Raw genomic sequence first — 120271 nt, forward strand, 5'->3', positions numbered from 1 at the left:
TAAGCAGGCTGGATCAGCCTGCTTATGGGATCGCGGGGGTATGTGTGTCGGCTTCTCCTCGCTCAGAGGAGGAGGAGACACGCGCTGCAGCCGGGAGGACAGCGAGGAGAAGAAGCACGCAGCATCGCGGGATCGCGGTATCGGATGAGTATGATTTTTTTAAATTATATTTAACATGTATTCGGTGTATAAGACGCACCCACTTTCCCCCCCCAGTTTTGGGGAAGAAAAAGTGCGTCTTATAGTCCGAAAAATACGGTATATATATATATATATATATATAACTTTTTAAACTAGTTTTTAAAATTCAAGTTATGAAACTAGTAATAAAACAGATATTACGGCATGTCAGCATTATCTGTTTTAGATTTTTTATATGGAAATTGTTACTTTTACATCTTTGACTCTTAAAAAAATACTATTTTCCCTTTATGGTAGAACATGTAGAGAAAGGCACTATAGCATATAGTGTATAGCAGTAAATCACCGGCCCATGCTACTCACAACTGCATCCTGTTGTGTTGGTGTTGCTAGGCAACATACATATAATCACACAATAAACTTTGTTTCACAATTGCAGTGCAGGATATGAAAAAAAATGTTCATATAAATTAACCTGAGATCTACATATAGATGAAAAATCTGCCACATGAGATCCTTTCATGAAGGCACTAGAAACCACTAGCACATCTGAAATATCCTACACAACCATTCTGTGCAAAACAATATAAAATAGAAGATTAATTTTAGTTTCACACTTCCGTTTGCTTTGCAAATTTCAAACAAGCAGCTATGTATACAAATAAATACATATATACTATATGTATATACTATATGGGATTTTAGGTTTGAAAGAATAGGCCTAATTTACACTGATAACACACTAAGATAAGTATAGGGTCACCCCTCCCATTGGGCCTGATTTCTTAAAGTTCTCTAAGGCTGGAGAGGATACACTTTTATCAGTGAAGCTGGGTGATCCAGCAAACCTGGGATGGATTTTTTCAAAGTCATTTGCTATTTCCTAGCAAATGTTTTGAAACCATGAACCAGATGCATTCCAGGTTTGCTTACTTACCCAGCCTCACTGACGAAAGTGTATCTTCTCCAGCCTAGGAGAGCTTTAATAAATCAGGTCCATTGAGTGCTACTTCCCCCATCTCCTAGATTGTATGGACTTGGGGCAGGGCCTATCCTCCTCCTGTGTCACTGTCTGTATCTGTCACTTAATGTACAGCGATTCATTATTTGTTGGTTCTATATAAATCCTGTTTAATATTAATAAGGTATTTGCAGCTGAATACAATCAGATTTGTAAATTATAACACATGGCTAAATTAGAACCATATTAGCTTGGTAGAGCTAGTGAATCAAACCTATTGTGTATTTCTGTTCAGTATAAGTGACATACAAGTTCACTAAAATGTTTTCTGTAATGTGCCGCAGAAATGAAGCTTGGTACTATGGAGGTAGAATAATCAGGGACATTGATTGCTGTGTCACCTCCTAAATGGAAAAGAATGACACATTTTAGTACAAGGTGGAGGTTAGTGGAGGTAAAAGAAACATCCCTCCTGCAACCCCAGGTCTACTAACCCCAAATAATTGAAAGGCAAAAAAATAATTGGATATACTGTACCAGAAATACGTTTTTACTATTATTTATAATTATATTTGCTCTGCGGAAAAAAAAAAAAAGGATTTTTTCTCCAAAAAGAGACCCCTACATGGGGCAAAGGGAGCAATGCTTACAAATAAGTCCTTTTTTAGATTAGACCTGTTTATAAATGTGTAATATCCATTGAACAATAGAAGGGATAAATCATTACATTATTGATGTATTGTAGACTCACATTCCCACAGATAGGTGTATGACATTTTGTATGGCAGCTAGTGCTCTGAGATACACAGTACAGTCTTCTCCAGTAATATCTTGTTTTGTATTTGTACATACTATTTCTATATGGTATGTGACACATTCTAATAGCAGTTAGATGGCATATGCTGGCATATGTTCTGATGCTTGGAACTAAATTCTTTAACATATCGTACTTTTTGGCAATATTTACATATAAATACAGGTAGACCCCCGGTTAAGGACATCCGACATACAGACGATTCCTAGACACGAAGGCGGCTTCCCTGCTCGCTCGTGTGCAGAATGGAGGCTTGGAGGGGGGAGGGGAGCGGTTTGCATGACTTGCAGAAGAAATCTTTTGCTAAACACAGCTGAGGTTGTGGGTGATCCTAAGGACTGAGCTCGCTTTCTGCAGCCTCTTGTAACTCTTGTAATGATAAAGACAAACTCTGCAGTTGTTTCGTTTTGCATATCAAAGCACAGCTTGCTCCAGAAGTTAATGAAGGTATAGGCTCCATAAAGTTTGTTTTTTTTTTTTTTTTGCTTTGTTTGTGATTAACTCACAGTGAGGATTTTATACAGTAATTATTACCATGCTGCTTAATAATATGTTGAGACAAACATCTGTCCTAATTGCATTTTTAAAAATATTGTACATGTTCCGACTTACATACAAAATCAATTTAAGAACAAACCTACAGTCCCTATCTCATATGTAACCCGGGGACTACCCATATTGCAGGCTTTACTCCTGCTTCTGTGGGCACATACTAATATTCAAGAACATGCAAATTTCTTGTTCATGTACTTTGGATCCAGCAACATAAAGAATTTGTTTTAGCTGATCATAATAGATGATATCATAAAAGAGTGCAGCAACATGGAAAAGATTTTGCATTTCACCATTTTGTCAGAGAGCATCCCCATGCATGGTAATGAGCTGGTTATCAGCGTAGTAAAGATAATCTAGGATTGACACTGTAACACCAGGCTCATAAGTGGTAGAGTTACGGGAAAAAGTAATCGGATACTGCATACATGCCAGTAAACCTGAGGGCATTTCCAGGTACTTGAAAAGCCATGGCTGGGTCACAGGAACCAGAAATCTAAAGACAGGTCATCATGATATTCAGTGCAACCAATTTCTTTAAATAGCTTCATTTATAAATACATGTCTGTCTTCTATAAGGCTTTTGTAACACTTTAGAGCATATGGTGGCTATATGTTATACGACGACCCATCGCTACCTGCTCTGCTGTCCATTGTGACTGACTCCATTTAATAAATTGAATGGTGCAAAGTACAGAATTGGACAGAAATGTTTGCAGAAGTACCAAAGAAATGATCCTCACAAAACTGCAAATAGTGGGAACACCAGACATTGCTTTCTATATTGGCCTAATGTTCTAGAACATTATACAGTTTGCACAGTGTACCACACATAATATGAACAAACCCTAAATGAGGCTCCCTATTTTTTCCATTTTCTACGAAAAATATCTGGCACACCATTGCACATATTGTTTTAAGTATGAAGGATTGGAAAATGTGCTAACACGTGGCATATGGACACAGGCACCTATTTAACTGTCATGTGATTTAATAGAGTTTTCTCATAAGCAGGTAGTGCCCTCTGCTGGATATATAAATAGTTACAGCAGCTGGGAAATAAATGTGTCTCACAAAATATGTTAGTCACTGTTAAAATATCTGTATACTGTATATTATTTCTATATTAATACTATATATATAATACAAATTAAAGTAGTTAATTGTTGTATATTGAGTGCAGCACACCTTCCATTCAGGGGACTTTACCTAGGCTGTGATGATGTAATCAGCGTGCTGCAGGCAGGTAGAAGCAGTTCATTGGTCAGCCTAAAGGTTGAATTTGAGTGCGGATCTGTTCCAGACATTAGTAAAGGCAACGGCACCATGATTTACAGGTGTCATCTTAGTCCTTTTCAGCTCTCAATGTAGATTCTGACTTTGAATATTGCTGGAATAAATATAAGTTTGTGATTTGTGAAAAAAGTAAATAAAGGCATTGACAAGAACAGTACTGTGTACACTGGTAAAAGTAATACATCCCGCTTATTATATTTACACATTATTATACAATATTACATTGTAATAATATTCTGTATGGGGGTGCTGGTAGAGATATAAATACATAGGGTCTTATCTTTACAATGTTCTCTTAGTAAGGTGCAATGTTTAAAATGAACATACAATGAAATGATATAGCTTTATCTTTAGTTTGTTCATTCCTCTTGTACTTCTTTTGTTTGCAGTTTGGCCGTTATAGAGGATCTGTGAAGGATTATCCTGACTTTGATGCTAGCCAAGATGCGGAAACCCTTTATAAAGCCATGAAGGGCTTTGGTAGGTGGCAAATAATATTCTAATAATAAGAATAATATTATCTGAAAATAATAGTACTAAAGTGAGAGTTATGTTCACAGTTGTGATCACATTTTCCATATCCATAAGTGGCTATTCATGAATCATGAATATCTATCCCTAAGTATGTATGGGAAGGACCATTAGAAGGTTTCTGGTACCACCAATACAAATGTAAGACTATAATATAGATCAGAATATACTTTTCCATAGGATCCGTGTGGCTTTTCCCATGCTAATACCATCTATGGTGCTAAATTTGAGGGAAGTAGAATCCAAACTTGTCATGGCCTTAAAAAACAGATTTTCTATGCATGAAGAATGGACTTCTGTTGTAGGACATTTTATCTTTATCACAGCTCCATATCCCAATTCCATTTATATTATTATTCATATAAGCAGCAGACTTCTTAAGCTCCAAACAAATTCCTGAATACACACATTAGCCCTGATTTAATAAAGCTCTCCAAGGCTGGAGAGAATACACTTTCTTCAGTGAAGCTGGGTGATCCAGAAAACCTGGAATGGATTTCTTAACATAATTTGCTATTTGCTAGCAAATGTTTTGAATCCTGGACCAGATCCATTCCAGGTTTGCTGGATCACCCAGCTTCACTGAACAAAGTGTATTCTCTCCAGCCTTGGAGAGCCTTAATAAATCAGGGCCATTAAATGTTTATCCAGTTCTCTGATTTATATCAGATTTACCACCACACCAGAAAGTCCTGCCAGGCAGTGAAGAATGCCTGATTTCTGATGCAGTAACAGGTTTTAAACCATTCATCTGCCTGTAACTGGACAGTGAAAACTAAAGCAGTAGACTGTTTAGCATATGTCCCTATTACTCTGCTCTCTATCAATATGGTCACTGAAATGTAGAAGAACTAGTTGGCTCCCTGTGCTGCTTTTTCATGTCCTCCCTGTGCTGTACAGAGACTGAAAGATACTTGGGTGCTTCCACTGCTTGAATTAAAAATCAGTGAATGATAAATTAGCAAATACAAAGATGTATGATGTATATATTATATATCTAAATGAAGTTCAGCTTTGGGAAGCAAAGGAAATCATTTGGCTGATACATTTTCACACAAATATTCTACTTTTAACTAATATATATATATATTCTTATTGTTTTATGTGGATAATCTGTTTGTATTATTAATACATAAACTTACAACACAGTAGGTGATTATTGATTTTAGGAGCAGAATTTGCAATGGTTGGAACAATAAACAGTTAAAGTCATATTTTTTTTCCTTCTAGGTCAGTGTAAAAGGCAGCTTTGTGTGCTGCGTCTCTAAGCAGACCCCCTAAATACATTTTAGAGGTAGATTAGGTCTGTGGAAGAAAATTAATCTGTTTCCTGTTATGCTAAATTCCAGGACACCATGGAAACTCTGTATAACAGCCTGTAAAACGTAGCAGGACATTTTAAGTCATAAAAGCTCGGGTTTATATTTGTAGTCATCCTGAACAGAAAACAAAATCAATATACTGTGTCTTGTCAACCGGGAGGGAAGGAAAACATTGTAAAAAACATTCTTGTCATGCCAGAAAATAATGTAATTCTTTTTAGCAAGTTTCTAAATCAATAAATCATTGTTAGACAGAACATAACGTAACCTCACCTTTCTTTAATATATTGAAAACTATATACTCACCTCCCTTTAGTGGGTCTCTTGTTCTATAAACTCTTGTGTGCAATTTTTTTTGTATCATTTTTAAGTTTATCTTTAAAATAACACAACTTGACCAAAAACATTCTAAGCTTATGATTAGATAGTAAAGGCATTAGGAGATCCCAATTGTCTTACTTCTAACCCACTTGCTCCTAAATGGCGGTAAATATAGTAAAATATAGTATTATAAATAGAGGCTATATCTACTGGGGGCTAAAGCTGTTATATGGTGGCATATTCCTATGTCTTGGTTTCTCTTCTTGCAGGCAGTGATAAACAAGCCATCTTGGATCTTATAACCACTAGGAGTAACCAGCAGCGTATTCAGATCATTCAAGCCTACAAATCTCTCTATGGAAAGGTAACTGTGGATAAAAAGTTCAATTGTCAAAACTCATCCCATGCCCTGCTGATAATGTGTTTACCGCAAATAATGGTAATTTGCATGAAATCAGAGTTAATAGGGAAAGGGAAAGAACCAGAAAATACCTGTACTCGTATCAAAGATAAGTAACACTAAGCATGACTCCAGGAGAGACTCACAAGGATACCAACCAAATATTGTTAATATTGCACAGTATATATATAGCGCTGACATATCACACAGCACTTTACAAAGTCTATAATCATGTCACTAGCTGTCCCTCAATGGAGCTCACAATCCAATGTTCCTACCATAATCATATGTGTTTAAACAGTCAATTTTAGGGGGAAGGCAATTAAACCTAACTCTATTTTTTTGGAAAGTGGGAGGAAACTAGAGTGCCTTAGGGAAACCCCCACAAAGAGGACCTGAACACTCCATGCAGTGTCCTGGCCGAGATTCAAACCTGGTAACCTCCGTGCTGCCTATCACTATCACTTCAATTCCAGAATTTAAGTTTCCAGATTAAGTTTCTACATTGTAAATAATCTGTTGGAGTTCGTACATTCCTCCAAAGTTTGTTCAGATTTTCTGTGCATGATACAGGTTGTAGGGTATTAGATTTTGCCTATGTTACCCTTTCATACTTTTTATACTTGTGAATTTTGTAGGGACATTATAATACAGAGCTGTTTGGGACAGTAACCTAAAAAAATTATCAAAATGTAACTCCTGCCACATATAACTGACGTGTGTTTTTGTCAATAGGACCTCATTGATGACTTGAAATATGAACTCACTGGTAAATTTGAGAGGCTCATTGTAGGGCTGATGAGGCCTGCAGCTTATTTTGATGCCAAGGAAATTAAAGATGCCATTGATGTAAGTAGTTTAATATTTTATTTCCATTGTTACACAGTTATATTGTCATTTAGGTTAAAACAGACAGGTCACATGTTCAAAAAGCTCAACTTACCAAAGGCAGACAAGAAGGCAGAAAGACACATATTATGTTTTGAGTCACATAAAGTTAACATTTTTCACTATGATTTATTGATGAGCAGAAAATAAAAAGAGTATTTTAAGACAGATATGTCAAACCATATGCATCTCTGTCAGGCATTCCCTATATGAATCCATGAGCCAATTTTAGAAGGTTTTGCTTTTAACTACTACTCATGCACTTATTCATTCTTTTATTTTTGTAAACTTTTTATTACACTTTGCATTTGTTTTCCCCATAATAAAAATCCAGCATAGAGAATGAGACCACTTATAATGGCCACAATGGCCACCCCAGGAACACAACACAGATAACTCACCAAAAAACTGCTAGCTGGTTTAGTTCTTCAGCATCTACCAAAGATGATCCAACCTTTAAAGCAGAGCTTATTTACTTTGTGTTCTGTAATAATTAAACAGATATCTGTCCTTATTATTGAACTCTATATATACTACAGTTATAACTGTCTAATATTTGCCTTTCTGTAACAATTTATTTCAGGGCATTGGAACTGATGAGAAATGTCTCATTGAAATCCTGGCTTCTCGGACTAACCAGGAGATTCATGCACTGGTAGAGGCTTACAAAGATGGTGAGAGAACAGTGGAGTTTAATATAATAATTACAAAAGTCTTAACTTTGCCTACCATTCAACTGTTCACTGAGCAACATTTTCTGAATTCCTACAGCTTATGGCAGAGACCTGGAGACAGATGTCATCAAAGATACCAGCGGACACTTTAAGAAGATGTTAGTTGTCCTGCTGCAGGTAACAAATAACATTTTCTAGTGCCGTTAATTGATTGTCAAAGCCACAGTTAGTGCTCATTCACTTTTTGTACATTTTATCGCAGTGCACAGTAATGTGCAAGCCATGCTGTTGTGTATCTTTGTGTTCAGGGACAGACAGAGAGGTGCAAAGTGCTGCACAAGGGCCCAGGACCCTCCTAAGACAACAGGGGCCCCAAGTCAGGAAGCCACAGATGGCTAAGTCCACCAATGTTTGTGTCATTCATGTTGACTACAGCAATGGCAATCCAACCACATTGAAGTGCATCACAACGCACAGGCCATGTAATGCCCTGTGCTACATTAAAAAGGGATCATGTCTGGAGTTTATGTTTTCCTACAGATACCCTCAGGCTGTTGCCTTATATAGTTCTCTGATTTCCTTAGTTATGCATGCTTATTACATCAGTAAGCTATTCTAAGAATGCACATTTTCATTGGGTATCACAATTATTTTTGTATTGTATGGATCCCTTTTCCTTTACAGCTATGGGTGTTTCCGGGTTTTGTGTGGCATGTTTATATTTCTATTGACTATGTAAACTTCAATAAACTATTTGTGTTTTCCTGTGTGTTATGGTACACTGGTAGCCCATTCAGTATGAGTGGGCTGCCATAACAGAGCAGATTCTAAAATATGAGATGAACTAAATATGTGTCTTTGTTTTAGCACAAGTAAGGGGATCAGTGCCAATGTGGAGATAAACATTTTTAAGTTTATTTTTCTGTTTCCTGTGCCCTTTTGTTTACAGCTCCTATCTGCAGTAACAGATGATAACTGTTTTTATTTGAATGCAGGGTACACGGGAAGAGGATGATATTGTCAGTGACGAATTGGTGGAACAAGATGCCAGGGTAATCTTTAAAACTGATGATAAAAGCTTTATTAATGCCTTTAAAGCAACTATATAAACTTTTCAATTATTTTTTAAAAATAGTGTCTATCATATTTGCTTATTACATAAGCAGGCACCGACTCCTACTGCATAATGCTGTTGTGCTTTACTGTTCTCTAAATCCTTCCTCTAATCTGTAAATAAGCACAATGTCCAATGCATAGAGAATGTTATTTTAAACTCTCTTTTGAGAGCTAGTAGCTAACTAACACTGGGCTAGTTGTCACATGCAGCCTAGTGGTAATTTCATAAACTTAATAAAAAATAAATTTTACAGTTGGCTGTAGATGACAGCATGGTTTTATTTAATACTGTAATGGCAAGATATTTTAGCAAGACGGAAGATGTTCAGGTTAATCAACCACCTGGGCGTTACACTGAGGTCTAGATTTCTGTACCAAAAGTGTTACAGGTTTTCATGAATTTTTTTTTTTTAAATTGTAGACTTGTAACTTACAGAAATATGTCCGAATAGGGGTCTAGTAGATATAATGAATATAAAAAATGTTTGAAACACACAATCATGTAAAAAAAAAAATTACTTTTAATAAAATTAAAGGAAAAACACAAAATTCAGCTTAAACAAGAATACATAAATAAATGAAAAATACTGAAAATGCGATAATTCGGTATAATGTATAGTAATATATTTTTCTAAAACACCTCCCTAGTGTCCAACCGTCCGACGTCACATACCTATAGACAAAACCACATAAATATATTTTCTATTATTTTGTATTGGATTGGATACAGGACTTTGTATTCAATCCAATACAAAATGAGAACAAAATTCAAACTCTCATTATGTATTGGATTGAATACAAATTCCTGTATCCAATCCAATACAAAATACATACTTTGTATTTATTTTTAATTGAAACTCATGCATTCATTTTGTATTGGATTGAATACAAACTCCTGTATTCAATCCAATACAAAATGATGAATGAGTTTCAATTTGAATTTCCCGCACACGCGCCGACGTCATCGCGCACGCACGCACAAGAAGCCGGCCGGCTGTTTTTTTCCTCCGCCGGCCGGCTTCTTGTTTCAGAGATCACCCGGCGCTGGAACGAGAACGACGCTGGATGATCAGCGGGACCAGGTAAGAAGCCGGCCGGCATCTTGTGTTCCGCCGGCCGGCCAGCGGAACACAAGATGCTGGCCGGCTTCTTACCTGGTCCCGCTGGTATACGAGAAGGCACCGGACGCTGGAGAGGGAGACCGACGGACGACGATCGACGGAGGACGACGCTGGAACACGAACCCGACGCTGGATGAGCACAGGGGGACCGAGATTTTCCCTACATTAAAATCCCCACTTACCTGGATAAGTGGGGATTTTAATGTACGGAAAATCTCGGGCTTAACGAAAAGAGCAACTTTTTTTAGCCCGTACGAAGGTCGGGCTTAACGGTCGGGAGGTTAAGTAAGGCAAATAATGTGAATATAGCAGTAAACCACAGCAACAAATCACCATTCTTGGTTCAGCCAAAAGCTATTAAAGTGACTACCAAATGGTTGTTTTGGACTATATAACTGTGCACCTCAGATTTGTAATTTACACCACCTTTCTGAATGGTATATTTGTGTCTTCCACGTTTATTGTGGTTTTCTTTTCTTTGCATTCAGGAGTTATTTGAAGCTGGAGAACAAAAATGGGGCACAGATGAGGCTCAGTTTATCTATATTTTGGGAAGCCGAAGCAAGTCACATCTCCAACTTGGTGAGTGCCAGTTTCCATACACAACTACATTCTTTCTTGTGCTGTACTGACGAAGGTCAAAACTAAGACTGTTCTACCAAAACTAGGATTACAGGGAGGGTGTCCAGCCTCCTTCTACTCAATGGTGGATGTAGCCAACAGTGGGCTCCTGTGTAGAACTGACTTTTGGCTCTCCCTCCTGTTAACCCCCGTGGCGTTCTTTCTGTCCGTTTTTTTACGCAAAAGCGGTACATTGTTTTGCATAGAAATTTATTTTACATTGTAGGCTTATAATTCTTAGGCATAACTCACCGAAATATGTCTAATATTTAAGAAATGTGTTAATAAACTTAAAAAATCACAAAAATCTGGTAAAAAAGGGTGCATAAATCTCAGAAACCTGTTATAAAAAATGTACAGTACAATATTTTATATATATATATATATATATATATATATATATATATATATAATTATATATATATAATATAAGGATTTCTTTGTATTGGATTCAATACAGTTATTTCCTATTGAAACCAATACAAAATTGCATGCAGGGATGTCACCGGGGAAACCCCGGGAACATCACTGCATTAGCCGCCTGAAGATCAGAGGAGGAGGACGTGGCCTGAGGACCTGCACGAATGGGGGACGCCGATGGGACAAGGTAAGTGGGTTTATTTTCAATGCTTTTAGCTACCCCGAGTATGGCTTGGGGCTACTGCTTTTTGCTTGTATTTTTTACCCCAAGCCACACTCGGGAATACTGCTAGGGGGGGATAAACTGACTGGGGCCCCTCTGTTGGCTGAGAATGGTCTTGGGCCCTTTTGCAGCAGCACACTTTTTACCACCCTGTTTGTGCAGCGTGGTAGCTGCATTTACAACACAAGACGGGCTTCACAGAATTATATATCCTTTGGCATGAAAATAAATTTTTACAAATATTGCTCTGAAGCAAAGCAGGTACTCTAAAAGTAAAATATTGAACATTGTCAGTGGGAAACTAATACTAGCTGTTTTGCAGAAATGGAATTACTTATACCGATTTAAAAATGGTAAGGTAGTTGTAAAGAGGAATCTAAAAACTGTTAAACCCAGCCACACCACCCCCCTCTCCTGCTCGGGTATTAGAACTCCACCAGTTAGCAGTTTTAGCGGTGGGACTGACCAGCTCCGTTGCTACCACTTCAGAGAGAATTTCTTGGCTTTGTTTGAAGTAATATCCTTTTGGGTTTCTTAGCAAGAAGCTAAAAAGCTCCTCCTCTCAGAACTCCAAGGCAAAAAGCAGTAGTTGGAAATGGAGGTAGATTTGTATACAATCAACATGTAAACATAGAATGTCCTAATAAAAGTAGCAGCATTTAGTATGACTATTTAGAAAATAGCTTTTTATATACAGTACTCTATGTTTTAGGTTTATTAGTTCATATTGGAATGTCTTCTATTGCAGTGTTTGATGAATACGAGAAAATTGCTGGGAAGAGCATTGAGGAAAGTATCAAGGGGGAGCTATCTGGAGATTTTGAGAAGCTGATGCTGGCCGTAGGTAAGTCCTTTGTTAAGCTGCTAACCATTGATTTACAGGGTTTCAAAGTGATAGAAGCTACTCTTTGAACTCTTAAAGAGATGGTGTACTTAAGAGGTATCTACAACTAGATCAGCGGTCGCCAACCAGTGGTCTGCAAGAAAATTTTGGTGGTCCACAAAAAAATGTTTTGAAATTTTTATGTTTTATTAATAATAAAACAAAAATAATATTCTAATAATTTTTTTATTCTGAATGACAATTTTCGCCTTTTTATTGCACTAAATTTACGAACTGTACTAGAGATGGAAAAACAAGTTATGTTAGGCATCCATTGCCAAGCCGTATGCTTCAGTATTGTTTCCACCATTACAACAGCAAATATCGATTTCGATTGTTTTATTTTATCTGTTTATTTCTCAGATGCTCTTTTAGGTAAGTGTGCCCTAACTCATTTCTTGTTTGGTCTTAGGTTCGAAATAAATAAACCCATAATGAGTGAGAAAAAGCAAACAAAAATTTTGCATTTCCTAAGTAATACCAAAGATAATGCAACAAATGAAATTAGTTACAATAGTAATACTTCACTTCGTGAGCTGATCAATGAATCAGAGCATCCACAGTCCTTGTCAGGCACCATTAGGAAGATCATTATTTTAGAAATGTATTTATGTTTTTAAAAAATTCATATTATTGGTCTGCGGCATTTAAAATGATGAATTTAGTGGTCCGGGAGGTCCGAAAGGTTGACCGCTGAACTAGATGATGTTCTTGCTACACGGTTTACTGAAACATTTATTTTTAGTGTTGAGACAACATAGTTAGTTGTGAAAATTATATTAAATATTTAGGCACCAAAACTGAGATCTATATATTTACTTACCCAAATTATGTTTTCTTTTTCAGTAAAATGTATTCGTAGCACCAAGGACTACTTAGCTACCAGGCTGTACAAATCAATGAAAGTAAGTGAAATGATGTAATCAAGTACACAACTGTTGTCAGCTGTGCCATATGTGGCATTATATGTGGCAATATCGGGGGTTGGAAATAATTAAATAATTGGGCATGGCTGTTAAGTTTTTCATAAAATGTTTATTTTACTTTACTTAGGGTATGTTAGTGTTTTAGTTCATCTTAAACTGTTACATACCAGAAAGTTTGTGTTCGCTGTTTGGCTGTTAATAAGAAGAAAGCAATGTCCTGCTGCTCAATATAAATAATGACCATTGATTGAAAATCAAGTGAACCTATACTAAGGGATTTAGCAGCCATTGTTTAATGCTAATTGCTTGGATATAAATCTGATCTTTTGGTGTCAGCAGTTTCAGTCACACACCAGAAAGAAGCATCAGGCATCAGGCATCCAATATTTAGAACCAGGCCTGAAATGGTATTTACTGTATAATCTTTCAGTGTAGATACTCTTTTAACTATGGGTTTTGTGTTATCAGAGGAAATGCAAAAGATCACTAATTCTATTATTAATTGATCAATACCTTTTTAATGAAGATCAGCATATGTGCGAATGTCCCAAAACTTAATCAAACAGAAGTTGATTAGGAGATTTTAAAAACTTGTCATACATTTTGACTTGGCCATTTGAGATTCTTAATGTACTACACTGGATATTGATCAGTTTTGGTTGTTCAATTCAAAAATGTACAATTAATTTATAATTGATATGTTACAACAATCAAATGGACTTCTCAATGAAACTGAAAAATTCACACATGTATGGCCAAGTTTGTTTGTATATTATTATCTTTTAAGAACTGTAGCAGTGTTTAATTTGATTTTTTTTTCATTTGCAGGGTCTAGGCACATCAGACAACACCCTGGTCCGGATTATGGTGTCACGTAGCGAGATTGATATGATGGACATTAGGGAATCATTCCGGACCCAATATGAAAAGTCTTTGTACTCTATGATCAAGGTGATCTAATTACTATTGCACAAAGTACCTGCTTAGTAATATGTCAAAAAAGTATTTCCACTTCTACTGAGGACTCACCATACCCTATGATTATCAGAGCTTCTTTGTCCCAAGCCCTACTCTATAGAAACTACAGTTTCCAATCTGTACTATACCCCAAAGCCCTACACTAAAGAAAACTACAGTTGCATAGAAACTACGGTTGCATCTGTACAGTACACCAAAAGTTCTGAGCGTGCATTTGGTAATTGGGTGTGCAGTAATAGTAATTCTAAATGGAGGAATAGTTATTCTACTTTTGGGTGATAGAACGAGGCTTGTGAATACTTTCTGTTCTTAAAAGCCCATGCTGTGTGACATAGTAATGGCATAGAATAGATTATATTAAAATGTATGTATAGCCATAACTCAAGGCCACATACAGGCCACAAATCATTTTCTAACTCTGTAAACCATATCTTAGTAAATAAATTTACTTTTGTCTGGTTTGGTTTGGAAATACTTAAAATATGTGTTGTTTTAGTCTCTTGAGGACTGCAGTTTGACATCTCTGCTCTAAAAGCAATTTTGAATGGGTCTTTTGTAAGTTTACTTTGCTGTAATTGTTTCAGAATGACACATCTGGAGAGTACAAGAAGGCTCTGCTCAACCTGTGTGGAGGCGATGATGAGTATGTATCAGCAGCTTCTATTCTATTTTATTGCAGAACACAGCTTAACGTTTTTTTCCTAGATTATTTGCATCTCTTTATATATATGGGTACCTTTTTAAATGAGTTGTTACTGTTTTTTGATTTTCCAGAACTTTTTTTGATATTCTTAAATCTTCAATATCATAGTACAAAGAGTAGTATATACGGATTGTGAACTCCCAAGCAACAATGGGAATTCTGATGGACTTTTGTACAGGTTCCTCTCCCCTATATCACATCTAGTTTAATATTTTACATTTTTAAACACTGAATATTCTGTTGCTGGGACTGATTTATATAAACCGCTGTTGGACTGCATCATTCACCAGTCAAGACTGGTATAAAAATGGTAGCTTTCCTAATAATCTTCATCGATCCTATGATTCATTGTTACAATATCTTCAGCAGCTCCTTAACCTGCTGTGTTGCTGGAATTAGGGCCCACCTACTTTTTGTGCGCAAACAATTGCGCACATAATTATTATTTTTTTAATAATTTGTTTTTACTACATGCTTTTTAGTGTGCTGAAGGTGTCTGTTCACACATAGAAGTGGCATTAAACATGAATGACAACTCACCCCATTGCATATACACTGCATAGTATTTTAACCACTTTAAACATATAAAATGTGTGAACACTATCACACACAAACAAGTAAACTCCAGCCTAATCTCCAGTCTTACACATTACTAAAGGCAGTTGTATTGAATTTTCTTACTCTAAATTGCATTAGAAACCTTATTTCCTGACTGATGGACATCCAGCATCCTACAGCTCTTTCCTTTCCAGCCTTCCTATCCCTAGCTTGCCTATTTTTAATTAATGGGTTTTAGTTCTTTCAATTATAGAGGCTTAGCATCATATACAGGTGTTACCTGTGGTGGTCTGCATTCAAATGAGGTTTATTTAAAAAAGTCCACTCCTCCAGGCTGACACTTGCCAAGGAAGGAATTTTAATATTTGCATTATTATTCCCAAAAGCCAGCCCACTGCTTGCATCCATTTTTGTTAGTACAGCATAAAAGCGTAATTTTTTTTAAAGCACAATTGTGTTTTTTTAAAGATCTAGCAATAATGTTACTGGACCTAAATTACAATGTTTTTATTTATTAGCCTGTTGATGTGGGGAACAGGAGGAACCAGGGAAGGAATAATATAGAAAGGTTATACTTTAAGATTAAATGAATCTATTAATTTCAGGCTTATCTTACCATGTGAGTTCTTCCTCTTCATCTTTTTAGTGCCGCTGGGGAGTTTTTCCCAGAAGCCGCCCAAGCAGCCTATCAGAAATGGGAGCTTAGTGCGACACTTGCTTCACGTATCGAGGTTGGAACACAGAATGATATTGCTCTTCTATCTTAATACACCTACCGCTTAGAGGCCAACATAACCCAGCTAGTAGCCTCACAGCCTCCCTTTCTGCTGCTTGCTTGCTTCAGACCTGTAGTAAAGGAAATACGTGAGTTGCAATCGCTCATCCCCTGTCATGTTTGTCCTTTGATTTCAATACTTTCTAAATACAAGGATGCTGCTAACAAAGTCAGATTGATGTCTGAACTCCCAATCAGCATATTGTTTTGGCTCGGTTACTCAGATAGTAATGAAGTCAAGGGATCAGCAAGATAACTTTGTAACTATAATTTTTAAAAGGAGATCAGCACTAGCAGCCTACGTTGTTCTCCTACTACATGTTTCTTTAATCATAGCTAACATGCGTGCTTTCACTAACCATCTAATTTTGTTTCCTAAATTGTACTAGATATCCTGCTAACACTTTGCTTCTTCATAAAACAGCACTGGTAAATTGAAATTGTTTTATTTTTTGTTGCCTTTTGATTCTTCCAATGCATTCTGGCTCAGGCAAGAGAGCAATGCATTGTGCTTGTTTCCTGTTTCTACCTGCTTACTCTGAATCTATAAAATTGTCACTTATCTTTGTCATTTCTGTTGTGCCCCAGAACAATGGGACTTGCCAGATGGACTTTCTAGTACACTGAATATGTAAGACCTAAGATGGGAAATGCAGCTACTTACTATAAAGTTAATTAGCACAACCCTTATAAACGTAAACAGTCATATACAAAAGTCTGTGAGTGTTCACTTTGTTCTACTGTCCAGTTGTGTGACCTTCTTGCAGCATTGGTCACGTGGCCTGTAAATTGGCTTTGCTTCAACTTTAATCCTACTCATCCTTAGCAGGCGCCAAATATTTTTAGTCACATGACTGGGTGTAACAAGAGGGGTGGTAGGCCTTAAAAAGACGTGTACTGTAATTCTGTTAAAGTACAGTTTGGATGTAGCAATAGGGTGTCCTTGGAAGACACTTATTCATAGAATTTTGGGACTGAACTACTAAACACACTTCAGAACCCTCTGTATTGTAATGTATTGCAGATAAAAGTTTAACAGAACTGAATCAGCTAATTATTTCAGGTGAATCACAACAAAATGTGATCACTATACTGTAAAGACCCTAATCTTTGTGTGGAAGCACAGATCTTAGAATATATCATACTTCCCATTGATTGCAGAATGTTTTCGATGATTTTGAAATGAGTATGTAAGACCTTTGGGGGCGGATTACTGTCCTTACAATGGACCTGATTTAATAAAACTCTCCAAGGCTGGAGAGAATACACTTTCAACAGTGAAGCCTGGTGATCCAGCAAATCTGGAACTGTTTTCTTCAAAGTAATGTGCTATTTGTTAACAAATGTTTTCAGTCTTGGACCAGATCCATTCCAAGTTTGCTGGATCACCCAGTTTCACTGATGAAAGTGTATCTTCTCTAGCCTTGGAGAGCTTTAAAAAATCACTCCCAATGAGCGCAAGAATCCTTCTCTACAGGAGGCCCCACCCCCAAGATTTGTTTCCTGTTGGGGAGAATTCCCTCTCAATCCTTCCCCGGAGACACATGGGAAAAACAGGAAGAAAATGGAAATCATCATTGATGGAAGTCCGCATGTTAGACGGCTGTCACCAGAACTGACATTCTTATTGGAAGACATTCTGTCTATTCCTGTTCTGGATTGGATTCCCCAAAAATTGCAATTTTAGTATCAGGATCCTCAGGACAGATGAGGCAAACTTCCACAACCATAGCATTCATGATGACCTGATAAAAACATCAGTGAGAATAGTTCACCCCAAAAATGCAATGATTTAAGATTTACATTTTCCTGTAGAACCCCAGTCCAAGCTGCTGTACTTGGCTGATAAAACAAAATAAAAATGAACGTTTGCAGACTTTTATGACTACTTTAATGTTTCCTGTAATATCAGGAAATTATTTTTTTTTCCAGATCTATTTACTATAAATATCTACAATGCCAAATTGTGGACATCAATCAAGTCTTTCCAATACTTAGCCTTTATTCACACCCATGCATTTTGGTGTGCTACAGGTGTGTTGTAGGTACTTTGTGCCTCTTAGGTGTGTTTTACATGTGTGATTTTCAGTGGCGTGATAAGGTTAAGTCAAGATGTGACGCAGAAGAGGCTTTTCAGCCTAGCTGCACCCGTCCCCCCAGCAAACGAGGAGGGGTCCTAACCTTCGACCAAGCCATGGGTATCAATCATCCTGATTTTTATATCATTTTGCAGGAAACCACCAAAGATACATTAAAAAGGACTTGTTCAAACACACCCAAAATGCACAGGCTTTGATACATAATTGGTAATATCAGATTTCATAAATACATGGCTGCAATGTAATATTACAAAACTTAGGGCACAGTAACAAAATAGGTATTAAAAGTCTTTGTTATTGGCAGGGTTACATATTTATGTTTCTAATTTCTCTTTTAGTTGAAAGGCACGGTATTTCCTGCTGCTGACTTTAATGCAGACAGTGATGGGAAGGCTTTGAGGAAAGCAATGAAAGGCTTTGGTAAGATTTTCTATTAGCTTTTGCATTCAGTGTAACAAAGACCCAATGTAACAATTTAGTACTGAACATGGTGAATAGAAGAAGAACATGATGATGGAAGAAGAAAACAGGCTGTGCTTTTTGAATTATGTAATTTTTTCTTAGTTAATTGTTAGACAGAAATGCAAATCCTTTGACACATAAAGCAGCTCTCACATATGTATTTTGTCTATCTATTTCGCTGTTTGCCTAGAATTCTGCTGTGATACGACATGACAGAATACATATAATCACAGTTTAATTCCCCTCACAATGCTTGTCATATTTATAGGTAGAAGAATGTTTCGTGTTTTCTGTGAGAATGTACATTTAAGAAAAGGGGGGCAGACAAGATGGGGCCACATCCTATAATCAAAAGTGCACCAAAACCAAAAGAGCATAGAATAATATAGATTCAGCAGGTTTATTAGATAGCATGTTATCTGTTTCAATTTCCTACTTATGATACTACTGGGTCCAATAAAGCCTTTAATGTATCACTTTACAGATTTTGCCTTGTGATTGTATTGTAGAAATAATATGATAATTGTTTACTTTTCTACTCAAGTATTTAGTTTGCTATTTAAGACACAGCTAAAACATTGAGCCCGATTTATTAAGGCGCTCCAGGGCTGGAGAGGATACACTTTCATCAGTGAAGCTGGGTGATCCAGCAAATCTAGAATCGATCTGGTCCAGGATTGAAAACATTTGCTAACAAATAGCAAATGACTTTGAGGGAAACCAATTCCAGGTTTGCTGGATTACCCAGCTTCACTGATGAAAGTGTATCCTCTCCAGCCTTGGAGAGCTTTAATTAGTCTGCCCTATTGTGTCAGTACATGGTCTTTCATGTTTCTAAACTCCCCTTGTAGAAAAAAGGAGAATGTTATTAGCTGAATGATGCAGGCTAATCTTGCCCTTGTTATTCTCTGAAGCCTGCTGTAGAGCCTGACATACAAAAAGCTCTAGAGTGAGTGCATGTTGAGATTCACATTATTGATAAGGTTTTTTGGAAGAGGACTTAAATGAGTAAATGGATACATGTTAATTTTATGTTTCCATGATGTACTAACCATTAAAAACCGGGATATAATGAGCCCTCCAAGGCTGAAGGAGATACACTATCATCAGTGAACCTGGGGCAAACCTGGAATGGATTTCCTAAAATCATTTGGCATTTGTCAGAAAATGTTTGTTAACCTGGACGAGATCCATTTCAGGTTTGCTGGATAACCCAGGATCACTGATGAAAGCATTGGAGACCTTTAATAAATCAGGCCCAGTGTGCTAAGTTAGTTGTGTTTATATTGCAGGTACTGATGAGGATACCATTATCGACATACTTACCAAGCGCTCCAATTCCCAGAGGCAAGAGATCAAAAAAGCTTTCAAGTCACACTTTGGACGCGTAAGTATAGACTTTGGATATGTCTGAATTTCCTTTTTTCTGTCTGTGTTTTCATGCTGCATTCATCAAAAACTGTGTGTTTTTCTGCAATTCCATTATCTACAAAGGGACCTTTAAAGGACTTTGTTGCATTATGGGCAACATGCGTGAAGGCATTCTGTATACATGTGTGGTAAAATGTGCTCAGTAAACACATTGGAGTAAGTGGGTCCTAAAACTATATTCAGTTTAAATCAACTCACAGTAACATGCAAAGCTGAGTGTGGAGCCATTCACTGGCATTGCAGCAGATTACAGTAAATAGATATGCATTGCAGTCTCTTGGTAGCCCAATCAATCTACAGAGCTGTGTTGCATGCAAGCTCAAAGTACTGCAGATTGATGTGTTCAGATCAGTGTGAATGAGCACTTTTAGTAAAGAGATATGTGGGAGATGCCAGGAGCACAAAGTATTAAAACAAAAATATGAGCCTGACAACCAGCCAATTGGCATTTACAAAATAAGAAGTCAGTAATGGCAGCTTTCATGTCTATCTTAGGAAAGTTTTTCTTTATTATTACATATTAAATAAGTGCCACCTTACCTATTCCACATGGATACACCTGTAAATTACTTCACTAACATGGCAATATGTTTGTCTTTTCTGTAGGACCTGATGGCTGATTTGAAGTCAGAGCTCTCTGGAACCTTGGCCAAAGTGATCCTGGGACTCATGATGACACCAGCTGAGTTTGACGCTAAGCAAATAAACAAAGCCATAGCGGTAAATTTTTTGGTGTTATTGACTTATGTTGTCTCATTTTTTTAACACTGCTTTAAAATATAGAAAGAAAACATTTATTGATGGTACAAAGATCAGAAAGTATTTGTGCATCTAAATATATCAGTCGATGTATTAGTACTTGAAAAAGACAGATTTTCATACTTTGTAGAAAATTTGAACATGGCAAGATGTACCAGACTCTGCAAACTCATTACTTCTCACCAGAATGATGGCCTTTTAATATTAAGCAGTCTTTATAGGGAAGCTCTGTATGCCGGATGGATGATTTAATTTTCCTGTTTTGTTGAATTTTATAGTTGTGATATCAATAAATTAAACCATAGCTATAAATTACAAAAACTGTTATATACCAGTAATATTAGAATATAAGATGTTCTCTTTATCTGCAGGGTGCTGGCACAGATGAGAAAGTCTTAATTGAAATTCTAGCCACAAGAAACAACCAGGAGATCAAAGCTATCAGTCAAGCTTATCTAGAAGGTAAGCCGAGAAAATTGACAATAGTTTACTTCTTTCATGAGATAAGTTGAAAGATGAGTGACACTACAAACACTGATTAGTATTTTAATTAATATATAACTATCATTTTGGCAATATGTAAAAATCATCTTATACTGATAGAGAAGATAGATAGATAGATAGATAGATAGATAGAGATAGATAGATGTGTATTTATCTGTTTTGTATATAGTTTATCCTAATGAGTTACACAGATTTGTGACTTTTAAACTCTCAAGTAATAGAAAAATAAACAAAATCCAATTAGGAGTTCACCGGCTAATCCCAAAAAGGAACCATCATAATGAAATTCAAAGTGTATCAACAAAGCACAAAGTGGAGCGTGTTGTAATAGAAGTCCCTTCTTCCCCACAGAACACCTTAATTATAAAAATCATACTTACAATTTTAAATGCATTATTTTAAAATATACCCAAACCGTTTTCCTGGGGTACTCAAGGCTAGAGAGTCATAGTTAATACATTAAAAAAAAATTACATGTGCACATGATAGATCTTCTAAAAAAAATCCTCCATTGTATATCTGTTAGTAGTTATCCCATGACCTGATGGAGTAACAACCTTTGCAGACACCAATTGTTCTATTTGTTTGTTCAACCAGTTAAATATACAAGCTTATCAATAATAATAATATAAAAATAAAAATGTTGTGCATAAACTTTGTAGCTGAATGCTTTACAAGTGGTAAAAGAGTTTTTAACAAATGTAATATATTCATGTTCTATCCTAACTCAGCTTACCACAAGTCACTGGAAGATGCTATAAGCTCAGACACATCCGGCCACTTTAAGAGGATCCTTGTTTCATTGGCATCGGTTGGTAACCTTTTTTTTTTTACGTAAATTTTAAGTAAATGCTAACTATATTTATGGAGATCTTCCATATTTTACAAGTGGCATGCATTGTATGAAGTAGGTTTGTGGATAGGTATACCATATATAGAGAGACAGACTCTTAATCCTACTGCGTACAAACAGATAAACTATATATAAATCCTTTGATCAAAAAGCTTGTAATTGAATGTAGACAGGCATAGGTCAGCATAATTCAGCCACCATTGAGGATGATAATAATACATGTATTAATTACATTACATTCTAAACAGACAATGGATCTTTTATCTAACAACATGGAGAACATCTAATTGATTGTTTACTATATTTGGGCCTTATGAGTCATATTGTTAAACCCTAGTAAGTATTTATGGCTGTCATTTAGTTTCTGTATTTCTGTTTTTTGTTAGGCTAACCGTGACGAGGGCGGTGAAGACCTTGACAAAGCCATAGAAGATGCTAAGGTAAGTTATAAAGTTTTCAAAGTTTATTTCGTATTTTTCTCAACTGGACATTAGTATTGCACTTTTCTTCTTTTTTTTTCTCCAAATCATTAAATCTCTAAGGCTTACGCTAAACTCCCATACCACTTTTAAATAAGTTTATGTGACAGGTATGCAATGTTAAGATGGCTGTGATGGAATGTGTCCTAACCACTAGGTGGTGATGTATGCTAGAATAAAACAAAACTAGTATACAAAATACACTGCTACTTACCTTGCAGGAGACTTAAGATGCAGTTAGTCTATTCTCACCACCTGCAATGCAATGCTGTGAAAAAGTGCAGGTAGCTTATATTTTATGTTGGAGTTCGTTGCATGGGCTGCTAAATGCATCAAATAACACTCATTAATGCACAATAATGCATGCACTACAACTCAGTTGTATTGCATTGTGATGTGAATCTGTTATTCTCCCAAGTATTGATTATAGAGGAAGAAACAGATCGATAAATTTAGCTTAGTAATTTGTGATCCCCAAATGCAGTAACTGATAGCAAACAATCAGTGTGTTGTTGTCCGTACAGGATAACTGCTGTTTTGTTGCTATATGTCACTGCACTTTATAATTAGCACATACAGATAAAAACTCAACAGAACCAACAACAGATTTTCCTCCTTATAGCCAAGATTACCAATGTAGTATTAGTACAGCTGTCCCCTAGCATTGATCACCTAACTTACAGGAACAATAGCTTGTTTCTAATGTGTGGGGATGTAGCCGGGCCATCTCCCTCATTCGCCTCTATAGACTAAGGAACCCCCAAAAGATAATTGTTGATCATTTTGGGTAACAAGAATTGGTTATCTGTAGGTACCCACATTTATGTTCTCTCTAAGGAACATTCTTCTACTTGAGTTATTTTATGTCCTCTTTATTTTCAACACATGCCAATTTGTTATCTTGTGTGGTAGAATTTCCTTTCTGATTTTAAGCATTCTTTAATTTTGATTATTTCTTCTCTTGTTCATAGATTATTGCTTCAGTCCTGGTGAGTAATAATCCTATATCTTCCATTCTTTCTCCTGTATAGCAATTTATTACATTTATGTTTATGAAAAAAATATTATAAATATAAAAGATGTGCATTTCTACCTGTTGATCTATTAAGTGGAAAAAGTAAAAAAATTGGGGGTTGAGTTAAGTAAAGGTGAAATAGAAAATGATACCCGTCATACAAATAAACAATAGATAACGGTATGGCACATGATAGGTTTTAATGAGCAAATGAGTTAGGGTTTATTAGGGTTTTGGAGGCTTACCACAACACAAATACCAGTGGCCTACAGCCTTTAACCCACTTTTTCTGCAATCCAACCCAAAGGAATATTTTAACACAATTATCACTGCGATTTGCACTAATGATCAGGACAAAGTGATTGGCCCTGAATTATTAAAGCTCTCCAAGGCTGTAGAGGATACACTTTCATCTGTGAAGCTGGGTGATACAGCAAACCTGGAATGTATTTCTTCAAAGTCCTGGACCAGATCCATTCCGGGTTTGCTGGATCACCCAGCTTCACTGATAAAAGTGTATCCTCCCCAGCCTTGGAGAGGTTTAATAAATCAGGCCGATAGTGTCACCCTTGGTTCCCATTATACTTGTCTTTCCAGTGATCCCCCACCGCTTCTTTCTCTATCAGCACCAATATAATTAGTTTCTGCTGGTGTAAGAGTCTTGAGGGATGCTAACATCACCTGCTCTGTTATGTGTCAGCACTCTAGGCTAGGGATTTGCAGCTAGGCCAGAACACTAAACACATAAGAGTTTATGTTCCTCTCCATATCTGGAAAAACAGAGTATTTTTACTGGCTCCATGAAGGAATGGTCATCAGATGATTTATATAATATCCTTAATGACCAAAGTGCCCTTGGTGACCCCTCTCTGAAAATGATAGTGTTGTCATGCTTGACCTAAAAACTTCTAAAATACAGATTCAGAACAAACATGCAGCAAAGGAAATTGAATAAAAATGAATGTCCATAAAACCCAAACCATCAATATGACACCCAGGCAGGAAAAACAGACACAAAAAAAAAAAGGTACAGCTCTAGACGATCCCAGCTCAGCAGAGTTATGCATAGCAGATGCATGGCTGTATTGGGATCCATTCCATTTCCAATGCAAAACAGAAAAAGCTTTGTTTGGATGACAGCTAAACAATTAGGAACTGTAGGAGAGATGATTTTCTTTTGTAAAAGGTTGACCTTAAGTCAACCCTATGCTTTGCTTGATGCAGAAGTATAAGAAAATGGTTTGCTTAAGAGAATAACTTTTGTATAGATTAACTTTATCTAACTCCCAGCAACCCCCCTACCCAACTCTTTTTGTTTTTTACTCATCTCTTAGAGACCTCTAAAGGGTATATGTTTTATTTAACCATATCTATGTCATTGTTTGTTCCCTATTAAACTGAAATGTTTACAATATAACTGCTAACATCAAATATTTTACTGACCTTCCTATTTGTGTCTCCCCCTATTCCTTGTGGATTGTTGCTTGGCCTTGCAGGAAGTGGCAGATTCAGGATCCGGTGACTCTTCCTCCTTAGAAACCCGTTTTATGACCATCCTTTGTACTCGCAGCTACCCACATCTCAGAAGAGGTGAATATTGTTCCAGCTTTTGTCTGATGCATGCAAGCAGTCTACAGTTTTGTTTATTGAGTTTGCACATTAATCATAATGCTGAACAGGGGAATGTAAAATTTTTATTACACATATAAGGGTCTATTTACAAAGTTGTGAACCTGACATTCACCAAAACATTTCCTGGTGGAGAAACTTTTTAGGTATGTGTGGTTCAGTGGCAGTTTTTGATTCTCCACCAGGGAATATTTCACTGTTCTTTTACTTTTGCATTTTTAAATGTGGATATAGTATTTTTAACGGCTTCTGTTGTTACGCTCTGCTGATAGGTTTTTTTTAGAATTGTAATTTCTAGTAAGCCTCTGTCTGTCTTATAGTCTTCCAGGAGTTTATTAAGCAGACCAACCATGATGTTGAGCAAACTATTAAGAAAGAAATGTCAGGTGACGTCAAAGATGCCTTTGTAGCTATTGGTGAGTATTGGTTTGCGGAAATATTTCTACACTTGGTAAAGTCTATTGAATCCTTTTTTTATGCCACCTTCATCTTTTCTCATATTGTATGTGTAATAAATATGAAAAAACATTTTTAAATTTTCTCTTATAGTTGTACATTGTTGACTAGTTAGGGAGACCAACTACCCCTGTATCCCCCCGATGGCCATAGACAAAAAGATGATGATTTGTAAGCATAGTAGAGCATGTGTTTCACCTTTCATCCCTTTTTCCATACAAAAAACAGCCCAAAAAGTTAGGAGCTTTTTCAAGAAACGTGACCAAAAACCAAATTCAGTAGATATAATAGTTTCATTTGGTCCTTTTGAAGCATCACATCACATCCACAGAAATATTTACAAGATGTAAGTTGCTTATTTTCCAGTGTTGTTTCAGCTTTATCCTACTAGTGCACATTGCCTCAGAATGATCAATAAAATCAGTGTTAGAACCTCCTAAAAAGTGTGTTCATTTATTTTTGTTCTTTCTTTTTACTAGTACGGAGTGTGAAGAATAAACCAGGCTTCTTTGCTGAGCGCCTCTATAAAGCAATGAAGGTAAGAATTATAATGGTGTACCTCATTCCTCTATGAAAACCACATCCTAAAAACCATACTAACAGAGTAACTGTCAATGCCCCTTGAATGTATAATTCTTAACACAAACCCTGTTGTTTAACCTTCCACCCTTCCATTCTGCCATGTTTTCACCTAAATTATGGATACTTTGTTTTATTCTCACCTGTATCTTTAAGGGGTTAGTCAGTCTAAAGGAGAACATTGGTGAAGCCCAGTGGTCTGAGTCAGCCCAATTCATCTATTTCTTGGATACCCCAGGAGCTTTCTGCTCACCTGTTCTGAACTGTACCTGTCTGTTGTATTTGACTGCATTCTCCAAAATATAAAAAATGACAAAATCCAACAAGTAGTTTGAGAACTCATCATAACTGACTAGGCAGCAATGCAGACCCAGAAACCACAAATAGATTTTAAAAAAAGTATCAGGTGTTTTCTATTTTTTGGCATCTACTGAAATCCTCCATGGGTATGAAGAACATAAATGTGTTTATAACAGTTGGGACTTGTGATTCGTTCCCCCTTATAAACATTGATTGTGTACTCATGTTTTGTCCACAGGGGGCTGGAACAGAGGAGCGAACGCTGACCAGAATCCTTATCTCCAGAAGTGAAATTGACCTGTTTAACATTCGGAAAGAGTTTAAGGATGCTTATGAAAAGTCCCTGCATCACTGCATTGAGGTAATTAGCCAACAAGGAAACACTAATATCTATGTTTGTTACATTATCCTAACTGACTAATTGGTAACTGTGTCATCGCAGTGTGGAAGTTAAAATGAAATGCTCTGATCCTGTCACAGTAGATTATCCAGATTTTAAATCCAGCAAGTAATTATGTGACCAAGACCGATTTGTCTTGGTGGCCAAGCCTACCGCTACTGAGCTTTTCTCCCAGAAGGCTTGGTTGTTGTCTTCTTCTTCAAACTTTTTGTGCTTCGAGCCACTCATCAATATTAGCGATGAACAAACCTGGAAGTTTTCATTCCTCTAGGGCAGGCATGTCCAAAGTCAGGCCCGGGCGCCAATTGCGGCATATGTTTAGATTTTCACCGGCCCACAGCCTCTGTCATAAAATCAATATTATGCAGCCCGCCAGCACTCTTGACCACAGTATAAAATACACACGTACAAAAAAGCTATTTTATATTTCATTAGAGTTGATCAACCACCTTGCAATTATCGGCCCGCTACTCGGTGGGCATAATCGGCAGAATGGGAGTCCCCATGTGTGCGTCATTATATGTGGACGTATGCTGTGCGGGACCCACACAGACCATGCCCACTCTGATTCCAAGTGCAGAGTCCACACTGACACCGAACTCCGTGCACAGGGAATCCCTCACATCACCCTGGTGGGCATGTGCTGTGTGGGACCCGTGCAAACCACGCCCACACAAATCCTTAATACGTGCTGAATGGTCGCCCCCCCCACACATTTTCACCTCACCAAATCTGGCCCTCTTTGCAAAAAGTTTGGACACCCCTGCTCTAAAGTTGGGGGGGAAATTGTTAGATTGGTTTAATAGGGAAGCCGACATCAAAGTGATTTTTTAAGGGTGCAGTAGGTTTAGATGATTGCAGTAAAAGTTGTAGATCAGCTACAACAAAATTACTTCTAATCAGGAACATATAAACAGATCAGGAATTCCCTCTGACTTTTGCTATTGTAAATCTGTCATAGTAAAGGGAAATTTTATTAATAGATGATATGATATAATAAGCACACCTTCAATAGATGATATGACCTAATAAGCACACCTTCCTCTTATGAAATGAACTAGGTAGATCCATGTCACATCCATGCAGACAAATTGACATTGCTGTTATAAAGGTGTCCTTCGGACTGCTCCAATCAATATGCAGCGTTGGTTATTGGAGCATTGTGCCAGGACATGTTGCACTGCATATTGAGTTGAGGTCTAGATCTCCAGAACTCTTTCTGCATAAGTATTTTTAATAAATTCTTCTGTGCACTAATAAATTAAAAAGAAAATTGCAACCCTGATTGCATTATAATGAATAAAAAATGTTCATTTGGGTTTTAAGTCTGCACTAACATCATTTCAATTAAAATAACTGCAGAACCGACTCGATCATATCTCTGTATAAAAATATATTTGGTTTGTACAAGCCGTGCTGCAATATGAGACATGTCTTCCGCTGTTATTGCAATGTTATCACATTATTCTGGAATTCCCCACTGTCTTGCAAAAATCCTTTATTGGCCTTACCATTCAATGATCACTATGGTCAAATATAGCATCTTAAACTTGAACTGCAGATTTATTGTTTAATGGAAAACCCCATTCAGGAAAGACCCCAAATTCCTGATAGTTTTCTGAGCTAAGAGGACTATTTTATGTTGTCCAGATTTATTCTGTCACATTTGTGTTTCTGGAAAACCTTTACTGGAAACAGTTTATATTGATAAACGATCGTTTAAAAATGAACAACTACTTTTCCTGAGTGTTCTCTGAAAATTTTCTCTAAGAATATTTTTCTAAATGACAGCTAACTTTTCCTGTATCCATATTAGTTTGTGGAGTAGACATCACTTGTATTATTACCATAATTTAGCAGTAGTTTTCAAGTGTGCAGGGCAAAGTTTTCCATTCAGGGTAAAGCAACACATTCATTCTAAAAAGACCTTCCTAAATAAGTCTAAATGGCCCTTTAAGAGCAATATAATTTTATTTGCCTTTCCAGTTGCCTGTGTATCCTATCTTCCCAAGTTTCAGCACTGCAGCCTTCGCCATTTTTAGATTCCTTGCCATTCACCATGCATTGTAGTCACATTCTCCTGCTCCCACGTCCTTAAGTAATATAATGTTCCGAAGACAGAACTGTGGTGCATGTTAGAGGACACACGCATTTAGTACCCGAAATTTTGAATGGTAAATACACTAATGGATGCTGCAGTGCTGGAAAAAGGGGGGAAATACGACAGACAGGCTGCCTGATGGGTGAGTAACAGGGTACCTAACAGGGTCTCTTCAATCTTCTTTTTCTGAGCAGCACATATTTTCTTCCCTTCAATACTTTTTAGCCACCAGGAGCAACAAAATATTATATACTTTTGGGTCTGAAGGATAAAGTAATTGGAACTCTTTCTGCATTGTAAAGGTTACATGTTCCTTCGTGTTTGGGGTAATGCTAAAGTGCAGTTTTGTTTACGTTTCCTTACTTCTGAGTGCTTCCCCCGTTTCTATGCTACCAGTACCCTGAAGCCTCTTCTCTTCAATCACAGGCACTCTAAAGTCATCACATAAAATGCAGAGCTAGCAGTCCTGTATTGTAAATGAGCAAAGGATAAAAAGAAAATATTTGTATCTTATCTTCTGTCATCTCTTAGTGCATGATTTACATCTTTCTCATAATTATTTTTGCAGAGTGAAACATCCGGAGATTATCGCAAAGCCTTACTGACCATCTGTGGGGGAGACGACTAAAAGGAGAATATTAAGTTATCCTTGAACCTGTCAGATGCCAGGGGAAACCCACACACCAAATGTCTTTGTGGTAGATAGCATTATGGACCTTTTATGACACCATGAAACTGAATGTGCACCAAAGAATTAAAAATAGTGGGGGGAATGGGGTGGGGGCAGAGATGGGATCAAAAAACCCAAAGGAAATTAAATGGAAGTGATGCAGTGATTCATATTACCTTCCTGTACCAGATACTGCTGTGTACAAGATGAAAAGTGATGATTTTTTCCACACCAAAGCCAATTTTAGATCTTTCACAAGGGTGGTAGGATCAAGCCAAGATCAAATAAAGTGTCTCGGTGGTTATTTCATATGTTGTCATTTTTATTAATACCCATATATATTATTATATGGGTATGTGTATGCTCTACAGAATTAATATTATATGTCACTAGCTGTCCTTCGACGGGGGTCACAATCTCAATCTAATGCCCCTACCATAGTCATATGTCTTGATTATTGTCCAAGATAAATTTGTGGGGGAAACCAATAAACCTAACTGCATGTTTTTGGAATGTGGGAGGAAACCAGAGTACCCGGAGGGAACCCAAAGAAACCTGCAAACTCCTGCAATGCAGATAGTGTCCTGGCCGAGATTCGAACCTGGGACCTAGCGTTACAAAGACCACCGTGCTGCCGTTCTGCATAATATGGCTTCTCATTATGAAACAGGTTTTATCAAGTTACAGAGATATGCTCTCTTTGCACTCCTGCTTCTCTTTTCATGGTTTCATGCTGAAGATATGAAAAAATGCATGCGGTGTATTCGAGCTATGCCAATCCAAAAAATGGGTGGACAGAAATGCAAACCAAAGGTACACCAGCTTCCTTATATGTCTAGAGTTTGTCTGTAGAGTTGGCTTTAAAATAAACATATCACAAAACAAAGAAATTATGCGGAGGTTACCTACAGAGATAACCGAAATTCACAACCAGTAAATCACCAGCTAAAGTTATATCGTAAGCTTACTTTTTATTTATAAAAGTTGACCACACCATCTCATAGTCATCCCTGCTTATCAGCCTGTTACATTAAAAGACCAACAGGGAGGCATATAAACTGGTTTGCATATAAATGGAAAGACTTAATAATTGAACATTCTGTTTTCATTGTTTTCAAGGTAACTTCCACATGTTTCCATCATGTGCTTGGGTAGAATTGTCAAATTTCATAACGTGTGTACTTTAAAGAAGAAGTGGTTACCATTCTTGATGTAGGAAGGTCCAAATATTACACCCCCATGGACCATGCATATTATTCGATGAATGTAATGCTACCAAAAGCTGCAGACATACAACAGAAGATGGTCAAAGATTATGGAAACATTTACAAGACATAGTTGGAGACTGCATGTATGGTTAAGGAGATGGTCAGAGCCTGCAGGCATGGTGCAGGAAATGAGTAGAATCTGTGAAAGTGACAGGAGATGATCAAAGAAAGCAATCGTAGTACAGAAGTTGATCAGAAACTGTGAAACATGCAATATGATTTGTTAAAGACTAGGGACATACTTTCAGATGCAGTCTTAGACTGTAAACACATCACATGTGACTGTTGGAGATCACTGCCTTTACTGCAAAAAAATACTTCCATATCTGTTCTCCCTACAGCTAACTTAGAAATTGCTTAGAAAAAAAAAAGTTTTTATGTTAAATAGGAAGCCACACTAAAGAATAGAATTCCTTCATTAGGGAGCACCTTATCAAATCAAATACAAACTACTGTATGCAAGTGCTAAGGGTCACACAGTGAGTGACAAAATGCTGCCCATAAGTAAATACATATTAATTACTTTAACTGACACTCATCTTTTGGCTTGCAATGACATCCAGCATCACCCTGTTCACTTTCTGAAAGCCCAGAACATCAAGATTACCTCTTCTCCCTTATACATGGAAATGGCACCGTGCTGGAGGAGGAGGGACTGCCTCCCAAAAAACAAGAATAATGTATGATGTCACCAAAGCTTTAAAACAAACTTCTAAGGGGAAAGTAGGTAAGATGACCTTTCCTAAAAGTGCTACTCCAGCTCTCCTGTGATCCAGTGATATCAGTACCTTCTGACTTTTGTCCCAGAAGAAAACATAAATGTCAGGAGTTTAGCAGTAATATGAATCTTCTAGGTCACTGAGTTGGAATGGATTAAAGCCAAAGACTTAATGAATGAAGGCGGGGTTCCTCCCTTTATCAGGTATTTCTAGATTTTGCAAATTTAAATTTATTGTAGTCTGTGCCCAAGCAATGTTTAAAAATACACACTAAATGAAAGGATCAGTGCCAGTAATGTGGTTGTTCAAAACAGTAAACATTTGCCTAGAGAATGGAAACTTTGCTGCATAATTCCAGCAGTCAGCGATTTAGGAAAACCTGGAATCATAGACAGACACCTAGCAGCCCCCTTATTTAATGCAGGTTTCCGTTAAAAAAAAACATGCACAGTGAAAACATCTATGACAGAAAACCTCAGCTAAAGTATTTAAAAAAACAAACAAAACATGGAAATGCAGAAGTGGGATTGGAACTTTCCAACAGATCTCCTTATGTGCCCTAAGAGCAGTTAAATGCGCTAAAAAAGCAGAGATGCGTGCATGTACAGGACCTTATATGTTTTATAAACATGCATTATACATAAAACCTATCTCACATTTCTTTATTTTTATATATGTTCACAAGAACTGTTCTTTTTGACCTCATTTCCAAAACTATCCAAAAAATCTCATATATTTTCTAAAATTACACTGATGTAAAAAATGCTGACCTGTGTTTCATATATGTTTTAGTGAATGTTGTGTTAGACATCCCAGGTAGAACTGGGCATTACAACAGTCATATTTTTAGCACAGGCTAGAATTGAGTGAAGCAGATACTTTCATTGACCAGTAAGCAACACCTACATTTTGGTTTTAAAGCTGAACTCCAGAAATACAAGCTGCTACAGATATTTTGAGATCATCTAATTTCCTGTCTGACCACAATAATCATCTAGCCTCGCCATATCTCTGTGCTGACCCTCCTCTAGGAGTAACTCTCTTCTTTCCTATCAGTCATTTAGTCAATGCTTCATGTAATGGCATTGCCTAGGGTAGTCCGTATGCAAATTCAGTCTTTCTATGAATGTCTATATCCTGATACATTGGACCTGATTTATGAAAGCTCTCCAAGATTGGAGAAAATATACTGTCAAGTTAGAACCTCAGCAATTCAGCAAACCTTGAATGGATTTGATCCAGGACTCAAACCATTGTCCAAATATTAGCAAATGACTTTGTAATTGAGAAATCCATTCCAGGTTTGTTGGATCACCCAAGTTCACATATGATAGTCTATCTATATTAAATCAGGTCCAGTGTGTGAAGTAGGGTTGTGGAGAAATCCCTCCCTGTTAAAAGTCTACTCAGTCATGGACAAATGGGACGATGTTGACACAGATGATAATACTATGTGCCTGCACAGGACAGCCACTCTACAAAAGACTCAAGGTTTGTCATGTATTGGGCTGTCTGACAACAGCAAAGGAGAACCAATAACTAAGTTAGAGAAAAACTGTTTTGGGGATAAGCTTAGCGTAGGAGGTGGGAGTTATGGATGCTGAGCTGTGAGAGCAATGCAAAGATCACTCTCTAACTTTCCTGCATGGGTATGGCCCCTGCCTCTGACTGGTCACTGGTCATATAGACTGGCAGAGATTTGCCAAACATATGTTATAGATATTGGATTAAGATTCTAAACAATGCATTCGACGGAGATCTACATAAATACAGCAGTTTAGTTAGACTACTCAGAAGGTGGGGCAAAAGTGGGTGGGTGACAGAATACATTAAAAAACTGACATCAATGCAAGTCAACTTAATATGCATTTAGCATGCATCTACACATGCTAAGTGTAATAACCTCATTGTCAATCTAACATAAATCTCCAAGCTAAATATTATTTATTATTAATATTAATAAACAGGATTTCTATAGTGCCAACATATAGCCCAGCGCTGTACATTAAACATTAATTCATTTAAAATAAAAAAAAAACTACCAGATCTAAAATTACATTCTAATCAATTAATATAAGAAATAACAGCATTTTTAATCCCGGGGCATGCCTCACATTCATTTATACCAGATTTCTCAACCAGAGTTCCTCCAAGGGTTGCTAGGGCTTCCTTGAGCAATGAATAGTTTGTGTCACTCAGGTCAGTATAACTGGCACCAATGGTATTGTTGGCTCTCTGTAATGGTGACATTCTTCTCAATGGCCAGCAATGTAAGAGGAATTCTTCCTACTGCCTACCAACTTAATGTACTGTGAGCTGTAGATATAGTAATTATTGCAGGGGTTCCTTTAAGGCCTGAAAGTTATTTTATAGGGTTCTCCCATGTTAAAAAGGCAAACATTGATAAAACACTGAGAAACACTGATCAACACATGGGTGGTAATTTTACAACAATGCCAGTTGTCAGGTGACACCACTAATGACTTCATTACAAAATAGAAGTTTCAATAAAAGTCATTGACCGGGATAATACTGGATGACTAATAAACCTTATGCGATGTTGTTGCATATTTTTTTTTCTCAATAATAAACTTGTATAAGAGTTATATAATGACATAATAATTACATAATAATAGACTGCTACAGTATAACCTCAACATTTTCAAACTGTGTATCAGCAGAGTAACAGTCATTGGTGAAATATGTTTATCTTTTTGTAGGTGATTGGTTTTACAGGTATCTAATATTTGGAGTTTCCCTCTATATTTGCACGTTTTAACCACATTTAAAGATATACTGCATGCAATGCTTTTGAATGTTTACATTTTCCAGATTGGTTTCAGCGAATGAAGCTAATATAAATTTTGAATTGTAAGTGGACTTTTATCAAATATAATGGGGATAAAAGAATGAGGAAATGAGATTTCCCCTTCCTGCAACCAAATGAAATCTAACTGGAGCTTTAGGGGTGAGGTGGAGCTTTTCTGTATATTGATGTATATTGTGACATTTTAGGAATTTTACTCACGCAGTCTTGTACAATTATAGAAATATCTTGGTGGCCTTAACTGTCATTTTTTTGGTGTTAGTTATTAGTTCCCCAGTGGCTCTGAATCAGAGCAAATGTAATCCAGAGTGCTAACTGATTAAAAGAAAATTGAATGTGTAACTGAAGGCAAAATATGAGATATAATGTCATTAATCAGTAGTATAGTAGTGCAGTGTATTTACACATCGGCCTTATTATCCTAAAGCAGGGTGGTCTTAGATGCATTTTGTTTTAAGTACAATCAAACACATTAGTACCCAGCTGCAGGCTGCTCAGTAAAGGTGGCAGTTTGGATGTTGAGACAAACTATTTATCGCTGATAATGGTATTTTTTTATTCATTTAGTTATTTTGTAGTCATGGTTATCCAAAAAGAAATAAAAAATGTTGCTGCAACTGCTTAAAAGTATTAGCTGGAGTCAGGCCTGGTGCATCTATCACTCACCTCTCCACACCTAACCAAGGGTGGACACTAGGTTAAAATAAAGAGAAAAAAATGCAGCAACCATTCCATACAAGGACTTGTAGGCTGTAATGTATTTTATTTAAAAAAAAAACATTATTCAGCAGGTTTTTTGTTTTATAAAAAAAAGGTGCGAGAACAGGTAAAGTATGGAGAATAGATAAGAAAGATTACAATAAACTGGGGCCGGGGGGGGGGGAGCATCAGGAGAGAACCAAGGGATTTTAAAAAAGTGTGCTAGCACAAAACAAAATACAAAACAAAACAAATATGTAAGAAAAACCAGTAAAAAATGTTGCAGAAAATAACAAAGTCGAAATATAAACATTAACAAATGCCGTTAAGTGCAGTAGCAGCCCATGGGTATGATTGCTTTACAATAACAATTTATATACTTGCAATGTATCAAACAGACTACCCAAGCGTAGATTCAGTAATGTAGCAATTCGTGCTGTGTATGGGTACCGTGCATGCCCTAGGGGCGTAAAACTCCCAAGGGGAATAGGTCTTTGGTCTCTGTAAACAGAGAGAGGAAGGGTCAATAAGCCGGGGAGGGGGGAGTTGCGGAATAAGGGCAGAGCAGTTAACAGGTGAGGGCTTTTATTTTGTGTAGTTAGTAATGCAGAGACCTAGTTGTGCAGGGAGAGGTCCATAGAAGGGGCTTAATCTAGGCGACTATATTCTGTGGTGGTGGTAAATTGAGACCAGAAGAACCATGTGTTCTGTGAAAGTTATGATGTAAAAGGCAGGTTCATCAGGTATTGATACATCTGTCATCTGTTGAACAATACCCCGATTGTTGACCAAAAGTATTGTAAACATGGACATTCCCAGAATATGTGGAGAATGGAGCCTGTCACTGTCTGACATCACCAACACCAATCAGATATATCCGAAAAACGTCTGGAGTTTCTCGGGCATATGGTACCATCTGGAAAATATTTAAAAATTGGATTCCTGGAACCTCCTGCAAGAGTGTGCCGAATTCCCCCTCACCTATGCAGAGTTGTTCTAAGGATGTGAGAGATCTGGAAAAACCTTTACCAGGGTGTAGTGTAGATTTATCAGCAGTATTGCCTGTGGTCTGCATGCTGCTGATGTTCTTGCATCCCTCATCTCTTGTTCTGCACTGTGTCTCTGAGACTGCCATCCATACAAAGGCAGGGTTTTGCTTTATCATGTCAGTGACACAAAAACAAAAATGAGCTGAACAGTATGGATTTTTCCCATGCATTACACTACACCTCTACACCAGCAGTTGGAGACATCAGTGCCTTGTATCTCAGGCTGCAGATATACAGCAATAAGGCTGTAGGCACTCTCACATACAAGATGCACTCTTTTTTTCTGATTGGCAGGGGGGATTTCAGATAAAAGGTACATTTTTCATGGTAATGCTTACTCACAATTAACATTAAAAAATGTTTCCCAAAACATAGCAGATCCTAAATTTTGTAGTTCTAAGCAATGTTATCTGTCTGAGTTTATTGCAAATATGCCTTCACTCTTTTTGGAGCGTACCGTTTAACATTTTATAAATTTGAGCAAAGGAGAAACTACACACATAGTTATGTGGGTAAAATATTTTAACACCCTAAAAAATTATTGGCTAAACCCTCAAGTGCTTTTACTCAGCCTGTGCACTAATTTGAAACATGTACACTTTCATTTTTTATGAATTTTACAAAAATTCATTTTTTATGGAGGTTTACTCATTAAATCAGCTATTCTTACTAGAGTTACTCAGACGATCCTAGGGGTTCCTTCAACTGTGGCTGGTTGATCCCTATATTTGAAAATGACTGCATAGATCTAGGGTTAAAACCATGTGGAATGGCTGTCTGCATGACACTAATGATATTGTAAGTAGTCTATAAGCCTGGCATTAAAGCCGCATGTGTAAGGGGAATTCTTACCACTGGTAACTGATGTCAGAGGCTTTTTTGCCACTGGCATACCAAATAACTGGTTTTAGCAGGGGTTCCCCAAGATCTGAAAAATGTTTCAAAGGTTTCTCAGGGGCAGGAAGTTTGAGAAATTCTGCATTAGACCAAAAAGAGGGAGAACTGAAGGGTAAACCACAGAGATTGTACAACCTTGGTTCCTAATAGACAAAATACACTGTTGTCAGTGGAACCCAACTCATTGATATATGGAGCATCAAGTGTACCCATATTATTTATTGAAAAAAATGTGACAGAGGGCTGTCACAAACTGTAGACATGTTTCAGGAGATGGTAAGAGACAGCAGACATGCTACAGGAATTGTTGTAGACTGGTAACATGATTCAGGAGACACAAACGGGAGGACACAAAACTTGCTTCCTCTTTGTATTCCATACAGCTCCCTTGTTTTAATTACTTGTGCCAAATGCATAATATTCTTGGCAAGGTCTATTCTAAAAAAACAGAGGAAAGGGATGATTAAAACAGGAAAAAAATAACAGTAAAAAGAAATAAGGGAACTCTGGAAGCCAAATCAAATATCAGAACCTAAGACAAATTCAGATCTGGACTGCTCTGTTCTACAGCTAGCAGCTCCAGACCATAGCTCTAGCTCCGAAGTACTGCCTGCAAAGTCCCCTTTGCTCAAGATGATGATGTGGGTGGGCAGGGAAAGGATATCAGAAGAACAAGTGTTGGAGTCCTCTGGAATCAGAACGGGAAAGCATTCAGTGAGGACCAGCTGAAAGGACGTTCCATGTGAATTTCTAGTAAATTACCTCATTCGCAACAGCATACGTATCTACTAAGGCTAATGATCTGAATGTCCAACAACACCAATTAGGTCCATTACCAAATGCATGGCAACGCCTTTAGGCAGCGTTTTCATTTCCAATGGACTGCTAGCACACTTACGTGCACCCCAAATACGCCCCCAAAAACTGTTTGAGGTCTGTAAACAAATTAGAAGAACCCCTTGTTTAAAATAGCCATTTTTCACCACTATGCACTGCAGATGCTCTATAGCCCTACTGAGCTTCTATAAAAAATGGAAAGCGTGATCACTTCCTCAATCCTCCTCCACTCATTCCCAGTGACCTAAGATAGGCTCTATGATAGACTCTGATAGGTTGCAACACTGGCCAAAAGGAATGTGTGTGAGGTGGGATGGTGCGCAAGCTGCAGCACTACCAAAAATTGTTGCAGCATATGCTAAATATTTATTTATATAATATCTATTTAATACATTATATACATTTTTTTGAAGTTACAAAGCAATTTTAATGTGACCATACTAGCCACATACTATTTCAGTGTATGTAAAGTGCAGGGACACCAGCTTACTGCACAATCAAATCGCATATTTGGGTTGAGTTAGTATAGTACTATTTATATTTTTGAGGATATAGTTTTGATGTGTCAGTATGGTACTGATTGCATCTCTGCTTCAATGTTCTGACTGTAATTATGGCCCTGTTTTTGTCTTTGTGGACACAATTCTTCTTGTGGCAATGATCTTTCATGTGTTTATGAATTGAGGGGAAAAAAGTAATTTATGGGGGATTACCATATAAATCTAGTCCCACTACTGGGTTTGGGTCCTTCTAGTACTATATATATATATACATATATACTTTAAAAAGTTCAAAATAGGTTAGGTTTACAACGTTTTAGCACAAAAACTTGTTACATTTTTAATTTCAGTCATTTGACTTTAAGCTAAAGTTTAATGGGCTTAGATGAATAAAACATTATTGTTTTTCAAATAAGAATCCTTAGTTTAGTGTGTTGACTTTGTGAACTGAATCTATTGTATGTGATTTGACATAACTGACAACTAGCTTGCATACTGAAAATGTGTAAATGTCAGCAGTTAATAATATTTAGACAGAAGGTTTGTGCAACAAAGTTCAGTGGAATTCCCCAGTTAAGCTTCCTCTTTAAACCTGTATTTCCTGATGAACGCTTGATGGGCGAGTATCAAATCTACAATTTTCTGCAAAAGTTCTGCTGCTACTATGTTGGTGTTTAATTTTAACATTTTTATTTTTTATGGTCAATGTAAAAAAAACAATTAGGTGCAACATATTAACCTGTACAATGTGCACATTAGGGTATATTTATATCACAGAAGTGGATAACTCCTCTACTTGGTCGTAATTCTAAACCATCAGGATTATCTCAGCTCAGATGGTAGAGCTAATACAGCCAGATCATTGTTTTTTATTGCAACATGTGTGCCTATTTGGGATAATTTATTTGTATTAATGACTATTTTCATCTACAAAGAAACTGAGTGGAAATCTGAAAGCGTAGAGTTGTCTCCAGAACAAGAGGTATCGGGACATTTTCCAAGGTGGAAAACTGTGTAGGAGGTAATTAATTAGTTCCTGTACCTGTGGGTTGGAAAGTGCATAGTCATTTCTCCAGGGACTATTATGAGCATAAGTGGTCAGCTAGCCTGCATGGTCAGCTATGGCACCACTGTTACTGACCCCTCCACCCTTTATCCTCTAATGTTTTGACTTCTGCTGAATCCTGTGCAACTCAACTGTTTTCCCATTTACCCTATAGCCTTGTGCAGTGAAGTTATCTAAACCTCTGAGCAAGAAGAGGGATAGCTGAAGAAAGCGGAGCAGACCAACCAAATGAGGGACAGTTGGGGGCTATGCTTGGAAGCTTATTGTATCTACCAGATGAGGTCAGAAATCAATTTTTAATAGGTGGATTACTGGTGGATTCCATCCCTTGTGGACCTTTCATAGAGGATTCCAGCAGTAAGATTTCTTGTTTGTCAACTATTGGCCAGTGCACTGGTTATTTAAGTTGTTTCTGCTCACCAAGCTAAATTCAACGTACATTAAAAACACTAAAAAGGATAGACGATATACTTACAGTTGGTGTGCAAACTAATGAACAGGGCACAGGGATTTTACCACCTTGGTTTCTAAGAGACAGAAGAAATTGTAAGGTCAGTGGTGCTTAACTCATTTGAAACTTGCCTACCCATCTTCTTCTGTATTTTGAATCTGTCACTATTTCCCACCACCACATGTCTCCCCTCCTATTGTGTGGTAATGCCTCCTGTGTCACTGTCTGTGTCTGTCATTTGCAACCCCTATTTAATGTACAGCGCTGCGTAATATGTTGGCACTATATAAATCCTGTTTAATAAAAATAATATTAATAATATAGGGAGCCACCAGTGCAGACCCCAAAGGAATAGACATAACATTTAGTGAATTTAATGCTCAGATAGCCGTCAGACACTACAGATATATTGCATGAAATAGTTAGGGCCAGCAGACATGCTACAGGATTTGTTGAAGACTGGAGGCATGAGTCAAGGCATTGTCATAGACAGGAGACACATAACATGAGATTGATGGAGATTACTTCTCTTGTTAGAGGTTCCCTATTTGTATTTCATACAGCTCCTAAATAACTAATAAAATTACTTATGCCAAATGTATATTATCCTGGACATATTACAAACAGAGTAAAGGGTCGTGCTATTAAAGCTTGCATGGGACAGTTTTACATTCTTGCAATCTCATTGTCACTCTATTCCTGCAGCTAACTGCTGATCTTCCTCGGAAGTCTTCAGACAGCTTTAATGACCCGGCTGGAATGGGGTAACTGGTGAACATGTGCAGCTCAGTGTATTTTCAGAAGAAACATTGCTGTAAAGTATAACAGTACCCTACCTGCCAGCAGTGCTTTTCTTTAAAGTAGTACTATGGCCTCCTACCAAAACTTCAGTTTTCTCTCCAACAAAAGACTAGTTGAACCTTTTAGTGAATTTGAATTGGTACAATGGTAGTGGCAATGATGCTGCAATGTTCCTGCATTCAGTCCTTTTACATGATGTTTATATTTTAATGATAGGTCTGCCTGAAATACAGAGAGCCACCTGATAAAGCTAAATCTATACCCGATTTATCCTCAGATTTTTTTGAAAGGATCAAAATATGAAGCTCTCAGTACACTATAGGCACACAATATATAGCATGCTGTATATATAGTTGTCAGCCTGGCACTATTCTACCGTATGTCACTATAGGCTCAATTAACAAAGCTTACGTACCAGTACAGGATTCTTAATTTTATAAACAGAGTGACGCTTTTTGTTTTTAGCACAACCACATTTCTTACATACATCTTACTACTTTTTTTCCATGGAGTTACTGGTAAGTGATGGCTTATGCAAAGCATGGGATTTCCAGTGTTCCCAGCAAAGTATGCTGTGGGAAAGAGATGCTTCCTTTACTGAGATGATGACCTTCACTTATCCACTGTAAAGTGAGTCACCAGAATGTTAATACTTCCTTGTGGATATGCAAACACATTTGTTGCATCTCTTTGACATGTTATACAACTAATTAAAGTACACATTTTATCTGTTTACCTTTTATAAATAGATGCTGTGTCTCTATTTTACTACTAAAGATTTTACGTGTAACTATGTTTTAAATAGATTTCATATATACATGCAATTTAATTCACCACAAGTGGACTGCAGTCAAGGTGCAGAAACATCTCAGCAGTGATCAAGAGAAATGGGAGGCACCTGAGCTAAATGTGCAAAAATGTTGTGATGAGCTAAATGAGAAAAGTATTGTTGCAAAAGGTTTAAATACTCATGTAAATGTGATATTTTATCTTTTTAATACATTTACAAAATTGTCTAAATATTTGTTTTCACTTTGTCAATATGGGGTACAGAGGGTAGATTAATGAGGAATAAAAAGGAATTAAACAACTGTAGCATCAGGCTGCAAAATAACAAATTTGAAAAAATTTGAAGCAACTAAAAACAACTTTGAAGCAACTAAAAACAGTATCAGGTATGGCATTTTCTATGACTACCAGCTTGCAACAATAGAAGGGTATAGTTATAGGAAAGCACAGTACAGTCTGTGTTTAATTTACTGAACCAAATGGTCATGAGAACAAGTTTGACCCTTTTTCTTTGACACGTTTTATATTGTATGTAGTTTGATCTTCCCTATCTCTGTGGACCTGAGCATTATATACTTCCATTCTCTAATGTCTGTTACAATGTCTGCTACAAGTTCCAGAACACTAAACTTTTGGTGGATCACACAGGTTATCCCATGATAGTCTATCTCAGGGGTGGACAAACATTTTTAGTCAGGGGCCACATAATAACATTTGAAAGAGGGGCAGGGCCAATAGGAGAGTAGGTGGGGTTATGCCATCATGATGCCACTGAACATGACGTGATGATGGTATAACCCCGCCCACTCTCCCATCACAGATCAGAGCCTGTGATGGGAGAGTGGGCGGGTAATGTGCAGGGACATAGCCAGCCCGCCCACCTCCATGAGCCGGTTCGCCCCCCCCCCCCAACTGGGTCCTTCATCTGACCCTGCTCGGGGTGGCACTGGCCAGAGCCGTGGAACACCCAAAGGGCCAGAGAAACCACCGTATTGGGCAGTATACGGCCCGCGGGCCATAGTTTGCCCATGCCTGCCCTATCTTCTCCAGTCTTGGAGAGCTTTATTAAATCAGGCCTGAAGTGTTCAAGATGAAGGGTAGGCATAACAGCCAGGATGCTAGTGTTGGCCGCAATTGCAGCCTCCATGTTTCTCTCAGGAAATAATGAGTTTGGAATGAGTTCACCAGTCTGTTTGTTTCTCTGCACTGTTATAGAAAAATTCAGGTTCCTTTCAATGCGGTTGTCTCTTTGTCTTCCTCTGGAAATTATACAATGTCGTAATCTTCGCAGTGCCATTACTCAATAAATGAGGTGATTAGGATCAGATGACTTTTTGTGAATGGCTGTGAAACAAAATTTTGTGAACTTGTGAACATGGAATAGGGGAACTCCCTTAGCAGGTTCTGAGGTTAATGTCTTCATCCTGCTTTCATTACCTAGCTAAGCTTTCACCTACAGCAAGACCTTCTACTACTGCAGTCTGTATGTCAATGACTAGTTATGGTAAATAGTATAGTCAAATGAGGACTACGAAAGCACAAACATTATACATTCTTTGCTTCATTTGGAAAGATTACATCCTTTTTTGGTTATTATTCTAGTGCCAATTTTTTTTACTTTCAATATTAAAGCTGAATTCCAGGCAGACATAAAAGATAAAAATGAATGTTATACTTATACTCAGTTATGCATCATTGGATATCTTTTTTTACCAAATGGCATTGGACGCCAAATTAAGACAAGGTTTCAGCCTTGTTTAAGTTACTGTATAGCAGAATATATAGTTATGTTCCTGGAGTTCCACTAAAAAATAACCCTGCAGGCATAGTAGGTAAATAAAACTAATAAAAAAATTTCACTGTAGATAGCAAATACTCAGCTTTCCGACTGTCTGCACCATCAAACACTACAACACTGATGAATATAATCCTCTACAGAAATCTGTAAAGGAAACCAACAGTTCCAGGAATGTTAATCTTATTCTGGATGAGGAAGATCAACACAAATAAAAAAGACTAACTTTAAACATCTAGGAAAAAAGGAAATGTTGCAAAGAAAAAAAATCCTTTTGGTTTACAACAGGTCTCTTTTTGTACACATCTCATTGTGAAATTTTTGCAGCATTATAAACAAGTTCTTTATGGTTTTATCAAATTGTATATTGTACAGGAAATGTTTTTTTTACATCTATAAATGTCAAAGAAGACAGTAAGGTCTCTTTGACAATATATTTTAGTATGTTTATACTAGTCTTCGTCAGAGCACCCAAAAGGGTTGGTGGGCCGGCATCCCTATTGGCTGTTGGACTCTTTTGTTGCAGGATGCCACCAAGTTGTGGCCCTTAGGTTCTGCCCACCAGAGGCATATGGGAACAAATGGCTTTAATACAGGAACAGCTTACAAAGGGCAAGTCTAAAGTAGGCTAGGATCAGGGCAGATGGCAAGCAGGAGATGTAGTCAAAGACAGGCTAAGGTCAGCGCAGTTGGCAGGGAAGAGATGTGGTCAGATGAAGACAGGCTGAGGTCAGGGCTGGTGGCAAACAAGAGACATGGTCAAAGACAGGATGACGTCAGGACAGGATAAGAGAATCAGGCACTAAAGGTTGGGCAGAATAGTGAGTATTACATGCTGAGGATTCAGCATTGTCTGCCATTGATATAGAGTTTTCAATCCTAAGGCCTGCCCAATAATGTAAATGCATGTCTGCTGTGTGCTTTTGAGCATAAGTGATAACATGCGTGCATGAAGTCATGCATTGGATCACACACATGTGTATGCTCTTGGCAGGAGCATGAGCACTGAAACCTGCTACTGCTGGGTATGTAAGAGATAAAGCAATACTGTGGAGGGCTTAGACAATGGAAGTGTAGGAGGTATGGTAACACTGTCCTTACACTGCGAAGTTTAAATCCCAAAACAACTCAATTATGGTGGTCAATCAGACTCAAAGGTGGTAGATTACATTCTTTTTAGTAATTATTACATTTGTATTTTTAGACTTCTGGTGGGTTGAAATTGACAATTTCTCTATGTATGGCCAGGCTTCATGGTCCAACAAAGAGGTCCAACTATCCTCATCTATGGCAGACACTGCCATTCTAGTGGTTGAACTTGATAGACATGTCTTTTTTTAACCTGACTATGTAACAAAGGAATATCCATATGGCAGTTGGCTTACCTGCCAACCACATTACAATCTGACTGTAATATATCCTTTGGATTTATCTATATTTCATATATCTAGTTAATATAAAAAAAATGTAATTATTGTATTGGGGAGTGCCAAAGTCTCTTATGGTGGAATTTTTGTGGTAGCATCTGTTCCTCCAAATAGGTCTTGGAGAAAAGCTTGATCTTAAATATTTGCTAAGGGGGAATATAGCTTGTCTGACTCAGTTTTTTCTACTGGTTCATAATTCTTAGGAAACATTCCACTGTAGACAGATAGGAAAAAATAAATTCTCTTGGATGATATGGTTGCTGCAACATTCTGTAGAAGCACAATGGAAAATGATGGTGATGCTTTCTACAAAATTTTCTTTTGCTGATATTTTTTTTAAAACATCAACATTTTGGGGTGTGAATTGATACAGAGATCTATTCTTTTCTCATTTATTTCCTAGTATATATAAGATGGTGATTCAGCTCGCTGGTATTCAGAAATGTTTTTGTCTGTGGACTGACCTTATTAACTAATAATGCCATAGGTATGAGGAAAAGGGATTGTTGAGTACCTTAAGTGGTATATTACAGTTTTGCTTTCCATGGTACTGAGGTTACGGGTTAAATTTGGTATGTTTTTGTGTAGAGGTCAGTATGTGTTGTCAAACTTTACACTTAATTACTGATATAATTTCTACAGTAGAGAAATAAAATTGCAGAGAAATGTGACCTAGGACCTGCAAGATTCAGAGAGTGAGCAGGACAGCTGACTTGGGTATGTGGTACCACTCCACTCGCAGATCATCTGTCCAGCAGCTTGCTTCCTGAGATGTAGCACAGCTATACTCAGCCATATTGAGCCTTTTTGGATACCTGAGTTTGTCCTCACCTCAACCACCCTTCCTGTCTTTTCGTCTACCCTGACATTGGACTGTCTAGACCTTGTTCCTCGCTAGCTGCCAACCAAGTACCTGATCTTGGCTGTCCTTGCACTGAAGCCTTCTATTCTGCTCGCCCTAGTAGAGAGGGCATGGGGGCCACAACCTCCAGTTCTCCAGTGGCTACTAGGGTTACCAGCCCATAACCCCTTGCAGGGACGCTCTGGTGAAGACTGGGTGACACTTAGACTCCATGTCCCAGGTAATACCGCGTCCCGTGTCAGGGAGCGCAGCCCTAACAGTATGTCTTTACTAATGGGGAGTGCAGCACGGTTGGCTCAGAGGTTAGCACTCTGGTTTTTGCAGCACTAGTTTGCAGGTTTGAATCTTGGGCAGAACACTATCTGCATGGAGTTTGCAGGTTCATCTTGTGTCTGCATGGTTTTCCTCTGGGTACTCCTCTTTCCTTCCACATCCCAAAAACATTCAGTTGGGTTTATTGGCTTTACCTTTAAAAATTGTCCTTAGACCACATTAATGACATATAACTATGGTAGGGATTGTGAGCCCCTTGGAAGGACAGCTAGTAACATGACTATGGACTTTGTACAGAGCTGCGTAATATGTTGGCGCTTTATAACACATTCAGGCTACATTAATTGGTAGCCTTCAAGAAACAAGTTAGCATGTTAAGTATGCAGACTGGGTCTAGTGACACCGAGCTGGTAAGCAGCTATTCCTAAGTAAATTGAACAGAGGCATTAGGTGACAGGGCCACAAATATTGGTAAAAGCTGGTTAGGTTACAGGCCAAGGTCATGAATGTTCTGGCAACAGAAGCACATAGAGTTGATCAGAAGCAGGAAGAAAAAACATGCACAAAACATATTGGAACCTGTTTCCAGTTTATGTTAACCAGGTATAAAAATGTGGAAGTAGATGTTTTACCTTTAAAAAAGGTATAAAGGTGTTTTCATTCTGCTCAGCCTAAGACAGCCTCAGTAGACCTTAAGAAAAAACAGAGACTCTTTTTCTAGTTTTTGGCCTCTTTAGACATCTACAACTACCAGCCATGCATCCTCCAGTTTGTAAACTGCAGTCCACACTGTTGACATAGTTATCTGCAGTGAAGGCCTTAATGAGGGCTTTAGCAGGTATCGTGTAGCTAAAACTATTCTTGAAAATGAGAAATTAACAGTGCAGATAAGACAGAGTTCAGATGTAATAAATAACACAGTTGATTTGGCTGACAATGTATACAAAGCTGAACACACTAGGTGTGTTCCCAGTAGACACCGTACATTGTATATTGGCCAGAAAATGTCTGGCAGGGTTCTGGATTTTACACAGTCGTTGCAACGCTGGTAAACTAAACTAGAATCAAAATGCATTATTAATGTATTATCAGTCAAGATTAACAACACTCAGTAGTAGGATACTGAAGCCCTGCTTTGTTATAGGACATATTTAGAAGTAGGGCATGGCAGGACAACATGATGGCACACTAACCAAACCTCTCTGACTGGATCTAGCTTTGTGTGACTCTAGTAAAAGTCATTCTTAATTGCACATCTGTCATTAGTTTAACCAATAAAATAAATTATTTTACGAGGACAGTGCACTCAGTTCTGTAGAATACCTTTAGGCAAATCACCAAGTACTACTGAAAATGTTTTCTTTAAGTCCTAAATTACCCAAATTCAAAAAAAACAAAAAAAAACAAAAAAAAAAACAAAAAGGGATAGTGCTGACAAGTTCTGCTATACCTCAGCAATGTTAGCACCATCCCTATTATTTATAAGTTTAGCATGTAGCTAGAACTTTTGCCTTGCAGCTCTAGGTTCCTGGGATAGAATCTTGGCCAGGACACAGTCCCCTTCTGCGTTCCTCATGAGTTTTCATGACAGGACTATGGACTCTTGTTTGAGCTGCAGAATACAAATGATCCAGCAAATGTGATTTTTATGATTAATTATAAATTAACTAAAGAATGCAACCCTCACTTGAGGCATACAAAAATAAAGCAAGGGTGAATGTTTAGTGAATTGCTGTGGGTAAAAGTTTAGTGAACTGCAGTCATATGTACCACACAGAGGAAGAATTTACCATTGCAAAACCCAAGGATGACCTGAATAAAAAAAAAAAAGTTCTCACTGCAGGTGCCACTCATGAATGCAGATGTGCAATGGATAGCGGACCTTCCAGCAACCCCCATATATTCTTGCTTGCAAAAAAATGCAAACTTTCACCATCTTTCCAACACATTCAGTCACTTATAAAAAAAAACATTCTGACTGTTCAAAGATAAAGCACCTGTCAGATTTTGATTTATGTCTGTGCCCCTAATTTTCCACTCTTCCAGCCATGCTGACATAGTCTAAAATAGCAGGAGAGGGGAGAGGGGAGTTATCTCTCTTCAACAGGGGCACAGACATAAAATAAACACATTGACAGATTAAAGAAACAGATTGATAGTGTTGCTTACGGACTGATCGACCCCATCAAAATTAACAATGCTCTCTCAATTAAAGCCATAAAAAATAGTTACCTGTAACTCAAAACAAGACCAAAATTCAGTTCTATTTAATGTTCTTTAATTATTCTGCAAAGAGTTATCCCATGATGTCTCAGTGGTAGAAGTTCCAAGCAGTATCTATGCCACATGTTAAACATCTGATGCCAGTAGATTGTAAAAGATGAGCACCTCTCAGTTTCTATACTTGCTAAAACTGACCATTTTTTGGAGGCCTCTTATATAGCCATTATCATTATTGATCACTTGTTTTCGGTTTTTGAAAGAGGTCCAAAAAAGCTTTAATATAATGTATCTAGATTTGAGCCAAGTTGGTCCAAATTTGATAACTAGGTGAGCGGTATTTGGTATCTAGGTGAGGGTTGAAAATCTAGATACACATATCGATATGATGTATTTGGATTTGGACTTTAAATTGAATATTTGGCAGTTCCTTAACCATAGCCTGATCTATTGCCATTGAATGTAGAATGTTTATGGCACCGTCCCTTCCTTTCACAGTCATCAAATCTTAATGTCCCTTCAGCCCTGGATCCATTAATGTTGCAACCAAGTGGGTCCCTTTAATAGTAAAGTAGCAATCCAGATAAACTGCAACACAAAGATTATCGTTTAAAGTTATGACATGGCTGACCATGTTTGTATTTGTTTAATCTTGTTGTAACTTACATTTAATTGGCACAAGCAGATGTAATGATGGCTGTTGACATGAAGACTGTTGATAATTCATTTGTCACCTTGTCCAAATGCTCCAACACCACAATGAGTCCTGTTGGTAAGATTTAATAAGGTAAGCACAATTTGAGCAGGAATTATTTGTCTGAGCCTGCTTTGGTGCCAACCACAATCAATGCATCATTAGAATGTTTTCCTAGTGTATTGACACCAACAGCTTTAGCGTTTTCATTTTGTTGAAATATTCACGTACATAATGCAACTACCTCCCTGCATAAGAATATAGCCGTGTGCACCTGTGTTGGAAGGTTTTTTGCTCATCTACAATATGCAATGGCTGTACAGCATGGTTGAGAAGTTGACCCTCATATCCATACATATTGCCAAATGCTGCTTTCATAATAATTACATTATAACACACATAGATGAAATTGACATGGTTGATCTTATACTTTGTTAAGATATGGGAAACTATTTGCAGAATGTTGGCTTACATTTTACAAATTGAGGTGTACCAGTCCTCCACCATACCCTTAAGAAATTACAAATAGACTTCATGAACTTTATCTGGGCACTTAAATTACATAAACGAGGGAGTATATGTGCTTCCTGAGAGAGTCAGGTGGAATGGGTGTCCTGGACATGAAAAAATACTATCTGGCTGCTTATTTCAGGACTTTGATGTGCAGGTCATTTCTTTGCTCATAGTGTTTGGAGGTAAGTTGAAAGATAACTCTTCCCAGTTTATCACAGTGTACTGTTGAAAGGTTCTTCCCTTCTACTTTCTAATAGAGATTTACTATCAACAATGCTTTTTACTAGGTGGATCTGGAGGTGCAGCAACGGCAGATACAGGCTTACCTCCCTGGTGCCATTGCTAACTTTATTTATACTAACACTGGTCTCTACATCAATCCTTACCAAAATGAAATGCCTCCGCACATCACTAGTCTTATTGTTAGGTGTCACATAATTACTTATTTGGGGAATCAGAGACTGGAGATGGTGTTTCTTCATAATGATGATTCCATTACAATTCTGGCAAGACCCAAATGATATTATATATCTTTACTACAAAATTTCTGTATTAAAAAAAGAGTGACATATGCCCTAAAATGGTACATGCATGATCCCAAAATGTTGATTATTTTTTATATTAAATGTATATTCATAATTGTTGATATGGCCAATATATTTAGTTTGGCTAGGTAATTGGGGACATTATGTATCCAAGGTGCTGCACATATTGTGCCACAATTTATACCCTTCTTATTATTGTTTTTAAATAAATTGGGGCACAAATTTATTCATAATGAAACGTGATTAAATTCTGAAGTATCCTAAAACCCTGGTATTCTATTTGTTTTAGGAATGTAATAATTTATTTCCTTATTTATTAATGCCATTATTCTGAATCAGAAATGCAATGTGGCTCAAAACACAAAACTTATAAACATGATACAGAACAGTTTTTCTATTTTGCCCTTCCTTTCCACCATATGTTGGGCATGTCTGTCACTCAATGTCACTTCCGTCCATTACATTTTATTGACTGAAGAAATATGGCGCCAGATCAGTGACTGCATTGCAGATACTTAATTGCATGAACACTCTTTATACTGCCACTTAAACTTAAAGATCATTACTGGTACTAATACCCCTCAACCATCCCCACACATTACAGCAGTAATGGGGATTGGATTTTTCCCAATTTTGTGTACTTTTGCGGATTGAAAGCTGTAGAGATGGAATACATTTACAAAAAAAGCAGCTAGAGATGTCAGGGATGACTTGTTGTAAGAAAAAAACAAATTCTTGTTCAGAATAGGTAATTTATTTATTATTGTGACCACAGGTGCCCTTAAAGAGGTATTGCTGCTTAGTACTGATTACTCCCTCTGGTGGATAATTAACAAATCTCTTTATATTTAATCCTAAAAACAATGTAAAAGAGGAATATTTCTAAAAACCTGAACAACCTATAAATAATTACTTGAAGTACAAAAATGAAATATTACCTGCTACCTTGCAATTACTGAAAATGTGCTTCACTTTCCCTTTAAGTGGCACATTTTAAATTTGATGATTGTGGCAAATAAATTAAGTTTGTGCAAAAGACTATCAATATGCCCAGTGCATTGTATTTTTGTGCCATGTCAAACATTAAGTAACAGTAATAGAACGGGTAGGGGGAGTAAAAATACTAAGGATTGCAATCAGTAAAGAAATGCAGCAAAGGATGGTCACATTTGGTGCTGGTAGCTACATTGATATGTTCTGATATATGTAGACTCTCAAAAGATTTGATAGGAATTCTCATAACTAGGTGTGTTTGGTGCTAGTTTGACTACAGTGGGCCTGATTTATTTACTCTCCAAAGCTGGAGAGGATAAACTTTTATCAGTGAAGATGGGTAATCGAGCAAATCTGGAATGGATCTGGCCCAGGATTCAAAACATTTACTTGCAAAATCCATTCCAGGTTTGCTGGATCACCCAGCTTCACTGATGAAAGTGTATCTTCTCCAGCTTTGGAGAGCTTTATTAAATCAGGCCCTATACCTCCAGCTATAAAGTTCTCGGAGCATGCAACTTTTTATATACTTTATTAGTAAGGGGCATGGAAAATATATATTTCTGGTAACGCAACCTTTTTAAAATGTTGTTTGATCAGGTGATTAATGTCAAATATCAACGATCAGCAGTAGTGAACAGTGAGTCCAGCTCCTAGCCCTAGCAATCTTTGCAAGTGATTTTAACCAGTTTTACCAACTAAAACCGCTTGCAAATAATGGATATTATTGAAAAATTTGGTCCTTTGGTGGTTGGTACAGGTCTGGTGTGCCATTTCTGCCACCTCCATAGAACTTGGTACGGATTTTGCAAGCATTTGTGAGCATTTTTTTTCAAGTGGTTTCAATTTAAAAAAAATACAAGTAAAAAAAGCATACCGTTTTGCTAAGGTTTTGCAACTGCTTGTTTGCAAATGTCTGAAAAAGCCTAGCAGTTACCAGTTGTTACAACTTTTTACACATCATATGTAGTGCCCCATGGCCCACTGGCACACGCTAAGTACCCTGCAGCAATAAATTTTCAGGCTTCTTTTTTGTCTGCTGCAAACTTTCCAATCTGTGACCATTGCTACTACCACAGCCTAATCACAGCAAAGCCTTTACTGAATGGGGAAATCCCCACATCAGACTCATGGATGATTAAATGTTGTGTAAACAGGTAGAAATAACAAGCTCAAATGCTCAAATGAAAACCCTGTGTAGGAATGTAGTTCCTCTAAGGGTGTGGATCTACACTGGGTGGTTGAATTTGCCATAGACATCAACAAAAAAAAACAAAATGTATGTATACCTAGCATAACTATCTTATTTGCCATGATACTGAACCTCTTCCCTTGCACAGCACCACCCATCACTGGAATATGGAGAGGCAATACAAGAATCCAGCCATGCTGCATAAGTGAGATGAAATGGATAGAAGAAAGATTGCCAACCAGCTGAAAAATCATATTGGCTGATAAGCAGGTCTCTGTGCACCCAATGCAGACTTGGGAAGCCTGTCTGGGACCAGTGTCTTATTTATGCTGAACATACACTAAGATTACATGAATGTATTACATGTATGAATGTGGCAAGGTCAAACCAGTTATTCCTATTTACAAGCCTCAAACCATTTTATCAAGCAAAAAAGAAACCTTCAATCAACTTACCAAAGAGATATTAACTTGTATTTCTACTTTTATTAAGCAGGGGCAGACCCATTTGAAACACTATTTGCACTAGATGTGGGTTGGGCCAGTGCTGGGTCCCCCTACTTCTGGGCACTGCTCACTTCTAGGGTAGGTGAGAACCAGAAGTTATTTTTAACCAGGATGCCCTAACTAAACTCTGGTTTGTAATATATAAGTGAACTCTCTTCCTAAGCAGACATGCAGAATATTTCTATTTCCTCTTGACACAGTTAAAACTAAAAGTGAATGTATTCTATTTGTCATCATCGTTTGTTTTTGGGTTTGAGGTAATATACTGCTATTAAGATGGAGGACCTAAAAACTGTTCTGGTACATGGTCCCTTTGATGATTATGTTCACCACTGGTTGTACGGGAACAGAGGAGCTTTTTTGGAAATAAGTGTGCACCTTTTACATCACACACATAGTTCACCCTTGTTTAGCAATTTTAAAAAGCCAAAACTCAAGGTGCCAACTTGAAGCCCTTTGCCATGCAAAGCTTTCTTTAGCTATTGCTTATAATTAACCTGCACAGATCCTTCTATGAAACATGAAGCTAGCAATCTTACTGGACCATAGACCAGCTATGTAAACATGGTAACTCCATTTCTTTGTTTCAAACAGGTTTAGCTGGGCCTGGCATTTCCCGATCAGCCTAGGGCGAATATTTCCACCAAGACATTCTTAGCAATGAACTTGACAGAGAAGGAAAAGCTCAGCTTAAGCTAAATAGTCATATACAGCAAAAGACACCCTGGGTTCAATGCTACACGTACATGAAACCAGCAGATAAACCTAACACCTCCCCTGGCTTTATGTGAACTTTGACCCAAGGATTTTTTTTTAATTAACAGATCTGCAATGACAGAAGATAACAGGTTCAAATCTGGTACCCAGCGCTACAAAGGCCAGTGTGCTAACCTCTAGGCCACCATGCTGCCTCTTTGCTTCTTTACTACTTAATTAGAGTAAGTAATTAGAGTAAAGTGTCTTTATTTGTAAAAAGAATTTAATAATAAATAAAATCAATTTTATGTATTATGAGCTTACAATTTAAACATTGTAAAAAAAATGAAAACATTGTTTTTGCATTTGCATGACCAATCTTCATTTACTACTGATAAATAAACCTACATACATACAGTATAAAGCCCAGCTTGTACAGAAGCCCGCCACCAGCAGCAATTGGGAAACAATAGCAATAATGTAAAGAATAAGGATTTTCTCTTTGAGAAAATTTTATATCACCAGACCAAAACATTTTTTTATAGATATGAAAAATAGCGATGCTGAAAAAAAATTTGGATAGACTGGCCAAGTGTTAGATCTCAGCCTGTGTCCTTAGAGATTCACTCTCTCATTGTCCTAATTATCAGTGACATAGGGAATAGAAGGTAAGGGAAGTCTAAAATTTTGAGATTCCACTGGAACAGGAATAGAGGTAAAAACCTACAATGGGGATATTTGTTCTTGTAACAACTTGTGATTTCCTTCACAATAAAAAGTGATCCTATTAGTTTTGGTAAATCTACAGGGTAGGGAGTGAAGGAAAATCTCTGTAATAAGACACGGTAGATAGATTTTTAACCATTCCTTATTTTTTTTTCAAGTTTTGGCTTTGGATATACAGTATCAGAACTTTTGGAAACTACCAATTTTTAAATATTTTTGGAAGCCTTTATGAGAACTGCCTGATCCCCCTTTTGTCCAAACTGGTATCTTGCATTATTAGTGTTCTTCCCTAAATCATAAGTTACTGATGTGCTTCTCTGAATCACACATCATTGGTACGCTCTCATCATGCATCACAGGTAGAGGTTCCACAATTATGTGTTGCTACTGCCCTGATACAGCCATGTATCAGTAGTGCACTGCTCTCCATCACTGATACTCATCCCTGAATCATACCTTGCTGGATTGGCCTCTCTGATTCATAAATCACCAGTGCCCTCCGGTAAATCATCCATTACTGGTGCACATTCCTGATTCTAACATTACTGATGTTCCCCTGAACCATGCATCAGTGCTGAATTATGCTTCACTGGAGTGCTCCTCTAAAACATACATCAAGGATGCATTCTCTTAGTTACAAGGACTTACCTTTAGTTTCAGTTTACCAACTGAAGTCTTACAATTGCTTTCCGACCTACTTAACCACCTGGGCGTTACACTGAGGTCTAGATTTCTGTTCCAAAAGCGTTACAGGTTTTCATTAATTTTTTTTTTAAATTGTAGACCTGTAACTTACAGAAATATGTCCGAACAAGGGTTCTAGTAGATATCATGAATATAAAAAATGTTTGAAACACACAATCATGTAAAAAAAATAAATTACTTTTAATAAAATTAAATAAGACACCAAAAATCAGCTTAAACAAGAATACATAAATAAATGAAAAATACTGAAAATGCGATAATTCGGTATACTGTATAGTAATATATTTTTCTAAAACACCTCCCTAGTGTCCGTCACATACCTATAGACAAAACCACATAAATATATTTTCTATTATTTTGTATTGGATTGGATATGGGAGTTTGTATCCAATCCAATACAAAATATGAATTTGAATTTACCAGTTATGTACTTTGTATTCATTTTATATTATTTTGTATTGGATTGGATACACGAGTTTGTATCCAATCCAATACAAAATATGTTTGAATGAGTTTGAATTTCCCGCACACACGCCGACGTCATCGCCGAGGGACACACACGCAGGGAGAAGCCAGCCAGCTTTTTTTTCTCTGCCGGCCGGCTTCCTGTCTTAGAAGGCACCCGACGCTGGAAGGGGAACGACGCTGGATGATCAGCGGGACCAGGTAAGAAGCCGGCCGGCATCTTCTTCTCCGCCGGCCGGTATCTTCTTCTCCGCCGGCCGGCGGCACAGAAGACCGCCGGCCGGCTTCTTACCTGGTCCCGCTGGTTCTCGGAGAAGGCACCCGACGCTGGAGAGGGAGATCAACGCTGGAGGACGACGCTGGAACACGAACATGATGCTGGATGAGCACAGCGGGACCAGGTAAGTCATGATTTTAATATAGGGAGAAAAGTTTGGGGTTATCGAAAATAGTAACTTTTTTTAGCCCGTACCAAAGTTGGGCTTATCGGTCAGGTGGTTAACGGGACTACTATGTTCTGCTATTGTTTGTAAACACACAGTTTCTGCTGTATTGCAAGAATGCTGGGAAATTTGGTGTCATATTTATTGTTCTATCTACTGGGTGTCCCATAATCACGTATGGTTCATCCTACCACCAGCTAAATTCAGAGATGAGAGGAAATGAGAAGTATTGCAGTGTGAAAGCACATTTGTCCCATAAAAATAGAAATTCTCTTCACACTATTAAGTCAATTCACAATATCCCTTCAATTATTTATTTATAAAAATAACAGTCATATACTTGCTTGGGGAAGGGTTTGTTTGCTAAAATTTGCCTCATTTCAGTTCCAGTTCTGTTTGGCAAAACAGAGGAAAACTTTTAATACAAAATATCTAGATTTGAATTTTGCATTGCCAAGTCAACGGAAGCGGATGTAAAGTCAAAAACTTTTTTTTCTAGTTTTGATGGGAAAGAGGAAGTATTATTTGAGTTTTTACTGCAATCTAGCACCACTTAGGAGAAGCAAACATAACTTTAGTAGTGTGGGAATGGTTGAACTCTGAATTTGAATTTTTTTTTTTCTGTGTACCTGCTGCAGTTTTTTTTAAATTGCCTGCCTGGTAAATGTGGTCAGTGTGACAGGAAGTGTGGGGAAATCACTACTAGTTGGAGACATTACTTTAGGTAAAGCTTATGACAGAGATTGTGGTATAGCCATTAAGAGGAGGCCAGTAATCTGCCAGGGCTAGAGAAAATGTATTTGTATAGTATTTCTTTCTGTGTTCATGTTGCGGTTTAAAAGTTTCCCTCACTTCCTGTTTGATAAAACTTTTGTCATTAGGACAGGAAATGGGAGTAAATATCTGTAACCAAGCTCCAGAGGATTTCCAATTTATCCCCAATTTGTCAACAAAAGCAAAAAAGTGTTTAATGCTGAATCTTTACTTGAAGACCATTGCAAGCATGTTATTTGAATAATTTGTGTATTAACTTGTTGCAAAAGACCATTGCAAGCATGTTATTTGAATAATTTGTGTATTAACTTGTTGCAATGTTTTCTTAGGCACCAGAAACAGAAATGTAACATTCCTACCTCACCTTCCTTCAGGAGGGGTCAGCAGTGGTATATCTCAGTTGTGTCAGGTCACCTATAAAATTTACATGTACAATGTCATGGCTTTAAAAAGGTTAAAAACAAGCTCGGGACTGCTCGGGCTCTTTTACACAACACATTGGCTTCACAGAGTTAACACTAAACTGAGAAACTGTGTTTCTTATTATTTTTGGGTACTGTGGTTTTTCTCTGTGTTGTGAATGTGCAGAGTATTGCTACTTGACATATTGATCTACATACTCAACCCAATCTTAGGTTTTTAGAGTATTTTTACTGAAAAAATAGATTTGATAAACAGGCGTGCAAGTATATTGCAATATAAGAAATAACATTTTTTTTGATTCTATAAATTCTCTGCTTGCATTCTCTTTTTTTTTTTTTAAGTAATCTCCAAAAATGTAAATGATAACATGGGCAAAAATTAAAACATTTCCCCTTTACTGAAATGATTCATGTGGTTCTGGTAAAAAAATAAATTATTAAAAAGTTTTAAAAATGCATTCATAATTTTTGACCAATCCTGACGCTTGTGATTCCAGCCTTTATTCTTTTGCAGAAATACACCCACTACTAGAGTGCTCAGCATTCGGGAAGCAAGTCACTAAGTCTCTAGCCAGTGCTGCAGGTAAAAATAGAGACACATTAGTGGTGCAATGGCATTATTATTATATTTAATAAATATTTAATAATAAAAAGTATTTATATAGCGCCAACATATGATGCAGTGCTGTTCATTCAATGGCTTCATACAGAGCAGCGGTCGCCAACCTTTTGGACCTCAAAGACCACTAAATTCTTTATTTTAAATCCCGCAGACCAATAATATGAATTTTTTAAAAAAAAGATAAATGCATTTGTAAAATAATGATCTTCCTAATGGTGCCTGACAAGGACTGCGGAGGCTCTGATTCATTGATCAGCTCACGGATAAGTGAAGTGTTACTATTATCATTAGTTATATTATCTTCGGTATTACTAAAGAAATGCAAAATATTTGTTTGCTTTTTCTCACTCATTATTGGTTAATTTCATTCAAATCTAACATCAAACAAGAAATGATAGTTATCTAAGTCAAACTATTTGATGCCATTAGTTTTAACAGTTAAAGAAAATACACAGTAAGGTCATACTTACTTAAAAGAGCATCTGAGAAATAAACAAATAAAACAATCGGATGACAATCAGTATTCACAGAGCAGGGATGCCAGCTTGGCCAATCAAAATGGCTGAAGATCTGGAACCCGGAAGAAGTCCAGGTAAAGGCAACAGCATGCACAACCAAGTGAGGACAGATGAGGTTTAGGTATGAGATTAAGGTTTATATCCACTTTAAAGGCCCATTATTATTATTATTATTTTGTCAAATATATTCTTTATTAAACTTTTCGGGTATACACAAATACAACATACAAATATACATAGAGAAAAAAAACAACAATTTAGAAATGTACAGTCCAACAAAGGATTATTATTATTATAGTTTTAATAATAAATGGTATTTATATAGTGCAACAAATTATGCAGCACTGTACAATAAATCGAGAATGATAATGAAAGAGAGACACTGACACAGGAGGAGGACAGGACCCTGCCTGGAAGAGCTTACAATCTCCTTTCACACATAAATGCTGTTTGTGCTTCATTAGATAAACTAATCATTTGAATGGGCTTTCCAAAGCACCACAGTGATCAAAAAATCTGACCTGCGCTTTTTTTAAATTAACACTGCACCGCAATGCACTATAGTGCAAATGTGCCTTGTAGTTCTATGAAGAATGACTGAGTCCATTGACATGACTTGCATTGGGCAGAGTTGAGCAATGGCATGAAAAGACAAACTGTTTTGATTCCAACTGCCTCACTTCACCGCAACACAATGCATTAGTGTGCATTCTGCATTTAAACACAGATCGATGCATTAGAAACTGTCACAATGTAAGTTAAGAGAAAATATTAGTATTTTGTCTCCTGCTGTAGAAAAAATGTAGATTAACTCACACTGTTAAATATATGTATATATATATATATATATATATATATATATATATATATATATATATATATAACAGGCATGTGAATGTGTCACCTTATCACGGTGATGAATGTGTCATCGTTTCACATGTAAACAGGCATAGTAAACACAATGATGACTGAAGAGGCACAAATGCAGCGCTGTGAACCGTACACAGTGACTGTCTGATATGCTGCTAAATAACTAAATAAAAATATTTGCATTGGCTTGGTGACAAACATAATATAAAGGACAAAGGCTTTTCCAGTTTTTTAGATTTCAGATACTCGGTATCATTGTTTGGCCTTTTGGTGCACTGGGGCCTGTTCCCATTAGTGTATTGTGGTATTACACAGGTTTATATATCGAAATGTACTGCAAGAGAAATGCGTTGGTGTGCGGGGTTACCATTTATTCATGAAGACAACTTGCCATCGCATGCAATGCACAGAAACACATCACTTTGTCTGTCTGCATGCTGCACATTCAAATAATAGATGCAATATACTGCAATAGCTGCGGCAATGTGCTGCGTATTTATTGTGCAATATGTGAATAGGTTTTGTGTGTTAGGTTAGGCCATTTATATCTGCGGATACAATATTAGTACATGCAGTATTATTGCAAAGCGTCGCATTACAGTGTACAATTGCCATGAGCTGCATTAACAACATGCACTTTTGCTTCCTTGAATTCTAGCACACAAAAACTGACTGGCTCTTAGAATTGCTTGTACCAATATGAATATATTTGTCTGTCACATCTTATATAACAATATGTGCAACAGAAGAACATATTCACTGCTTTCACAGCTGCCAAGCAGGGGGCGTGTCTTATCGGTGATCGACAGTTCAGGCTGTTCTCTTCCTCTCTTCCTGACCAATCAGCGCGCAGACGGGAATTCCCTGCTGCCTGGTGTAGGAAGTGGTATGATGAGTGTCCTGTGCTGTATTGGTTTGCATTGCATTGTTTATGGATTTTGTAACATTCTTCACACAGATATAGAGAAGAGGACAGGAGGAGAAGCAGAGCACAGGAACAGGTAATGGCACCCTTCTATAGAATGTTGTCTGACTTCATGTTGTATACAATTGTGCTGCTCCCTGTGGTTGGTGCTGGGTGAAGTGTAAAGAACTCAGCAGTAACTTTGTGGAGGATGCTGAGTGTTGTACATATTATTATTATTATTATTAATAATAATAAACAGGATTTATATAGCACCAACATATTACGCAGTGCTGTACAATAAATAAGGGTTGTAAATGACAGACAGTGACACGGGAGGAGGAGGGGGCCCTGTCCAGAAGAGCTTACAATCTAAGAAGTGGGGGAAGTAACACAGGACCTTACAGTCTCATTATTTCTGGCTTGTTGTACAAGGTGCTCTGACTTTTCTCCACTAACTCATATATATTACTGAAGCTGCAGCAGGAGTACTGAGACTTCATAGAGATGGCTGCAGAGTCAGCTACTTCCCCAGGGGTCAGATGTTGCTGATTATATTGTTGATGGGAGTTCATCAGGCTGGGGAATTCTGGATATAACACATGTTCATTAACCTATACTTTGCCACAGAATAGTTAAGCCGGTTATGTTGGCTTTCTTGCTGAAATCATTTGTTCTGCATGCCCTGATTCCTAATATTATTGTGATTCTTGGATCTTCCACTTCTGCACCAGCGAAAGTTATTAACTTATTACTCATCTAATTTATGGTTAGCCTGGCCCAGTTACTTAACTCACCTGTTTAAACCCTAAGACTTATTGTAGTGCTCAACCCAGACATGTTTTTGAGCCAGGTGGGAAAAATTGTAGGTGGGTGGTGGCCCCTGTATTGGGACCTATGTTTTCAGTAACTTTCAAAAACAACCGGGTGGTGCGCCCTGTTAGGAGGGGCTGGGGTGAACACTTCATTCATGTGTGTGTATATATATATATATATAATAGGAAGGCATGCAATCAATTTTGGGATTCATTCTGGATAAAAAGTACTGCGGGGCTGGAAATTTACCTTAGTACATGGGACCGTAGAGCATAGATGTGAATGTGCCCTTAAGTTTAAACCTGACCCCTAAAAATAAAACCTTTTAGACTAGTGCTAGGTTTCAGATTTGTATCTTGGCCAGGACTATCTGCATGGACTTTACATGCTCTCTCTAGGTTTCCATAGGTTTTTCCTGGGAACTCTGGTTTCCTCCCACATCCCAAAACACCCCCCAAATTCAACTTAGACTGTGTTAATGATATATGCCTATGGTAGGGACATTATATTGTGAACCCTTAATAATAATAATAAAAGTGGTATAAACAGGAGCTGTCTGGGAGGATAAAAATACTGGAAAAAAGGTATTGGACAGGGCATTTATTGAGGGCATTTATTAAGTGAAATTGTATTTTAATACTCCTGTGGCTGCAGGTATTTTACACTTCGGGGTGTGAAAAATACTTAATCCCCCCTCTAGGCATTGTGGTTCCTCCCGCCAAGTGGTAGGTTAGAACTGGCTGGACAACCCAGTGGGAGAAACCACAATGGTCTGTGAATGAGTGAGTGGGGGTGGGATTTGATTAATATCAGAGAATTGGCAGCTTCCTAATACACACGCCAATGTAAAGGTTAGTCCATAAATTCTTTTTTTTACAGGTGACCTGTTTTTTTAGGTGGAACCTGTGGTAACTAAGTGATGCTGAAATTATATTGAAATGGTCTTCTCAATAAGGCCATGTGCCGTAACCCATGGCACCCAAACCTTCTGTCTGATATTATTTGGTAAACTAGAATCTCACTTCCTGCTACTTGTATTGTTTTTAATACTTGTATCTGTGTAGCAGCTGAAGTGAACGCAGTGATTGTGATTGCTAAATCCTGTACAGAATATTATTGATCTTCTCTGTCTGTGTTACATAATTTACTGGCTTTATTCCAACATCTCACAACATTCACTGGTAGGGTCATCATACACATTACAATCTGACCATACAGTCTGTGTATTGTTTGCCAAAACTATTTAACATGAGGACCTACCTACACTATACAGCCAGGCCTCTGCAGTACATAGTTGTTGGTAGATCTAAGGGAGATTGTATAATCAGATTGCACTGTGTGTGACGAGCTTCAGATCTATTGGAGTATACAACTGCTTCAAAACTGAATCTTATCCACTGCGGTTAAAGTTTGTAGAGCAGATCAATGACCCCAGAACACTGTATACCTGTAAATATGTATATGAATGTGTGTGTATGTATATATATATATATATATATATATATATATATATATATATATATATATATTTATATTTATAATTTTTATGGGAAGTCCCAGTTCTTGCTAAAATTTGGGTTGGTTGCAGTGTGCAGGATTGACCATTGTGAACTAATCAGTCTGCTATTCCAAGTAGTAGGGAAGGTCCTATGACTAATTGGAAACCCATGAGAAAAATATGTCAGCTTCCTCTGCCAATCTCCTGCAACAATAGTCGGCCGTCTCTGTTGCTGATCTCCTAATATTCATATTTCTTCAGTCACAGACATCAAACAATGCTGCCAATGAAGTTCTGGCTTTGCTGATTACTTGATTGTTTCTCCTCATTGACGCTGAGTGTGTAAGCTCCGCATGAAAAATTTATTATGATTAGATTTACCAGCACTATGTAACATGAGGCTCTGCCTAAACCATGCAATCAATGTTTATCCAATCAGGCAGGCCCTTGTATCGCATAGTTGTTTGTAGATCTAAAGGAAAATGTACAGTGAGCTTCAACCCTTTATCTGCTGATTCCCATAAAGCAGCAGCATGCAAACATTCTCCAGGACTAAACCGGTAATAGTTGTCTTTTTATTGCACTTGGTGAAATTTGGGCCTGTCTGTGGTTACCTTCCTTTTCTTATGTGGGTATGTTGTGTTTTTTAACATGATACAGATGTTTGTTTTGTATCTAGGTATAAGGCTAAAAGGATGCAAAGCAGCAGGAAGTTTACCATAGCAGCAAGTTTTAGAAGGTTACAAACTCGGGATAAACAGTGCAAAAAAATCTTCATTTACATTTTCACCCTCTTAAGTTTTTCACATCTCGGTGTATGAGAGTATAAATATTAGACAGTTTTGCCTCTTTTGGAAATATAGGATTTATTGGTGAATTACAGTATCTGCAGGTGAAGTACATTATAGAACTGATAAAACAAAAGCTTTGTTTTTCTCAAAAAATGCGTCCAGAGCAGCCTGTCCCTTGTCTGGAGTTTGCACTTCATTGGACCCTTACTCTCTGTGTGGAAGCAATGATCCATTTGATGAAGTTCCCTCCCGAGGCCGAGCTTTTACATTAGCTGGCACCATGAGTTATAGGCCTAAATCAACCGGAGGTTGTGTTGGATCTTCGGTGAAACCACTGTTTCCAGACAGGGAGCCAAGCTTCTGCCAGGGGACAGCCTTATCTAATCAAGCTGTGGCTACTTTAGAAAGAAAGTTTGTTGAGAAGCCTTTTACAGTGCTGCTGAAACAGGAAAGCAGAAAGAAATGCAGTTTCATATCAATCATCAGCACTACACTTAATAAAGCAAATGGAAATATGCAGACTTGCAATTTAAGCATGCTTAAAATGCAGAAAAACAAAGGCCATATACCAATCTGACAGACATTGATAGTCGGGTGACTGATGTATATGAAGATAGATTGTCAGATGGACTCAGAAATGAGAAATGGGTAAGACAGACCCATGATTGGGTTTTCCAATAAGATGGGCACTTCATTTACTAAATGGCCTTCTAGTAGGGTGGATAGGAGAGAGCTTGGCGAGTCACAAAGTGAGGCTTATTTTAATCTGGGTGACATTTTAGAGGTTTATGAACAGTGTTTTCTTCCACTAATGCACAGGAATTGGCATGAGTACATAAAGTTCAGTTTTGGATGAGTTTATTTCTGCCTCTGACCTCCCTGGAAGGGTTTCTCCATCACTTCCAGGTCCTGTAAAGCCTGTTTAAGAAATAGAGGAGCAGTTGTTATGGACCACAAAGGAAATGTTGTCAGAGGTTCTTGCCTTTCTCCACTAAAATGTATTTTTGTCTGTGTCCCTTTTGAAAACTTTTTGTTCTGACAGGAAGTCAGGATAAATTGCCTACAACAAATAAACCAGACATAGTCCCTAACCCTTTGGCTTGGGTAGGGCATTATGGAATATGGTGGTGTTTTTGGTCTGCTTGAAGTTCAGCTTTTAGCCAAATTATTTCAGATTACTTAACACTGATGACATTTTATATTTTTGCTTCCTCAGTCAACTTTACTTTCAGTCTTTTATTTTTGAAAGACTTATATATGACCTCATTTTACAGTAAGCACACATTTAGAACACTTGGTACTTTCTCTGACAATGTCATCACAAGCACCTAGGGAATCATATGTAGAATTAGGAAATTTCCAAGGTAAAAAAAGCCCTGCTTACAAATAGGCTATGCATCGTTTGTTCTATAGTCATTTGTCTTGCTACAGGTGGCAAATCAATTATAAAACTGTTAAAATTTGTAGAAAATTAGATTTGTTTTAGGAGATAGCCCTTGACTTGACCTGGATCTCATAGTAGGCTGGTTTACCTGTAATACCTTTGGATTTAGTAGTCACCGAGGAACTGACTATGGTTCAGGAGCCTGTAAGCTATAAAGACTTACAAGGTATTAAGACTTACAAGTATCAAATCTAGAATGTTACATCTAAAAAATCATATTTACCCCCATGAATTGCCAGAAGGAGAAAAACTCCAATTGAAGGTAAGAGTCTTCTGATCATTCAGAAACCAGGTGTTCAGTAACTTACCTACTATGAGTAGGAGAAATCTGGTTTTACACAGTGGAAATTGACTCGATCAAAGGTACATGCTCTCCCCCACCTATTAGTAGTTGGGAATCTCCGACCTTTATAGCGCCACTTAAAGCATACAGCCAATCAGTTTTTCTTTAGAAAGCCAAGAAGCTATGCAGAATTGGACACAGCTCATAATAAATTTTTGCATTCTACAAAATAGGTACAAAATCTAAAAAAAATTTACATCTTGGATGTAAACGTGAAAAACTGAATACAGCAGTCAACTCTTATCAATTATATGGAAATCTTGATTTTTTTCCCTGTAAATCTCCGTTGTCTTCTTTGTCTCAATTTTGTGCCTTTTTATTTATTGGGTGGCCTAATTTACTAGTATAGACACTCAGGGGGCCTGTTAGTGAAGCTTGACTAGGAGCCAAAACTTGCATATTAAAATCTGGTGCCAGCAGATCTGGATCTCCCGATCAGGAAGATTTTCAGTAAAAGTAACCTCTGCAGTGGGAATATTTTTTTTAAAGCTGGGTGGGAAGAAGTTGTAGGTAGGTGGCAGCCCCTGTATTGCAACCCAACTTTTCAGTAACCACCTAAAAACAGCCAGCCAAAAATATTGGGTGGTGCGCCCAGCTAAAAGTGGCTGGAGAGAATTCTGCTTTCGTTTTGTCTTTTTGTATCATGTACTAGTTTGTAGAAAGTTTATTTTTCATATTGGCTTTACAAGTTTCTCAGTATTACAGACTCTCTGCATCAATCAACACATGGTTGCCTGTCCCTTTTTACAGTGACGCAGTCTTTGTGCAGAATCATACGTGGTTTTGTTAGGAAGAAGCATTTGTTTTAATAAATGGCAAAGCTGCATTGCTAGGCTCTGAATGAAACACAGAAAATGGGGCTTAAATCTAAGAGAGATATGGTCAGGAGCACTGCATGTGGCAACCAACACACGTCACACAGCTGTTACAATATTCATCATAGGCCGTGTCAGACTGGTGTTGTGGTTATACCACCATGAGGAGGTCGGATGCTTTTACGTGTTTGCATAAACCATACATTTGCAATGAGGGGGGCCACGTCGGTCTCCTAATGTTGGGTACTCAAATGCTGCTTCTGTGTTCTCCCAGTGATACTTCTCTGTTCATGTCATGCAACAATCTGAGTAATAACTTACTGCTGTCAGTCATGCGGTCTGTACTGTAACCTTTATTTGGGGAAAATAGAATGTCATTTCAGGGTAGGTATTTTTTTGCAGTTTGTCCTTGATAGAATTTTTAGACCGAATCTTTAGGTTTTTACAAGATTTCTTGGGGAATCTATCACACAAGGTATGGATAAAATAAGGTGTAATGTATAAGGGATTTGTAGTAAATTGTTTATATGGCTACAGGACCTCTCATCACTGGCAGCCAATGTCCCTGTACTGATATATTTATCATTATTTTACATTCTTGTTTTGTAATGTGTATGTATAGGGTTCGGTGACACGTATCTATAGGGTTCTGTAGCATGTATGTAAAGGGTTTTGGATAGAATCAGGAATCAGGAGTCTTTAATGGTTTCCACATGCTAAATTATGTAAATATTTATTTAATTTAGTTATCTAGTTCTGCGAAAAGCAAATTCTTGTTCAATTTAGATGCCAATGATTTACAGCTGAAATGAGAAAAAAGGAAATTACAGGATAAGATAATTAAAATAAATATGTCCTCAATATATTGTGTAAAGATTCCCTCATAGTGAATGAGCCCTACTTTTTCTGTATGTTCTAGGCATCATTGTCATTGGAAATTGTTGTCATCAGAATAGGATTTAAGGGTTTCTCTTCCAGTGGGGGCGCCTGTCCTATTGACTATTGTCTAATGCTGGGCATACACTCTGTGCTTTTCTATGCTATTTAGATTATTATTTAGTATCGTTCCATGATGGTTTGACTACTAGAAAATTATGTTCCATCTACTTGTTTTAATAATTGATTTACCTTACAATTGGTTTTACTGTTTTCCCTGATGTAAATATGGATTGTATAGCAAAATTGTGGTTTGAGAAGAAAGCCGATGATTAACCAAATATGATCTGAAGGAAATTTCTATTAATCATTTGTTCATTTTGGCCTATTTGATCATTAATTTTGCATAATGTATGATTAACTTTTTTTTCTGAAATACAAAATCTGAGGAGTTACCTCTGCAGCTGGGACTTTTAAGACCACTAAATGTAAATGGCAAAAGTATAAATCAAAACCAAAACTTTATTTACCATCATTAAAAAACATCATTATTAAAACTTTAAAAAATGTGAAGCAAACATTATCAAAAATTCCTGTCCGGGTTGCCTAGACAAAAAGGTAACCCTGTTGGTTTGACGGGGCGGGATATATCCACTTTTTCAGGAACAGAAAAGACAAGAACTGATTATTGCAGCACATAGGACCCACCTATCGGGTGAGAGCAGAGGAGGACAGCAACTTTAGGGCTATTTTTCAATCAGCAATAGTCTCTATTATCACATTGTGGTCCATACTGACTTCTTTAGAATCCTGTTCCTTGGTATTTCCATTCATATCACAAATTGTTTATATACTTTCTTTTTCTCAGCCATTCAAAAAATCATCTCCTACAGCCTCCACTTGACGTCCCCACGTCGGGATCTTCTTGTCTTTTTTGTTCCTGAAAAAGTAGATATATTCAGCAAAACGCGTCAAACCAACGGTTACTTTTTTTGTCTAGGCAACCCAGACAGGAATTTTTGATAATGTTTGCTTTTTTTAAAGTTTTAATAATGATGATTTTTAATGATGTTAAAAAAAGTGTTGGTTTTGATTTATACTTTTGCAATTTACATTTATTGGCCTTAAAAGTCCCAGTTGCAGAGGTAACTCCTCAGAATTTGTGTTTCGGTCCAAGTATTTAGAGATGCGGCCTTGTCTCAAATTCATAGGTTGGTTACACTTTAAAAGTATTGTTACCTTTTTTTTCTTTCAATATCGGTTGCAAAAAAAAATTATGTTTTAATACTTCTGTATTCTATCCAAATTTGAAGAAAAAGTTATGTCAATGTATACATTTTAAAGCAAAAATCCAGCAAAATGGGGATAGGTGGAGTTGCCACCTGGCTGGTAAATATTAAACTTGCCAATGTAAGTAATGAGAATGAGACAAAAAGTCTTTTTACCTAGGAATATGCATATTTCACAATATATCACACTATTTGACAATATGTTTATAACTTTGTGATGTTTGGCAAATGATCTAATGTGTTGTGCTTCCCATATCCCAGTCACGTAATACACCAAGACGGTGAATCTGCAGTTATACATCGCCCTGTCCTTTTTTCATCTTCTTGCTTTCTATCTAGGTCACTTGACTATGAAGTAGCATCAGCATATTTAGAGAGTTCCTTTCTTGTATCTCCACCTAAGACTTGCCTACTCAGTGCCAGCCTCATTCATGCCTGGACTGACTAGGTTACAGCCTCCTGCAATCATCCCAATGTACTATCTTCATGTATGATACAGATAGGAGGATAATTCTTGCCCTCATACTGGCTTCGGTGACTCATCTCTATGTAATCTACTAACTCTGACTGGTAGCACTTCATCCTAAATAAATATATCCACCTCTCTGTTCCTCTTCTTCAGTCCCTCCTTTGGATGCTAGATAGAGTTCGGTCCAATTGTCCCATATTCCCGAAAAATGTAAAAACCTGAAAAAAGGAGCCTATTGCTCCTAAAGCATTTGTGTTTTTAATATTTTTTTAACCACTGAAGGGTATCACTTTAGCTAGCTATAATTTTTTTGCTTTTTGTATGTGTGTATTCAATAATTTTTAGATAACAATTCGGTTACTCCTCTCACCCATGACGTATTCCTATCTTCCGCCCATGACGTATTCCGATCTTCTGCCCTAGTCCCTTCCTCTCATACTTATACATCCAGGGCTTCTAGTTAGCCTCCACCCTCTCTGGAATTTCCACATGGGGATTTAATTCAAAGTAAATTTATGTGATGTAAACAGCTTTACTTCCTCATCAAGGGGATGAGCTAGCAAGCTGTCCAAGAATTACCCGGCACTTCCAGGTATGGGAGAACTTACAACACTGTATTTCTGTTCTCACAGTATAGTCCTTCGTGTGTGAACTGCCAATTGTTTGACATAAGAGCTAGACAAGTTCTGTCTTGATGTTGCATGTTTTGATGTAGTTCGCATGCATTTATAGGAATCGAGCAGTAAGTGCCACAAGCCTAAAATGCATCTGTGCCCGGACTATGGAGAAAAAAAAGGTATACATATTCCGAACACCCAAGTATAAGAACATCAAGCCATCCCTGACCCCCTTAGTTGCTTGTACTGTAAAAAAATGAATCCCCAAGGATTTACACAAAGACTGGAGGAGTTCATTCTATTTAGGACTGTATGCTGTGTTGTGAAAGTGTGCACCATGTTGGCCTGCATTGTGTTAGGGGAGACAATTGAATAGGCTGCTCAGTGTACCACAAAAACAAAAATGAACAGCTTCTGTGTATTGGTATGCGTTGCTGTTCATTCATTACACTGTAGTAAGGTGCGCTTGGGGTGCCATTAACAGTGAATGCTAACCCAGTGCATCAATGCATGTGTTGCTGTTATTATTAGAAACAAGCCCTAATGCCAGGTTTTGGTCCGTTTTTAAGGCTAGGTTAAGGTCTTGTACTTCTCTAGCACAGTTACTTGGCACTGCCACGTTTTTTATTAGCCAGAACACATCCATGTACTTGTGCGGTAGTATAGCATTCAGAATGATTATACGTGTTGCCATTCATTGCAATAATATATCGGGAATTGTGTCCCTGAAAGTGCCTAAGGGCCAAGAAAAGATGTTTTCTATAAAAATACTCCAGAATTTTGATACTGAAAATCTCCATAATGTCTATAGCTACAGAAATGAATAATAGTTTGCTTTAACATGCTCTTACTGTTTGTTCAGAATATGTAAATTTTTAGTGTACGTAGTCTGGGTTCATTTTGATCATTCTCAGAGAAAATGTACCTGTACTGCAAACTTACCCAACCATGTTTTCTTACCTCCTCAAAGGGATTAGGGCATGGCATCCTACCACATGCCAGTGTTTGGGTCTGGTGATTGGGAGCCCAAGTAATGTTACATGGGGGGGGTAACTTGGCCCTTCAAAAGTAGAAGCCCTGCTTTGTTAGCAAGGGTTTCAGTGTTGGTGGTAGGTGGTAAGGGAGTCTGCCTGGGTAAGTTAAAGGGGCGGGGGTGAAAGAGGCTGCGTGCACACAAATGTTGCATGACACTTTCTCTTTAAAATGCATCCTGTAAACCCAATATTTTACAAGTATAGGCAAAGGAAAGAATAAAGTAATACAGGTTGACTTTAATTAATGATTTACGGTTGCATAGAAAAAAGCTAGGTGTCATCTGTAATAGTTTGGGTGTATCAGTATCTGGCTACCTGGGTTTTATACCCTTCGCACAGTGTAAATGAATAATACACATTCACACTATAGTAGTATAGATGTATAAATATTTTTGCATTCATTCATTTGCTAAATTTTAATACATGAGGATGGAAAGCACCGTAAAAACATCATGTTATCTTCAGTACAAAAAAAAAAATCTAACTTCATGTTTTAATGTGCGATATGCCTTCTGAGAATTGGGTGGGGATCTAGTGTAGAAATCCTTTATCAACTCATCTCACTAATTGAACCCAAATAACTCCCCGCGCCCGCACAAGGTAATAAACAGATATTCTGCAGTGTCCTAACTTATCTTCCTGCTTTGTTTAGCCTCATGTCAAATTCTTTTTTTATTTATTTTTTTTATCTCCTGTTCTGAAAAAGTTAAATTACCAAAAAATGTTTAAATGCAACAAGCATTGTAAAAACAAATTGAAGTTTTCCTAGGCGGTCATTTTGTCACTTAAAAGAAAATTGGTTAATAAATGAATAAAGTATTTACATGTAGCCCCATAGTGGGGTAGTAAAAATGGATGCCCCCCCCCTCCGTTTCTTTAGTTTTGGTAACCTTAAATATATGTGACCTGCAATCTAGCATTCTATATACTGGTTCTGCCCGGTAGAACACAAATCATAGAGTGAAAGCAGATAAGCAGTAAGTCTGGGAATTCCCAGCTTCTCTTTGTTCACAGTTTCATGTTCTGTTATCTGTGATCCATAACAGCCTACTAATTAGTAGGTGGCACGAGGTCCCATGCAATGTGATTTGGAGGGCATCACCTTAGAAATACACGCTTACTACCAAGTCTCTAAATGGTATGTTAGCTCTGTCGAGAGAATCCCACCTAAAAAAACCAAGGCCATCAATGCAGAAGTGAAACTTGCAGTGTGTCAGTGAAGGACCTTTCTTGTAGGAAATGAATTATGTCTAAAAGGAAAGCTGTGCTAGGAAAAAAGTTGTTTAATCCCAACTATGCAGTGCACTGCACTTCTCCTACAGATCCTCATAGAGGAATATCTTTACATTTCTCTCATTACTGTCCATTCAGTCCTGGGATTTACATGGTTCAGTCCTGCCTGGTATGGGGGGTCTTGATTTTTCTACAGTTTTACTTCTAGGTCTTCAACCCAAAAGAAGAAGCAGCATCTATAGATCCTTATATCTATCACTCTATCCAATCAGCGGGCTTGTTGCACAGTAATTCACCTGTTTGTCTCCTTGTGCTGTTTCTCCCTGTCTCGGTCATAACTCGGCCATAAAGGGAATTGTATCATATCACATATCAAATCATATTCAGGTTCCTACACTGTTATTTTTTGAAATATACATTTATTCATGTACTAGTAATTACGTAGCTGTAATCATTTTTGTTTTTTATATCTGCCTAGAGTCAATTCTTGTTTTCTTCTGCAAAAGTAGAACAAAGGCAAAATAAGCTGCATTGCTTTTATTAATCACAAAGCTGGCTGTATTGAATACCATGGCTTCAGCAAAGCAGTGCTAAGCTTGTTTATTCCCTGGAACATCATTAATGGGTGTGTATGCTGGCAAGTGGAAGTTTACTTCCTGTCATGTGACGACAGTGTTCACCTCAGCCCCTTTTAGCCGGGCGCAACACCCGGCTGTTTTTGGGTGGTTACTAAAGAGTTGGGCCACAATACAGGGGCTGCCACCCACCTACAATTACTTTCCACCCGGCTTAAAAAACTTCTGGGATAAACACTGGACTATGATGGGCACCCCTGTTCCATAGCCTGTTAGTTGTATATGTTCACTGTGAGGTCATCTAAGGAACTTTAAATTATGACTGCTCGTCTCTCCAGTGACAGATCATGGTGAAGCTTCTGTTCTGCACACTGTTCTCCTTGCTGGAGAGGAAGCTGTATCTTAAGATACACAGATTATGAATCTCCTTGATTCATCTACCCTGTGGATCTGTTGTTTCCTGATCATTATTCTACCAGGATTTGGATCACCATATATCAAAGGGGCAGACCTAACATGAAGGAGCAAAGGTCTGCCTCTACTAAGATGGGCACCTCCACAAACTGACACCATTTAGAACAAGGCACGGTACATGAGTAATAAAGAAAAATCAGCCACTTGGAGACCACAGGCGATACCAGTGACTACCCACTGCTTGAACTTTTGTCAGTTTCCACAGTGCTGGTCCTCAGTCTTCCTATTTAGTTGTCTTTTGTTCAGTGCACATCAAGGATTCCTAGGTAATTATCTGGTCATTGTGACTCACATGGATACTTGTGGTTTGTATTTTCCTTTGTGTTCTTCAATAGAAAGAAACACAAACTTCTGCCTAGAGCCATGTTTATTGTGACGCTTGTGTGCCTTTTGTGTGATTACTAATTTATCTCCACATATACAATGCTTTCATAGGTGGTCACCCCAGTCCTTGGTGTTTCCCAAGTTTTGCAGTGTTACAGCCTAAGATAAAAATGGATTCATTTGGAATTTTATGTCACATACCTATAATAATAAAATCTCAATGATAGAAAAAAAACTTTCAATAGTGTTTTAAATTATTTACAATTATAAATCTAAATTTATTTATTAAGTAATAAACCCCTCTCCTGGGAAACTCTTAAACCAGCTTTGTGCTACCAGTTGATCTGAGTATGTAAACCCAGAAATTTCATCTTATAGAAGCTTGTTATTGTTATTTTAAAAGTCATTTTTAATATTTTGCTACTTCCAATAAATAAAAAAAAAAAAAAAAAAAAAAAAAGGGCTAGTCCTCCTCTACAGACTATTAAAAACTTCTGGTCCTCCTTTACGGAATATTGATCAGATTCTTAATGCTATATGATGCCACCTCTCAATCCTTGTTCTTGTTACCCTGTAAACATTTTAAATGTAGACTATGTGCGGATGTTTAAACACACATCATGGAGGCATGACCGGCTAGGAGGTCCACCCTGAGAAATGCCATACAGCTCTTCCTGGAATGTATGTTGGTCCAGGGAACATCCGATTGCCTCATGGGATGGAGCAAATTAAACCAGGGTTTTTTTTGCCTTCCTCTGGATAAACTATGTTTATAGGGTTATTGTCTGGGATATGTTTATTTCCCTAGTGATTGAACTTGATGGACCTTTTTTTTTGGTCTTTTTTCAACCTGACTAGCAATGTAACCATGTATGTGGAAAAGAATGTATGAAAGTGAAAACAAAAGCTCCGCAAGAGATCGACAGCATGATAAGAAGTGTGAGAATTTTTTTTTTTGGAAAATGGAGAGAGTGTGATGGATTGAGTAATTTTGGAGTAGAAAACTGGGCGGAGCTGACACCACTCTGTGCACAAAAATGCTGTGTGTTGTCCAGAGGAGGACTCTGTTGTGTTTTATTTTTTTTCTGGTATCCGTTACTAGCACTGGAAAGTTTTTGGTGGTCAATGTCCGATAAGTGAAATATTTTCAGTTCAGCTTCTGTTTTTTTGCAACCATTGCAAGGTTTTGTCTGTTGTGAAATGATGTGGAATGTTCTGTATTTAAAGCCTAACGCAATATAGATATAGGAAAAGCCCTGGCTTACTTGTGTTGGTGGGAATGTATGTGTGTGCCCCGAAAGGAATATGCATAATGTGAACAATCCTTTTTTTTTTTTTTTTTTTTTTTTTTTAAATCTACTTTCGGTACAACTTGTAATTGTACATGTACAGTGGGGAGACAGCTATATTTACTTGTTATATATGTAGTTCGGTGCAATTCATGTTTTTATTCCTTTTTCCTGCATTCATCTGACAATGCACTGTGTGGCTTATGGCTTCAATAAACTCTATAGCTGGGAAGAATGATCTGTATATTGCTTTCCTGTAGGTAAGTCCCATGATCCTACAGCACTTGGGATGCTAAGGCTACGTACACACGTCAGATGATACTCATAGGATTATTATCACTTCAGAGCTGCTATCAGAGGAGAATTTGATGTGTGTACAGCACACATGCAATGTCATTCATGATTCCATCTTGGCAGATTGAAGAACGACTAATGCAAGTGAAGGGTAGAGAGCACAGCGGGGTGCCACACTCGCTTGTTCTCCCCCCTCCCCTCTACATGGAGCAGAATGGCGCTGTATGTACAGCACTCATTTCTTCATCTTTCAGCCTTTTGTCATTGGAAAGGATCGTGAAAGATGTGTGAACGAAGCCTAAGGCAATGAGGTTGGTGGGTGAGTGATGACGGAGGAATTGAGAAATCCCATTTATGTAGACAAGTAGTGTCCTCTGTTTAATTATAATTAAACAGCGGACATTTGTTTTAGGAACAAGCAAACCTAAACACCCCCTGTATTAACAAAAACATTTTATTGGGGTGAGGCAGATTGGAGGAAAATTCCCCAAGGAGAGACATTTTAAACAACACTGCTAAAGTGTTCAAGCCTGCAAATTTCATTATCTGTAATTATTGCAGGATAGTTAGTATGCACATTATATACTTATCTTTTATTTTTTTTCAGACATGTTCGATCACCTTTGGTTGGATGTCTAATTGATTAATGGAAGGCAGAAGTCCCTACAGAATATATGATCCAGGAGGCGAAGCCCCAAACCGACAGGGCAAACCAAGGAAAAACATGGATGGAATCCTGAGTTTGGGTACATTGAAAGTATTACTCCTGCATTTACTGTATATTGGGGTTCATTTACTAAATAACATTTTTAATCAAAATGTATTTTCAATAGGGGTCTTTTTGTTTTTAAAATAAACAAAAATAAAATCTTCACATCGGTATTGTTCCCTTCCGATCAGGCTTCTAATAGTGGAAAATGGAGGTAGTGTAATACCACCTAAGTGGCAACCAGAAACTCTTATTTTTTTAAAAGAAGTAACAACTTTCAACGTTATAAATTTGTAAGCAACACCAAATGTGGCCAACTGGATTTTTTGGAGAAAAAAAACACTACTGATACCTTTGGGATTCTGTATTTAGTGATCGGTAAAGTGGTTATTGTGCTGATCCCTCTTTAAAAATGATGTTATTTTAAAAGTGGTTTAAAAAAGTAAGACATTATTGAATATGAATAAAACCATACTAACCCAACAGTAATGATCAGGCTATAATTGCCACTTATATAAAGAGAGCAAACGGTAAAATAGCATTTTTGTGTGTACAAATAACTCTGGGGAACAGCATGTCCTCTTCTTTCATAATCAAGTTCCTTAAAGAGGAACTCTAGTTCTGCAAAACAAGATTTGCACTCAGGCCGGTTTGTTATTGCAGAAGGGACAGACAAGCACACTTGCATGCTGGATCGCTGACTTTTTTTTTAGGAAAACACTGAACGGCATATGCGCATTTAGGCGTTTGATAGTGATGTGCCAAACGGCCCTGTTGTTTTTTTTTTTTTATTATTGTTTATTGCTGTTGCTCTTTGTGCAATAAATGACTTTTCTGTTTGCAATTCTTTTGAAAAAAGGGTTTCGTATTTAGTTATTGAATCACATAAAGTTAATTTTGCAGGGAAAATGCGATCTGTAAAAATGAAGAGCAGTTAATAATAAATATTTTTGGTCACAGCTAATAGTAATAAAACATGACTCAGGCTTTTCCCAATTAGACTTTACTATTCCACATGTCACTGTGTAGTTTCTTTTCTCAGTCAGCTGTTTCTGTTTCTATTCTCCCCATGCTACTAATAGCTTGCTCCCTCCTCATCACACTCAGGCTTTCCACTCTTTTATCTCAGGTGAATTGTTAGAGGAGACTAAGAATGTGGCATTCGCTCTCCGACAGAAAGCTGAAGCGCTGACCAAAGACCGCCAGGATTTGCAGCCTTCTTCACCCTCAGCTATTCAAACTTCTCTCCCTGGCACAATGGACACAGGTGAGTCTCTGCTCCAGAAGGGTAAAACCTTGCAGGTCATGTATTTTGCCTTTTATTTTATTATCCTGTATGCAGTTAAATGTGAATAAAGAAACCCCATCTCTTCTTAATAGATCCCCACATGTCTCCTTTAAAAGAACCTTTCACCTGCAATTTGTTATTACATAGAGGGTTTGTCGGCCCTGTTTTAATAGCAGAATCATTAAGTAAAAAAGAAAATAAAGAATGATTGTGTTTGGGGGCATTGTGTGCAAAATCAAAATGAGATGTATTCTTTTATTATTATTTTTATTAATGATTTATAAAGTTTGAAAAATAGTTGCACTAATATTGTGTGATATCAAAAAAACAGCTGACAATATTCAAATATATGGACTCTCTGCAGTCAGAAAATATATATTGTGCAGATATATATATATATATATATATATATATATATATATATATATATATATATATATATATGCATTGTGCAAAATACATGTGTGCAGTTTTGTATTGTGCAAAATATATGTGTGCAGTTTTGCATGTGTGCTGAAAACACCTGACCTGAGGAAGCGTACTGCTAATTCCTATCATTTCTTCATGTCAGGACAGTTCTCAGGAGAATTCTATCTATATTTTCCAATTGAACAGCCATACAAACCTGACATTTAACATTTTAAACACAATTTTTACTAATCTATGTTTGCTTATTATCTGTGAATATTCTGGCAACCGGTGATGGCAACTTATTTTTCCTTATTTTTAATAAATCTAAAATATAATCTAAAATCCATACAATTATTCATTATGATTGTAATCTGTTTCAGAAATAGAGCATGCAGATGATTTCTTTCATGTACAGATGGAAAAACGGAATGTAGAATCAAATAGTGACCTGAAAACTAACCAGAAATCTCCGGCAAGTGTAAGTAGCCTTAAACATCCCAGATGAACCCCCTGATCTATTTATGTTTTTTGTACTCCCTGCTCTGTTGAAGCCACTATAAATATCTAGTTCTTCATGTAAGACAATTGCTGGAGCTGAGCACTGTCATGTGATGGATTCTTTACTCTCCTGCATAAAATCTGAAAGGTCCAGACCCATTTGAAGATAAAACTCCCCATGAAATAGGTGTTTGTATAATGATTTTGGATATATCACCTTGGAGAAGTGTTAAAGGCCTGTGGAGTTTTTAAAAATTCTTATATTTCTTTTTTTAAATATTTCTGCTGCTGTGGTTTGATCTTACTGCAGTGTTTTTATTGTACCTACATGTGAATGGTCAGGAGGCTAATTCAGAGCAAGTGCCTTCTACATCCATCCAACAGTGCAATAGTAAAATAAAATTGAAAGTAAGGATGTTTGTCACCTTATCTCTCAGTTATCATCTCATCTCAGTTATATCTCTCATCAAGTTATGATGATATTAGTAATTGAAAACAATGTAGTCTAAGCTGTAATTTTCCATTATGTTTTTCTTCTACAGGGATCTTCCTCTGAATTTGAAATCCTGGACCACAGTGAAAGAAAAAGGCCACTTGAAGCCAGAATATCGGTAAGTAAAAGTATGGATATTAAGGGTAAGGGTAATGAGATAACCTGCCAGTGGACCACCATGACCTGCAGACAGCACCCTCACTTTGCTAGAATCCAGTCAAAACTGTTAATTTGTTTTCAGTGAGGTGAAGGAAACATATTATCAGTTAGATTTTTATTACTTTTGATATACTGATTAAAGTGTCCCTGTATTTTAAAAAAAGAAAGGACTTGCCTTCTGACCTTTTCTTAGATATTTATAACCTTCTCATCTTTGACACACTTCTTTTGATTATGTAATTGCAAAACTGTTTTTAGTTTTTAATAAAGTGAGGAAGTGTAGGAGCCCCTATAATGCTTTATTGCTGTCTGTTTCCTTGTTGGGCAGATTAAATTTACAGACCTGGAACAAGCCTGCAATACGTCCTTGTGCCTGCACCTTTTAAAAGCAATTCAGAAGCTCTTATTTTCTTTGCTAATAGTTTCCCATATATTGGGTGTACAGTACAAGTTAAATAACATATAGATTAATTTACCATTATGGGCTGTCTTGGTGATAACATGATCGAGAAGCAGTCAGTGTGGTTCCCTATCTTTAGTGTGGAATCCACCGCTGCTGCCTTCTACTCCCAGTACAACATAGATTACCATTTCTTCATGTTCTCTCTGTGTGCAGAGTGATTGGTCCTGAATTCCCCAATGTAGTTTATTGCAGGCAGCCTGTACAGTGTAGGCCAACTGGGTCCCTCCCATTAATACCTGTGTTTAAAAAGCAATTGGTACACAATTAGTGGATTTATATCTGTTGTGGTTATCAATGAATTATAATTCAAGTGAATGTTTTGTGTCCAGAGGTCATACTGCAAAATAAATAGTTGATTGGTTCTGTTGGCAACAGTTTTTGTTCTTGTAAACCCTTTTGTGTTAAACTCAAATAACAGTGGAATGGGCTGACACATATCGGACAATCTCTACTTTTGTTTTATAAGGCAAACAGCCTAAGAAGTTGTGCAACATTGTTTCTTTCTTATGTAAGACTTTGAATGTTCCCACTGTTTTTTGCTCTCTCACAAAGCGGAATTCCAAATCTTCCCTTTTTTGAAAGACGGCTTCTTGTCTTGCATAACGATTGATCACTTTGATTTAAAACCGTTTATCTACAGAGAGAACATGTGTTTGTTATGTTTGTATGATATTTTCATCATAAAAAACCTATGTCCTGGAACCTCATAGCCTATCCCTGACAATTGTATACTGATAAGTTGGGTAAGCTGTGGGTGGTATTGGAGCATTCCCATGTGGATGATGTTACATTTAGGTACTTAGACCGGAGCACGGTCACAAAGTAGGATCATTCTGCTTGTTAAATGTAAGCGCTTCTCTGTTGGAGCAAGGTAATAGGTGTTTCAATGCAGTAGGGAGATAGGGGATGAATGAGTTATACAGCTTGAGTTGGGGCTACCCTGAGTCGCTGACACTTTAAAGCATCTCTTTTAGTCCTACAAGTCATATTCCAGAACAAAAAGTCACAAAGTTTTGACATTCCGGCTGCATGCTTTTCCTGGTCATTGAAACTTCTAAAAATAAAGACAGCTTACAATTTTAGAAGAAGGACAGCAATGGCCATGAAATAGGCCTGGAATCCAAGCAAATCTTCATATTAGGAGATTAAGAAACTTATATATGCATACTTGTCCCTGGAGGGACATTGGTAATGACAACCTACAATTCTGCCCTGGCCAGCTTCCCTTTATTAGATTCCACTGAAATACTGCTTGACAAACCTGTAAGTCTAAACTTCAAGTCAGGAATCTTTTTTTATGATTTTATATATCATTTTTTATATTGTCGGATTCCGCAAAAGTCAATAAAAGGAAAATACTAGCAGTACTAGCAGTTTATCTGATTATGGGTTTCTGATTCTTTGCACTTTGAACAAGTACAGATATATTTTAGATTGTAATTGCCTGTACTGTAAATGATTGTTGGAGTTGATAGCATTTCCTGAAAAAGACTATCTAGGGGGAATGGTTATATGGCTATCACCAGGAATAACCATGATTATCTTCATTTAGTAGCACTTTATTGCATGTTAACTTAAAAATTCAATAAAAAACATAGCTTTTAATTTACATTATGTCCTCAACACCTGTTGAGGTGATCCTGCTATCCTCCTTTGTGCTCCCAGCAGTCTGTCCATGGGTTCGGACACATGGTATTATCGATACATTGCTCCACACTGCAAGTCGGACATTTATATCTGGGGTATTTTTAACAATCCTCTATTTAGCTTTTTTTTTTAGTCTCCCCTCCATTGCTGACACCCTCCTGTTGTGCCTGGGCTGTTCTGAAGAGGGAAAAGCGCTAGCATCCAATAGTAGTAATGAAATTTGCCTGCCAATCCTACCTTCCACTTATTCCTATAGCCCATCATAGTCATGGGCCTATAGGTATACAAAGGGGTGAAAGGGAACTGTCAAATTGTAACACTACCTGGAAGTGTCAGCGCTTTTAATCTGATTTGGGCATAAATCCGAGGGCACGATGAAGGAAACCAATACTCTACTGTGCAAAAGTATGCATGCATTTAGTGTGGGCAGATTCTTAGATGTATGTGAACATTATGTGGCGCATTGTAAAACATTTTTCATGTACAGATGTGTGTTGATGCAGTTTTTATGTGCATTCACTTTTATACATTCGGCTGCCAGAGGTCTACAATATGTGTGAGCAGCACATGAAAATAACATGCACTTAGGTGTGAATATGGCCTTAAAGTAATCCTTAGTTAACTCCTATATGTCCCAAAATTTTGCTGTTTACCTTATGGGCAGTGAAAGGGAGAATTTCACATTCCAAAACATTACAGTCCCTGTACATTACATTATAAAAATTGGCACACTTACCAACCAACCAACAGTGATTAAAAAATGGGGTTTCTTTTGCATAGATTTGTAACCTGTGTTACTCCATTACATGTGACATCACACTGTGATGCTAAGGCACTTCCAAAAACTGTGGGTCTTTACTTCTAAATATAGGATTTTCTAACTTTTGGACATTTATAGCAATCTCTAAATCAGGGCAATAACTGAGCAGGCACCTGATATGTGTCAGCCTACCCTTGTGTTAAATGTCCCTTTAATACTCTGTAATGTGTACAGGATGTTCTTTATATGTTCTGATTTCTGTAACTTTCTCTTCTTGAGTTTCCTAGTTTGCAGCATGTTATCTTACACATGATGTTCCTTGGTGGTCTGCGTTTCCTCTTGTTAACCTCTATGTACAGAGTAGGTTAGTCATCCTGGCCACACTTCCCTATTGTGCAATTGCGTAGTTTTTGTGGGATCAGCATTGTTCCCTGACACTGACTCACGTTTCTGTGTAACAAGTATACTAAGTCCACAGAGCCACAAGGCTAGATTATGATTTAAATCAGTCAGGGGATTTCTCGTCTTGCCTTTGAGACGATTGAACCCGTATGACTGGATTCTAGAAACCAGCCTGGTCATCGAGGAACAAGCTTTTTAGTAACGACGACTGCATTTACATTCATTCTATTCTAGGCACCTGATGAATGAAGAACCTTGCCAGCTAGCGTTGCTATATACTGTATTTAGAATTGTGAAAATAAAAACCAGGATACAAAATCTGAAACAGGAAGCTTATAGTCTGGAAGCACCACTAGCAATTAGTTTTATGGTTTGAAAATAATGGCCCCTACTATAGAGGAGCTTGTGACTCTTCTAAGCAGCCCCTATGTCCTTCCTTTTTCAGATTTGCTTCTGGGTTATATTTTGTACTTTGCTGAAGTTTTTTTTAACTGCTGCTATGAATATTAGGCTGTGAGTACCTTGTGGTAAATTTGACTATTTATTTAAAAGCAACCTGAAAGGTTATAGGTGGCATTTATGGCTGGGGTAGAAGGCCACTATCAAAACTAAATACTTTGTAAACCCTAACAGTAAACTTCTCCTGTGTGGTCAGTTTTGTTATGTTAAACATATCATCAATATTAATATCAATAAGGCAGAACAGCAGCCCTTATATATATTTTTTTAAATGTGTTAATTTTATTACATTAGCTCCACAGGGTAGAGCTAATGTAAAAAGTAACTTGAAACAACATTGACGTGGTAGATTCAGCATGATCACTCCAATACCCCGTACATTCTAAATCAGTTTTTTGTAAACATCATCAGCCATCATGTGATATACTATCGGAAATGACTAAAACCCTCTAAGAGTACAAGATCATTGTGTTCTTCCCATATTATCCACAAGAGGGACATAGAATTCCACATTTTACCATCGCTGGCCCAGGTCTCAGAGTTTCTGGAGCTGTGTAATGGAAGACATGCAGTTTTCTCTCAATGTTATTCTAGTCTAATATTAAATTGTGGAATCTGCTAAAAGTATTCAATGCACAATCAATTTTTCCATTCGATCTGTATTATGGTAATTTTTATAATTAAATCCAAGTAAAAAATTATTGTGACATTGTAATTGGTTTCAATTTAATTATGATGGTTAACCCACTGGCAAAAAACACACCTTGTTCGACTTATTTTTCATTTTACCCAAAAAGTGAATATACCGGTAGTAATTTTATTTGATTCTACTCTAATTATTCGCAAGCATTGTGAATGATACCCAGCCAGAAGAAAATGATGGAACCCTTTTATATTGAAAAAGCTTCCACAATCAGATCAATTTTTTAGGGAACAGGTACAAACTATTTCATCTAGATTATGGTAGCTGGCCACAGTTTTTCACAGCTGGTAATCTTTGTGGTATTTGCAGAGATTCGGTACCACAGAATAATCCTAAATCAATAAATCTAAGGACATTTCTGGGTATTCCATAATTAATGTTGCAGGCTGACTATGATTTGGCCTCATGGGCTATGCAGACTTGATCTATGGGGAGGAGTTAGAACCTCCTCCAAGTTTTTTTTTTTTTTGTGTCAATCAACTTTACTGAGTTTTCAGAGAAAAACAAACAAACATACAAAGCAAACATTAAAACATAAAACACAGATATCTTACCTGTAACGGCATTGGCTTCATATGAGCATAAAATACACAACTTAGATACAGCATATACTCTGATAAACATAGTAATAATCTGTCAAAGCCCTCATGAATCGGAATAAGATAAATCAACACAAATATGCAGAAAATATCATAAATACTCATAGAAGCATAGAACGTAACTAATGCTCTAACAATTGTAAACCGCCGATATTGCTATATATATGTGTATATACAACTTTTAACAAAGAACAAATATAAAAAGAACAATGCAGCCCAAGGGCAGAGGTTTGGGAAGGGAAAAAGAGAATGTACACCACACAAAGTTGGAGGAAGTATGAAAGTACCCTTAATACAAAGATAGCACCCTAACAAACATACAAGAACATTAGGATAAATACATTTGGAGTCGGGGAGATTCTTTAAGAACCTCCTCCAAGTTTTTATTGCAGTTTAGATTCCTGCTGGGGAGAATCACCCCTCGATTTGTAGAGTTGAAACAACACCAAGAGGTTAGGGGAACCTTTTAAAGGGAAAAATGTTTATGAAATCACTTCTTTAGATGGGAACTCCGTGAAATTTTTCTCTGTGTCAGTAGCAGGACAAACAGCAAGAAAAAAAAACCCTTATGGGTTTTATTCCCTCAACAGCCTGTTATTATACTTTAATGAATCAGAAAGTAGATTTTGTTGCCATGCTATTTGCCATAGATTAGTCAAAACATTAAAAGAAGCTTAGGTTGTAGCACTTACTACCTGTGCAGTAAATCATATTCTCCTATGTCTTCACTTTTGCAGGTTGAGTGACACATAGCGCCATTCAACCTACATTTAGACAGTGAATGTCATCAAGGGCCTGCACCGGGGGGCATCACCAGTATACCAGTAAAATGTTGCAGAGAATGTCATTGATGTCATCACATCACCGACAACCTTTGCAGTACTGAGAATAAAGTCCCATGTGACATTACATAGCCACCCCAATGACATTTATAAAAAGTAAATGTTACAAAAAACAAAGGCTAAGCAAAAAATATGTGTTGTCCAGGGGGAGTACAAATGGGGGAGCCTGAATCTGGATTTTATTTAAAAAATACTTGTATGGCACTTATTACATTACTTATCAATTTATAGAAAAATACCGGTACATTCTGCTATGTATGTCCACATATTTCCTGAACTCAGCCAGTCATTTCATGAAATGATTGATACAGCAGCAGCGATAGAGTTGGGATTTTCCATGATTTCACAAAGAAAATAAATGGCTTATGAAGAAATAACATTTTTGTTCCTTTTCCTTGAAGTTAGTTTTCTTGGTTAGCTTTCTGGTTTCTTTTGATCATGAAGGAAGTTTAAGAGTAAAAGATCATTTCTGTAGCGGGGTACATGGAAGTCCCATGTGATTATTAGCCATGTTATATAGAAGTGTCAGATACACTGTATGCCCTCAAAAAAATGTTTGCCTAATAGATTTATGTCTATAGATGTGGAAATGGCAGATGTGTTTTATTGGCAGTGAAATAGATTACAGTCATCATAACAATTCCTCATAACCTGATTGGCTGTTGTGCTGGTATCATTTATCAGGACCCTGGCCCAACTGTGCATCATGAAGAGGACAACCTTCATCATCAACTGCAACGTATGGAGAGTTCACTGAACATGTTCGCCAAGGATTGCGACCAGAATCGGCTTCTCGGTCACATGAGCCGCATGGCACTGGAGTTTAACCGCCTGGCAGGCAAGGTGCATAAGAATGAGATGCGAACATCGGTATTACAGGTATAAAACTAAAAAAGTAAAATGCAGGTAAATGAAAATAGTGCCCTACAGCAAATAAATAGTGATAATTTTATATAGTTTATTTCAAATCCCAATAAAAGTCACAGAAATTAGTATTTGTGTACTAACCACATGCAGTTTTTAAGTTATTCCTACAATTTCCTGTAATCGGTTGGGTAGGTTGTCCAAATGTGACTGCACAAAGGCACAGATAGACGTCTGCTTAAAGTTTAGCTCTAAATAGTAAAAGTCTAACTTAACAGCTGATACCATTAGATGCCACCTATTGCACGTAATAGGTGGCATCTCAGAAGCCTCTTCTTAGCCCTTCTCACATTTAGTTTCACTTCCTGACTTGCTTGGAGATGTTAGACTCCAGTAAAATTCAGAAAACCTATGCGAGACACGCAGCAGAAGAAATTTTTAGGTGATAAATATGTCAGGAATTTAGTTGTGTCTGATCTTTAACTTCCAAACTTTAAACAGAACGCACTATGTAATTTAATGTTGTTTAATTTTATATGTTATAGACATTGTGTGAGCAGCTGAGGAAAGAGAATGAAGATTTAAGGTCTAAGCTGGAAGCTGACTGGAACAAGAGGAGCCAAGTTGAGCAAGCTTTAAGGTAAGGGGTAATATGCTATCAAGGTTCGGAAAGGGCAGTTTTGTTTTATTGCAGAAGAGTCATCATCGCCTGTCCCTACTGCAATGAAAATCATGCTTGCCCGCAGTTCCACTTTAAAGTTAGTTCCCCTTTTGTTTGCCTTTTTAATGTGCAAATGATTGGTTAATTAAATCATTTTCCCCTTTAATAATTCAGCATCAATATTTTTCTGTTGTGCAAAGCATTAGTAAGACCTCGCTAGTTTTACATATTTATTGTATATTTTCATTGTTTGGTTGCCATCTCTGAAGAAATGAAAATCTGGAGCTGAGAAAATTAATTCTAGACAAAGGAAAAGCATCAGTAAATAATCCCACAACAGGGGAAGACACTGACAAAGTAGAAAATGCTGCACATCAACAGGTAATAACCCTAAAAGTTTCCCTTAATTATGTATTTCATATGTCAATCCACAGGTAATTAACCATCTGTCTTTGCCCATAAAGTGTATGTCAAGCTCCAGTTTTTTTTTATTCTACATGAAAAGGGTTTTAAATGTTTATGGAGTTTCAGTTGGAATCGGAGTTTCCAATCGGAGAACTTATATAGCTGCTTCATCTCTTATGCCATCTTTATGAGATTATCCAAAATATCTATGTGATGGATGGATAAGTTTTCTGTGACTGTTAAATCCCCTTGTGCATTTCTTTCCTATTGCAGAGCACAAAGGGGCAGCATGGTGGCTCAGAGGTAGCATTCTTGCCTTTGCAGCGCTAGGTCCCAGGTTCGAATCTCGGCCAGGACACTATCTGCATGGAGTTTGCAGGTTCTCCCCGTGTACACCGGTTTCCTCCTACATCCCAAAAACATGCAGTAAGGTTTATTGGCTTCCCCTCAAAAACAAAATTGACCTTAGACTACATTAATGACATATGACTTTGGTCCTCCTTTAAGGGACAGTTAACGACTTGACTATCGACTTTGTACAGCGCTTCGTAATATGATGGTGCTATATAAACACTGCGTAATAATATTAATAGTAATAAAAATTTGAAGGTTTTACCCAGATACAGATCTTTTATAATGTATTTTCCTTTCTACTTTCCAGTCTCAGAACAGAGCTGACATACAGTATATCTCCATTCTGAGTCAGCAGACAGACCCTGACAGGTGTAATAAGGGTTAATTTAGCTGCACCTGCTTCAAGTGACATGTTTGTTAGAAATAAAAGAAATCCTTAGCTGTGAGAAGAAACCTGAGAAAATGGAACAAACTACATGTCTAGTTTTCTTGGGATTTGTGATATCATTGATAGGGAGGTGATTGCCCAAAATGTAAAAACCTATAATTTCCTTTTGTTATGTTCATACAGAATGAAGAGTTTAGTCCAAAATTGATAAGGACGGAAACATGAGTGTAATTGAACCCAGTTTTATTAAGCATGGTATCTCAATCAGGAAATCCGTAATACAGATTAACGTTTTGTCCTCCAGATTCAGCTTGTTTTTTATCTTGTTTTGCTGTTCTCTTACACAATCCGATTAATTTATTAGTGGGAATAAATTATGTGCTTGTAGGACTTGTATAACTCTTGTTTGTTTTTCTTACTTTGTACAGTACCATGGGAGATGATGAAACTAGATGTGACTATTTAGAATACTTGGCTGCGTATTTTATTTTGGAAAAAAATAAACATTATTATAACTATGATACTTAAAAATAGATCTAAATTTTCTTTTGAGTTTTGAAAGCTGCTTTTAATGCTGTCTGTGTCACCTTTTCTTTATTTTTCCTAGTGACTTATGTCACTGGTATAGAAGGTGATTTTAGGGTTATCTTTGGAACAGAAACAGTAGGGAAATCTTCCAATGGAGACACCTGTCTCATTGGCAATCAATTAGAAATTTCATCTCGCTTTGGAGAGATTTCCTCATTTCCTATTGTGTTTCAGGTGACACAGATGACAAAAAAAAAAAGCGACCTGGATTGTAACTATTCCCTAATTTATCCAACTAATCCAACACAAAAAATTATATTTTAAAGCAAGCCTGTTGGCTATTTTTTTTTTTAATTTTACATAAAAATCTCATCTTTTTTATGTCTGTCTAGTGGCCAATAAGGACACTGTAATTGGACAGGGGATGGTAGATGTTGTTTAGTAACACACTGGGACACCAGGGTTTTCTAGCCCTAATTTAGTTCCTATCCTAATTTGTATTTAAACCTTTATCACATTTTTTTTTTGTAAGAAATATTGTTGCACGTTTACTACAAGAACTTGTTAGAGGCCACTTATAAATCAAACTGGACTATCCCTGAACATTATTTCAAAGATGCATAAAGTCATATCTCTTGGAATAGTGCTTGGCGTTTGTGGAATATACTGCTAAATGTCCATCTACAATATTTAATTTCTTATTTGTGCTTCTAGGCTGCCAAATTACAAGAGAAACCAACAAGTAAAGACACAAGTGGAGTTTTGTTAAAGAAAGTAAAAATTCTGGAACATCAGAGAGCAGAGGTGAGAGCACAGAGAAAAAAAACATATTTGTTGCTAGAAAAATCTAATTGCAGTTAGTAAAATGTTTGTGTTCCTGTGATTCCAATTATTTGTGGCTCAGATGCTTACTGCATGGTTTTCTGCAGCTTTTGGAGCCAGCTTCAAATGAGTCAACGGTGGTAGCTTCTTATGTTCTACAGTGTGGTTGCTGTTGACCATCGCATGGTAATGATTTTTAGCAACAAAGGAGAATTAAATTGCTAAAAAAAAAATGTAATTGTTGCTGCTTCAAATTTTTGCAATTAGGTTGCTGGTATAGCAAGGCCCATTTTTCTCACTCTCCAATACTTTTCCTACCCACTGTATTTTCACATGAACATCTTTAAATGACCAATCCCGGTCTCCAATACTTGCCGGTTCTTGATCCTGTTCAATTTAGACTGTGGATCCTAATGTATGCCATGTGATACTGCACGGCTGCTTCTAGAAACCCTCCTCTCATGGTCCCAAAGTCTTTTGACCATGTACAGACATAAACCCACCCATTTCTATGGAGCGCCCATCTATCATGTAACCTTAAAAATATATCGAATTAGGCCGGCAGCATTTGCATTGGCAGTTGTGCAGTGCCCCATGGGCCACATAATATGGATCTTTTTATCATCTGACAAATATTTAATTCCTTGAAAGGCAGGATCTGCTTTCATTTTTAGTACTTCTCTAACAGATAGGTTTGGTTTACTTTGGGTTATAACATAACTTTATATGGAAATCCTGTCCTGTTGATGGCTCTTGAGAACTAGAGTTGGACAGGCCTGACTGAAAGAATAAATAGTGGTTCATACAAAACATTTGAGTCTGCAATTAATGGCTGTGGTCATATCTGCATGACTGTCATAACCTTCATCGCTCACTGCAATTTTTTTCAGCTTGATAAAAAGAGATTACAGTTTCATTTCATCTGATGAATGACATGACAGTGCATGGCTGCCTTTTACACCTGATCAGCTAGGTGAAATCTGAAGATGCTTAATGTAGACTTAATAAATGTTTCTTACAGCTCTTGGAAGTAAATAAACAGTGGGATCAGCAGTTCCGCTCTATGAAGATGCAATATGAAGAGAAGGTATCATATTATTATAGTTAGGTTGTTGATATTGTAACCTATGCTACCTTAAGAGGTAATAAACTGCATGAAGTTTATACAAAACATTTTACTGCAGTTTTTTATATAAAATATTACAGTATATGCTCATATATAAACCCTTCTGAATGGCAACTGAGGAACCTACTGTTACCTGGAAAATTAGGAAAAATATGATTGGTGTGATGGTGGAACATAGCAAGTTTGGTTGAAATGTCTTCATGCGTTTCCCAGTGATGACGGACATACATACATACATACATACATACATACATACAATTTTATATATATATATATATATATATATATATATATATATATATATATATATATATATATATAGATGTATATAGTTCTGACAAATACCATAGTGCTGTACAATGAAACACTGAGCTAGACCCATCAGTCTCTGTACAGAGGAGCTGACAATCGAATGTCCCCCCACAGTCACACACTATTATTATACATTTATATATCAGTGACATATACCACAGTGCTGTACAAAGATCAGCAACTCACACGATTCTCAGTTAGATGTATAGCAAGTTTGTTTGAAATGTCTCAATACGTTTTCAAGTGATGGTGGAACATACATACATATACACACATACACACACACACACACACACACATACATACATACATACATACATACATACATACATACATACACACACATACCTACATACATACACATACGTCCAATTTTATAAATATAAATTTGCTCTTAAATAATCATTTGTGTGTTATTGTTGGCCACCAGTAGATGGAGCTGGTGGACTCACTAAAACTCTCACTAAAACAATATTCCTATATGGGAATTATTGATGACGGTATAATATTTTAAAGCACTAATGTCAATATGATGTTGTTTTTAAGTGTGTTTCTAATAGACAAATTGTTTTATGGATATGAATTGCCTTAAATGAAAGTACATTAAAAGTTCCAATCACACACTTTTTACATATTTTTGAGAATGATTATACATTTCATTTATTCCCTTACAGGCAGGCAGTTTAAGGAGGAGACTTTTTTTTTTGAAAAATCACATATAATATTTATTATTATTCTCATCAAATACCTTAAAAAAACAAGTTACATTGTCAAACATCACAATGCAAAGAATAAATCCATAGCATTAACAGTGTCACTATATATGGGCTGGTATGCAGGGTATGCTGGTGACACGTTTCACAATTTTTATTTGCTTCTTCAGATCATACCATAATGCCAAAAAATGTATTGACTCCACAGCCTGCTTGTATGGAAATAAATGAAATGTATGGGTATTATAGGCAGTGGGATTGTGTTTACAACCCCTCAGTGTATGATGTATAGAAAACCCTTTCCCCATACTCTGGATTTGGATAGTTCTGAGAATGAAAAATTGTATTAAGGTAAAGGGGATGTGACACCATAAGCTACAAGTTCACCTTTACAAATTACTCTAGTTTAGGTGGCATTTATACAGAAGGGGGAGGGATGTCTTTTTATTACAGTGGACAAAACAGTGGGATTCCTTAGAAAGGAACTTCGATGCATTAGACCAGTTGTGATGTGAAATTACAACACCTTGCTCAGGTGACTTGAAGTAGTCTAAGAAATCAGAAACTAAAAATGAAACGTATACATTTGATATGGTGATGGCACCATAATTCATGTCTCTGTATAGTGTCTTATTCTTACTATATTGTTTGCACAGATCACATCCCTGCGTCAGAAGTTGTCTCAGTTCACCAAGAATGAGAATGAACAGGAAGTGGAAAGAGACCGCAAGCAGAGAGATTTTGACCGTAAACTCCTCCTTGCTAGAGACAAACTAGAGGAGAAAGAGGTACGATCTAGGGTAAAGATAATTTTATTACAATTGTTTTTCTAATGTTCTCTGATGGATCTTTAACTTCACAAATTGAGCCCTGCACTCACTGGTCTATGCACACTCACATTTACCAGCTTCTCTAAAAGTCTACAGATTTGTTTCTGTGGAGACTGTCCCCTGTCATGCAATTCTGTGGGAAAGTCAGAAGTGCCAAGCCTGCACATTCACTTTGCAGTTAGTGAATTAGGACATTGATTTATGTCAATAAGGAATTTTTAGGACCAAGGTTGGTCTGGTATATTGTAGACATTTCTGGTCAACCTACCTCCTTTGCAGGTGGCAACTGATGTGTTTTCATGTTTGGCAAAGCGTCTGTGTTTTATTATATGGGCACTGACATGGAGCTGGGCAGAAAGATTTTTTGTTATAGAGGTGTTTTTGGGACAGAATCTCCATTCATTCCCAACTCCTCATTATTTTGGATCATTCCACTACATCCCCAGGAATAGATCCAAAATGAACTGGAACAGTTGGGGATGGAAGAAAGATGGGTCTGCACACACACCTCTGTTTTGACAGTACTTACCAAAAATATAATGATGTGTAGAAAGTGGGTAAATACCATATGTCAGAAATATTTCAGTACTGGACCTTATTAATTCAGAAAGCACTACAAGCACACAGGAAATGGAAGGAAGAGGCAGGTATACCAAAGCCTTTGATTACCACTATACCCAATTCTACTACTAATTTCATCTAAATAGAATCTAATTCACAGGTGGATTTAGTGTGCCGATTTTCCATGTGGCACTTGGCGAGTCAAAGTACCATTCATTTATTTATGCTAGCCATTTATATAGCACCAACATAATTTGGAGAACTCTTCAAACAGCACAAAACTCACATCCCTTCCTGCACTTTAATGAAATTCAGATTTAATGACCATATTGTATGAATTTTATTACTTTTGTTTATTTTCTGCAAGAAATCCAAGATACTATTTTTTTCTGTTCCAGTCACAAATACAGAAGCTGGAGTCTGATATAAGAGATCTGAAAGAAAAGAATAAAATTCTCCATGACCAGCTGAGCTCCACCAGCAAGCAGCGCGAGTACCAGGAGCGGGAGATCAGTCGACTGAACAAGGTAAACTTACTATAGATACAACTCAGTCAGAGTGGTCTGTTGTGCACCAATGCATTAACACAGGGGTCGGCAAAAATTTTATGGCCACTAGGCTATTTATGGGGTGGGCGGGAGCACACTAGGCTGGACCCGCCCTAATGACTCCGCCCACCACCAGGGAATGCCCTATTAAGTGAAATCCCTCTCCTTCATATGCATTGTGGAGGAGAGGGACTTACCTTCAGAGAGGTTTCCCTATTTAGCTCCAGCAGCTCCGGTATTTCCTAACGCCCCCTGGCCAATCCGCCAGCAACCCGCGGCTCTGGTGCCGTCCATAGGCCAGATCGGCCAGGGGCTGTTAGGCCGGAACAAATTACCGGCTAGGCCGTAACTGGCCTAAAGGCTGGAGTTGGCCGACCCCTGCATTAACATGTAATATTTTGTTTGTTAACATTTGCTAAGTCCAAATGTTATAAATGTGCTAAAGACTTATATACGAGACTTTAATGCAAAATAGCAGTAAAAACCTAACATAGATGCTATACCTGACCTGCTTTATCCAAAATTAGAAAAAAAAAAATTAGCCCTATATGTTGCTTTAACTTTTAATTATATTTATGCTCAATATAATGTTTAGGACAAGTCAACTATTCAATGTATACAGCAGTCATCCGTAACAACTAATCAGGGAAGCAATTTATTGTGAACATTATTGTGGTGAAAACAGAAAACCAATAAATGTTCCTAAATCTTTTACTTTTTGCAGGCCCTTGAAGAAGCACTAAAACTTTACGAGTCCGGTCCTCATTCCCCCTCATTCTCTCCCTCTGCAGAGGACACTTGGTTCCTGCAACGCCAGGAACTCCTAACCCAGGTCGACCTCCTCAAGCAACAGGTATTTCTTTATTTTTTTTAGTCAAAGTACTAAATCTAAATTACTCCAAGTGGTGTTATGAGCCATCAAACCTCAAAAACACACTTTTTCCAGAAGATTTCCACAACTGGTCACTACTGAAAAACCCTAATTACTTCACTAATACACATCGTAATCTGTGGTCCCACTATATTTCACCAGTTTTGTTGATTGGAACATGGGAGGACCAGGATAATAGGACCTGTAATAAGACTGTAGATTATGGTGTTAGAAGTTTTATTGTAAAAAGTAAGCTGGAGATGAGCATGGGGGTTGGGCCATTTTTTGTATTCTTTTAAACTGTAACTATTGGCCCCTGTACCGCATGGGTTAATGCTGGGTTTGCTGGTGGAGGGGGGAGAATAAGTATCTTATCTTATGATGTCAGAGATGCACCTAGACAAAGAACAAGTGGAACTGCTTCAAAGGAAAAGTGATATGAAGAGAAAGAAGCCCACAGGAGTGACAAATACATTAGTGACTATAATTCACCTTTAAATAATTGCTGGTCAGGGAATGAATTTGAGTTAAATGTTGGTAGTTGTGTTCTAAATATAATATGGCCCTAATTTTAGCACAACAGTCCACTGAATTAGACATTTTTATTAACCACAGAACAGCTGAACACGTACACTTTTCCAGGAAAAAAAAACACTGCACCCGTATTAGTGAGACTGTGCTAGTGGAATTTTATGTTTACTAGCTCTTTCATGATAGAGAGAGTTAGGTGATGTAGTAGTTTTGTATTTGAATTGCTTTTATCCAAAATCTGGAGTTCTTCTTTGTCTCGAGGAGTGGAAAGCACTGAACTGCTGGTCTTTTTCTGGGAGGATAGAGCAAGGTAGGCCGAGTTGTTGAAGTAACCACTTGGAAGGCTTTAGTGCTTAAGGATGAATAGCTCCAAAGTACCTGCAGCTTGTGGTCTGAGTTCCCATAACTCAGCAACAGTTGCACACATACTATCAGACTATATCATATAAACAGCAATTTGTAGAAAATGCTGGCACAGAAGTCACTTCTTACACCAAAATCTATTTACCAAAAAAGAAATTTTCTTTGCTTACTTTTTTTTGCCAGAACTTTTAAATGTTGTTAAAGAAAATCAAGCATGCACACTGCTTTGTTTTATCAGAAGAAACATTTAGGAAAAGTAAAACTATTGGTTGTGGGTATGTTTTTATTTCAAAAATAGTATTTGCCGAAGCTGCTTTGTGTGCCAGCTCTTCTGACATTTTAATTCATACAGGCTTTAGGAGTCACATCTGCTCTTTTTCAGGTCCAGTAATCTTCCAGTGTCTGTAAATATAGGCTGAAATGGTCAGTCCGGCCAAGAACATTTCATGTGTGTTTAGTTTTAAATTGACTGATGTGTTCACTCTTGATACTTGAAGTATCACATCTTTAGTCAAGCTTGCTGTTTTGTACAGCATTGTCTGTCTTGGTGCCTGAAAAAAGGCGGCATCTTTTTTTGTCTCAGAAACAATATTGTATAATATATATATTTTTTAAACAATATATATAGGATACATAGGTTAGGGTTCACATGTACTTTAAACTTTCTCTTCTGTTAAAGACTAATCTGCAGCATCCAGGACTGAAAATACAAAACATGTCTATTTTGCAGTGTGGTAGTCCTTGAGTCCACATTGTTTCGTCAATATATTGAAGTTTATTAAAAAATGTTCTTCTAAATGCAGTGCTGAAATGTGCAAGTGTCACGTAGTCACTTTGGCAAAGGCAGCAAGGTGTTGTTATGTAAGAAAACATAGCATGACCTATGACCATTTATAACACACAACATTAACTGTTAATGATGTTTCCAGTTGTAGAGTTACTAGTAAATGAGCTAGTCCAACAACAAAGTTACTGGGTTCACAAAGCAAGCCTGAACTGCTGCACTTTACATCCTTGACAACTGGAAACATACAAATGCCATGCTATATGCCATTAGATAGCTGTACAACACACTTATGTGGGTCCCCCACACCAGATGTCATTGCTTTCTTCTATATACTAATAAACGATCGCACCACACACACATACATAGTTCATACGACCACACATGTTCCCTTCTACATGTCAATACAAATTCATACACACATTTCCCAGGTCCATACACTTCAGCTATCCCAATCCACATACCATGACACAGCCATATAACACACATTATGCCATTTCCTCTCTAATTAACTTTACACAAACGTAATCATGCACTCATCTGTCTCCTTCTACATACTATTACACGGCTACACAACGTGCACGCCAGGAGCTCACACATTCCACACATTCCACCTGTCCCATTTACATACAATTACACAACCATACACTTCATGGGCCACACACTTCCATTACTAGCCCCTTCCTCAACCTGTCTCCTACAAAACATGCAGTCTATGGGTCCACACATTAAACCTATCCTTTTTTAGATACAATTACATAGCCAAATGACACTGTGGGTCCACACTTTAAACCTGACTCTTTCTAACTCCTATTACACAACCACACATTTTATGGGTCCACATACTACACCTGTCTCACTCTATACATTACAAAATCATACCACCTACACTTCAGGGCATACTGGAAGCATTTATATTACAAGAGAAATGTGTGTTCATTGTGAAAGTATATGTAAATAATCCTAAGGAATCAAAAAGGTTGTAGAATCCAATATTTGCAGATAACGTTAAGAGTCCTCAAAATGTCCCTATTAAAGCTGAAGTCCTATGGCTTTTGTAATCTCTTCCTGAATCTGAATGTGGACAGAGATATTGCATGATCTAAATATTTTTATCAATGAGTGCTTTTATGTATAGTTTATAATTGGCAGGGTGGATACTATACCTACTACTGACTGCTGATACTGACTGCTGAAAGTAGATAACCAGTAGATAAAGTAAATTACATAGAGTTTGTTAAAGCACTGTTTATCATAAACTGTTTTAATTAATTAAACAAAATTCTAAAAGGTAGTCAATTCCCAGCAATGTTTGTATCAGGATGGAGTTACTGATGATGACAACATTAGACCTTGTCTGTCTGATGTGTGTTAACAAGGACACTTGTAGTCTCCATTGGAAGCTCTTTGGGAGATATAGACTGACATGAACTCACACATGCTCCCTAGAGAACTGCATTACAACAACATGAACAGTATACATTAGATGATATGGGTTCTTGTATTGTAAGCTTTGATATTTTGGTACTTTTAAAGGCTTTTACTGAGGAGCAATCCACAATTCACTGCCCATTTATAAAATAGGGCACAGTGTGGATTATTATTATTAAACAGGATTTACATAGCACCAACATATTATGCAGTGCTGTACATTAAATAGAGATTGCAAATGACAGACTAATACAGACAGTGATACAGGAGGAGAGAACCCTGCCTTGAAGAGCTTACAATCTAGTAGGTGGGGGAATTTCACACACAATAGGATGGGGGATATGTAGTGGTGGTTTCAAAAGACAGAAGAAGACAGGTAGGCAAGTTTGAAAAAATGGGTGGATGCTTAATGCAACAAAGAACTATGATTAGAGAAGAAATGGTCATTGAACAGGTCATGTTGTGTGGTTTTGTTTTTGAAAAGGACAGTGGCTTAGTAATTTTTTAGTAAAAATTCATTAGTAATCAGAGTACACATCCCCTGTGTAAATAATCATATACCTATGTTTACAGATATCTCGGACTGTAAGGCATGAAATGAGTTACTTTCCCCCTTTTAGTCTGTAACCTTCACTAGCAACAGAATTAGAGTACATTTTAGTAAAGATCCAGGGGTCCTAATTTTGTTTTTTGTGTCCAGGTGGCCATCTTCGAAGAAGATTTCAAGAGGGAGCGCAGTGACCGGGAACGTATGAATGAGGAAAAGGAGGAGCTGAAGCTACAGCTGGAACAGCTTACAACACAGCTGACTCAGACAAAGTCCCAGGTAACATCTTCTTCTTGCAGTACTTATGTTTAGGGACAAGTGTCTCATCTGTCCAAATACAGAGCCCCTGAAGGGCTCCCTAAGGGACATTAAAAAAAAAAAAAAAAAAAAAACGTGCTGAAAATGCACCAGTTTTTTGAACTGTGTATGTCAACATAAAGAAAAAACATATTCAGTACATGTTTTATTTTTTTTTCCATGTTTATGGACCACTGCAAGTTCAAAAGAATATCTGTTTTATTTACCAAAAATCTAGTAGGCTCCTAACTTCTGTTTGAGATAACAATGCCTCAGCTGTACCTAAATTGAAAGCCTTGTTTTTAGCTCTGCCTAGTTCTACACTGCTTGAACACAGAATACCTCCACCTCTCTTCATCATCAAATCGTAGACGTGGGGTTTCTGTAGTCAAGCAGGGGAGAACTTGGGCAGAGATAGGTAATTTTCATCCTGCTACGGAGTCTACATGTCTAGCACATAGTTTCTGATAAAGTATTTTTCTGTACTGTATAAATAATTCAAATATTTTTTTTATAAATTTTATATTTTTTTTTTGGATGTTAATATTCTAAAAAAGATTATGTAAATACATATTGTATATCTCTCTTTGCAGTTGCGTTCTTGCCAGGAGGATTTGCGACAGGATAGAGAGTGTTCACGTGATGTGATATGGCAACAGGTACCTAGCAGAAAAGCAATATACCAAACTGTGTATGAGATTCGGCCTTCAGCATGTAAACATATAAAGGCTATAGCAAAAAGCTCACTTTGAATTGGCCAGGTGTGGCAGGTTTGCCTAAAAGCCTAATTCCAAACCAAAATATTTTCAAAGATAGGAAAAGGTCAGAACTTCTGTTGTTTTCGTTTTTTTTTTTTTTTTTTCTTTTATGTCATACATACTTTTATTTCCTGTCAGGGAAAGACATGATGGGAAAGTAGACACGTTTAAATGAAATGGGTAGAGGTTAGAACTTCTGACAATGTTTGTTTTTATTGCTTTCAAATCTTTCTCGTTTTTGCTGCTTTTTCCCATTGCTTATAATAGAGACATGGGGGCAGGAAGGAAAGAAGGGAAAATGTCCCCAGTAGGGGGTCAAAAACAAAAAAAGATACAAAAAACACTAATTGCTAGGATATAAAAAATGTAAGAAATGTTTTTTACTTAAACAAAAAAAATTCACCTTTCCCTGATTCAATGAGATAATCCTACCTTTAAATGATCATCAGATATAGGCTTGGAGGTACATAGGAATAAATAGGATTTATGCATGTGTGGCCCTGGCAAGATTTTTTTTATAATCAGGTGGGCAATTTAGCAGCCATGTTTTGTTTAATTAGGCACAGTGAGTATAAAAGCAGATGGGAGTGTGGTGGTCTCTTTCAAACATAACTGCACCAAATATACACCAAAGTGGAGCATCCCATGGGGAGTCATCCAGTGGCCTAAAAACTTTGGATAGGGAAAAGTTTAAAATAAATAAAAAAAAAAAAAAAAAAAAAAAAGGGTTAAGGAACCTTTAAGGGAGGATGGTGGGAGGCAGATTTAGGTTAGTTGGGGAGGGGTCATAGGTGTGGAGCCCAAATTAGGCTTGTTACCATTTTTAATATAGTCACTGATGTCTCCCTTAAAGGCATTACATGCTTTTATATCTTTTTAACTAAAATTCCATGTTTTTAACATCTGGAAATTATTACTTATAGGTGATATCAGCAGTTAATAAATATTCATCTCATCTTACCTATTTGGAACCATGAACCCAATTATCTGCTGACCTGGCAAGTTTGTGCCCTCTGTGACACCCATGGAATAGCCCAGCATGTTTTTATTACTGTTAGAGTAAACCAGCCCTTTCTGTGACTTTGTTAATATTTTCTAGGTACTATAAACAATAACTAATTGTTAAACAGACGATATTCCTAATAAAAACAAGCAGTAATCCTAATAGCTGGTTGAGTTTTGCGTCCCTACCCAAAGGGATTTTCTGGCAAGCTGGTTTAGAAGCAGACCATTTTTTAGGGTATTTAAGAGTAAGCTTACCCACAATCTCCCTAATAGGGACCCAACTTCTGTATATTGCCTTTCGGCCAGGGAATTGGAATTCTCAAAAAAAAGGTGCACAACAAATGCACCGGAAGCAGTGTTCTCCCCAGCCCCTTTTAGTCGGGTGCACCACACAGCACTTTTCAGTACCACTTGACAGTTTTTAAGTGGTTACTGAAGAGTTGGGTCACAATAGGCTGCCATCCACCTACAATTTCTTCCCACCTGGCTTAAAAAAAATTCTGGCTTGAACACTGGAAGGGTTTATGTATTGTTCCTATTCATCTAGCCTGGAGTTTTGCTAAACCCACAACCCAACACGTATCTATTTTAACAAAATTGCATAGCTGTTTGTCCAGTGAAACTGCATGTACTTTCACATGTCCATAAACCTGTTTAGTTTAGGGAATTTTTGTATGTATAAAGCTGCGTACATTATACAAACTGGACAAAATCTGTATTTTCTCCTCAAAGTGGGTGGGAAATAGGTAGAATCCTGCAGTTTCACATTCAGCACTGACAATACTGGTTTAGGATTTTAGTTCACTAAAAAACTACTGCATTGTCAGCTCAAAAAGGAATTTAGGAGCATTCTGGGTTTCTGACAGATAGGAATTTTATAACATATTTAAAGGAGTAAAACACTGGAAAATGTGTATGTATTGCAGGGGTGTAATAAATGTATTATTTTATTCTATCTTGACACACTTAACCACATTGCTATTCTGTTATGGACCTTCTTCTGTTAGGCAGCTAATTTTTAAAATGTAATGATCCTTTAGTTTTTGTTCAGAATTATAATGTGATTCATTTAGCTGTTACAGTAAGGGGTCAAGCTTGCTTGCTCAAAGATTTATAGACACAGAGCACTAGAGTTGGTGAGTCACCATCTCTGCGTCATCTCTGCAGCATTAATGAAACTGTACAGAGCTCAGCTGCAATTACACTTGATGATGATGAATAGAGATTAATTGCTACTCAGCTTTGGTAAGTAGAGGCTGTGCCCCAGAATGTTTGACAAAAAAAAAAAAAAAAAAAAAAGCTTAAATCTGAAAAATGTTTTTCATGCTTTCATGGAGAAGATTCAAAGTGCCTAAGTATCAAAACATATATATGATGAAATTACATTTCCAATTATGTTGGTCATTTAGGAATGTTCATAAACCTCTTTTTTTAAGTATACCCCTAAAAGCTCCTTCTTCCTCAGCATTACTTTTTTCTTTTACTTTGTTCCTATAGAAAGAAACAGCTTTTATTTATTTTTTATTTCTTGCAGATGCTAGTAGAGCATTTCCTATTGATGTAGTATTTTACTTGTAATACTACATTTCCAAAGAGTCTATAGGAGGCGGTATGGAAGCTTTTTTTATATTTTTGTCAATGGGGCTCCGATCGGTCTGAGGGTGCTGAAACAGGGCAGCTTCAGAATACAGTTATTGACAGGTATTGCAGAATAAATATGGAGCCAATCAATTCATAGTGCTAATGCAGGTTCACTTTAAACAAGCAGTGTGCAGATTTTCAGAAAGCTTTAGCACTCTTAAAAGCTTTCTAAACCTGTTATCAGTTTGTTTAATTTGTTTAGTTTGTTGACGTTCTGTGCTCTTTGTCTTTGTACATCTCTGTCCCCAGCATTCAAATCTATTGTTGGTGAAGAGAAATACCCATCTCTTTTAGGTTTGAAGGCGCATGGGATGCCCCTTCTCCCCATTTGACAAAACTGATGATTGGTAACTGGCCACCCAGGCACCAAGAACTGTCATATTAGGGCAGAAAGCAAGTCTTTAACCCTTTGTAAGGTTTGGGTTATTTCATGGCTTCTTCTCTTTGCTTCTCGCAACAGTAGGGTAGCTCTGTACAAATGAGGAGGGTGACAGTTTAGTGAACCTTGTATGGGCAAAGCTAAGGCTAACTTTAACATCCCCAAACTGGAACTGAAGGTCCTTTACTGTCTTCTGAACTCCTAAACTCTTGTAGGTCAGAGGTTGCCTAGAAAGAATGTACTGTATTAAAATCCATTTTTTTCTTCAGTAAAACTTCCAAATGTTTGCTTAAAACAAATGTTTTGTTAAAACCTTATGTACACTACTGCTCTAATACAAATGGAAGCTTCTCCCCTAGCCCTATAATGTGCTTACAACTTTTTACAGTGCATAAAAATTAGTTTTAGTAAAAGTTGAGAATATAGCAACATTTTGATTTCAAATACTTTCTGATTCATATTCCAGGCTGTAGGAGAAAGATACAATCGAGATTCTCATGCAGGACCAGCATGCCCACCATACCAATATCACCAATACCCATACAGTCCTCCTGGTTTAATTTATCCAGGCATTGATGATTGGCAGATCTTATACCCCCCTCCAGTTGTTGCTCCAGAGCACAGCCAAGTCCAAGATTTGCCTCCTCCAGTAAGTTATCGTAGCCTGCTTGTCTAATATTCTAAGGCTTCAGCATGTCGATCTTCTCTGATTCTTACTTTGTTCACAGGCTGTGTATCGACGGAAAATACCCAATGCACCTCCAAAAGCAAAGGGAGCAGAAATTCCAAAGGCCAGCAAGAAGGATCAAGGTGAATATTAAATCAGACTTATATTTAAAAGTTGATTTGCCTATAATTTCATGCTCATAGCACAAAAAAAATGATTCGAGAATAATAATGTGTTGGCCCTATATCAATACAAGATAATAATAATAATGTACCATTTGAAGAAACCCAACAGATCATAAACACTACAATAAACCATTGCCACCAGGTAGGCAGTGTACTTGAGGAAGAAAGATTGTAAACAGGCATGTGTGTATGTTTTATTGCAGAAACGACATCTGCCCCTTATGCTGCCTGCTTGCAGTTTAAATGTGTACCTAAAGTTGCTGTAAAAATAAAAGATAAATTCAGCTCCCCTAGGTGGAAAGGTACTATGTCCTAGCCTTCCCTAACACTTAACAATTGCTACATGAACACTTAATCTAACTTCTAAAACCAACAATTTAACATTTATCCTCTTGTTCTCCAACACCTAAATCTGACATTCTATTTTATTCACATGGTTCAATTATTCAGAACCCCCCTACCCCAAAACACTGGATAAAAAAACCTGGGTGACATTGAAGAGTAAGGGGAGTTAAAAGGGAGGATGAGGAATGAAGCTTTATATTATACCTATGTTTCCCCTGCTTCATCCCACTGCACTCCAATGAAATTGATGTCAAATTCCTTCCAGCGGAGAATGTTGATTAGCCCAAATTTTGCAAGAACATGCACTGTGCTGCAGCATCTTTTCAGAAGACTTACTGATCACATAAAAATCATTAAAAGTTAACATTTGATTGTTTACAAAACCAAATCCAAAGCTTTTATCTATAAAGCCTCTGCCCACTCTTCAATGTTATACATCCTGGTTACTCACAATATACTTACATTCCTTTTACTGTTTGTTTTAGAAGCTGCCAAGCGAGGAACCCATGATCCTAAAAGACCAACCTGAGTGGGTACAATGAAGGTGCCATTTTGTTATCCCCCTGCCCCCGGTATATCCTCCTTTCTTCATGTGGAATCATTACATTCTTCTACCTAGTTTGTTGGTACCACATCCTTTCTTCATGAGGGATCATTACATTCTTTCAGCCAGTTCCTAAGCTTGCAGTTGTAGACATCTTTAACCATGGTAGTGCACAGAAGAATGGTCAGTTGAAGATGGAGTTACTTAACATAATAATTAAATGAGTAAGAATATATAAAAACAATACAGAAACACTTTGCAAGTTTATGACTACCGTATGTTTTGGTTTAATCCCAGTTTAGTATTAAGAAGACAGTCCAGGTAGCCTTAACAATAAACTGTATTAATATTTAAGACCTTGCTTAAAATTCTCATGTGACGGCTTACATTTGAATAAATATTATCACATTGTTCCTCCCCCTGCAGTCTATTTATAGAATAATATATCTGCCATCAGTTATTGCTAGCCAAATACTATTTATAACAGTGTGTGCAGCAGTTTGTAGTTTATCGGGAACTAGTGACAGTCAGAGTGTAATGTGTTGTATGCAGAGAACAGTATCTTATACTATAATACCAAAGAATAGGAAGGAATCTATAGGTTCTTTATGTGGTACAGTGTGTGTCGTCTGTATGCAGGTCCACATGTAAGCCCTGGTTTTTATTTGTGTAATGGGATAAGCTTGTCTTTGACAGATTACCCATTAGCCCTTCACATTAGCACCACTTATGTTCCATGGGGGAAGCCGAGGGGAAGGGGTGAGTGGTTTGGACAAGTCTGGTTTAGCTGCAGACACCTGGCAGAAACCAGAGGCTCATGTAGAGAACTTTGTCCAAAAAAGGTTCACAGTGAACATGATCTGCATGCTGAAGAGTGCTCCAGTACACTTACCTAGCTAAAACTAAGCAATCATCATTCAGCCTACTTATATGATAGGGGCCAGTATATGTAAAATTTATCAGTCAAGCTAATGAAAGATTACATGCCACCAGCAGTAAATACAATGCTATTTTGTCACTCTTCTTCACTCATTACAAACATGTAAGAATTATGATTCCATTGTAGTGATTGCTGATCTCCAGTTGAAACTTGCATGTGAGGTGGGGAAAAGTGGGAGATACACATAGATGTACTCTGGATTAGCAGAAACTCTGCTATGTGAGATAGGAAAGGATTGTTGTATGTTTGTTGTGTTAGGCAAAAGGCAGACAGGGAAGCAGGAAATCGAGGCTTAACAATTACTGAATGTAATGAGTATTTGTTGAGTTTCATTGCTTGAAAGGGTGATTGTGGATCGGTCTATTTCAGGTGGTTTGTAGGGTTAGAAGACTTTGCAGTAGATGTATGCGGTATTTACAGCTGGAGAAGGCTCTTGTATATCCCAGTAGACCTTGGGGAAAAGTGGAACTTGCTGGAAGTCACTAGTGAGCACAGGAAGGTACCTCCACTAGGATACAGAGGAGTTGGCAGACTCACGTGTGGAGCAGTCAGTGAAGAATTTTGGAAAACAGGAAACCTCCTTCCATCTTGTTTCCATTAACCTCCTGTCTGAGTAATAGGCAGTTGTTTTGTCAAAGCATACCTGTCCTGAAATATGTAGTGTTGTCACTGCCTTCAGGAAAGAGTGTGTGCTGATATATTTCTCTTGCGATGGGTATACTTTAAAGTCATTTTGTGATGCAGTATATGAGGTGATATGGCACATGAAAGGTTGTACTGGGAGACTGTCTATGTGTGCGATTGGGGAAGTTAGACCTCTCTCCATGAAATTAAGTGACAGTGTAGCAGACATGATACAGTGAATGTGTAGGTGAATGGAGGCTCATTAGGGATCTGAATGACCCATTATGCATGATTAGATCCCTGTGTGTTTGACCAAGTTCCTTTTTTTTTTATATTAGGGAATCTAAACAGAAAGTGATTGATGGAATAAAAGTATTCAGCAGATTCGGAAATATAATGAGTTATTATTCATTGATTATGTGAAGAATGTTGTGGAGATATGTGTTGGCAAAATTTAAAGATCCGACTTTATAAGCTGTATACTGATAGATCTAATTGTGTATTTACTTTCACACTGAACTTAACGGTATGCATTTTTCTAAAGAATATATTTTGTATAGAGCAAATAAAAATGGGGCTTTTTATGTTGATTTAGTTGTCACAGTGATAATCCCAGTCTGTGAGATGATCAGAGCATTTCCCTTATAACAATATTAAAATGAAGTGGAACCTATAAATATTTTACAGTAATCACTATGATAACTGCTCATGTCTTGCCGGTGTATTTTGTAGGACAGAGAGCAGTGTCTCATAAGTTTTATCAGCTTTTATCTTTCCTTGATCTTACTAAACTGCAGTCTGGTTGGTTGCTATGGGTTAATGTTCATTATTGTCCCCAGACATTTACAAAAATAGCCTATAGTTGAGAGAATGTACCTCTTAGGGGCATACCAGGTTGGCACAACAGTTCAAACTTGGTTAGAGAATTACGAAATGTTGAAAGTAGATGTAGACTAGAATAGAACTTTTGTAATTGTAGCATGCGCCAAAAGCCCAGAGGGGGATTTAGCAAAGTAGATTCTGCTAGACTGGCGAAAGTCCAAGCATCTGGGTTTCCAAAATATACTATTATGAAATTGTCACATACATACATATTGTGCAAAAACTGGGTCAAATAATCTGGGTGACCTATGACCGGAGTCATGGGAGAGTGAGGAGGAGAGAATAATGCTCATAGTAGGTAGGAATGAGCATTTTTTAATGTTGGTCCAATTGTGGGATGTTTAGACTGGTGTTTGGAATAAGATTGTGTGACCCAAGGGTGGTTCAACAGGATTGGCCTTTATAAAGAACATTCCAGAGTGGTCCATTGTTTGTATTCAGCATGATACTTGATATCGGAGAGGGTCTGGCATTCCTATAGCTCCTTTTTTTTAGGAAGAAAAAAGGGTATTACGACGGATGCAGACATGGGAAACCCCCAGACAAAATTGGTGAATTCTGCTTTCAGTCCCTGCACATAGGAAGAGGCAATAAAGTAAATGCGGCATTATTGTTGTTTTCAAAATATTTCTATTAAACCATGAAAAGGTCCCGTCTCCACTTCTGCATTTCTGACCTATTGGCCTGGAATAAATTGTCAGGGTCAGAGGTAATATGAATCCCTAAATTCATTCGATCTGATTTCCACTTAAAAGGAGATCTGTATCGCTAGAACTGAATGCGAGGAAGTATTTGGGCTGCGAGTTATAGATTCATCAACATTTATGGTGTAATTTGATAAAGTTTAGAGTTCCCTCAAAGCATCCATCAGATTGGGTAGAGGTCCCTGGATTTTTGTAAAAAAAAATAAAAGGCCATCTGCAAAAGCAGCAAACTTGTGATGAGTTTGAACATTTTGACTTCAGCGAATAATGCGGAGAAAAGGCAGAAAAGGCAAAGACAAATATGTTTTGTAACCCATAGCAACCTGTAAATTGCAGTCAGAGTAACAATTCTCTCAAGCAACTCTCTGATTGGTTACTAAGAGTAGCTGCATGTTATTTAATAGTAAAATAAAAACATTTGCAAAAGAATTGAATTGTATTTTGTGTTTTCCTATTATTGTGTCTAAATGTGTTCTATTGAGTTGTTTGATTGTAATGAATTCCCATTAAACATTATATGTAAGTAAATTAACGTTTGTGAATTCAGTTATGTTATTATATGTACAGTATGTTATCACAGACTAGCCTATACACCCGATTACCTCTGACAGCCTTCTAGGCTTGTATGTTAAATATGTAGTCAAACCTGTAAACCAATGTATGTAATGCTTCATTCCAAGTATGTAATTAAAGTTTTTTTTTTTATTGTATACCTTGTTGTCGTCTTTTATTGTGGAAAAGTTCAAACACCTTTATTGAGTACACTATGCTTGTGTAGTAGTGTTCTAATTCAGGGGTCGCCAATCTTTTTGGACCTTCGGACTACTAAATTTGCAGACTCCAGACTGTACATATGCGTGTGTGAATCATAGGGGAAGAAACTTTCCTTTCCTCATAGTGACGTCATGATGCCAGAACCCACCCACTCTCCCATCGCAGGCTCGGACCCAGAGACACAACCAGCCCACCGCCCTGAGCCTGCAAACCATACAGGGTACATGGTCAGTGGCTCTGGCCGGTGCGCCCCCCCAGCAGGGTCCTTCTCCTGACCCCTCTGGGGGGCGAACCGGCCAGAGCCGGTGAACCACAAAACTTTCTCTGGTTGGCGACCACTGTACTAGTCCATAGTATCAGAATTTATCTTCTTCTGGCTGACCTAATCAAAGTGAATTTTGATTGGGCATTGGATTACTGCTCTTAAGGGACTAGTTTGGCCAAAAATATTAGGTATATCAGGAGCCTGGTCAGGATAGGTCAGTCCCTGCCTTCTGTTCTTGTGGATATTCCAACAGCAAGATTCTATCTGCCATAATTTTACATTTTTTCCTGCACACTTTAATGTTTTGGGGTGTTTCCACCTACCTTCCTGTGTTTCAGCATTTTTTCTTGTATCCTGTGCTTTGTATATATTATTGAACATTCCCGTTTTTGGTAAGGATCCCAACACTGTTACCTATGGGAGCCAGGTGCATAGAGCAAAAAAAATTTGTATGGCTGATCAGAGCTTTACTTCATTTTCTAAGCTCAGTAAATTATCCATTGCAGATAGATAAATTACTTTGGTAAGTGATCAGCCTGTATGTTTTTGGTAAATCAACCCCAATAAATGTAGAATAGAAACCAAAAACTATTCATCCACAGTTGTTGATGAAAAGGTATTTGCTAATAATAAACAATACAAAAAATAAATGTTGGGAAATGTCTTCATTGAGAGGCACATTGACCATGTTTTGTGGCTGCAAGTGGAAAATTTATATAAATCACAAAATCTCCCAAGTTAGGAACATATTAAAGACTGCTAAAAGGTAAATAAAAAAGCAACATCTACAGCACACAGTTATGTTTTTGGGTTCCTGTTCTTTCAGCAGCAAAAAAATGTTGCTTTTATTGATCTGTATTTGGAAATAGAGCCACAAGTCCAAGTATTCAGTGTTCTGAGGATGAAAATGTCCTCTGGTTGTCAGGGTGTCCCTAATGCAGGCTGAACAGTTGTGGTTCTATATCATGAACATGGTTTAATAACTATTTTGCTAAGACCTTTACAAAAGAATGAAATTGCTTTAGGTAACACTTGTGATCCCAATTTTCATTAATGATATCACCAATGAATGAAAGGAAGAACCAGGGACAGTTAGGCTGGGGAGAAAAGAGCTAGATGATGCCAGGAAATGAGGCATGGTCTTTCTGATTTTCTGCATTGCCTAATCATGGTGTGCAGTAATGCGAAGGAAAGGTTGACATTGCAATTAGTGGTGTCTTTAGAAGACATTCTTACTATACATTTTATGTACAAAGATAAAAGCAGAAACTCTAGGATTTCTTTATGAACAATGTTTATTGATTACCAGCACAATAAAAGCATCACCCCAGAGTTCAGGCAGAAAGCAGTGAGCCCTCGATAGTGCTGTATTCCCATCCCAGGATGGTGGAGCTACTGGAATGCACTAAACAGCAACTTACCATTCCTGGTTTCCAGACAGGTCCAGTACTTTAATACTTTAGGACCTATCTTTCATGCAGATGGTATCTCAGCCTACCATAGGTCTCCTACCAACTACCCAAACCCTTAGCAATAAGAGCACAAAAATATATATATATCTATATAAACACACAAGGAAACATTAAGCAATGATGACAAAGCTCTAGTTTTGATCCCTTCCCATCATTAGGATTCTCTGAAGCCCTGACTGTGATTTCAGGTAGGCAAGCACGTCCCTCTTTACTTGAGGAACTGGTGTGCGAGGATGCCAGCGCTTCACAGGGCGGCCATCGGGTCCAACTAGAAACTTCTCAAAGTTCCATTTCACATCATTGATCTTGAGGGGTTCCCAGAAAAGACGATTTAATGGATTTCCTAAAATGTCACCTACAGGGGGACAGGAGTTCTGGAGAAAGAAAAAATGTGCATTTAATAATGTGTGCTGCATCACAGTCCAATTTTTAATATTTTGACCTTGTTTTATGTTGACCCCCTGCCAATGGAAAACTTCAACTCCGCTCATAAGCATAATGTGTGAATAATTTAAACTTAAAAATCTTACAAAATGTACAGTGGTTCTTTAAATATTACTGGTTTATAAATACAGTCCTGGTTCAAAAGGTGGCATTCAGGGGGTGGTTGCCTGCCAGTGGGTCAAGGACAGCTTGACTCCAGGTGTGGTTGTAAAGTGATATATAGGATACTTTAGGTTAGCACATATTTTCATATGTTATTGCAATATTTATCCTAAACAAACTTTGTTTGTTGGCTAATGTCGCTTTCACATTTTTAAATAGTCTTCCATATTTTTGTTGTTGTAAAAAATATAGAGATTTGTAGATTAGCCACTAGGGGGAGGAAGCACTCAACTTGCAAATACCCAACCTCCTTTTATAAGGTATTAGCTATATAGTGAATGTATCGTCTTCAATGCATCAGCTCAAAGACAATAAAAACAGCCAGAAAGCATTGCAAAGCTGAAAAAAGAACTTGCATATCTAAAATAAATATATTTACATACTACACAAGCAAACACCTTGTAAAAAAATTAACACACTGAAAAGATTATCCACATTTTACTGTCTTTTATAATTCCCATAGCTATAAAAACAAAATAATAATTTGAAATACTTGTCGTTTAATTGCTTTATTCGTTCTAAATAGCATTGCCAGCAAGTCAGCAAGTGTTCCTAAACTGTAGAATTGTCCTGAGAGCAAGGGAATATTCGAATGGGGACAGATGTTCTGGTGATGATCATCTAAAATGTGAGTTCCTCCTACTTTAGGAAAGTTTTGCTTGACTTCCTGCTGCATTGCCAAAATGGGAAGTCTCAGCAGAATGCGGACATCAAATAATTACCACGTAGAACATTTTTTTTACTGTATGAATGACATTATATGCATATTCTTTTATCATATTAATCGCAATAATCATTCTGGACAGCATAGTTGGCAATTGTTTTTGTCCCATATTTGTTTATATATTGGTTTCCATCCTCCAAGGCTACGTACACACGTTCAATAATAGTCTTTCACAGTCCTTTTTAATGACAAAAGAATGAAGGATCGCTGTACATACAATGCCGTTCTCCTCTATGGAGAGGGGAAAACGTCAGAGTGGCACTCGCTGTGCTCTCTCCCTTTCACTTCCATTAGGGTTGTTTGTCATTTGTGGATCCACCAGGACAGATCCATGAACGATGTTGGACGTGCGCTGTACACATGCCAGATTCTCATCCAATACTAGTCCGAGGGGATTATCGGACGATAATCATCTGATGTGTGTACATAGCCTAACACCCTGCAAGAGAGATCAAGAACATTTACCATTCCAGTGGGCAGTGTCTCCTATCTCTTTTTCCAAGAGCTGTGGCTTCTAAAGAATCCTCAGTTTCAGACACACTACTGGGAATGTTGGATTCCTGATGAAATACCCCGCCACTGCGCTCTTTGCTTCTACCCGCTAACTATTGGCTAATATGTGAATATTGTATCCCATAGTAACATAGCAATCAGCAAGTGGAAGGTCTGTAAGAAAACTACTTCCAGCCCTTGTGAATCATTCTAAGCTGCCTTGTAATTTTCACTTTGGTAACTTATGAACTGCTGAAGAAGTAAAGGTAACAGAAGGAGTCCCCTCTAGTGCCAAGGTCCCGGACGCTTCCTGCAGGACACAGGCATCACATAAATAAAAGGGTTTTAACCATTCCCCATTCTACAATCACTATAAATCTCTCAGAAGTCTTTTAATTAGTGTCAGCACTCTAGATCTAGGACCACATATGCACATCAAAACAGGTTAGAAAACATCACTGTTCCCACAGAAACTAAACCCTAAAATGACCAGAATGGCTGTACGAAAAACTTGCCAAACCTACGAAACTCGGTTGAATATTCTGAGAAGGTTGGTGGTTTTACAATCTGCTTTTAAGTACCTTCAAGAATGTGTATATTTTCTGTTCTTTCTTCCCATTTATGTCTCCTTTCTCAAATAGCTGGAAATTGGGAGTGAAGCCGCCACCAGGACGCACATATCTGTAGGAAAGGAACAAGTATTGTCTGAGTTACGTCACATTTATACAATCACTGTAATCACTTTTATCAAATGGGGGTATTTATTAAGCTTAAGTAATACAAAGAACTCGAAAGATATTTTACTTTACAATTTGACTGTGGGGTTTGAGGGTGTGAGGGAGATACTCAAGCTAGCCCCCAGACCTATCAGGTTCAACTACTCCCCACTTACTTTAATCCCTTAGGGATTTCTTCATTACTTCCAGGTTCCTGCAGACCAAATTGATTGCTGGGAAATCCCAAGATGACAAACCCATTATTTCCCAGTTCTTCTTGTAGTGCATTCAGTTCTAAAAGAAAGCAACATGTTTAATAGAAAATGTTATAGGTATCTGTAGGTTTCCCTACTTCATTTTCAAAGTGACATTTAATATGGGGACTGCTATTGATTACCCACTGGCTTAAACACCCTGAGTCACTGGTCTGAGCACAAGCTCTTCTCTAAAGGTTTGTTCTAAGTCATTGAACAGAATATGGCCAGCATGACAGCCAAGTAACAAACAGTTTCAGAAATAGTTTTCTTTGATGGATACTGTTTTTGGAGAATCCCAAACCAGCTTTGCTTTTCACTGCTTTTCAACAAACTGGCCATCAATAAAAATAAGTACAGTTACAAGCTGAATGAAAATCAGTTCCCTGCTCATGTATGTACATATTTCCAGATATGTTTAATAAGTCACCTAAAGCACCGATCTATTTTACAGTAGTTAATATGTAAATTTTGACTTGAGAAGAAGCCTGATGGCTATCTTGAAACTTGTTATAGGTGTGTAGGTGTGCACAATGTCCAATGGTAATATGAAGGACGGGATTGGACATTCTTCAACTTTCTTTGAAAAAGAAAACATTTTTCAATTGGGGGGGGGGTTTAAGGCTCCTGATGTGTTAATGAGGATAATGAGATCTATGTTATGCAGGAGATACTTATTTATTATATTGATAATATATACTGGATACTGGAAACAAAACTCTACCCCACTTCTACTGGCTGATAAAATGAAAACTTTTTTTTGGCTGTGAGATCAAATTGTCCTGGTGACTTTTGTCATCACTACAGACACTGAGGGGATATTCATAATTTTAGAATTCTAATTAGAGTTTCGGGGAAATCTTTTATTTAATGGGGCACATTTTCAGTAACAACTGTCTAAGGGGAGAATTTCCTTCAGTTTTGGAGATTTCCTTCAACATTCTGCTGCTTCTCTGGGACAGAAATTGCCATCATTTGCCAAATGGAACAAAGTAAAACATAACCTAATACATCCTTACTCTATGAAAGGATTCATTTGAACTGCTATTTTTACTAAACTTTTTAGTGTTATGATTTGGTCTCACCATTGTTTTCTGCTACAAACATTGCTGGCCATGTAAAAGAACTACATACAGAAAGAAACAACCAGTAGGGGTTTCCTGACACATTCCAACATCCTGTTTGCTTTGTTGCCACTGATTTCAGGGTTTAGCCAAAAAACAAAATGAATTTATTTGGCACTACAAGGCTGTTCCTTCAGCCTGACAAAAGTATGCTGTGTAGTTATTTAACTTATTTAAATGTTTGCAGTCAAACAAAAGAAGCAAACCCCTCTTTAATTCTTTCTTTTATTCTAGAAAACAGATTATAACACGAGTCAGGAAAGACCAGAACGCTATGTGGACCTGGCTGACAATGTCTGGAGGTCAAATTATTCCAAAAGAAATAGAGGCTACCATTACTGACTTCTCATTCTGAAAATACTGTGTTCCTGGAAGGCATGCAGATCCTCTTGGTTCATTAAATACTTTAAGTCGATGACCCAGAACAAGTATGCAAACACGGATTTCTAAGTTAATGTCTAATAGTTTCTGGTCATATGTCCCTATGACAAGTTTACTTTAAGATAAATCTACCAAGAACTTGAGAAAGTCGAAAGGAGCCAATGATGAAAAACTTTAGCATGCAAATTCAAGCTTGAATTCTATTTCCCAAGTCTTCTACTCTTGTCATTATAGAGGCAGAAATGTGCAGGGATTATCATTTTCCTACTATTGTTCTGATGACAGTAAACAAAAATTCTACTTTTCACCACTTTAACTAAAGTTCTGCCCACCCCCTTTAATCTGATCGGTCACCAACCTAGTACTTCCTAGTATGGAGGAACACCAGATACCATGTTTCCCTGAGTGTATTGATTTCTGTCTAAGTGACAAACCACCAAGCCTGGCAAACCTGGCACAACCAGGTGTGAAAAAGGAAATCTGTACAGGAGTCCTTAGGGGATGCAGAAGCAGAATTGTGACAGTTATGTGAAGAAGTAAGTTATGATTTAATTTGAAGTAGTGTTAAATGTGGAGGTGTACCTTCCCCTTCCATGTGGCAAATCTGTATTTTCATTCATTCATAATGAGAAGGAATAAACCATGTCAATTGTGTGTGCTCTATGCATATGTATAATATATTTACCTGTATGTTTTGGTAAATGAATATCTAAAGTCTGTTTGTATTTTCTGAAAAAGTCAATAATTGGCATGAAGAGTACTTACATTGTATTCTGCATGACTGTGAGTACAAAGTCCTAGCGGTGCCTACTTTAAAGTAAACTTTTATATTGTCTTGTGCCGGTTCATGTTAAATGATATTAGAACTCATTACCATTGCATTGATTAGGAAACAGATGCATGAAGCTTACCTAGGTACTGCATGGTGAGCCCTCAGTAAGTGGCCACATTCACAAACAGCACCGTCTTCCCCTGATATTGCTTGAAGGGGATGAACTGGCTTCCTTCTAGAGTGAGGGCACCATAGTCATAGATGGTTCCAGCCACAGAGCTGTAGCAGTCAACCTAAAACAAACAAAAGCATTAAACTTTCGGCTGAACAAAACTGTGACCTTAAGGTATAGTATAAAAATAAAAAAAAAGAAATGGAAAAAAAACAATCAAATTTTCCATCACTCTGATACTCCACATAAATATTTGGTATAATATATTTACATAGGAATTTGTAGAACTCACAAGAGCAAGTTTAATAATCGTGGGTAAATCTAAGCACATTCAGATATCTAGATTTATCCGTGTGTTTTGCAACTGTGTGGCTAAAAGTGATTTGTTGCTTTCTAGAACCATTCTGCGATCCACACGACTGCAGACACAACCGTGTGCAAAAATAGTTCCCATCCAACTTAATGGGAGCAGTTACCACTATGGGTGAGCCTGTGACAAAGCACTGCAGTGATCCACATGTATGAAATGGCCCTTATCCTGCACTGGTAGCTCTGCTAATGACACAAAGTGAGTGAAATGCAAGAATAAACAGTGCAGGAGCAATAATGAGACATTCTATTATATAAAGTATGTTGCTAACAGCCAATACCATGCCAATAGGCGGCTGTGTGCCACCCCTGCCACCCCTACAGCCTTATGCCATGGCTTTTTTTTTAGTTAGGCAGAAATTCTGGCATTCTACTTTACTGGTGAACTGCAAACCAGAAAATGCTAGTGAATAAAGTGAGAAAGTCTGTCCTGTTTCAATCAATGTGACATTTACATAAACCAGTCCAATCCAGGCTGAATTCTGTAGTCATACATATGAAATAAAGGAAACCTAATAATGTTGTAGAAGTTTAATCAGTGTACAGAGTGCAAGGTCCCAGTACATAAAATCCTTACTGTTGATTATTTTATTAACATTGTTTCTAGGTACTCTAAAGGTTACATAGAAAAATTATCAGTGTTAGCTGATTTATATCAGAACTGCGGTGTACCTGGGAAATACTGGAAGTTAGGGAGCCTGATATTAAAGTGGGGTAAGGCTTAAGGAATGGTAACTGCTATCTGGGGCTCATTTAGAGAGAGATTTCCCCTCTTTTCCTTGTTTTGCTGTTAAAGCAGAGCAAAACCACAATACAGGAGACATGCACATGCTCTTTTTTTTATTTCTATGCTTACAATGCTAAGAAAAAAAATGTCTGAACAACCCAAAGGTTTGTAAACTTCTGAAAGTCTTGCAAAGTATTATTTACTAAGGTAAAAATGTTTTAAAGGCTGACAATTAGTAAAACACTATTGCACGGTCCCAGAAGCCTGCTGTGCAATACTATTATACAGCGGGTTCCTGGAACTGCTTTTTAGCCTTTACAAAGTGTTTGCCTTCCCATGTTAATTAATCCTTTGCCTGGCCTCCAGAAGTTTAGATGTGGACCGTGGCTCTTCACTGAAAAATACAGCTAGGTATCCACAACACTGACATTGTAGGTGCTGCTTCAGTGCCACCCTGATGCCTCTTGGTACCATTCTGGCTTAACTCCCTCTAAGCTCCTGGCTCCAGCCTTTGTGCCCAAGGCAGCCATATGCCAATCTTTTCATAGAATATATAGTTCACAGCCTTCACCAAAACAGGAAGAAAAAAGAGGAATCCATCAATGGGGATATCCATTTTGGCTGCAGCTGTCTAGGACTAGATCTCCACTTGTAAGGCATCCTTTCACTTCTGGGACAGGAAGTTTGTGGAAATTTCTCTAAGGGGTCCCCACATACAAGAAAGGACAGCAATGTTATCTTAACTGCTCTATCCAAAACTAAAAATAAAAGGTCAGGAGTGTAGATAACCAATATTAGTAGGTGACTTTTGGTGTCCTATGTTTGATCCAGACACTGGGCTTAACCATCACTCTTCCAGTTCTGCCTAGGAACCTACAGTCACTGGAAGGTATCTGGCTGTATGCGTATATTCCAAAACATGTTGATTATTCCGTCCAGCAATTTTGGGGAAAATGCTGCTTTACATCAGGATTTATACTGTACTTGTGCCTCTAGCAAGGGAAAGGTAGTCAGAGGAAAACAATAGAGTTCAACCAGAAGATTCCTCCCAGGCATAAAGTTTTCCTCCATGCAAGTTTGGCCATCAGAGTCTATGGACATAAAAATGTTCCTCAATGTTAAGATAAAGATCATATGAAAATTCTCAAGTGTCTAAATGCACCCTAAGTTCCCTAAAAATGTATATCCTGAATGTAAATGGATCCATGTCAACTATCTGATCCACTAACTTTGTATTCCTTTTATAGGACCCCAGAAACAAAGTCTTCTTGCTGATGCTTTCGGTTCCTAATGTGCTGCTGATCTATTCTACCTCCAACTGCAGTTTTAAATTCATATGTCCATCCATGAAATTTTAAGAGATGCTACCTATGACAACCAAGTCCCATCCAATACTGGGGTTGCTGCTGTCGGACTTCCTAACTGGAGTAGTTATGGAGTAGAGGACCTCTACAGAACCACATTGATGCCCCTGCAGCTTTTTCAAAAGTTTAGATGAATGTTATATTTTTTAAAGTGATTATACCAATATGTAATGTACATTTACTAGCATGTTTCAGTAATTTTTAGGTAGCTCAAAAAGTCCAAATACACTAAAGTAATGTATAGCTCTATATTTAAATAAGCTTACCAGGGAATTAAGGGGCCCCTTTAATAAAGCATTAATGCAGAGTAGAAAGCCACCCACGGCTCCCTGCTGCAGGGACAAATAATCCTAAATCAACTGCTGCTTGCTGATCTCAGTGGAAAATTCACGTTTAGTGAGGATTGTATTGAATCCAGTTGCCTGTGGTTGTTATTTTTCTGGTATTTTTACTAGGAGCAGATGTTGTTTTTCCCCTTTTTTAGTGTCCAAAGAGAGAGACACAGAAATATTTCACCCAATTGGCAGGAAGCTAGTGGCTGGCTGGGAGAGTTGTAGAACCTTCATGTAAACAGGATACTGAAACAGATGTGTATGTTTTGGTCCATTTCACTGTCTGGTCCAGAAGCTACAGCTTACCATAGACATGTGAGATCTGCTGGGTATGCAGGCTCAAAGCAACTGGCAGAAAACCAGCCATGTCCATAAATATGCAGACAAAGACTAGTCAAGTGTGCAATTTTGGTTTCATAAATACCATACTTCTATAAATACTGGTTGTGGGTGGAACAGCCATACCACGAGCGTTGTAACAGCACACTTGTCTTATTGTTTACTAGTCTCAAGCTAATACCATCCAAATATACCATTCCAGCATGGCATGGATGCTGTCAGCTTAGATTTCATACTGCATTACTTTTTCACCAGAATTATCTTTGCCAACTAACATACCAGATGATGGTGCCCCTACTTGATTTGAAATAAAATAAATACATATTTGGGAAATATTACATTCCTTTTCACTTTTAGGGACAGAGTGGAAACATCAGCAGATGGCAGAGTTATATTTTAAATAAATATAAAATTAGACAAGCAAGATGCTAGAGCATTAGGATATTATGTAACCTCTGGCTGGTATGTAAAGCAGGAACTTCAGTTCCCAATAACTTAGGTTTCTCATAAATACAAGAAGACATCAGTCTGTGTAGGCAAGCTGTGCCTGGCCTTCGGACCTTCCACTTTTCCAGTGTTATAGTTGCCCATAATCAGGGATGGCAGAATGTTTTTTTATGGGAATGTAGAAGGCTGGGATGATTCATCGTTTTTGAGATTTGGGCTACTTACAAATATCTCATTGGAAGGATAATTTCTCCCTCTGAAGTGGAAGCCAAAAGAAAGTTAGGACCTTTTCAGACTTGTAGCTCCCAGAATCCCCTCTTCAACTACTACACGCTCATATGAAAAGCTTGATAACCATTTTGTCATAGGGGTGATTGAGGTTGAGTATGGCTGAGGTTAGGGTGAAGGTTCTTCTTCCCGAACAGGAAAAGCACATGCGGGGCCAGAAGCAACTTTAAAAGAACTACACCACAAAACTCACCATTGCATGCAATCATAGGCACCCAATGGTTCCCAACTGCTCCCAAGGTAAATAAGCAAACCCATGATAGAGAGGCATATTAGTATAAATGCAGGTGACAATCCAGAAGGTACAACCTTTAAAAACAAGTCAGCAGTAAAAGCTTTCAAGCTTTTCTCTGACTGGTTCTCTTTAAGCTACTATCTACTGGCTTTTACTACAAATTGATTGTCTAATAATTATTTACTGGTCATTGCTACTCTTCTTGGATAAATGAAGGCTTTGCAATATACGAAAGTGTATGTAATCCAATACATAAGTCACCGAGCCGTACAATAATAAGAAACATTACTTGCACCGTATGCTTATTCCTGCCTGGCTGGGAGTACATCAAGTCTATATACCAGCTAACATTATTTCTCTTTTTACCGCACAGCCTCCAGGTATTTGCATGTAAATAGCAGCAATCAGTTTTCCGCCTTTGTGACGCATATGATGTTAAAACCTCACAGCACTTCCCATTGGTACCCAACAGGCTTCACTAATGGCAGCATAGTACATCAGATAGAACTATTGTCTCGCAGCACTCTGGAGTAATTTATCACCTGGGGCGGCCTTATTATTATTTCTCTGGTTCTGCAATCTCCTGTACAAAACTGTTCATTGGCTTCTACTAAATTTGAAGCTCCATTGTATGTATATATAGTACCTGCAGGGGATATGGAAGCCTGTAAGCCTCTCTGGGAGATAGAATAAAGCAAACCTATTTTGAAAGTCATTAGTGCTATAGAGACACGTAGACATAACTCAAACTAGATGACATTTACTTTGCTAAAGTACTAGATCACATACCCAAATTGCTTGTTTTTAATCAATTGCTTGTTTTAATTAAAATATGTTTTCATCTATCTTTGCACCCAGTTTTGCTGATCTCCCATATCCTTTTTTTGCAGTCACATCTGGTCTACATGTATTTACTTCCCAATGATGACAATAATTGGAACATGTTAGTGCAATGAGTCCCTGGTGTGACACTCTCATCCTGTAAAGTGGAATGCCTGAAAAAGGACCCTAATGGCGGGATCATCAGATATTATGTTAATGATAGCTGCAGATTTAAAGTAACCCTGTTGCAAAAATAACACTGGAGTCCCTGACCAATACCTTTCCCAGTCTGTGCCACCAAAAGCCTCTCTAATAAAGCAAAATCACAGATTAAAAATTTTTAAGAAATCAGTTCTTATGGGATTACCTATTTTCTTTGCCCCTATCATATTCAGTGGTGCCTCTTCCAGCTCCTACGTCACTGATTTCCCCTTTTACTGACTTAGGGATCATTGGGGGGTACACTGAGTGCACCAAGGATATTGTTATCTTTTGCTTAAGAGGTACATTAAATATTTAGAAACTACATTTATAATGACAATAACATGTTCAGTATTATAAGAGAATATAGTGATTGTGATTACGCTGCTTTACTATACAAGCTCAATGTTTTGTACAATAATGATCATCAATAAATGAAATAGCAGGAAAATAGAAACAAAAATCATTAAAGAACTAAAACAGCAATAATATCCAGACATGCAAACAACAACAAAGCAAACATAAATAATAAACACATTGCAAGGACTGTTTACTTACCGACTTCTGGTCATTTTCTTTCTGCGCTTGGGCCAGGACAGCCAGGAAACAGGGGAGCAGCCAGGATAAGCCAGATTTGGCCCCCATCCTGGGGTAGTTGTGCAGCCCCAGCAGTAGCAGAGAGCTGAGCAGTGCTGTTTATTTCCTCTCCTCCTCAGGAATAATGACACATTCCAGGGATCACACTGTAAAATACTCAAGGCAGAGCCACCAGCAGCCAATGGGGAGCCAGGAAGGGGAGATATTGAAAAGCTGCTGATAGGGAGTCATACAGATTCCACTTCCAGACTCAACTTTACAAACAAAGCCATCTGTGATCCATTTCTATGTAGCACTCTATGTGTTTCTACATGATGTTGTGTGTGGTATATGTGTGACAGCCTGCTAACACTAAGAGCAGATGTGACAAGGACACAGAACACATTGTTTTGTGTATTAAAGTACAGGGGACACACAGTAACAAGTTCCTGGAGAGGAAAGAATTATTTTATTTATACAGCACCAAATAATTCCCTAGAGCACATGGAATGTTCACATCAGATGAACATTGCCCATTAGGACTTAAATAAGCAGGGGAAGATTTGGGCTAAAGGCAAATGAGGTGTAATAAACACATAAAAAAGGATTTTTATTCCTTTGTGCAAATAATATGTGTGCTGTGTTAATAGATTATAACAGGTACCATTTTTAAAGTGGAAGTCTATGCCAAAATGTTTCCAGTTTAGAAGCATTAGGGATGTCATTAAAGAGATTTCCAATTTACTTTCATCTTGATGACACCTTTGCTTGGTAAAGATTGTGTTATTATCTTGTGATTTATGTGATATTATGTGATATATGTGATTTTGTGTTACCACCAACAGGGGTGACAGATACCAATAAAAATCCTACCTAAGTTAACTTTGAAAAGACATTTACCAGATATAAAACCCTATAAGACATAGTTGATCCAGAGGAGGCAAAAAAAAAACCCTGGTACAATTTGCTCAAATAGGGGGAAAAAATCCTTCCTGATTCCATGAGACAATCGCATGTTCCCTGGATTAACAGTGTCTGTTATCTGTACTTTAAATGCTTAATACCCAGTTATATTCTGTGCTTCTAGAAAAACATCCAGCTTTTTCCTAAAGCAATCTATAATATTTGCTGAAACTACTTCCTGAGGGAGCCGATTCCACATTTTCACACACCTTACAGTGAAGAATCCCTTCCTTATCCGGAGCTTAAACTTCTTTTCCTCCAGACACAAAGAGTGCCCTCTTGTTAGTGTTAAAGGACAACTTGAAACATATGTTTAATGTTTAAATGATTATGACTTTATGATGTTATGACCTGCCTATGCATGAACAGCAAAAATCCATATATTACATACTCCTAAATACCTTATATAATTTAAAGCTATAGTGTGCTAAATAGTGTGATATTATATTTCCACAATTATTTTAAAGTGAACCTGTCAACCACCTAACACAATGCTAAAGTTCTACAGCCCTAGATGGATTCATAATGTTGCATTCCTAGAGAAATGCAGAAAGTATGACAGTGAGCAGTATGTAGGGAAGGAATGCAGAGGGTATGACAGTG

At 37.5% G+C, this 120271-nt stretch overlaps 3 protein-coding genes across 8 annotated transcripts in view; 2 read left to right on the forward strand and 1 right to left on the reverse strand.

The window, feature by feature from the left end:
• The window catches only part of ANXA6 (annexin A6), a 45073-nt gene extending 14803 nt beyond the window's left edge, over positions 1–30270 (forward strand). The window contains exons 3-26 of the mRNA XM_072400515.1: positions 4154–4244; positions 6208–6302; positions 7074–7187; positions 7810–7900; positions 7998–8077; positions 8896–8952; positions 10626–10719; positions 12150–12245; positions 13131–13189; positions 14039–14161; positions 14773–14831; positions 16096–16180; positions 18662–18743; positions 20078–20172; positions 20823–20936; positions 21347–21437; positions 22211–22290; positions 22719–22772; positions 23783–23800; positions 25323–25416; positions 25776–25871; positions 26391–26449; positions 27029–27151; positions 29860–30270. Coding sequence (XP_072256616.1) covers positions 4154–4244; positions 6208–6302; positions 7074–7187; positions 7810–7900; positions 7998–8077; positions 8896–8952; positions 10626–10719; positions 12150–12245; positions 13131–13189; positions 14039–14161; positions 14773–14831; positions 16096–16180; positions 18662–18743; positions 20078–20172; positions 20823–20936; positions 21347–21437; positions 22211–22290; positions 22719–22772; positions 23783–23800; positions 25323–25416; positions 25776–25871; positions 26391–26449; positions 27029–27151; positions 29860–29919 — 2010 coding nt within the window. The 3' untranslated portion in view covers positions 29920–30270. The remainder of the gene's footprint in view (positions 1–4153; positions 4245–6207; positions 6303–7073; positions 7188–7809; positions 7901–7997; positions 8078–8895; positions 8953–10625; positions 10720–12149; positions 12246–13130; positions 13190–14038; positions 14162–14772; positions 14832–16095; positions 16181–18661; positions 18744–20077; positions 20173–20822; positions 20937–21346; positions 21438–22210; positions 22291–22718; positions 22773–23782; positions 23801–25322; positions 25417–25775; positions 25872–26390; positions 26450–27028; positions 27152–29859) is intronic.
• A 29712-nt stretch (positions 30271–59982) lies between these two features.
• TNIP1 (TNFAIP3 interacting protein 1) lies at positions 59983–105963 on the forward strand. 6 transcript variants are annotated; one of them, XM_072400517.1, is made up of 19 exons: positions 59983–60126; positions 74818–74956; positions 76049–76186; positions 76999–77096; positions 77659–77727; positions 84328–84522; positions 85053–85147; positions 85438–85549; positions 87558–87647; positions 88687–88752; positions 90473–90616; positions 91606–91734; positions 92480–92608; positions 96436–96561; positions 97173–97238; positions 100829–101011; positions 101091–101172; positions 102045–102088; positions 104006–105963. In XM_072400517.1, the coding sequence occupies exons 2-18, from the start codon at positions 74857–74859 to the stop codon at positions 102086–102088; spliced, it is 1866 nt and encodes a 621-aa protein (XP_072256618.1). In that variant the 5' UTR covers positions 59983–60126; positions 74818–74856; the 3' UTR covers positions 104006–105963. The 6 variants fall into 6 exon arrangements, with proteins under 6 accessions (XP_072256618.1, XP_072256617.1, XP_072256620.1 ...); XM_072400516.1 differs by having other exon boundaries at positions 102045–105963; XM_072400519.1 differs by lacking the exon at positions 102045–102088.
• A 1606-nt stretch (positions 105964–107569) lies between these two features.
• Positions 107570–118852, reverse strand: GPX3 (glutathione peroxidase 3). Its single transcript, XM_072400522.1, has 5 exons — positions 118688–118852; positions 112973–113126; positions 110479–110596; positions 110168–110267; positions 107570–108138 (listed from the first exon to the last, which is right to left on the reverse strand). Exons 1-5 carry the CDS (start codon positions 118772–118774, stop codon positions 107896–107898), a joined length of 702 nt encoding a protein of 233 aa, XP_072256623.1. The 5' UTR covers positions 118775–118852; the 3' UTR covers positions 107570–107895.
• Between the last annotated feature and the right edge of the window lie 1419 nt (positions 118853–120271).

This window comes from Pyxicephalus adspersus, chromosome 2 (genome assembly GCF_032062135.1).
Source record: "Pyxicephalus adspersus chromosome 2, UCB_Pads_2.0, whole genome shotgun sequence".
Classification (NCBI taxonomy): domain Eukaryota; kingdom Metazoa; phylum Chordata; class Amphibia; order Anura; family Pyxicephalidae; genus Pyxicephalus; species Pyxicephalus adspersus.

Coding starts and splice junctions, on each gene's coding strand:
- TNIP1 (XM_072400516.1), top strand. CDS start 74,857: ATGGAAGGCAGAAGTCCCTACAGAATATATGATCCAGGAGGCGAAGCC. Junction 85,148..85,437: donor CAAGTTGAGCAAGCTTTAAG/GTAAGGGGTAAT, acceptor CCATCTCTGAAG/AAATGAAAATCTGGAGCTGA. Junction 87,648..88,686: donor TGGAACATCAGAGAGCAGAG/GTGAGAGCACAG, acceptor TGTTTCTTACAG/CTCTTGGAAGTAAATAAACA.